The following is a 144,179-nucleotide window of genomic DNA, read 5'->3' on the forward strand; positions in this document are numbered from 1 at the left end:
AACTTAGTCTGGCTTTTTTATGGCGGTTTTGGAGCAGTGGCTTCTTCCTTGCTGAGCGGCCTTTCAAGTTATGTCGATATTGGACTCATTTTACTATGGCTATAGATACTTTTGTACTTGTTTCCTACAGCATCTTCACAAGGTCCTTTGCTGTTGTTCTAGGATTGATATGCACTTTTCGCACCAAAGTGCGTTCATCTCTAGGGAGACAGAGCGCGTCTCCTTCGTGAATGGTATGGTGGCTGTGTGGTTCCATGGTGTTTATACTTGCGTACTATTGTTTGTACAGGTGAACGTGGTACCTTCAGGCGTTTGGAAATTGCTCCCAAGGATGAACCAGACTTGTAGAGGTCTACAATTGTCTTTCTGAGGTCTTGGCTGATTTCTTTTCATTTTCCCATGATGTCAAGCAAAGAGACACTGAGTTTGAAGGTAGGCCTTGAAATACATCCACAGGTAGACCTCCAATTGACTCAAATGATGTCATTTAGCCAACCAGAAGCTTCTAAAGCCATGGCATAATTTTCTGGAATTTTCCAAACTGTTTAAAGGCACAGTCAACTTAGTGCATGTAAACTTCTGACTAACTGGAATTGTGATACAGTGAAATATAAGTGAAATATAAGTGAAATAATCTGTTTGTAAACAATTGTTGGAAAAATGACTTGTATCGTGCACAAAGTAGATGTTTGGCCAAATTCAATATTTTATCTAATGTTTTTTTACATGAGAATGACCACATTGTTTTTTACGGGTAAGATAACTGAATGCCTCAAACCGCAAATAAAAGAGTTGAACTCCCGACGTTTACACATTTGTTGCAGTAGAAGCATAGTGCCGGTTCGTGCCATGGTCTCGACGCATCTTATTGAGATTTTTTAAAGAAACCATCCATGTCATTGAACAGTCTCAGGAGATAGGCAAACCATGTTTCAGTTTTTGAAGAATTTGGATTTTTTTGCAATTTAGACAGCTGGCTTGTGGGACACGGGGTGGATTATCATTATATGCACCAATACTCTGAGCCAAATATCCAAATGCAAGTCTCCACAGCGGAAACCGAAGTAGCATGACCAATGCTCCTCTCCAATCCCCACACAGGCCTCTACCCTCTGACAAGGGAGACAGACAGTATGCACTGGGGGCTGCCCTGCTGGTAGTCTATAGTAGCCCATTCAAATATCAATATCAAATATCAATATCAAATATTCAATATCAAATATTCAATATATCCTGTACAGTAGAACATAAGTGGTGGGAATAGCAAAATATTGTCCTTGTGCGGCTCTAGATATATACCGGTAAGCTTTGCTGCAACATGTTCAAAGTGTGTGACTGTGCGGTGTTGTGGATTAATGTCTGTAAAGGGCTTAGCCGGTTCTGTTTCAGTCCTACTGCTACTGAGCTGGCAACACAACCAAATCCGCTGCTTTGAACACTACAGACAGAAACCTTTTGAGCTTTTATCTTTAGAAACAGCTGTGGTCCCTTTTACTCCCGGACAGATAAGGCAACCCACAAACATGACACTACTCAATTCTCTCACTCTACCATGAGATTAACTCTACCTACATGTACCCCACAAACTGGTGCCCTCGCACATTGACTCTGTGCCGGCAACCCCCTGTATATATTGTTATTTTTTTACTGTTGCTCTTTAATTACTTGATACTTTTATCTCTTATTCTTATCTGTATTTTTTTGAAACTGCACTGTTGTTTAGGGGCTTGTAAGTAAGCATTTCACCGTAAGTAAGTATTTGGCGTGTGTATGTTTGATTTGATTTAGAAGTTAGCAACTCAGAGCAGATGGTAGTAGATGCCGTGTGTGGTATTGCGTAAGTCTATCATGGCATTAGAGGCAGTATCACTTAATCAAATGACTTTATTTGTGTAAACTTACCTTCGAAAGCGAATATCAAAATACCCCAAAACATGCTAGAACTGACAAAAGATGTTGTATGTGGTTGCATAGGAGTAGCCAGTTGGGCATTTGAAACATGTTGTTCTAGGATTTTGCTAACTGCTTTAAGTGGGGTAGAGTTTATTTATTCACAGTTTCACAATGGTCTTTCAGATGCAGGAAGGCAGGAGTATGCCCTTTAACCGTTACCATAGAAACCTCTGGGGGCTATTGTGACTTTGGCAGCTAGTGACCACCCTGCAGAGTTGCCTGCAGATAAAGATTCAAGATGCTAACCTGTTCCCGTAGCCAGGGTTGTCAAACTCATTCCATGGAGGGCCTAGTGTCTGCTGGTCTTTGGTTTTTCCTTTCGATTAAGACCTAGACAACCAGATGAGGAGAGTTCCTTGCTAATTAGTGAACTTACTCTTTGTTTTAACAAACGCGTCGTGAGCGGTGGCCATGGCAAGTGTCCATGTAAAAGACAATGAAAGGGTGTGAAAGAGAGGTTGTCTGTTTTTAAACCAGAGCTTTTTTTATTGGAAGGAGCAAAAACAAGCAGACACTCTGGCCTCTGTGTAATGCCTTTCAGCATGGTTATTTCCATAACATTTTCCTCCTTAAAGAAATGCGGTCTTTTTAAGTGCATTTTTAAATCATCACTGTATGTCAAGTGAAGCACTGTGTGTTCATTTCATGAAAATTTCATTTCATTTCATGAAAATAACTCCAGATATAGATTTTTTATATTTACATTTATTTCCCCGAGCCTCCTTTTGCCATTGAAACGTTGTCTGGTCTAGCAGGTGATACAAATGAGTCTGCCGCTACAATGTTACCTTGCAAAATGCTCTACATTGATTTGCTCATGTTGCCAAGAGGCATGCTAGAAAGATTAGGAATCACCAATAAATAGACTTCACCAGACACAAATATGCAATACTTGTATGGGACTGAAAGATGAACAATATGGTCACATTTACGTTACATTTCAACAAATTCAATGATGAGGGACAACACTCATAGCGATGTTGTAAACGTTACAGATGTATACCCTAATTCAAGTAAAGTTTAGAATAATAACTTCAATTAAGTTATCCACCTTAATATGCATTGTTTCTTCTCATCATAACACAGACATGTTGCTTTTCTCTCTAAAATTATATATGGATGGAAATATTAAAATACTATTAAAATACTAAAATATTAAAAAACAGAAGCAATTTTCTTCCAAAAATGTTTATTTGCAGAACTATTTACAAAAGATGGTCATTAGCAATACTTAATTCAAAGAGTCAGATTGATAAGTTATAGCATAAAAATACTGAAGCACATTGATAAAGCAGGAAAATAATCAAATCAAATCAATAGTTCAAAAACTCTTATTTAGAAAAGAAAGGTTAACAATCATTTCAGATAATCAAATATATAATTTCAATTGAAATAGTAACTTAAACAGCAAATTAGTCAAATACAAAACAATCTGTAGAATGCTGCAATACTGAACAGCAATGAAACATCAGATAATACATTCATACATACATTTCACTATCATGCATGCTGTCTTAAGTCCTTGAAAAAAAACCCAGACAAAGGAAAGTTCAAACAACAAAAACATGGTTGACTCAAGAGCGGAAAATAGTTTAAATTAGGCATGAATTTATATATTTATATATGTATATTTCTGTACAAATAATGAATATTTGGCATTATATTCATCCTTATTATTGATGTGATATCTAACAATTCAAAATAGTTTAAGCTAAACATCTGCCTTTATCCAATCAGACACTTTCTTCCATGTTACATTCCAAAACCCATGAGAGGCCATTTATTAAATATACCCACAAAACAATAAATTCTTCACCATAGGTAAGCATACAGTGAAAGCTATCTCCCCTCGCAAAACATTTAGCAAAAAGAAAAAAATTGCACAGGTAAATGGTGACCTTTCTTTTCCCTGGGAAAGTTGTATTGGCTTTTAAAGGCTAAAAACACAACAACTGTCAATGTGAACAATGAATGCACATCTGCCTCAAATGTCCATATAGTTGAGTTACAGTGCCTTCAGAAAGTATTCAGACCCCTTCACTTTTTCCACATTTTGTTACGTTACAGCCTTATTCTGAAATGGTTGAAATAAAAACAAGCCTTAGTAATCTAAACATAATACCCCATAATTACAAAGCGAAAACAGACTTTTTAAAATTTAGGAAAATGTATATATATAAAAAAAAATGAAATACCTTAACATAAGTATTCAGACCCTTTGTGATGAGATTCAAAATTGAGCTCAGTTGCATCCTGTTTCCATTTATCATTCTTGAGATGTTTCTACAACTTGATTGGAGTCCACCTGTGGTAAATTCAATTGATAGGACATGATTTGGAAAGGCACATAACTGTCTATATAAGGTCCCACAGTTGACAGTGCATGTCAAAGCAAAAACCAGGCCATGAGGTCGAAGGAATTGTCGGAAGAGCTCCAAGACAGGATTGTGTCGAAGCACAGATCTGGGGAAGGGTCCCAAAACATTTCTGCAGCATTGAAGGTCCCCAAGAACACAGTGGCCTCAATCACTCTTAAATGGAAGAAGTTTGGAACCACCAAGACTCTTCCTAGAGCTAGCCACTCGGCCAAACTGAGAAATTGGGGAGAAGGGTGTTGGTCAGGGAGGTGACCAAAAACCCGATGGTCACTCTTGACAGAGCTCCAGAGTTCCTTTGCAGAGATGGGAGACCTTCCAAAAGTACAACAATCGCTGCAGCACTCCACCAAATATTATGGTAGAGTGACCAGACGGAAGCCATTCGTCAGTAAAAGGAAAATGACAGCCTGCTTCAGAGTTTGCCAAAAGGCACCTAAAGGAGTTTCAGACCATGAGAAACAAGATTCTCTGGTCTGAAGAAACCAAGATTGAACTATTTGGCCTGAATGCCAAGCGTCACGTCTGGAGGAAACCTGGCAACATCCCTACGGTGAAGCAAGGTGGTGGCAGCATCATGCTGTGGGGATGTTTTTCAGCAGCAGGGACTGGGAGACTAGTCAGAATCGAGGCAAAGATGAACGGAGCAAAGTACAGAGAGATCCTTGATGAAAACCTGCTCTAGAGCGCTCAGGACCTCAGACTGGGGCGAAGGTTCACCTTCCAACAGGACAAAGAACCTAAGCACACAGCCAAGACAAATCAGGAGTGGCTTCGGGACAAGTCTAAAAAAAATTGGAAAACCTGTTTTTCCTTTGTCATTATGGGGTATTGTGTGTAGATTGATGAGTGGAAAAACTATTTAATACATTTTAGAATAAGGCTGTAATGTAACAAAATGTGGAAAAAGTCAAGGGGTCTGAATACTTTCCAAAGGCACTGTACATGTAGGCCTAGGTAATAGCAGGGGAATGGGAGACCTTGTAGGCAGAACCCTCCATTGGCATTGACTAAGGAATAAAGTGTTTGGGTGGCAGGTCAAATTAGAAGGCCATACTGTAGATGTTGTGATGTAAAGGCTACAATGCATTGAATGAAGCTTATTGCTAAAAGGGCAGTGGGCACATTCAGTCCATGTGGTTTTCAATGTAAAGCAGCTCTGATTCGCTCAAACCTTTTAAAATAAAATAAAATAACATTGCCTCAAGGAAATTAAGAAAGAGCCCATGGTATTTTGTGGAAGGTCAGTGGCCAAAATCAGTGATAATGATAAGAACAACACTGTGCTCCTTATTGAATCAAATATTTTATGAGGAGAGAGAGAGAGACATTCTTAGAGTGCAACTGCACTGGAAAAAAGGAAATAATTGAAAGAAAAACTCAAGCAAAGTTTACAGGGCCATAGAAAACTGTGTTGGTGTAAAAATACCTCAAGACAAATTGTTCAAAATAAAGAATTTAGGGTGCCATCTTGAGGACATTTTGTCTTACTGCTGTGTAGTGTGTATGTGCGCGTACCTGTGTTTGTGCGCTGATTGTCAGAATAAACCAATCTCTGTCATTCTTGAGAAAGAAAACAAGAAAAAACAAGTTCAATTAACCTCAGCACCTTTACTGACTTCTTTGAGGTTTATAGCACAACAGCCCACCAAACACATTTGCCCAAGACGATGTAGCAAAAATGTCACTCATGGAACACTGTACGTTTTAGCCCCTAAAAGAGTTCCACACGTAAAAGGGCTGCAGAACAAAATATCACACCAAAGAACTTGGATATGATGCAATTTGTTATTCTAAATGTCTGTTTATATGTGTGTGATTAGCGTTTAAGTCTTGAAGAGCATTAAAAGGAGGATATTTCCAATCGTTAAAATGCAATCAGGAAAGCAATTCATCATGGACATACTGCATATTAGATGAGGGTGATGTACCGTGTGTTTAATAGAATATCAAGCTGCTTTCAGAATGACCCATCAAGATGGCCAGTAAGTGTGCAAAAACACCAACGTTTCTGAAGATGGATCAAGATGACTGAAAACGTACTGAGATTTGAACTGTGCACAACAATTCAATTATTCAACCTCCTTAAGACAATGTCCACTTCCATAAAGATCAGCAAACAAGATTCATTTCCACTGGGGCCATCATGCGTTAGAGGGAATGTCTGTAGAAATGGGGACATGGTGCAGGCTGGCAGGACTACTGCATAGGACACAGGCGTGTGGTGGCCGTGTGTTGTCACTGTAACTGACTCTCAAACCATGAGGTAAATAGCTGTATGTGTGCCTGCCTGTTGTATGAAACACTATTGCACTTTTTAGCAGGTCAAGTTTAGTCAGTCTCTAGTTTGTGGTAACGATAATAAGCCATAAAGCATTGAGAACTGGGACGAGGTTACGATATCATAGCAAGGAAAAATACTCCCTGGGATGTTGTTTTTCTCTGCCATCCCCCTCCGAGCCACACACACACACACACACACACACACACACACGCAGGGCACACACAAATGCAAACACACGTACACACATAACCTATGTTTGCTCCTGTTACATTGATTCAGTTTGATTCTGATCAAAAATGTCTACGCTGCACTTTCTGTTGGTCAAAATAAATCAAAGACCATCAACATACAAGATTTCATGATGATAAATGATATACAGTGTGTACCAATCACGAAGACACTTGCATACCAGTGACATAATGTAAACTTGGGGCATGTACCAATAAATATGAATCACCAAACTTGCGGATTACACCAAAGGTAACATGTTCCCCCCCCCCTGATTAATGGGAACAATATCTACCTGTGAGAATGAATGGATGCCAACAATGACAGATCTTACCAAAAGCATAGTTTAAACAAATCACACAAAATGTATCAATTCAATTTTCACATAATCTCATCCTCTTCAATTATCAACTTGTGCTGCAGTCATACAACAGTATAACAATTCAAAATGATCCAATGCTAATCCAAACGACTAATATCAAGGCATTTGGATGGAAAAAAAACAAGCTAGCTTTCCTCCCAAACAGCCCTTTGAGGTGACATTGCAACTCAATCAACACAACCAGAGATGGCCAAGCACTCTGCACGGCATCGTATTCCAACCAAAGACCTCAAACTAAAACATTCATTCATAGATTCTTGTAAGTCTGATTTTAAGGCACCTAAGGATTTTTTCCCCCATCGTACGTAGTTGCCAAACTTGCAAACCCTCCTTAGATCATGGGAAAGTATACGGTATGGGACAAACATGATAATAGAGTATGTTTGAGACTGGAGAAAGGGCAATTCACTTTCTACGAAGACAAAAAAATTGCTGTCTCAATTTATGCACCTAATGTAGAGGGCTATACATTATAATATCACACAATATGAATAACTAAAGACTAGGAAACGATAAAGGGGAAAGAAGAGCGTGAAGATCCATGAACTATTTGCCTTGGCCAATCTATCATGTTTAATATAATCTTGAATTTGGTGTTATGTATCAGTGTGCAAATTGGTAACTGTGGTGAATAGTTACTAGTACGTCATTATATATAGCAGCAGTTGTTGACTCTGTAGTTATGAATCTTTCAGATGAGACCACCATGGGTGTGAAAGTGACATCATTTCAACGCTCATACCCTAATCTAATGGGAACCTGACTGTTTATTTTATTTTAATTTTTGAAATCTCTTCATTAAGCTATCAATGTCTCTCACTTTCTGCTGTTACCGCACTTAGACCAGACATGGACTTTGTGTCCACATAGAATCACAATACTGTACTGTTTGCTTTTACACAGCACCTACACATCTCCTATGACCTTTTTGTTGTTGTTGCATTGTTAGTGACTCTACATTCGTATATGATTTTGCTTTCAATGTGTTTAAGGCCGTCTGGTACATAACGGTTTCATTGAGGTTCACAGCAGAGAGAGGCCGATGTCAGGAAATGAAATTGGAGACGTTGAGTGGTTTACCAGAAGCTATAGAGGAATGAGGAAAGTCCCAGTTTATTCAACTACTTTCCACCCATTTTTAGCAAAATATCTGGCAACGTATTTGACCAACTGAACTGTTGCTTACTGTGTGTTGCCCTTCCAAAAGGTCGCAATTAAAATGGTCTTAATCTAGGCTATGTGGATATATAACAGCTCACCCTGTTTTTGCATCACATTCTATTGAAAATTCCTAGTCGACCACTGGTGCTAGAAGCTTACAACCCTAACATAACAAGTATATGGGAATAAATGAATTATACAAAAAAAAATCCAATCTACTGTTCATTTGGGTAAATGGAATACTATATCAATGACACGCAGTACAACGCAAATGCCAGTATATCATGTCATCTAGTATAAGTACAGTTTCATTTTTTGAAGGAAATATACAGTTCATTGAAACAATAAGCTCCAAGTGTGGTGTTGTAGAGCACTGCCAAAGCAACGGAGTAACGTCATAAAAATGTAAATGCCTTGCTCTCTCGCTCACTAGAATTCCCTAGACCTTTGACTATGGCTACTATTACAGCAACCCTCTTAGCTCATGGCAAGATAGAGAGTAGAAATACCTCATCGTACGTATTGTCAATAAACAACTTTTAAGTAAAAATGAACAATGCAAATAGACATTTTGCAAATATGTTTTTTTTCTTTCTTCCCGCAAGTCAATAGCCACCATCTTTAATTGCAGATGCTATGGGCACCATTTTAGTAAATATCTGTTATTAAAAAGTCCTTGAGTGTGTGTGTGTGTGTGTGTGTGTGTGCACATAGGACTGGGTAAAGGACAACCGTTTCAGGTAAAAAGCAGCACCATTTACCAGTAACTGGATAGTGTTAAAGTGACATTTGCACCTGTCTGTCCCACACCAGTTCTGTAAAAAATACTTGATTGGTGTGTGCCGGATGGGATAGAATGTGTGTGATGTGGTCTCTAATAGGTACAAGTCATCTGTCTGTTGGGGCACTGCTCTCTTCACCCCATCGACAGTCATTCTTTCACAGCGTCCACTATGATACAATTCAAGTTCAATGTAGTTTGTGATGTTGGTCATTGGGTATATATGTGATAGATTACATTATTTATCACCATTATTATCATTACAATAGTACTGGACATCAGGGGATGGACACGAAACTCAAGGTGCAGATTGATTCTGTGTATAGAACAGCATTATAGACATATTCAATAGCAAATGTTCCATTTTTTTGTCCTTGCAATTCAACTGCAACAATATCATGTGAGTGTCATTTACTACATTTCCCTTGGAAATACAAACATGAATAGTATATATAAGGTGCAAAAATGCATTATATCATAGTCAACTTTTTTTTCATGAAATTTGAAACATTTTTTCCCTTTAAGTGTTTTACAATAGTGTTGCAATGGAAACATGGATCAGACGAATAAATGCACTGTACAACCCATATCATAACCATGTTTCAACCTTACGACAAAGCAGTTATCGTAACTGAAAATGCATAAAGGCAGCCCTAAGGTACTGTCCCAGCTAGCACATTACGTTCTGAGAACCATAAGTTTCTTAGAGCATGGTGACCGGGTGGTTGTCCCATGGTTATTTTGCATTCAACCTTCCCACAACTTTCTGGGAATGGTACAGGATAGTTGCTTGGCTTTGGAACTTTCTCAACACATTTAAGGAACTTGACAAAAACACTTTATTTTCTTGTTATTTCATTACTTTAACAGAATGTTTCCTAAAAGTTCAAACATGGTTACATTTAACAAAATAATGTGTAATGTTGAAGGAATGTTCGTCAACTGGTTTGACATTGGGAATATTCTGAAATAGTTCTGAGAACGTTAAGAAACAACGTTATTCTGTGGGAATTTCAGTACTTTAGTGTAAAGTTTTCTGCAGGTTTCCTCGCGGTTCTATTTAAAGCCATTGTTTTAAGAACATTAAGAAAGTGTTACATAAGAACCACAAGAAAAAACATTGTAGCGTTCAAAGAACATTATAATAATCTTATACATCTATTCTCAGTGTCAACAAAACTCTCTCTATCCTCTTTCTTCGTAAGTGTGTTCAGGTGTGTTGGCTGGGCCCAATAATTGGGCGCCCTGGTCTTAATGAGTTTCCTTTGGAATGTATTTCCTTTGGAATATACTATAATTAACATATTTGTATGAGTTTAAAAAACATGGCATGCTACTGTAGCTCCATCCTGCTGTCGCAGTGAACTAATTCCATGGACAGAGAACAGAAGATCATAGGTTTGAATCTCACTGACGCTGTGCCAAATTTAAAAAATACATGTGTTTGCATGATTCATTTCCGTGTGTCCTATCTCTGCTTGGAGTTCAAAACAGTCAACCTAAGCTAGCAGTCTTATTGAAACGTTCAGTGAACGTTTTAAGTGATTCAAAAACCTCAAAATAACCTTAATATTTAGTTCCAAACATTCACAACATTTAGAGAATGTTCTCAGAACGTTATTTGATCACCTTCAAATAACCTATAATTTCGTTCTCAGAACGTTAATAAAACCTCCCAGGAAAACTTTCAGGGAACCGTAGTAAAAGGTTCTCAGAACCTCCGTGCAGCCTAAAAATGTACATTCCCAGAACGTTTTAAAAACGTTCAGTTTTACCGATCAGGAAACTTATGGCTTTGTTCCAAGAATCAATTGGAAACCAAAAACTTCTGTCCCACAACTTCCAAGGAACTAAATGTGCTAGCTGGGTTACTGCTGCATGTCTTTTTCACATCCCATGTCTCAGCAATGTTAGGCAGTGGCTGCAGCAGCAAGCCTGGTAAAAAGTGGTGTGAGTACGTCCCAAGAATAACAACGGAACTACTATACCCAGGATGCTGTGCGACCATATCAGATGTGATGACTACTCCATGGTCTCTACCATAGAAATAGAATAGACCCCATAGAAATAGATTTGAATTCTATGTCTATGGTTTTTACCCTAGAGTGCCCACTGCAAGACTACATATTCCCCCCATTTTGACTGACAACCCACAAACATGGGGGAGACATTTCCAGACTTCTATCTTGACAGTGAGTCATCACCACCTCTGTGCTACCACTGGGGAGTAGTAGTCTCCGCACAGGGTGATTTAGCCCAAGACCACTGATGCTGGTGAGATTCTCCATAGAAAAGTTGCACTTTGTGATTCCTTTTGAACACGGTGGGAAAACACTGATATTACCCTTACTTTACCCAGAGGCTCATAATACATGATGGCAATGCGAAAGCTCTTGGGGGGGGATGAATACATTTCCAACAAGAGAATTTGTTACAGTATAGAAAATAATCATTTTGCTTGTAAATAGCCAAATATAATTGTGATGGTGGATCAGTTCGGTTAAAGGGGAGGTTGTAGTAGCAGCTCATTATAATGGGGTGGAGGGGTGGTGAATATTACCTCCGTCTTAAAGGGGAGAGGACATCAGAAGAAGGGCAATAGATGGAGAGAAACAGTAAGAAGTGAAAGTGAGAGACACAGACGACAAGAAAGAGGGAGGAAGGAGTCTGGGTGACACCCACTGGCTGGGTCTGGGATATGGGGGCCGGAAGGGGGCAGAGCTGAGGTCGGGGTCAGGCTAGAGGGGTAAATGCTTGGACCTCAAAGGCGGGTCTGGGCCTCGGGGATGTAGATCTCGATGCTGTCCGCCCGCTCTGTGGCTGAGTTCTGTCTGAAGGAAGCCGCCCGCTTAGCTGCCATGAGGCGGCGCCGTGCCTCCTGACGCTGGCGGTCCTGCAGGTCCAGAGAGCGCTCCCGCATCACGCCGCCACGCCCCTTCGGAGGCCTCTTTGGCAGCGGGGGAGGCCACTTCCTCTCCTTTATAGAGAGTGAATGAGAGATAAAGAGAATGTGAGAGAGAGAGAGAGAGAGAGAGAGAGAGAGAGAGAGAGAGAGAGAGAGAATGAGAGATTTGAGCCATGTAATTTTCTGAACAAGGGCAGGATAAAACAATACAAATAAGTAAGAATTGGCCAATACCATTAGACAATACACCTCCACAGTCCAGTTTGCTAGCTGTGAAAAGCTATACAGCTAAGCAAGGGTAACAACTCCATTAACATACCTGTAATGGTGTCTTCTTCTCGGGTCTCTCCACGGGCCTCCACTCGTTGCTCTTGATTTCCTGCAGCTCGTCAAACTTGGCAGTGACGTCGTCGATGGAGAGCTGCAGCAGGTCCCAGAATCCGGCCAGGTCCTGAGAGGTGGGGCGGGGCATGGCGCTGGGGTCCTGAGAGGTGAAGGGTGGCAGGGAAGGGGGGTGACCGGAAAAGTGAAAGGTGGGGGAGGGAGAACATTTTATATAGTTATCAACACCTCAGTGACCATGAGAACGTATAGTCATAACTGTTATAGACTATAATTGGGATTTTTTAAGTGCTTGTGTTACATCACCAGCTATTGCATCTTCCAACACCTGCTTCCAAACCCCCTCCTGTAAACTGTCCAACCACTAGATGTCCTCCTTAACTCTTTAAAATAACAGATGCATTTCATGTCCTTTTGCCAGCCATGAGCTCCATTTCATAGAGCAAATCAAGGCTACATCCATGTGGCGTTCTACACTATAAAAGAGCATTCATCACCCCCACTTATCTGTTTGTGTGAACATTCAACGCATAATTACACATAAAGGTCGGCAATGACTCAGCACACAAACGCAACACGGTGTGCTGTATACCTGAACAGGTTCGACATTGACATTTGTGTTACTGACCACTTGCGCTGTCCAGATGACACAAACACGTGCACGCACGCTCACCCCCCCACACACACACAGTCATTACAGTTGTGATATGAGGTTATGCCTCTGGTAGGGGTACTAGTCAGTGGGACACGTTTGAGAGGCTCAGGGCAATCTAAGCCCTGTCACAGTAAATGTGGGACTTCATCCATCATCCCATTATCTCTGGGGGAACGCAGATAGAGAGCCCACGGCCCCTCAGAAAGAGAGCAAAACACCGGCTTTAAGGTATCATAGGCATCAGACATTAAAGCCCCTCCTCTCACAAACTCTTTGCTTTTTTTTATTCAAGAAATGTCTGCATTGTGTGAAGAAATGGCAAGTGAAACATCATCTGAGCAGTCTCTCTCAAAAAGTAACTTAACAAAGAGGATAGCTCTGGAAACTGTATTTGTGTGTCTTCTGAGACTAGCCCTACAGTAACTAATGCAGGTTGACATTAGGCGGGTAAATAAAATGAGGTCTTACGAAAATGTGAAAACTTCTCGACTACGTTTGGGGTGAGTAACGAGAGAGGGTGGAAGGTTCGCTATTCAAAACCCATTGAAAGTCTGTCTCTCTGTATTAATGAACGGTGTGAACGTAGACACCTCAGTTTCCTATTTTTATTCTTCTTCCGCTTACTGTAGGGGGGGGGGGGTGTTAGTACAAGCAGAAGGCCTGTTTCGATGTCAATTGGGACAGCTATTTCTGGAAGCAGCCAGTCAGTGCAGCTGCAGGCACAGCACTTATCAAGCCCTGTGTGCTGTCAGTAAGTTATCAACAGTGAGAATGTGAGATATAAGGCGTAATTTCAATACACAACACTGACGTATGCATGCATATGTTCTCACACACACGTCAAAGTACACCCATCATGGTACACCCGCCATGGTCTATTATAGTATTATTGGGCACTTACCAGGTTCTGCTGACACAGCCAGTAGAACTGCTGGAATTTTTGAGACATGAGGAGTTGTGCGCTGCCCACGGCACTTCGGATTTTCCCTAGGACTGGAGGACACACACAGAGACAGAGAGAGAGAGAGAGAGAGAGAGAGAGAGAGAGAGAGAGAGAGAGAGAGAGAGAGAGAGAGAGAGAGAGAGATGCGCATATGGAGTGAGATTAGACTCTTAATTCTGTAAATATAATCAGGCAAAAAAATACTATAAAATAAATCATACAAATACTGAGCTATATGGTATGCTTCAAAACATTTGAAAATCATATATATTTTTTTTCTCTACCATTTCTCAGGGAAAGAGATTTTGTTTAATAAGTAATCTTTGTTTCTCTCAAAATGATAATGGTGAAATAATTTGCACCCCTGTTTTCAATACCTCGCCTTGCAAGGAAAACAGCACTGGGGCCATTTCTAAAATGTTTTATGAGATTGGAGAACACATTGGGAGGGATCTTGGACCCTTCCTCCATAAAGAATCCTTCCAGATCCTTGATATATTTTGATCTGCGCTTATGGCCTGCCATCTTCAATAAAAACCACAGGTTTTAAATGGGGTCAGGGACCATTTAATGGACATTTTGATGTGTGCTTGGGGTTATTGCTGGTAGATTCACGCACGACCAAGCTTCAGCCTCCTGGCAGAGGCAACCAGGGTTTTGGCTAAAATGTCCTGGTACTGGGTAAAGTTCATGATGCCGTTGACCTTAACAAGGGTCCCAGGACCAGTGGAAGCAAAGTAGCTCCAAAACATCAAAAATCCACCACCATATTATACAGTATGTATGGGGTTCTCTCCTGCTTATGCATCCTTATTTCGATGCAAAACCCCTCACTGGTGTGCGTGGCCAAAGAGCTCTATTCTCAAGTCATCTGACCACAGCACTGGTTACAATTAAATGCCAATGGCGTTTAGCGAACTCCAGGCGTTTACATTTGTTGGATGACATGAAAATAGAGCTCTTTGCCTACGCACCAGTGTTATCTCACTCAAATCTGTCCACAGCACCAAGAAGAAAAACACTGGACAGGTATTCATTAGCAAAGCAAATGTGTTAATAACAACGCTTGTAGGTTGTAATACATTTTCATCCACAAACATGACTTTGCCCATTCAATTCTAAAGGGTTATCAGTGAATGCATTGAGAAACGAATGCATTAGAATATGAACAGCCCCTGCCTTAGGGACTATAGAGCTAGTACATGCCTCTATGCTGCAGCGTCAGAAACTCACTCTCCTCCGACAGGTCATGCTCTTCCGCCTCCCTCTCCATGTCTTTACACCATCCCTCCATCCTCTTAGTTTCATTATGGAGGAGCTGCATGAACCAGCCGCCGTCCCTGCGGAGGGGGGACACTCGGCCCGTCTCAGCCCCCTCCAGAGAGGGCTCTGTCAGCCAAGACTCGGGCTGCGGGCTGGGCGGTCCGCTGGAGGAGCGCTGGTAGTCCTCCCGGTAGCTGAAGAGGCCCTGGGTGCGGACGGTGCGGACAGCCCCGTACTGGGTGGGCGTGCTAGGCTCTGAGTGGCCCCCGCGGAGGCCCAAGCCCCCTCCGAACTGCAGGCCCTTGTCCTCCATGGTGGGGAAGCCCTCTAGTTCCATGTCAGCTTGTACGGCCGTCGTCACGCTGTTGGAGCGCTTGAACCTGCCATGCCTGAGGGAGAATACACACATGCAGACACACACATACAAATATATCTATACAGAGAATAATAAATAGTTTAGAAGAATAATATATGGGTCCAAAGAGAGAGAAAACAAATATATTGATGATATTGATTCAGAGAATCAATGACTTTTTCCAAATTGTGTTACATTACAGCCTCTTTCTAAAATTGATTAAATGAAAAAACATCCTCAGAAATCTACACACAATACCACATAATGACAAAGCGAAAACAGTTTTTTTAAAATATTTTTTTGCAAATCTATCAAAAATAAAAACAGAAATACCTTATTTACATACGAATTCAGACACTTTGCTATGAGACTCAAAATTGAGCTTAGGTGCATCCCTGTTTCCATTGATCATCCTTGAGATGTCTGTACAACTTCATTGGAAGCCACCTGTGGTAATTTCAATTGATTGGACATGACTTGGAAAGGCTGTCTATAAAGGGTCCCACAGTTGACAGTGCATGTCAGAGCAAAAACCCAGCCATGAGGTCGAAGGAATTCTCGGTAGAGCTCCGAGAAAGAGGCACAGATCTGGGAAAGGGTATCAAAACATTTATGCAGCATTTGAAGTCCCCAATAACACAGTGCCATCCATCATTCTTAAATGGAATTTGGAGCCAACAACACTTCCTAGAGCTGGCCGCTCGGCCCAAATTAGCAAATGGGGGGAGAAAGGCCTTGGTCAGGGAGGTGACCGAGAACCCGATGGTCACTCTGACAGAGCTCCAGAGTTCCTCTGTGGAGATGGGAGAAGATGAATGAAGCAAAGTACAGGGAGATCCTCGATGAAAACCTGCTCCAGAGAGCTCAGGACCTCAGACTGGGGTGAAGGTTCACCTTCCAACAGTACAATGACCCGAAGCACACAGCCAAGACAAGTCTCTGAATGTACTTGAGTGGCCCAGTCAGAGCTTGGACTTGAACCCGGTCAAACATCTCTGGAGATACTTGAAAATAGCTGTGCCGCGACGCTCCCCATCCAACCTGACACCGCTTGAGAGGATCTGCAGATAAAAATGTGAGAAACTCCCCAAATATAGGTGTGCCAAGCTTGTAGCGTAATACCCAAGAAGACTCGAAGCTGTAGTTGCTGCCAAAGGTGCTTCAACAAAGTACTGAGTAAAGGGTCTGAATACTTAAGTAAATATAATATTTCAGTTTTTATTTATTTATTATAAATGAGCAAAAATGTCTAAAAACTTGTTTTTGCTTTGTCATTATGGGATATTGTGTGTAGATTGATGAGGGGAAAAAACAATGTAATCAATTTTAGAATAAGGCTGTAATGTAACAAAATTTGGAAAAAAGTCAAGGGGTCTGAATACTTTCCAAAGGCGCTGTATACAAAAAAACTATTCTTTCAACAGAACATGTGCAATATAAGTTTCACAATATCGATAAATATTGATTTAGTGCAATCAGGACCCAGAGGGAGATTATCAACTGCTGCTGTAAAAGGTCAGAGGGCAAACTGCAACGGTTGTATTTTCTGTTTCCATTTCCTGCATGCGTACCCTTTGTCATCCTCCACCTGGGTGCCCACAGAATGGTACTGAGGAAGCCCTTTGCTCTCCGACTCGGAGTCTGTCGCCGTCTCCACCTGGTAAATACCAATTTGATCATAAACAATAACACACGTCAATGTCAGTAACATCTTTATTACAGTATCATGGGTGAACTATTTTACTACTACACTAACAGAACATCAATGAGGGTGCTTGGTAAACTATAGTGATCTATACTATACAGTGGGGCAAAAAAGTATTTAGTCAGCCACCAATTGTGCAAGTTCTCCCACTTAAAAATATGAGAGGCCTGTAATTTTCATCATCGGTACACTTCAACTATGACAGACAAAATCCAGAAGAAAAAAAATCCAGAAAATCACATTGTAGGATTTTTAATGAATTTATTTGCAAATTATGGTGGAAAATAAGTATTTGGTCACCTACAAACAAGCAAGATTTCTGGCTCTCACAGACCTGTAACTTCTTCTTTAAGAGGCTCCTCTGTCCTCCACTGGTTACCTGTATTAATGGTACCCGTTTGAACTTGTTATCAGTTTAAAAGACACCTGTCCACAACCTCAAACAGTCACACTCCAAACTCTGCTATGGTCGAGACCAAAAAGCTGTCAAACGACACCAGAAACAAAATTGTAGAACTGCACAAGGCTGGGAAGACTGAATCTGCAATAGGTAAGCAGCTTGGTTTGAAGAAATCAACTGTGGGAGCAATTATTAGGAAATGAAAGACATACAAGACCACTGATAATCTCCCTCGATCTGGGGCTCCACGCAAGATCTCACCCCGTGAGGTCAAAATCATCACAAGAACGGTGAGCAAAAATCCAAGAACCACATGGGGGACCTAGTGAATGACCTGCAGAGAGCTGGGACCAAAGTAACAAAGCCTACCATCAGTAACACACTACGCTGCCAGGGACTCAAATCCTGCAGTGCCAGATGTGTCCGCCTGCTTAAGCCAGTACATGTCCAGGCCCGTCTGAAGTTTGCTAGAGAGCATTTGGATGATCCAGAAGAAGATTGGAAGAATGTCATATGGTCAGATGAAACCAAAATATAGCTTTTTAGTAAAAACTCCAACTCGTCGTGTTTGGAGGACAAAGAATGCTGAGTTGCATCCAAAGAACACCATATCTACTGTGAAGCATGGGGGGCGAGGGGGAACATCATGCTTTGGGGCTGTTTTTCTGCAAAGGGACAAGGACGACTGATCCGTGTAAAGGAAAGAATGAATGGAGCCATGTATCGTGAGATTTTGAATGAACACCTCCTTCCATCAACAAGGGCATTGAAGATGAAACGTGGCTGGGTCTTTCAGCATGACAATCATCCCAAACACACCGCCCGGGCAATGAAGGAGTGGCTTCGTAAGAAGCATTTCAAGGTCCTGGAGTGGCCTAGCCAGTCTCCAGATCTCAACCCCATAGAAAATCTTTGGAGGGAGTTGAAAGGCCGTGTTGCCCAGCAACAGCCCCAAAACATCACTGCTCTAGAGGAGATCTGCATGGAGGAATGGGCCAAAATACCAGCAACAGTGTGTGAAAACCTTGTGAAGACTTACAGAAAACGTTTGACCTCTGTCATTGCCAACAAAGGGTATATAACAAAGTATTGAGATAAACTTTTGTTATTGACAAAATACTTATTTTCCACCATAATTTGCAAATAAATTCATTAAAAATCCTACAATGTGATTTTCTGGATTTTTTAAAATAATTTTGTCTGTCATAGTTGAAGTGTACCTATGATGAAAATTACAGGCCTCTCTCATTTTTTTAAGTGGGAGAATTTGCACAATTGGTGGCTGACTAAATATTTTTTTTGCCCCACTGTATATACAGAGAGACGAGAGACAGAGAGGCCGGTGTTTGTCCCGAGACCCCTATATTCTGAGCAAAGGATTGTCTCCCTGAGAGTGAAGGCGTTTATGGGCCGGTCCCTCTCTATATCCCCAACGCATGGCTCACTTCACACACACACACACACACACACACACACACACACACACACACACACACACACACACACACACACACACACACACACACACACACACACACACACACACACACACACACACACACACACACAGTCATTTCAACAGTACAGTCCTAGTGCTTAAAAATAATGATGTAGAAAAAGTTGAGTATGGAATATAATGTCAATGAGTACTTCATAGTACATAACTATTCACACCAGATGCGATGACCTATATTAATATGGTGCTGAACTGGAGGTTATTCTGCTGATATTGATGATGAGGTTGACGAAGACGATGGTGACAATACATCGGTTTCTATCAACCCCTTGAGAAACTTGCATTGCAAAAGAGAGAATCTTGGCATGAAAGGGAAATGAGCGGTTTAAACGGTCACATTAATGCTATATAACGTGTTTCATATCAAGTCAGAGGCCATGAGAATGTGTAAAACATGTTCACAAGCCGCCGCGGCAGGCGTCCAGAGAAGACTTTGAGTCATTAGTAAATGTAATTCCATTTCTTTCATTAGTTTGATTTGTTGCCAGTGTAAAATAGATAACGCGATCAAATTGAATTACACCGATAAACAATCATCATCAACATTTTCGTTTAATGTTATTCTACTCTATTAGTCATCATGAGGTGATATATGTGTGTGTGTGTGTGTGTGTTATATTGAGCCGAGTGCTGCCTGGGCTCTCTGGGCTGGCCAGTGGCTGTAGAGCTGTGTGGTCATTAATCCTTATTGGTCAGGGTCCCATTGGGTTAGTGTGAGATTGAAAAAAAAAAATGTAGCACCTTTATTTAACCAGGTAAGCTAGTTGAGAACAAGTTTTCATTTACAACTGGGACCTGGCCAAGATAAAGCAAAGCAGTGTGACATAAACGACAAAACAGAGTTACACATGGACTAAACAAGCATACAGTCAATAACACAATTGAAAAAAAGAAAGTCTATATACAGTGTGTTCAAATGGCGTGAGGTGGTAAGGCAATAAATAGGCCATAGTAGCGAAGTAATTACAGTATAGCAAATTAACACTGGAGAGATAGATGAGCAGATGATGATGTGCAAATAAAAATACTGGTGTGCAAAAGAGCAGAAAAGTAAATAAAAACAATATGGGGATGGTAGATTGGGTGGGCTATTTACAGATGGTCTATGTACAGCTGCAGCGATCGGTAAGCTGCTCAGATAGCTGATGTTTAAAGTTAGTGAGGGAAATATAAGTCTCCAGCTTCAGCGATTTTTGCAATTAGTTCCAGTCATTGGCAGCAGAGAACTGGAAGGAAAGGCGGCCAAAGGAGGTGTTGGCTTTGGGAACGACCAGTGAGATATACAGTGAGGGAAAAAAAGTATTTGATCCCCTGCTGATTTTGTAAGTTTGCCCACTGACAAAGAAATGATCAGTCTATAATTTTAATGGTAGGTTATTTTGAACAGTGAGAGACAGAATAACAACAAACAAATCCAGAAAAACGCATGTCAAAAATGTTATTAATTGATTTGCATTTTAATGAGGGAAATAAGTATTTGACCCCACTACAAAAAATTACTTATTACTTGGTGGCAAAACCCTTGTTGGCAATCACAGAGGTCAGATGTTTCTTGTAGTTGGCCACCAGGTTTGCACACATCTCAGGAGGGATTTTGTCCAACTAAATCTTCTCCCAGTCATTAAGATTTCGACGCTGACGTTTGGCAACTCTCACCTTCAGCTCCCTCCACAGATTTTATAGGTTTAAGGTCTGGAGACTGGCTAGACCACTCCAGGACCTTAATATGCTTCTTCCTGAGCCACTCCTTTGTTGCGTTGGCCGTGTGTTTTGGGTCATTGTCATGCTGGAATACCTATCCATGACCCATTTTCAATGCCCTGGCTGAGGGAAGGAGGTCCTCATCCAAGATTTGATGGTACATGGCCCAGTCCATCGACCCTTTGATGCGGTAAAGTTGTCCTGTCCCCTTAGCAGAAAAACCACCCCAAAGCATAATGTTTCCACCTCCATGTTTGACAGTGGGGATGGAATTCTTGGGGTCATAGGCAGCATTTCTTCTCCTTCAAACATGGCAAGTTGAGTTGAGACCAAAATGGAGCTCTTTGGCATCATCTGACCACAACACTTTCACTCAGTTGTCCTCTGAATCAATCAGATGTTCATTGTAAACTTCAGACGGGCATGTACAGTGCCTTGCGAAATTATTCGGCCCCCTTGAACTTTGCGACCTTTTGCCACATTTCAGGCTTCAAACATAAAGATATAAAACTGTATTTTTTTGTGAAGAATCAACAACAAGTAGGACACAATCATGAAGTGGAACAACATTTATTGGATATTTCAAACTTTTTTAACAAATCAAAAACTGAAAAATTGTGCGTGCAAAATTATTCAGCCCCTTTACTTTCAGTGCAGCAAACTCTCTCCAGAAGTTCAGTGAGGATCTCTGAATGATCCAATGTTGACCCAATCGACTAATGATGATAAATACAATCCACCTGTGTGTAATCAAGTCTCCGTATAAATGCACATGTACTGTGATAGTCTCAGAGGTCCGTTAAAAGCGCAGAGAGCATCATGAAGAACAAGGAAGACACCAGGCAGGTCCGAGATATTGTTGTGAAGAAGTTTAAAGCCGGATTTGGATACAAAAAGATTTCCCAAGCTTTAAATATCCCAAGGAGCACTGTGCAAGCGATAATATTGAAATGGAAGGAGTATCAGACCACTGCAAATCTACCAAGACCTGGCCGTCCCTCTAAACTTTCAGCTCATACAAGGAGAAGACTGATCAGAGATGCAGCCAAGAGGCCATGATCACTCTGGATAAACTGCAGAGATCTACAGCTGAGGTGGGAGACTCTGTCCATAGGACAACAATCAGTCGTATATTGCACAAAAATGGCCTTTATGGAAGAGTGGCAAGAAGAAAGCCATTTCTTAAAGATATCCATAAAAAGTGTCGTTTAAAGTTTACCACAAGCCACCTGGGAGACACACCAAACATGTGGAAGAAGGTGCTCTGGTCAGATGAAACCAAAATTGAACTTTTTGGCAACAATGCAAAACGTTATGTTTGGCGTAAAAGCAACACAGCTCATCACCCTGAACACACCATACCCACTGTCAAACATGGTGGTGGCATCATCATGGTTTGGGCCTGCTTTTCTTCAGCAGGGACAGGGAAGATGGTTAAAATTGATGGGAAGATGGATGGAGCCAAATACAGGACCATTCTGGAAGAAAACCTGATGGAGTCTGCAAAAGACCTGAGACTGGGACGGAGATTTGTCTTCCAACAAGACAATGATCCAAAAAATAAAGCAAAATCTACAATGGAATGGTTCAAAAATAAACATATCCAGGTGTTAGAATGGCCAAGTCAAATTCCAGACCTGAATCCAATCGAGAATTTGTGGAAAGAACTGAAAACTGGCAACAATGCAAAAAATGCTCATAAATGCTCTCCATCCAACCTCACTGAGCTCGAGCTGTTTTGCAAGGAGGAATGGGAAAAAATTTCAGTCTCTCGATGTGCAAAACTGATAGAGACATACCCCAATCGACTTACAGCTGTAATCACAGCAAAAGGTGGCGCTACAAAGTATTAACTTAAGGGGGCTGAATAATTTTGCAAGCCCAATTTTTCAGTTTTTGATTTGTTAAAAAAGTTTGAAATATCCAATAAATGTCGTTCCACTTCATGATTGTGTCCCACTTGTTGTTGATTCTTCACAAAAAAAATACAGTTTTATATCTTTATGTTTGAAGCCTGAAATGTGGCAAAAGGTCGCAAAGTTCAAGGGGGCCGAATACTTTCGCAAGGCACTGTATATGTGCTTTCTAGCCGACGCTGCAGGATTTCAGTCCTTCACGGCGTAGTGTGTTACCAATTGTTTTCTTGGTGACTATGGTCCCAGATGCCTTGTGATCATTGACAAGATCCTCCCGTGTAGTTCTGGGCTGATTCCTCATCGTTCTCATGATCATTGCAACTCCATGAGGTGAGATCTTGCGTGGAGCCCCAGGCCGAGGGAGATTGACAGTTCTTTTGTGCTTCTTCAATTTGCGAATAATCGCACCAACTGTTGTCACCTTCTCACCAAGCTGCTTGGTGATGGTCTTGTAGCCCATTCCAGCCTTGTGTAGGTCTACAATCTTGTCCCTGACATCCTTGGAGAGCTCTTTGGTCTTGGCCATTGGTGGAGAGTTTGGAATCTCATTGATTGACTGCTTCTGTGGACAGCTGTCTTTATACAGGTAACAAGCTGAGATTAGGAGCACTCCCTTTAAGAGTGTGCCCCTAATCTCAGCTCGTTATCTGTATAAAAGACACCTGCGAGCCAGAAATCTTTCTAATTGAGAGGGGGTCAAATAATTATTTCGCTCATTTTATAACATTTTTGACATGCGTTTCTCTGGATTCTTTTGTTGTTATTCTGTCTCTCACTGTTCAAATAAACCTACCATTAAAATTATAGACTGATCATTTCTTTGTCAGTGGGCAAACGTACAAAATCAGCAGGGGATTATATACTTTCTCCCCTCACTGTACCTGCTGGAGCGCGTGCTACTGGTGGGTGTTGTTATCGTGACCAGTGAGCTGAGATAAGGCGGAGCTTTACCTAACATATACTTATAGATGACCTGGAGCCAGTGGGTCTGGCGACGAATATGTAGCGAGGACCAGACGACTAGAGCATACAGGTCGCAGTGGTGGGTGGTATAAGGGGCTTTGGTGACAAAACGGATGGCACTGTGATAGACTGCATCCAGTTTGCTGAGTAAAGTATTGGAAGCTATTTTGTAAATGACATCGGCGAAGTCAGGATTGGTAGGATAGTCAGTTTTACGAGGGTATGTTTGTCTGCGTGAGTGAAGGAGGCTTTGTTGCAAAATAGGAAGCCGATTCTAGATTTAATTTTGGATTGGAGATGTTTATTATGAGTCTGGAAGGAGAATTTACAGTCTAGCCAGACACCTAGGTATTTGTGGTTGTCCACACATTCTAAGTCAGAGTAGTGATGATAGTCGGGCAGGTGGGTGCGGGCAGCGAACGGTTGAAAAATATGCATTTGGTTTTAATAGTATTTAAGAGCATTTGAAGGCCACGGAAGGAGTGTTGTATGGCATTGAAGCTCGTTTGGAAGTTAGTTAACACCAGATGTATACAGAATGGTGTCGTCTGCGTAGAGGTGGATCAGGGAATCACCCGCAGCAAGAGCGACATCGTTGTTATAATTTATGATATACTTCTCGGTGTGAACGGTTTTTAATGATGTGCATGTGTGCGCGTATGTTTGCGTGTGTCTTTGTCTAACATCAGCTGTCATGGGGAGTGGAGACAGTGACTAGCGGTGTGTTAGTGCGCATCACTGCAGGCACAATGTGCTGTTGTGAGAAAGGAATCACGTCCTGTGTGTGTGTGTGTGTGTGTATCTATGCATAATGTGTGTGTGGATGAGCATATGTGTGTATGAATGAACTTGTCTTGCCTGAATCCCTATGGAAGAGCGTGGTGTTTTGAGGTATTCCTCAGCCTTGGACACGAGCACCGCCTTGTCACACGTCTGCACGGAGCTGTGGCTGCCCATGGAGGCGTGCCGCTTGCCCGCCGCCGTCTCCATGGCCAACGTCACCGCCTTGGCACTGTCCAGGCTGTCGGTGGAGTTGTAGAGGTTTCGACCCGAGCCGCCCAGACCGTCCGGCGCCCACAGGATACTCCCCCGCGGGTGCCTTCCCTCGTGGTAGGCATCCTGGGTGGAATCTGTGCTGCTCTGGGCCGTCACCGAGATGAGGGGCTTGGAGGTGGCGCGAGGTGGCACCGGCGGTGGCGTCTTTGCCTTATAGCTAGGCGTGTGCGTCACCGCTGGAGAGCAAGCAAGGAGAGGAGGGAGAGGAAGAGGAGTTATTGTAAAGCAGAGGTTCTGAAGGGGAGAGAATGGAGGACGATAATATAATAGTGAATGATGGGGCGAGAGTTCTCACAGCAAGGCGGCCCAGTGCACCCGAGTACGTATGCTACTACAGTGAGTGATGAAAGCGAATGGCGGAGTGATGAGGGGATTATGTTAAATGCATCACAAGGACACTGGGGACACAGAACAGAAGAAAGGGGAAACTCTTTTTAAAAAATATTTATTTTTTATTTTTACTGCCACAGAGATGAACACTCGACACTGATGCTTCTTTCTGGTTAATAAGCCCAGTGTTTACAGGCTATAGCTCCTTCTGTGCAGTGGAGGATTATGGGTAGCAACCCTTCTTTCAAGTGTAAATGAGAATGTGATCTTAATCCAGATGGACCTCACAGCAGAAAAGGGCTAGCAGCAAGGAGCTACAGTATGCCTACTTCAGAGGCTGGGCTCAAACAGGTAGAGTACCATTGCTTCAATGATATTAAATGCAGTTGCTTGACATGAACTTCTAATTCTCATATAATTGTTTAAAAAAAACATAGTTATATCTAACAAGCTATGTTAGACAAAAGGTGAGAAGATGTTTCTACCAGATTCCTTATGAATTATAACCAGGCTAATTTAGTCGTGAAGAAACATATTAAAAGCCCAATGAAGTAAAACAAAAAACAAACAAAAAATCCTGTGTTTTATATATATTTCCACACGATGATAATACTCTTTTAGTGTAAGACCTGTTTGAACAGCCTGCCTGACATTTCTGCCTGTTTTGGTGGGAGGGAGTTTTGGCCTTCCATGGTGACACCACCATGTGTCAAATTAGTTAATAGACCAATAGGAAAGAGAGTTCCAAACCTCTCTGTTAATAACAGCACATTTTCAGCACATCCAGAATACAGTACTACAAATAATGACAGTTAACAGGATAAAAGGAACAGCTCATGGGAGTTCTTGTACTGGAGTCCCAGATACTGCATGCATCATTAAACACACCAGTTACAAAAAGACTGCAGCATGCTGATGGCCCTGTGGACTGTGACATTGACATGCAGAATTTCAAAACCACTATTTTATGAAACTGTTGGATGAGTCATTGGGGGAGAAAAAAAGGCTGTGATTCATTGCCGTGCCAAAAATAGACTTCATCACAAATAGGTTGTGTAACTGGGGAACTCAATAGTCCTCAGGTATATTTATTCAGGCATTCATTTGTTCATGTGTTCATCCACCCACTGAAACATTCACCCATTCAGAAAAATATTGAAAAAACGTCCCTAGTCCCTTTAAGGTCACACATATGCACACACACACACACGCACATTGCCGGCAGTCTGCTGTTCCCACATGCTTCAAGAGGGCCACCATTGTTCCTGTTGCCATGAAAGCTAAGGTAACTGAGCTAAACGACTACCGCCCCGTAGCACTCACTTCCGTCATCATGAAGTTCTTTGAGAGACTAGTCAAGGACCATATCACCTCCACCCTACCTGACACCCTAGACCCACTCCAATTTGCTTACCGCCCAAATAGGTCCACAGACGATGCAATCTCAACCACACTGCCCTAACCCATCTGGACAAGAGGAATACCTATGTGAGAATGCTGTTCATCGACTACAGCTCGGCATTCAAAACCATAGTACCCTCCAAGCTCGTCATCAAGCTCGAGACCCTGGGTCTCGACCCCACCCTGTGCAACTGGGTACTGGACTTCCTGACGGGCCGCCCCCAGGTGGTGAGGGTAGGCAACAACATCTCCACCCCGCTGATCCTCAACACTGGAGCCCCACAAGGGTGCGTTCTGAGCCCTCTCCTGTACTCCCTGTTCACCCACAACTGCATGGCCACGCACGCCTCCAACTCAATCATCAAGTTTGCGGACGACACAACAGTGGTAGGCTTGATTACCAACAACAACGAGACGGCCTACAGGGAGGAGGTGAGGGCCCTCGGAGTGTGGTGTCAGGAAAATAACCTCACACTCAACGTCAACAAAACTAAGGAGATGATTGTGGACTTCAGGAAACAGCAGAGGGAACACCCCCCCTATCCACATCGATGGAACAGTAGTGGAGAGGGTAGTAAGTTTTAAGTTCCTCAGCATACACATCACAGACAAACTAAATTGGTCCACCCACACAGACAGCATCGTGAAGAAGGCGCAGCAGCACCTCTTCAATCTCAGGAGGCTGAAGAAATTCGGCTTGTCACCAAAAGCACTCACAAACTTCTACAGATGCACAATCGAGAGCATCCTGGCGGGCTGTATCACCGCCTGGTACGGCAACTGCTCCGCCCACAACCGTAAGGCTCTCCAGAGGGTAGTGAGGTCTGCACAACGCATCACCGGGGGCAAACTACCTGCCCTCCAGGACACCTACACCACCCGATGTTACAAGAAGGCCATAAAGATCATCAAGGACAACAACCACCCGAGCCACTGCCTGTTCACCCCGCTATCATCCAGAAGGCGAGGTCAGTACAGGTGCATCAAAGCTGGGACCGAGAGACTGAAAAACAGCTTCTATCTCAAGGCCATCAGACTGTTAAACAGCAACCACTAACATTGAGTGGCTGCTGCCAACACACTGACTCAACTCCGCCACATTAATAATGGGAATTGATGGGAAATATATCACTAGCCACTTTAAACAATGCTACTTAATATGTTTACATAACCTACATTATTTATCTCATATGTATACGTATATACTGTACTCTATATCATCTACTGCATCTTTATGTAATACATGTATCACTAGCCACTTTAACTATGCCACTTTGTTTACATACTCATCTCATATGTATATACTGTACTTGATATCATCTACTGTATCTTGCCTATGCTGCTCTGTACCATCGCTCATTCATATATCTTTATGTACATATTCTTTATCCCCTTACACTTGTGTGTATAAGACAGTAGTTTTGGAATTGTTAGTTAGATTACTTGTTGGTTATTACTGCATTGTCGGAACTAGAAGCACAAGCATTTCACTACACTCGCATTAACATCTGCTAACCATGTGTATGTGATAAATAAAATAAAATTTGATTTGATTGACACATCTTTGACATAATTATACTACTCGTATAAAATCAGGGATAACTTGAACTTAATCCATTTACAATTTTAACAAGCACATCATTTGATGGATCTAATTAGTCATTAGATGTGGTACAACTCTGCATATACTCTCACTTTAGATGGATTTATTCCATCTTGAAAGGGTTGTATTTTTTGTTGTTGTCGGTGGATACCAAATTGAGTAGGATGGGTGATGCAGTCATAGACAGTGTTCAACTTTACATTTCTATCCCTGAGCTTTAATGGTGTGCAGCTTCAAAGCCACTCAAGAAGTGTGAAACTCAAGACTTTTTAATAAACAGCCTCCTATTCAAACTGAGTGGATTTGAATACTCTGTAGGCAACAACCTTTTGAAAAAGCACAACAATTGTATCCAGCAAGAGACGCCATATTGCCTCCCTACAGAAAGCAGACAGACAAACCCTGTGTGCCTGGGGACCTTGCACTGCAGCTTGACAGGCAGGAGCTGTGTGAGTCTCTCTCTCTATATTCGGGTGGTGTGTTATAGCCAATAGCTGGTGGGAAAGGCTGTAGATGGAGTTGCTGGGGTCAGTGAAAGAGTCTGGGTTAGAGAGCTCCTTGAAAGGAGATGATGTGTCTGTCATAGGCCTCTCCTTACACTGCACTCTAAGAAGTAAAGGAGCCTTGAAGAACCTTTAGGGGTTCAAAAGATTGCCACTGTTGGTTCAAAAAGGTTCTTTGAGGAACCCCTCTGAAAAGGTTAATCGAGGAACCCCTGTGTAAAGGTTCAAACTGGAACCTTTTTGGTGATGGGAATGGCCTCAGAAGTTTGGAGGGGTTGCTTATTGGCGTGGCGTGAAGATTTATTTGGTCACCCGTGAGATGCTCTACAGATGGTCAAACTATCAACAAACTATCTGTTGATAAACAGCTGATTACTAAGGTTACGGTTAGGTTTAGAATGAGGGTTAGGGTTAAGTTTTGTGCTAGGATAAGGTTCAAGGTTAGGGTTAGGGCTGGGGTTAGTAGATAGATAAATGTCACGGATAGTCTGTAGAGCAGACTATCTACAGATTTACCATAAATTCAAAGTGTTCCACACGCACCAGCAAAAAGGTCCCTCCAGGAACTCTTTGCTACACTGAATCAATAAAAGGTTCCTCCAAGAACTCTCAATTAACCAAAGGTGTCAATATGAACCTATTGACTGCAATGTTTCCTTGAGAAACTCCAGGGTTCCTCGGGTCACCCTTAATTCAAAGACTGACGGTTTCGCAATGTTGGTAAAGGTGATGAGGACTTGTTTTTTACCTGGAGGTGGATTGGCTCGGTCCACACTGCAGGAAGAAGGGAGGCGAAACTGGATACCTGAAAATAGTAGGCAACACATGTTAGTAAGGGAAATGGAGGGACAGGAGAGACTCCTCCACATATAGTTCATCTGACTATAACAGTACCTACCATGCCTCAGGCCAACACTGGTATCAGGATCACAGTCAAGCGAGAGTCGCAGACACATTTCACATGATATACACATACATTTCTTCTAATTGATCGTGATATTTGGTCAATCAACGACGAACAAAGACGTGGACATTACAGTGCTGGGATGGTCCACCGTTTTCAACGTTTGCTGTGTTCCCATCCACAACAAGAACATTCACACAGCAGTGTCAGAGATGGTTTTCAGTTATGACTGGTGGAACCACAGGTATTAGACTGTGCTGAACAGTCATGATTACACAGCGGAGAGAAAACATGCGGTATCATCTAATAAACTTGTAGTACATAAAACTATGCCCTGATGCGCACCACATAGACAAATAGGCAAACATGAGAAAGTAAACACAAGAGATGAGGCAGGCTAATTAACATAATCAGGGGCGGCAGGTAGCCAAGTGGTTTGAGCATTGGGCCAGTCGCCGAAAGGTTGCTGGATCGAATCCCTGAGCTGACAAGGTAAAAAATATGTCGTCCTGCCCCTGAACAAGGCAGCTAACCCACTGTTCCCTGGTAGGCTGTCATTGTAAATAAGAATTGGTTCTTAACTGACTTGCCTGGTTAAATAAAAAAAATGAAATAAATCAAATCAGATACAAATAAATACATGAGTAAATATACAAATAAACTCAGAGGTAGATTAAGTAAGTTAAGAGAATGAGCAAATAAAATATAAAAGAAGAGAGGGACTAAATAGATGTGTACAAAAACAACAACTTATAATGACGACTACAAATGGGGTGGACTAAACAACAGAAGAATATGTTAGAGGGAGGACAAATAAAGAGAAAGAAGACAGACATATAAATCAAACATTCAATTAACTTGTCCACCAGGCAAACACCACATTAACATGAAATTGAATTGGAACGAGATCTGTCAAGAAGTTGCAGTTGTGTTTCGATCTAGAGGGGGCCATGAGGATCAGACAGCAAGGCGATAGAGCAAATTAGACAAAGCGGGCCTGCGAGGACAGAGACAGAGTAGCTCATTTACACCACAGAAAGGTACCCTGGAAGTCACAACAAAGGATCTCATTTCTCTATCTGTCTATTAATCTATCCGTCGGTCGGTCAGTCAGTCTCATACTCCCAGGGGCAGCTAACACAACATGGTCAACACATGCTGTGACGCCTACTGAACAGTGCCTCATATTAACTTAGCTGACAGGTTTACATTTTGGGGGAAATGTTCATAATTTTAATCTTCGTATGAGGGCGTGAATTCATAAAACAAGTATCTCATTTCTTTAATCAAAAGGTCATGAAACATTTACAGTAAATCTACCATTTTCTTGTGGGGGGAAATTGTGTTTTTCATTTCCCATGACCGTTGATTTCTTATTACATAACATCAAGTGGCAAGGATAAAATGTTGATCGATTTCAATTTCTATGTGTAATTACAGTAGCTAGTTTTAACTACACCGTTGCAATTAGAGATTTAATTAAGTCATTGTCTACAGGCGTGTCTATAGTTAGTGTACCAGTGCAAAGTGAAATGACACTAGTAAATAGTTACAGATTAGCTACATGGTATAAAGACAACTTAATGAAAAGTATTTCTTATACAATATCTTGTATTTGTTCTGTCTAGCATATTCCGATTGGTCAGTCTGCCTTTGACTCCTTTTCTCTGTCCAGAGGAACTCTCAGACCTTTTTGTTAGTTTCCTGGTGGTCCATTCACCTCCCTCCATTCGAGCCATTGGCAGTCCCCTGCCATAGCCGTGGAACTATGACTGGCGGTAAAGGCTGGAGGGAAGGTTATCTTTCTAAAGTCAGGATGGTTCTGGTGTAATGTTATGGGATGACTGACAAGCAACATGAGCATGGGGGGCAGCAACTCGAGCACGAGCCATGGGTATTCATCATGCTGAATTAATGGGACCAATTCAGATGAGAGAAATGGTGAATAATAAAACACTGCACAGACCTACATACACAATACAATACATGTCATATGTTCCTAACCTTCACAAAAAAAAGGCCAAAAGAGCAGGAAAGTATTGCTTTTCTTACAAAAAGTGTCAAATGAATACTACAGAAATTCAACTAATGGTACACTCAGAAAAAAGATCCTATCTAGAACCTAAAGGTTCACCATAGGAGAACATAGAATCCTTTGCACATAGGGTTCTACATGGAACCCAAAAGAGCTACCTGGAACAAAAAAAAAGGGTTTTCTTATGGGGACAGCCGAAAAACCCATTTGGAACCCTTTTTTCTAAGAGTGTATATTAGACTGTATGCTAATTGTACTGCATATGATAGGTGCTTTGCCAAAGTGAATGGAGTGGATTAATGAAGGGAGGGAGGGAAAGATGGATAGATGGTTGGATAGAGGACAGGTTCGAGGATGACAACAGTCTGTTATGGTCCAGCTGACTCCACTACTGTCGGTTTTCTGAGCCAAAGATCTGGTGATTTGGGTCCTCTTTCAGTTGAATGAAGAAAAACAACCATGTTTTTCATAGTCACATACATATATACATACAGTGGTGATGCCCCCATGGATGCAAAGTGGACTAACCATTCGTGTATGGTAAATAACAAACCTTTACAAATCAATGGGCTGGATAAGTGCTTCAACAATGTACAATGTACTTGAGAAAACCTCCCTAATCTTTGCTTCTGCACTGTAGCACTGCGCTGTGGATACTCTTCAGATTATCCACTTCTCTGTGTCACTTGTAAATTCATATCTTCTGTTCTATCAAGTCCTAGGTAGCAGTCAGTAGCAGTGTAAAGTTAATGCAAATTCAAAAACAATGTTTAAGAACAGTATAAAGATGCAGGCAAAAGTGATAATTTGCTTTGCATCACTAAAAAGCTTCAGGTTTACAACAATGTTCACACAGTAGCTAGTTCGCTTTGCAGACGTTATAAAGTGTTGAAATGAAAACACATTTTCCAATCTGTAATGAATATACACCAAGGTTATTATAGTTTTGTTTCCATATTAGTTCTTATTTCTATGATTTTTTATTCAGTTACGTTTTAGTTAGTTTTCCAACTTGATTTATTTGTTTTTATTCAGTTTTAGTCTGATATATATGATTTAGATTCAGTTTTAGTGTTAGGGAGCTAATGCATGGGAGGCTAGTAGCCATGTATGTGTTTTAGGTTCTATTTTTCCCGTTAGCTAGTGATAGATAGTAGTCTTGGAAATTCCAAACCTATAATAGAGCAATAGCAATAGTTCTGGGTGGGGGGATGTTGGATTCTCTTGGACATTTTGGAAAATGCAGACAGACAACTCTCCCAACAAATCACGAGTTTGGGTATGCGGGCCAATCCTGAAATATCAAACTCTTTCTCAGAACGTTACGATTTGAAACCAAAGTTTACAAGCAAAACCTTTGCAGTGCTTTTAGTAAAGATAGATAGAACTAGCCACTTGCAAAATGTCCTCATTAAAAATAACCTCTGTGTTCTCCATCTCACTAGCTAGCTACTTTGTGTCCGGCTGGGATGTTGACGCTAGGGCAACAAGCATAACAGGTTGTGACATCACCGGATAAGGTGTTCAATAAAGATGTGTATAGTGGATTCGGGAAACTATTCAGAACACTGGGCTTTTTCCACATTTTGTAAGCCTTATTCTAAAATAATAATACATTTAAAAAATATTCATCAATTTACACACACTACCCCTTAACGATAAAGCAAAAACATTTTTTTATTAAATGTTTGCACATGTATTAAATATAAAAATTGAAATACCACATTTACATAAGTATTCAGACCCTTTAATCAGTACTTTGTTGAAGCACCGCTGGCAGAGATTACAGCCTCGAGTCTTCTTGGGTATGACGCTACAAGCTTGGCACCCCTGTATTTGGGGAGTTTCTCCCATTCTTCTCTGCAGATCCTCTCAAACTCTGTCAAGTTGGGTGGGGAGCGTCGCTGCACAGCTATTTTCAGGTCTCTCCAGAGATGTTCGATCGGGTTCAAGTCTAGGCTCTGGCTGGGCCACTCAAGGACATTCAGCGTGAGGTCCTATGAGCAGGTTTTGAGAGCAGATTATCATCAAGGATTTCTCTGTACTTTGTACATATTTCCCTTGATCCTGACTAGTCTCCCAGTCCCTGCCACTGAAAAACATCCACACAGCATGATTATGCCACCTCCATGCTTCACCGTAGGGATAGTGCCAGGTTTCCTCCAGACGTGACACGTTGCATTAATTTCATCAGACCAGAGAATCATCTTGTTTCTCATGGTCTGAGACTCCTTTAGGTGCCTTTCGGCAAACTGCAAGCGGGCTGTCATGTGCCTGTTTCTGAGGATTGGCTTACTTCTGGCCACTCTACCATAAAGGCCTGGTTGGAGGAGTGCTGCACAGATGGTTGTCCTTCTGGAAGGTTCTCCCATCTCCACAGAGGAACTCTGGAGCTCTGTCAGAGTGACCATCGGGTTCTTGGTCACCTCCCTGCACAAGGCCTTTCTCCCCTGATTGCCCAGTTTGGCCGGGCGGCCAGCTCTAGGTAGAGTCTTAGTGGCTTCTATTTAAGAATGATGGAGGCCACTGTGTTCTTGGGGACCTTCAATACTGCAGACATTTTTTCGTACCCTTCCCCAGATCTGCGCCTCGACACAATCCTGTCTCAGAGCTCTACGGACAATTGTCAACTGTGGGACCTTATAGACAGGTGTGTGCCTTTCCAAATCATGTCCAATCAATATAATTTACCACAGGTGGACTACGATCATGTTGTAAACATCTCAAGTATGGTCAATGGAAACAGGATGCACCTGAGCTCAATTTTGAGTCTCATAGCAAAGGGTCTAAATACATATGTCAATAAGGTAAACCTGTTTTTGCTTTTTCATTATGAGGTATTGTGTGTAAATTGATGAGAAAAAAACATTTATTTCATACGTTTTAGAATAAGGCTGTAGTGTAGCAAAATGTGGAAAAAGTCAAGAGGTCTGAAAACTTTCCGAATGCACTGTATGCCAGTTAGGCTCTACACCCATTGTTAAGAATATTCATGTGATTCATTTTAAGAAGTTATTTGGCCACTTTAGTTGTGATACAACCCTTATCCAAACATATAGGCCTATGGGCTAGGCTACATGAGGTGTGTGACTATGATTTGAAAAAAATAGGCATCATTCACAAGGGATAATATAACATTCACAAGTGATAGGATAATATTGTCACCCATCAGACTGTTGTTGATTTCATCTTGTCTTTACATATACTAAAGTAATATATGTGTGAAATTTGTTTTGATTTATTATGGACTATTATCATGCACTTGGAATTTGACTGCTTTCATGACTCGTGACAGCCGGTGTGGCGGTGATACAGTCACCATAACAGCCCTAGTCCCTAACAGTTCCACACTGTTAACAGGCTCTATGCGCCAGCAATTAGTGTTTGGGGACGAGGTTATAGACGCCATAATGGGACAGTTACAATGTTGCAGTCTCTATTGCCTAGTTAAATAAAGGTTAAAAAAACTAATATATGTATGTATGTATGTATGTATGTATGTATGTATGTACATATCTCATTGGCTGGAACATTGTTACATTGTGCGAGGTAACCAGTCTGTCTAGACTAGATACTGTAGCTAGTGACTGTGATGCATGAGTTAGGCCTGTTTGAAACATCACAATATCCTGGAAGCTTGAAAATACTTTTGAAAAAAGCTTCAAAACCTCATTAGATTTTTGCCCAATGTTAAGGGAAAACACTAAAACTGAACATAATTTATGATGCTCTTTATTTTATTTAGTTTTGGAAACAAAGTCAATAGTTTCATTATAGTTTTCATTTTTCAAAACGTTTTTTTAAATGATTTATTTATTTTGATTCTTTTTTAGTTTTAGTTTCAGTTTTAGATTACTATAATGACCTTGGTGTACACCTAAAAAAAGACCAGGAATGGTGTAGGCATACTTGTAAGGGATATGTAGTACTGTGTTTAATCCTATCTGTTGGCAACAAAGATTTGTCACTTGTTTGCCTTGCTGCGGATCAGCATCTCATGAGGATTTGATTACTTGCTTTTCATAAAATGGCCTTGCGATAGACTAGCGCCCTGTCCGGGCAGTGTACTTGCACATAAGCTGCCTCGTGCTAAAGAAACAGGATATAGGCTCTTGAGCCTATGAGTCGTTCCGGCTCTCAAGGCTACTTACTCACGAAGACACTTTTCATTCAATAAAATAAAAACATTTAGGCAAACTGAAATAAATATTGATTGAATCAAGAAGAGATTCAGGTAAAACACAAATGCCAATACTATGATGTTAATAAGAAAGCTAACAATGCTAATGTTAATTCTAATGTAAAGTCAAACTCGATTGGTACCAATAGTGGTAGTAGTAGCAGTAATAATAATAATAATAAAAGGTACAATAAACAATTAAGGACATGCTTAAATAAACAAATGAAAGCAAAATGTGTGGCTATTGTATGAAAACTATAATAAAAAATGAAGAGACTTTTTCTGGGTGACATGCACATCTCAAGTATGTTCTGAATGTGAAAACGATGTGTGGAAGACAACTCAAATGCAATGATAGTTTATGTTTTGTATCTTATAAAAGGTACCATGCAGGCACCATGTAATACAAAAAATATTTAAGTAAAAGAAAATAGTATGTGTCAACACTAACCAACTGTGCTATTTTGTGTGTTTATTCGCATTGTCCGTAACTTATTTTGTACATAATGTTGCTGCTTCCGTCTCTTGTGACTGAAAAAAGCTTCTGGATATCAGAAAAGCGATTACCTACCTCGAACTGAACAAAGATTTTTCTTTAATGAGTCCGACACGAAGGATATACTGTTTCTCTGAGACTAGGCCCAAATCCCCATCATTCGCATGAAGAAAATATGGAGGTACAGGGGGCGGAGATCGGGGAGCCTTGTGAGAATTTATCGGCGGTGGGTAACACGCCTCTACCATCTGTTCTATTGGTCAACGTGCATTAACTGGAGAATAAAATAGATAAGCTCCGTTCGAGACTATCAAAACTGTAATATCTTATGTTTCACCGAGTCGTGGCTGAACGATGACACGGATAATATACAGTTGGCTGGGTTTTCCATGCATCAGCAGGACAGAACTGCTACTTCCGGTAAGACGAGGGGTGGTGGTGTGTCCATTTGTCAATAACAGCTGGTGCGCGATGTCTAATATTAAGGAAGTCTTGAGGTACTGCTCGCCTGAGGTATCTCATGATAAGCTGTTGACCACACTATCTACCAGTAAAGTTATCAATATATTTCGTAGCCGTCTATTTACCACCACAAACCGATGCTGGCACCAAGACCTCAATCAACGAGCTGTATAAGGCCATGAGCAAGCGGGGCTCCTAGTGGCCGGGGACTTTAATGCAGGCAAACTTAAATCTGATTTTACCTAATTTCTACCAGTATGTCACATGTGCAACCAGAGTTAAAAAACTCAGAGACGCATACAAAGCTCTCCCAAGCCCTCCATTTGGCAAATAATTCATAATTCTATCTTCACACGAATTACAATAATTCTATCCTCCTGATTCCTGCTTACAAGCAAAAACTAAAGCAGGAAGTACCAGTGACTCGCTCAATAGGGAAGTGGTCAGATGACGTGGATTACACACTACAGGACTGTTTTGCTAGCACAGACTGGAATATGTTCCCGCGATTCATCCAAGACATTGAGGAGTATACCACCTCAGTCACCGGCTTCATCAATAAATGCATTGACGATGTCGTCCCCACAGTGACAGTACGTACATATCCCAACTAGAAGCCATGGATTACAGGCAACATCTGCACCGAGTTAAAGGCTAGAGCTGCCGCTTCCAAGAATAGGGACACAAATCCGGATGCTTATTAGAAATCCTGCTATGCCTTAAGATGAACCATCAAACAGACAAAGCGTCAATACAGGACTAAGATTGAATCCTACTATACCGGCTCTGAAGCTCGTCGGATGTGTCAGGGCTTGCAAACTATTATGAACTACAAAGGGAAACCCAGCCGTGAAATGCCCAGTGATGCGAGCCTAACAGACAGGCTAAATGCCTTTAATGCTCGCTTCGAGGCAAGCAACACAGAAGCATGCATGAGAGCACCAGCTGTTCGGGATGACTGTGGCATCACTCTCTCCGGAGCTGATGTGAGCAAGACCTTTAAACAGGTCAACATTCACAAGGCCGGGGGCCAGACGGATTACCAGGACGTGTACTCAAAGCATGCGCGGACCAACTAGCAAGTGTCTTCACTGACATTTTAAACCTCTCCCTGACCGAGTCTGTAAAACGTACATGTTTCAAGCAGATCAGTCCCTGTGCCGATGAAAGCGAAGATAACCTGCCTAAATGGCTACCACCCTGTAGCACTCATGTCGGTAGCCATGAAATGCTTTGAAAGGCTGATCATGGCTCACATCAACACCATTATCCCAGGAATCCTAGACCCACTCCAATTCGCATACCGCCACAACAGTTCCACAGATGACACAATCTCAATCGCACTCCACACTGCCCTTTCCCACCTGGACAAAAGGAACACCTACGTGAGACTGCTGTTCATTGACTACAGCTCAACATGAGCAAGACAAAGGAGATGATCATGGACTACAGGAAAAGGAGGGTCGAACACACCCCCATTCACATCTAAGGGGCTGTAGTGGAGCGGGTCGAGAGTTAAGTTCCTCGGTGTCCACGTCACCAACAAACTATCATGGTCCAAATACACCAAGAAAGTTGTGAAGAGGGAACGACAACACCTTTCCCCCCTCAGGAGACTGAAAAGATTTGGCATGGTTGCCCAGATCCTCAAAAAGTTCTACAGCTGCACCACGGCTTGACTGGTTGCATCACCGCCTGGTATGCAACTGCTCAACATCTGACCGTAAGGCACTACAGAGGTTAGTGAGTACAGCCCAGTACATCACTGGGACCAAGCTTCCTGCCATCCATGACCCATATACTAGGCGGTTTAATAGAAAGGACCAAAAAAATGGTCAAAGACTTCAGTCACCTAAGTCATAGACTGTTCTCTCTGCTATCGCACGGCAAGCGGTACCGGAGCGCCAAGTCTTGGTCCAAAAGGCTGCTTAACAGCTTCTACCCTCAAGCCATAAGACTGCTGAACAATGAATCAAATTGCCACCTGGACTATTTACATTGACACCCCCCCCCCCTTTGTTTTTACACTGCTGCTACTCACTGTTTATTATCTATGCATAGTCACTTTACCCCTACGTACATGTACAAATTACCTCGACTAACCTGTACCCTCGCACATTGACTCGGTACCGGAACCCCCTGTATATATCGTCATTAATGTTATTTCATTTTGTATCTTTTTATTTTATATTTTACTGTAGTTTATAAATATTTAGTAAATATTTACTTAACTCTATTTCTTGAACTGCATTGTTGGTTAATGGCTTGTAAAGTAAGCATTTCACAGTAAGGTTGTACCTGTTGTATTCGGCGCATGTGACAAATACACCTTAACTTGATTAGTAGTGACATTGGTAAATTAATTTGTAACTTTGGAAAAGCAGAAAAATAATATATTGTTTATTTTTTAAATTGAAATGTAATCAAATTTGTGAAAAGCAATAATGATGACATTACTGACAAAGAGTTGGACAGTAATGATTTTTACATTAAAAGGTGGGACAAAAATGGTGTAAACGAATATAATAACATAGAAAAAAGTACAAGAAAATGGTGCCCTACCAGACCTACCGTACGCTCTACGCCCCCCAGCTAAGCTACGGGTTCCTATAATAAAAAAAAGGTGATAGCTTAGTACAAAAATATAACAGAGAGAGGATCAAAGAAATAGATACTTTGCCTGGCCCATGCTGTGTGTGGATTATGGTAACTGTTGTGTGCTGTTTCCTGGATAATTGACATTTTATGAGATGTGCTTTATGAATTCATCTTATACTTAGTTGAACCTTTACACAAAGAAGTTTAACTTTAACATTTGCAATGACTTTTGACTCTTTCTTCAGTAAAAACAAATGAGATATTTTGATTGCCCATTGTAAAGCTATGATCCCCATAGAAATTGTGAATATACTACACAACCATTTAAAACATCTTCAAGATCATCAAAAATCGTGTCATTAGATTGATTTATGAAAATAAAAATAAAGGCAAATATAACAGAAAATTCACAATTAAACATCAGAAATAGAAAAAAATGACAAATAAATCATATACAGTGCATTCAGAAAGTATTCAGACACCTCCACATTTTGTTATATTACAGCCTTATTCGAAAATGTATTAAATTGTTTTTAATAATATATATATATAATATATATCACATTTACATAAGTATTCAGACCCTTTAGTCAGTACTTTGTTGAAGCACCTTTGGCAGCGATTACAGCCTCAAGTCTTCTTGGGGATAACGCTACAAGCTTGGCACACCTGTATTTGGGGAGGTTCTCCCATTCTTCTCTGCAGATCCTCTCAAGCTCTGTCAGGTTGGATGGGGAGTGTCGCTTCACAGCTATTTTCAGGTCTCTCCAGAGATGTTAGACCGGGTTCAAGTCCGGGCTCTGGCTGGGCACCTCAAGGACATTCAGAGACTTGTCCTGAAGCCACTCCAGCATTGTATTGGCTGTGTGCTTAGGGTTGTTGTCCTGTTGGAAGGTGATCCGCTCTGGAGCAGATCAAGGATCTCTCTGCACTTTGCTCCGTTTATCTTTCCCTTGAACTCTCCCAGTCCCTGCTGTATGAGGCTGCCACCACCAGGCTTCGTAGGTATGGTGCCAGGTTTCCTCCAGACGTGACACTTTGCATTCAGGCCAGAGTTCAATCTTGGTTTCATCAGACCAGAGAATCTTGTTTCTTATGGTCTGCGAGTCTTTTCAGTGCCTTTTGGCAAACTCCAAGTGGACTGTTAATTGCCTTTCACTGAGGAGAGGTTTCCGTCTGGCCACTCTACCATAAAGGCCTGATTGGTGGAGTTCTGCAGAGATGGTTGTCCTACTGGAAGTTTCTCCCATCTCCACAGAATAACTCTTGAGCTCTGTCAGAGTGACCATCGGGTTCTTGTTTACCTCCCTGACCAAGGCCCTTCTCCTCCGATTGCTCCATTTGGCCGGGCGTCCATTTCTAAGAAGAGTCTTGGTGGTTCCAAACTTCTTCCATTTAAAAATGGAGGCCACTGTGATATTGGGGACCTTCAATGCTGCAGACATTTTTGGTACCCTTGCCCAGATCTGTGCCTCGAAACAATTCTGTCTTGGAGCTCTACAGACAATTCCTTCGATCTCATGGCTTAGTTTTTGATCTGACACAAACTGTCAACTGTGGGACCTTATATAGACAGGTGTGTGCCTTTCCAAATCAGGTCCAATCAATTGAACTTACAACAGGTGGACTCCAATCAAGTCATAGAGACATCTCAAGGATGATCCATGGAAACAGAATGCACCGGAGCTCAATTTCAAGTCTCATTGCAAAGGATCTGAATAGATAGGTAAATAAGGTATTTCTGTTTTTTACTTTTAATACGTTTGCAAAAATTTCTAAAAACCTGTTTTCACTTTGGCATTATGGGGTATTGGGTGTAGATTGAAGAGAGAAAAAAAAGTTTAATCCATTTTAGATTAAGGCTGTAACGTAAGAACATTTGGAAAAAGGGAAGTGGTCTGAATACCTTCTGAATGCACTGTGTACTGTAAGTATTATCTCAAATTAAATACAACCAATGATATATAATTATAAAAAGCAATATCTTTAATTAGCAGTGGTCAACTGGCAAATAGGTATGCAACTTGGACTAGTATATTTATGATACCTCAAACCCTTTCAACATTTAAATAAAACATGATGAACCTGTTGCCTCAGCCTGGTCTCATAGAAAACATAAATCTGGGACACTGAAATTAGTATGATATGTTACGTTTGGTATGGTTACATAAGATAGATCGTTACTTAAAGCAAAAATGAAAGTATGGTGGTTTAGTCGGGCGTATAAGGCGAACGTCTAGCAACCCAAACGTTACGAGTTCGAATCTCATCGTGGAAAACTTTAGCAATTTAGCAACTTTTCAACTAGTTACTACTTTTTTAAATCTACTTTTCAACTACTTAGCATGTTAGCTAAACCTTCCCCTAACTCTAACCTTTATCCTTTAACCTAAATGTAAACATAACATTAAATCTAACTCCTAACCCTAAACCCTAGCCTAGCTAATGTTAGTCAGCTAGCTAGCGTTAACCACCTAACTATAATTTGTACCATATAATACGAATTCTAATTAATGCATACCATAAGAAATGTAACATATCGTGTCTCGGATTTAAGCACAGAATAATACGAAATGCTCTGACCAGGTTGGTTACCTGCCAAATGTACTAGGCTGTAATAAAGAATCAAAACATTAAGAGGACCTTTGAAAGTGCCATTAAAACTTTTGCTCGTTATATTATACTTAAAGCAATGTGTTTGTTTTCATAAAAAAATCGTAAATACAGGAGAGAATCTCTTGATGGGTAGAAAATGAATTTGTATTCAAGCAGTGTTACAGTCTATTTGATCATTTAAAAAAAAATTTGAACTACGATCAGATTCCAAACAAAACCCGTGGACTCCAAGATGGGCAGCACAGTATTTGTGTCAGATCTCTGTATAGCAATAAGACGTCAAAATAAAATCTCAGGGGTCCATTAAATAATTATCAACATGAAACTGGAAATACATAGACCAGATTTGACATACAGTATAATTAATATGGTCCCATTACTCAAAAGAGTTAACGGTAAGATTTCAATGATACAAACAACACTTGTAAGCCATGCCTCTACCAACATATTTTTACTTTTCTTTTTTGTAATCGACGTACATTTATTTTCCCAATGTTCTTCTGACCAAATATAAATATTATCCTCAGCATATTGCTACATTTCAAGTTGTTCTGGGGGTAATGTTGTAATTTCAGACTTAGTAATGCAATAATTGTGAAGTATGTTTTACATCTTTCTAGCTAACTGATATGCCTTTATATCAATAGTTGACAATGATAAATAAAAAAAACATTTGTGTGTCAAGATCTTAAAAAAGCAACTAAATGAATAGCATTGCCTGAGTTTCATGCAACATATTCTCCACCATTAATGTCTCTGCTCAATCCATTTGTTCATGATACATACTTTCCAGTGTTAAAAGACTTGTATGAGGGGAACAAACCTAAAGACCTAAAAACAACTACAAAAACGGAATATAGCCTGAAACGATACAACGGAAAATGACAAAGGACTTGCATAGAATGAATGAATGTAGTTCTGAGACATCAATAATTCACCTGCCCCATCATAGATTAAGCACCTTTATATAAGTTAATTGTCCCCGGGCTGGGAAGGATGCATTCTCTCCTCTTTGTCATTCCAAGTGAAAAGAGGAAAATGTGAATGTTAGTGTTTCTTAGACCATTCTGTTATATATTTTTTTATTGAAATAAATTAATATATTTAAATTCAAACGGTTGATTTGTGTGATGCTCTCACATTCTTATTTTTTTCCTCTGAAACGGCTGGAAATGTCAGCCAACTGGTCCAGTAGCTGTTTAAGTATGGGGGTCACATTCAGAGAACATTCAATATCCTTTTGTGTTTTGGAAATCTGGATCTATAACAACAAAAGTGGTATACCTGTATTGCAAATATATATATTTTTTATAGTTACAGTAAAAATCCTTCAGCCAAACTGTCCTATGTATGTCCATTTGATGATATGGTACTGTAACACATGTCGAGAGCAAAAAACAATCCACTGCAAGGCGAAATAACTTGGGCCCATTGAGTTACAGTAACCAGGTGGGGAAATAATTTAACTGCCAGGTCAGAATTTTTGTGCCTGTTTTCTTTTCATCTTTCTTTTTGTGGTTCACTTCGTGTCAATGTCTTCTTTCTAAAGTGCCACTTGTTTCTCAAGTAATGTATTTTGATCCTGCACCCCCCACCCCCCTCCCCCCAAAAAGAAGTAAGAGGTCTTTATGTTGAACCATCTCATCCGTAGAAAGTATTTGAGCGATTTAAGTTAAGAGTTGTGATTCGCACATGCCTCTGTAACATTATGGTCTGGAGGGTATAACATCCTGACCTAGAGGGTATAACATCCTGTTCTGGAGGGTATAACATCCTGTTCTGGAGGGTATAACATCCTGTTCTGGAGGGTATAACATCCTGTTCTGGAGGGTATAACATCCTGTTCTGGAGGGTATAACATCCTGTTCTGGAGGGTATAACATCCTGTTCTGGAGGGTATAACATCCTGTTCTGGAGGGTACGCTGTGGAACTTGGAGCTGTTTCAGGTTGGCCCCATTTCCATGGGTCCCAGCCGTGACTTTGGTACGCCATGTTGGTATGATGTGACGATGAAGGAGATGATCAGTTTGGGGTACCATTTGACTTGTTCAAATGCTTCTTTTTTTAGGAACACTCAAACGAAGATAATTGGGGACTCAACCTTTTAAGGTTTCCATAGAGCTAGTAAAGGCGGTGTTAGTACATTGAGGGGTACAATACTACCTTGAGGCCCTGGAAACATTGCGGCAGCGGTAGGGGACTATGCCCTCTGATTGTCCTATAGACGAGAACTATCTATGAGATGTTTGTGACATATAACACACAGGACAGTGATTGCATTTGAGTAATGAATGAAACAACATGAGGGTAAATGGTTTGATTTAGAACCATGTAGGAGAGTTGAGCTTAGCTTGGTTAACCCCTCATATTGGGATAATGTAAGAAAACAGAATGGTCACAATTAATTAGATAAACTTGGAATATATGCCATCATTTTCAGTCTATATAAAAAATATTACATTTCCAAAACCATATAGAGTTTAAACATGTAACATAGCTTGTGCTTGAATGAACTTAAGCTTATACATTGGCACTAAGATATTGCCAAACTCTGACTATTTATAGTTTTTCTGGAATTAAATTGTAAGATTTATGTTCATTCATTTTGAGAGTTAATTTCAGATAAATATGGGGTAAACCACACTTAAAAATGTTAGGTTATTCAACTTAAAAATACTTGTTAGTAACAATGCAACTAATATTGAGTTAACATAACTCTAAAGCATTTTAAGGTAACTGGGTAACTAAAATGTAGGAGTTACCTTGCAACTTAAAATATTAAGAAGTCAAATCAATAAATATTTTTCAATGAAACTACACTTTTTTAAGTGTAATTGTATAATCTATGTGAGATATTATACAGTACTATAACTGACTTAAATTATCATGATCTCTTATTTTGTTGCAAATTCTGAGAATCATTTAAATATGATTGTTTATATTATTCTCCACTAAAACTAAAGTTGTATACAGCTTTGGCATGTTCTATTTGTTCACTTTAACTCCAAACACAATCCGATTTACGGCTTTCATTTTCATTAACTAACTACCCAAAAATGAACAGAAAAATATACATTTGTATGATGATACAGGGAATGATTAGGGAATGGTTATTGATTCAATTTACTTTTAATCTAACTATTTATAAATATTCATTTTTTTCCTTTGATTTAATCATACAAAAAATTGGGATTTAAAAAGTTGCTCACAGTATAATTTCAATATAAAATGGTGTTTTCGGTTTCTACATGAGAAGAAACTGGAATGAAGAAGGTTGGGAAACAAGCCACTAAATCACTGGAATTTCATGGACTCAGTTAATACAAACAATTCTAGGATTTAAGTTTCATGACAGTTTTCTCTCTCAAATTTAGTTGTATGCAAATTTGCATTGTCTTTTATCTCTGTTATCTGTTGCCCGGTTTCATAAAGGTTCTTAGCACCTTTACCCAGCTCCTATTTCTTCGTTTTTCTCAGATCTGAAAGGATATGATTGTTGTAAGCAAAGGGATGGGATAGGACCTAGGATTAGAGGCGGGAGACTGGAAAGAAACAGGGCTGTTATATTCAATTCATATATTACATTTCCCCCCCAAATGGCCATTTTGTGCATTCAATTAGTCTTAATAGCATCAATGATTTTATACCACACCTCATGGAGTGGCAACATTCTATAGGCTACCTTCCCAACAAGATAAGACAGTTGAGAGCACACATTCACTGTCACTTCTATTTATGGTGGCTTGGGCAACATCTTCCTCACCTATTGATTGTAAACAGTCAAATTTGTGACTAAGTGTTACAAAAAGTATAAACTCAGCTAACACAGAACTAAAGTCTTAAGTAATTGGTCAGATTCTCAATTAAGGTCTGGGTCTATATGTGTTAAGAGAAGAGATTGGAACCAGAACAAAGTGCTCAACCCTCTGTCTTTGCAAGTTAAGGGCAAGTATATGGGACAAAAGTCCCCTCCACTTTCCCAAAATTCAAAGATGCTAATACCTGCAAAATCTTGATTTGTCCAAAGCACCTGAACTAATGCTACTCGTCATGCATCACATTGTATCATGACATATCTACGGTACCATTTAAGTTGACGTAGTCTGTCCGAGAGATTACATACAGTAAGAAACTATTTAAAATATGAATTTGATACACAGTAGCCAAGTTAGGGATGGAAGGGGGGGTGCTGAAAGTCACTCTGTGGTGCTTATGGAACAAGACATTCCAAAGTATTCAACACATCCCATTATAATTGCTGTACTGGTCCCTTATTATTGATTAGTTCAATGTTCAATAGTTCACTAGTTCAAAATCTACAGTGTCTTCAGAAAGAATTCATACCCCTTGATATTCTGCATTTTGTTGTATTACAGCCTGAATTCAAAATGGATGAAATATATATTTTTTCTCACCCATCTACACACAATACTCCATAATTACAAAGTGAACACGTTTTTAGACATTTTTGCAAATGTATTGAAATGTATAAATAACACTAAATTGAGCTCAGGTGCATCCAATTTCGTTTGATCATCCTTGAGATGTCACTACAACTTGATTGGAGTCCACCTGTGGCCAATGAAATAATTTGGACATATTTAGGAAGAAACACACCGGTCTATTTAAGGTCCCACCGTTGACAGTGCATGTCAGAGCAGACACTATACCATGAAGTCCAAAGAACTGTCCATAGATCTCTGAGATCTGTGATGAGGCATATATCTGGGGAAGGATATAAAACAATTTGTTGAAAGTTTTCAAGAGCACAGTGTTCTCCATCATTGGGAAACTGAATATGGAAAAAAAAATATGGAACTACCCAGACCCAGCCTAGAGTTGGCCGTCCGACCAAACTGAGCAACCGGGCAAGAAGGACCTTGATCAGAGAGGTGACCAAGAACCCAATGACCACTCTGACAGAACTACAGAGTTCCTTGGCTGAGATAGAAGAACCTGCCAGAAGGACAACAGTCTTTACAGTAGTTCACCAATCTGGGCTTTATGGCTAGACGGAAGCCACTCCTGAGAAAAAGGCACAATGACAGTTGAAGTTTGCAAAAAGGCACGTGAAAGACTCTGAGATCATAAGGCAAACGATTCTGTGGTCTGATGAGACAAAAATTGAACTCTTTGGCCTGAATGCAAAGCACTATGTGGATGGTTTTCAGAGACAGGGACTGGGAGACCGCTAAGGACAGAAGGAACAATTAATGGAGTGAAATACAAGCAAATCCTCGATGAGAACCTGCTTCAGAGTGCAATTGACCTTAATGTCCCCAAGCATACAGCCAAAGCAACGCTGGAATGGCTTCTGAACAAGAATGTGAAAGTTCATGAACTGCCTAGCCAAAGCCCATTGAAAAGCTGTGGAAAATCTTGAAGATTGCTGTTCACCGTTGCTCCCCATCTAACTAAACAGAGCTTGAGAAAATCTGAAAGGAAGAATCAGCAAAGCTGATACAAACATAGTCGAGACAACTAAAAGTTGAAGCCGCCAAAGGTGCTTCCACAAACTATTGACTTAGGGGTGTGATTACTTATGTAAATGAGATATTTCTGTATTGAATTTAATACATTTTCATTGTGTGAAATAAAATCTGTTTAATCCATTTTGAATTCAGGCTGTAACACAACAAAATGTGGAATACGTCAAGGGTTATGAATACTTTCTGAAGGCCCTGTAGATCTCTACGTAAGTAAATGGGTTTTTTGGCTCCGGCTCTGGTTCTCTAGGGGTTGTTATCAAGGGGAAACCCATGTGTTTTGTTTCATTTGGGTTGTATGGGAATGATTAGAATGACATTGACAGGTATGACATGGGCCCACTGGTGTACTTCCTACTCCACAGTTCCAGACTGGCACTCCTGTGGCCACCGCCCAAAGAGCGCTTGCGGGTCTTCTGCTTCTTGTTGTCCCACGTTGCGGAATTGTCCGATGGCTGGGAGCTAGCAGGGCTGCTCGCTCCCTCCTCTGGCGTTGAGTCCCCAGCTATCTCAATGCGGGGAGGGTCCATCAGGTCTGTGATGCTAAAAGCAGCTGGTTCCGGCTGGCACATGACAGACTTGTCCTCTGTGTTCTGCCTGATGAGCCCGCTGGTGCCAGCCTGGATGCCCACAGACACCCGGTCCCCGGTCTGTGTTGAGCTGTCACTTGCACTCTCACGGCACAGCGTCCACATGTTGTAGCACTGGGTGAAATTGAAGAAGTTGCTGTTGAAGGTCTTGAGCTCGCCGCACACATCCCTGCGCAGCTCGGCCAGTTCGTAGCGCATGGCCGAAATCTCGTCTTTCCACTGCATGTTGAAGGCGGCCACCATGTTGGCAGACTCTTTAAAGGCCTGGATGGCCTGAGGTATGGGGGGATCGGGGGCGGCAATGGAGGGGGCAGCAGGGATCTGGTAGGCAGGTGGTGAAGTCGGGGGAACAGAGATGGCTGTTACAGTGGAGCTTGTGCTGTGCTGGCTGCGAGCTACAGCGTTCTCCCTCTCCAGACGTTCCAACTCCACATAGGCCGAGGAGCTGGCCCCATCGTCGTCTTCTATCATGTCCTCGTTTAGCAAAGAAGTGCCTTCCAGCACATCATATCCCTCTGGAAGACAAATTTGAATATGCAAATAGAGGGAGATTCAAAGGGAGGGAACAGCTGGAGTGTTATGTAACTGTGACGCCCAAATGTTCCAACCGAGAGTGGGCATACATATACCTACAATATGAATACAGTATGTGAGTAAAATACCACAACTACGCTATCATTCCAATGGATATATCAGATAAAATAAAATATCGTTGGAACAAGGATTTTGACTGGTTGCATTGAGAATATAGAGAAAGGGGTGAACAGCTAGATGATTTGTTGATCATCAATCCCCTGCGAATATGATTACCCTTTTATCAAATTATGCATTTGTGATCCCTTTATCAGATGCATTTGTGATTGTTGAAACTCGAAAAAGAGACAATGTAAAACTTAATGAAGAGGTGCTCTTCAGACACTGAAGTGGTCTCCAGAATTAGAATGCTCTCTAACACAGCTCTATCTGGCATTCTAAAATACGGAAAGGAATTATTCAGCCAGGTACACTGAGCCACTTGAGCGATGCATTTTGACTCACATACTGCAGGCTTTTCATGGTGTTTTTACACTGCCTTCTCCCTCATCTGAATGAACATCAACCCTCCACAGTCTTTCCATCTTTTCACTGCACTGCACCATGGGAAGCGGAACCCCGTTGGTTCCTAGCATAAGCCATCATTACCAATCAGTTTCAAATGAAAATACCATTCTCTGAATTAAATCAAAGCATGGTTCTCCCCCCAAAAAATCTTAAGTGTTTTCCGATTGTTTCCTTTTCCTTTTTTTTGTGCAACAGAAAAGATGAAAAGGCAATGAAAAATCACAACTCAAGTCATTGGGCCGAGAAGCAGTTATGAACCCTATTGAACATATCAGGCCCCTCACCATGAGGTTGATTGGACCATGTGGAGTTCCCAGTGGCGGGTAAATCCCCCCCCCCCCCACAGGGCTGCACCAGGGAGGGGCTGCAATCCCACAGTCAAAGACAGCTGATAACTTCCACGCCAAGGGTCAACCCAGCCACATGTGGCCTTTACAGAGGTAGACTTTCATAGGAAGAAAAAAACCCACAAAACTACTATGACAAATGCTCTCATTGTCACTGACTGTTGACAGTGACAATGTGATAACATTCAGTGCTAATTCATGGCTGAGGTACGAACACACTATGTGTTAGACTGGAAAGTACAGCTTTATCATATAGTTCCACCAATGAGTCGCTTTTAGCGCACTTGAAAATAGAGACACTTCAAACAACTCGCAAAAGCCAGTGAGGCACCATCATCACATATACAGTATAATTCTGGAATATTAATGCATACGAACAAGGAATTCAAGGCCTCTGAGTTTTGTGAGTTGTTCGGACCCCCGTTTGTTTCTCATTGTGTTTAAATCAGATTTTTCTATCCTGCTGTTATATCAAAGTGGTCATTTTTTATCTATTGCTGAGAAGGCAGTGCAAAAAAACACACACATATATATATATATATATATATATATATGTATGCGTGTTGTTATTAAAATACCTGTGACAGGCATCCAGCTGTTCTGTCCCCCTGGTTATCCTTCCAGAGATGCATGGCTGGTCAGATTGGGAGGGGGTGTTGCTCTTCATCCCAATGGGGCATCATAGGATCCCTTCCCCACTCAAGGGCCCCGGCTAGCCTCGACATTCTTGCGTTTTGGTTGGTAAGCGATTTAGAATTCAGATCTCATTTTTCGAATTGTATAAGTCAGTGGCATGGCCAGTCAAATACCGTGGATCATTCACTTCCATTTCAAGGCCACTATTCCCTCAAAAATGACACCAAATGGTTGATACCATGTAAAAAATATTTGCAACATGGCTTGAGATGGAGGCATCAGGTCACAGCCAATTATTTCCCTGAGGATCACTAACATTTCCTGTTCCATAGCCCAGTCGGATGTGACTGTATTTGGAGAGAAAAAAGTCCTAGAGAACTACTCATTAAAAAATACAAAATATATACAGAAAACGCTGGGAGTAACCGACACCCATTTGAGAGCCAATTTAGTGAGCCAATTGTGAAGCAGACAATTTGACCAGAGAGCTTATTGGGTGAAAGGAGTTCAGCAGGTAAGACGGTGGGATTGGAGGACTTCCTTGATCCTCAGTACTTCAGTCACATCGTAGGCTGAGGGGATTCTGACTGTGCAACCCAATTGAGCATGACAAGATGAACAAACAAAAAAACTCCAGATTGTACAAGAAAACAGGTAAACCAACAGAAAACAAACAAATGCAGAGGTCTAATACATTTGATTTTATAAAATGTGTTGAATTTTTTTTCAATCCCAGTCATAACATTGTCAAATGAAAAACGTCATATGAAATGATAGTATTTCAATAGGGTTCATAGCTTTACTCTTCCAGGCATACACCAAATGCACTAGATCAATTAGGTTAGAGGCAGCAGTGGTTCTGTTTGCACAAAGAACCAGATATGTTGATGTTTTTGCCGATGACACTGTGTGTAAAATGTTGCACAAAACCTTCAAATCCCTGAATATTTCATATCAAAACAGCAAATACTACAACCAATTGACTTGGTATCCTCACAATTACTAAGACGATGTTTACATGATTCTACATTGACATTTTTGTCATTTAGCAGACACACTTACAGGAGCAATTAGGGTTAAGTGCCTTGCTCAACAGCACACCGACAGATGTTTTCACCTAAGAGGTCATCTAAATGTGAGATTTAGGACAATGAGAAAGTGTCTAATACGTTGGCCCTACAGAGTAAAGTAGCTTTTGACATTTCTTTTGCGAGAGTGCTACTGTAGTCGAACCCTCTTCGAACCTTGTCAAACTTCAGGTCAACTGATCAATCTCCCTGAAACACATGTGCGCCAGACTACCTGATGAAAGACCATTGAATATTATCTTCTGATCTGGCTCCATCAAAAATGATCACTATTCCAAATGAAAGCTTAATTTATAGAATATCTCCAAATGTGGTTTTATGCAACACAATACAACAATATAGAATAACGTAATATATATTATGCACTCTGAATTGACTTTACTAGTAAGTTCCTTTGTGCAACCAGTACCCTATCTGAGTTGGTTGACTTACCGTATGTCAGTTACACATTTTTGCTGTCTTGTGTTCTGTGGGCTTATAAGCCAAGATCAGTTAGAGACGCTAGTGTAATGAACTGGTCAAACAAAACATGGATGGGGGAAACCGAAGACCTCTCGAGCAGACTATGAGCCTTCCTAACACTCTCTAGAGGTCTTTACAGCCCTCCTCCAACCACTGTTCTGTTTCACACTTAACCCTTCCCTACCCGACTCACACTCTCTACACACGACACATATATCAATGAGATTATCATGCTCGATACAAGGCCTGTTTCTCTTACACATGCCAAGTGCTGTGAGTGTGACTGTTGTGTGTCGTGGGTTTAACTTCTCATTGGGCTGGTTTGAATGAGTCCCCCTCCCATCCTCTACTCCGGGTCCAGCTTTGCCACCGCCACACGTGACGAATCAGAAAGCGAATCCGAAAGCTAAAGCTAAGGGTAATGATGTATATGGACTGTGCAAAGCAACACGCTTGCAAGCAAATCCCTCAGAACACTCAGGATATGCAGAGGCAAGACAAACAAGAGACACACAACAGTGACAGTAGCCAAAAGGAAACGACCGGAATCATTCAACCCAGCATCTCTTCAAGCTCAAGGGTACCCCCCACTGTACATATGTAGGTATGTACGCATGTTATAGAATGTATGAGGAGTATGTTTTCTAAGCCTTCTCTCATTTTTCTTTTGAGGTCGTACTGTTACCTGTTGTGGATCTGAGAGTTGAAGTGACAGTGGAGGATGTCATTGAAGGCAAGCAGTCGTCATCTTGGGAATACCCAGCCTGAATTGCACGCAGGTAACTGTGGCTTCGAGTGCGGAACGAGCCAGGCAGGTCCAAGGCTTCCATGGCCTGGGATTCTACTTCGCTAAAAACGGACTCGCAAACTGACTCAAACTGGCCATTGACCTCAGTCTCACTCACCTGAGAGACAAAAACAGGAATAGCAGTCCTTAATTTTTCCTCTTCCTTTCTCTTTCTCACTTTGACTCTTCCCCTTTAGCACAGTAAATATGAAGGAGTGTTAGCATGGGAAAGAATAAACAAGCAGATAAAACCAGCAAATGAAAAACAACAAAAACAATGCATCATTTTGGTATACCGTTTCAAGTCGTACTATTCCACTGCAGGTCATCGTCACAGACGTACATACGTTACTACTGTGACAAAGGGGAAAGCAGGTGTCCTTTCAAGAACCTATTCAAAGGCAGAGATGACGGTGCAACACAGTAAAAAAACTACATGCGGTTAACGGAATTTCAATGTTGCGAATATATATATTTCCATCGCAATGCACCCAATATATTGGCAAGCGGGAAGCCGTACTAACGTCATCTGTGTGAGGCGATTTTTTTTTAATAGCACCAAGGTTGGTTGAGATATTGTGCCAAACGTGTATTAAAATCCATCTAGTCTATATTATGCAGTGCATAAAAGCCTGCTACTATGTAATAAAAATGACTGCAAAGAATGTATTAAATCATTGTATCTTGTACCTAATATTCAGTTGCAACGGATAAAAAGCATGCTTTAGAGTGTAAATCCTGCTGTTCAAACATAAAACATTGTCTAGACCGACTGAGCAGTTCAACACAACTTCTAGTAGTGTGCATGAACTTACTTAACGGGTAACTTGAACTTGTAATGTAATAAATATTCAAGTGAACAGATATGTACAGTATGGTACTGCTTGTTTATGCAACGTCACCAATAGCAAATCTATGGACTTCACACGCGTAGTTCTGAAGATGTGCACTGAACATAGTCAAAATAGGATTAATTGTAAATAAGCATTACCAATGACAACTCAACCTATCAATAAAACCTAATCCTGCAGACAATAACGGCTAAACATCTCATGGAGTGGGGGGGGGGGGGACAATCAGGTTGTGACTAATGTATTTCTGTAAATAACTATATTATTTTTGCCACCCCTTTAGCAAACAACAGATGGTTCCACCCACTCTACCAACATGGTGGCATCTACAGTATCTCTCAATCCTCCTACTCCTCCAGGGCTCCTGGTGTTCCCCCTGTGAGGGGCCTGCGTGGGACTCACCTGGCTGACGCAGCTTGCCTGACTGAGGGTGCTAACCGCGCGCATGTAGCTCTGGTTCCGGGATCGGAACTGAGGGCCGAGGGGTATATGGTGTTGGGGGTAGTTGGTGGCTGGGTCCAGGGTGACACTGGGATGGGGCCGCATCATGTCTCGGGTGGTTTGCAAGTGGTAGCTCTGACTGTACAGAGAGAGAGAGAGTGGATAGACAAATATGAGAGGCATTGTGAGTCAGACACAGGGCTGTGGTGGTCATAAAATTTTGTCAACCGTTTATAGTCATGCAAAAGACTGCCGGTCTCACGATAATTGACTGTTAATTAACAAACACGTTTAGCATCTCCAGGCCTCCACACATATTGTACAAGCCGCTGATGTGCGCCTTTGGAACATCTACATTCAAAAAAGTATCATGAATAAATGCAATATATATCATCTCAATAAATCTCTTATTTATTCTAAACATGATGATATTAAGAAAATGTATTTCAGAATATGAGTTGGCCTACTGTTTCTTATCTGGCTATGCACCATACATTGGTTGTAGGCTTGTTCACTTAGCAAACAAGATTATTTTACAGAGGATGTTTCGACATTTTGTTACGTTACAACCTTATTCTAAAATGGATTAAATGAAAACATTTACTCAGCAATCTACACACAATACCCCATAATGACAAAGCAAAAACAGGTTTAGAATTTTTTGCAAATTAATTAAAAATCAAAAACAACTTATTTATATACAGTGCATTCGGAAAGTATTCAGACCCCTTGACTTTTTCCATATTGTTACGTTATAGCCTTATTCTAAAATTGATCAAATTGTTTTTTCCCTCATCAATCTACACACAATACCCCATAATGGCAAAGTGTGTAGATTGGTGAGGAAAAAAATCCATTGAATCAATTTTAGAATAAGGCTGTAACAACAAAATGTGGCAAAAGTCAAAGGGTCTGAATACTTTTGGAAGGACAATGACCTTTTATAGTAAGAAGAATGTCATTTAACTTAGCTGAATAAAATAGAAAGGATATTTTTCCCATTCCAGAGTGAATATGCATATGAAATGGCTATGTGGAGCTTAAAAGTGATCATTTGAAACACATCCTATACACTAGATTTAGAGGTTTTTGTCAAATGTGGCTGTTAATGATACACACCTTAGAATGTCTTAGAAATCAAAACATATTTGGGCTGCATGATGCGACTACAAGGCTGTGGACGATTTGCGATTTGCAGAAAAATGGCGCGCCGTAATCCTTGCCTCCGGCTGCACACGCTGTTCTCTCATCAAGTGATCATATTTTCATCTGTCAGACTATTCTCAATTTAAATCGGGTCTTCACTTATGTAAAATTAGTTTAGATTAGAATTGCTCATTCTCAAATGGGCAGGGGTAAAAATACATGTCATCCGTATGCACTCGAATAGCGAATGGAGGCTGCCTTCCCGCCGGTTCACTTTTCAATCATGGATAGGCTAGTCCCATTTCATAGCAGAACATGTGATTAATATGAGCATCTGAGAAATAAATATAGTAGCAGCTGAGCTCCTTCTCTTTTTAAAGAAATGTCTGGGCTTATAAGAACACTTCTTTGGAGTTTGGAGCATAGCAAAAAGGTAACCATTCCATCCAGTATGTACAGTGCCTTGCGAAAGTATTCGGCCCCCTTGAACTTTAAAGCTTTAAAACATCCCAAGGAGCACTGTGCAAGCGATAATATTGAAATGGAAGGAGTATCAGACCACTGCAAATCTACCAAGACCTGGCCGTCCCTCTAAACTTTCAGCTCATACAAGGAGAAGACTGATCAGAGATGCAGCCAAGAGGCCCATGATCACTCTGGATGAACTGCAGAGATCTACAGCTGAGGTGGGAGACTCTGTCCATAGGACAACAATCAGTCGTATATTGCACAAATCTGGCCTTTATGGAAGGGTGGCAAGAAGAAAGCCATTTCTTAAAGATATCCATAAAAAAGTGTCGTTTAAAGTTTGCCACAAGCCACCTGGGTGACGCACCAAACATGTGGAAGAAGGTGCTCTGGTCAGATGAAACCAAAATGGAACTTTTTGGCAACAATGCAAAACGTTATGTTTGGCGTAAAAGCAACACAGCTCATCACCCTGAACACACCATACCCACTGTTAAACATGGTGGTGGCAGCATCATGGTTTGGCCCTGCTTTTCTTCAGCAGGGACAGGGAAGATGGTTAAAATTGAAGATGGATGGAGCCAAATACAGGACCATTCTGGAAGAAAACCTGATGGAGTCTGCAAAAGACCTGAGACTGGGACGGAGATTTGTCTTCCAACAAGACAATGATCCACAACATAAAGTAAAATCTACAATGGAATGGTTAAAAAATAAACATATCCAGGTGTTAGAATGGCCAAGTCAAAGTCCAGACCTGAATCCAATCGAGAATCTGTGGAAAGAACTGAAAACTGCTGTTCACAAATGCTCTCCATCCAACCTCACTGAGCTCGAGCTGTTTTGCAAGGAGGAATGGGAAAAAATTTCAGTCTCTCGATGTGCAAAACTGATAGAGACATACCCCAAGCGACTTACAGCTGTAATCGCAGCAAAAGGTGGCGCTACAAAGTATTAACTTAAGGGGGCTGAATAATTTTGCACGCCCAATTTTGAGATTGTTGTCCTATGGACAGAGTCTCCCACCTCAGCTGTAGATCTCTGCAGTTCATCCAGAGTGATCATGGGCCTCTTGGCTGCATCTCTGATCAGTCTTCTCCTTGTATGAGCTGAAAGTTTAGAGGGACGGCCAGGTCTTGGTAGATTTGCAGTGGTCTGATACTCCTTCCATTTCAATATTATCGCTTGCACAGTGCTCCTTGGGATGTTTAAAGCTTGGGAAATCTTTTTGTATCCAAATACGGCTTTAAACTTCTTCACAACAGTATCTCGGACCTGCCTGGTGTGTTCCTTGTTCTTCATGATGCTCTCTGCACTTTTAACGGACCTCTGAGACTATCACAGTGCAGGTGCATTTATACGGAGACTTGATTACACACAGGTGGATTGTATTTATTATCATTTAGGTCAACATTGGATCATTCAGAGATCCTCACTGAACTTCTGGAGAGACTTTGCTGCACTGAAAGTAAAGGGGCTGAATAATTTTGCACGCCCAATTTTTCAGTTTTTGATTTGTTAAAAAAGTTTGAAATATCCAATAAATGTTGTTCCACTTCATGATTGTGTCCCACTTGTTGTTGATTCTTCACAAAAAAATACAGTTTTATATCTTTATGTTTGAAGCCTGAAATGTGGCAAAAAGTCGCAAAGTTCAAGGGGGCCGAATACTTTTGCAAGGCACTGTATAATAATACCAGCCAGGTCACCCGGGATACAAGGCAGCTTTCGACGTTCCATCCATGTCCACTAGGGGCAACATTGAGCGCTGATGCCTTCAAGTAGCATCGGCCTCCGATTACAGAAGTTGCAAGTTCAAATCCAGCGATGGAATGTTGTTTCGGTTATATTTATTTTAAGTCTATCCCAAACCTTAACCATTTGGAGGTAATGCCTAACCTTAAAAATGCGGAGTTAATGCCTAAACTTAACCTTAAAACACATACAAATGTTATATTTGGAACAAGTCGAAATTTGACTTTGAGAAACATGGGCGAAGGTCTAATGTTGTCGTGAGACTAAGAGCTGCTTGAATAATACAGGCCACACTCAAAAAGCTATTACTGGAATTAGTTTAATTTTGGAGTAGAGGCTCGACCAATTATGTACCAAAGATGTAAATAAAACGTTTATTGTTTCTCTGCCATGCCTTATATGGGGTAGGTTATGTATTGTATAATAGCACCATCATTATTTTAATTCCTGGGTTTTTGTATGCACAAGTGTATGCATAAGACCTAATATGTGTAACGGCAGTTGGTGGAAGAAGGTGAGGACCAAGGTGCGGCGTGGTACGTGTTCATCCTTTTATTAATGGAACTGAACACTGATTAACAAAACAACAACGAAAACAACCGAAACAGGTCTGTCTGGTGCAGACACAAAAACAGAAAACAACTACCCACAAAACTCAGGTTGGGAAAGGCTACCTAAGTATGGTTCTCAATCAGAGACAACGATAGACAGCTGCCCCTGATTGAGGGCCAAACAACAAAGAAAAACTTAGAAAATGAACATAGAATGCCCACCCTAGTCACACCCTGGCCTAACCAAAATAGAGAATAAAAACCTCTCTATGGCCAGGGCGTGACAATATGCGTATGTGTGTTTTGAATTAATCATCACCTTAGAAAGCGCTGTCTATTTCATTGTTAGGCTTTAAAACAACATCCACAATGACCATATTTCCACTCAGTTTCAACCTGTTGTTGAACTTCTTTCTTCAAGTTGATCGATGAGGTGAGTTTTAAAAGCATGACACTGTTTTGAAGATAAGTGGTTTGATGTGGTTTTTGATTGCATTTGCATTGATGTCAGAGTGGTAAGAGGGACAATAGAGCCCTGAGTACCAGGCCATTAGGACCTGATGCTCGTTAGTGAGTTGGGCACCACCAACGCATGTCCAGAGTTCATAAAAGGAGATTACCGTGACTCAAAGGTCACGTGGAAGTTTACTGTGGTCATAACTCAGGACTTCCGGTGTGGCGGTAATACGCTCACCACAACAGTCCTAGTCAGGCATCCCTGGAAAATGCTCAGGGCTAAAGACCCAACAATGTCACATACTGTTAAACAGGTAACCTGGCTTACATGTCGTACAGATGTATCTAGGTTATGTTGTGTTGTGGTGTGACCAGCAGGGTATTGGTGTGCCCAGTTTATTTCGCTCACTGAATATAACACTGTGCTTGCAGCAAAAGTGACTCATCCTCCTACAACATTAGCAGCATTATTGCAATCAACTCTAAACTATGATGACACGTGCAGATATCGAAAGCCCCCAAAACACAGGTGACTCGCTAGCCCAACAATTACAGTTTGCACATCCCACCTACACCTCCCATTAGTAAAATATAAGCTTCTCAGAGCTTCAGTAATAATAGAGCGTGGAAACGAGGCTTAATGTGTGTCTGTGTGTGTGGGACAAAAGCAGGAAGTGAGACAAAAGCAGGAAGTGATTAGATTCCCAGTGATATGACGATTAAGCCGTGGGTGATAAAAGGATAGGGCGTCTGAGAGTCATACAGGACTGATACATGAAGGGCACCTCACCAGGTTCTCTCTTGCTCTCTCTCTCTCTGTGTGTGCATGCGTGCAGACCTCCAGAACACAAGCAACTGTCCTGTTCTGGAAGGGTGATTTTCAAAGCCAGCTTAGAATAACAATAAACCAAGACACATCTCAGAGGGAGAGCCGATGCATCCCCTGGGTCACAATCAGGACGGGAAGATATTCTGCTCTGACGCATTCAACGGTACAAGGTAACGAAAATGTTATCGTAACCATCCCTACTGCTTCCATGATCCCCTGCCAAGCCATGCTACATATCTAGCTGTACATTATTTTGCTGGTGTCTATTTCTTTTTCTGTCCAATCATTCTATTATTTGTATTACAATATCACTCTGTACCACTATCCTTCTTCCTATAGCTTACCTAAAGTGTATTTATCTATGGAGTGTTGCCTGTCAAGAGGGGAATGAGTGAAAACAGGCACTGTACAGTTAGGTCCAAAATTATTGGCACCTTTGATAAACATGAGCAAAATAGACTGAATAAAATAAATAATACAAATACTGAGTTATGTTGTACATTTATAATACAGTGGGGCAAAAAAGTATTTAGTCAGCCACCAATTGTGCAAGTTCTCCCACTTAAAAAGATGAGGCTTGTAGTTTATCATAGGTACATTTCAACTATGACAGACAAAATGAAAAAAAAATCCAGAAAATCACATTGTAGGATTTTAATGAATTTATTTGCAAATTATGGTGTAAAATAAGTATTTGGTCACCTACAAACAAGCAAGATTTCTGGCTCTCACAGACCTGTAACTTCTTAAGAGGCTCCTCTGTCCTCCACTCATTACATGTATTAACTTCTTCGATAAAGGGGGGGCTATTTTAATTTTTGGATAAAAAAACGTTCCCGTTTTAAACAAGATATTTTGTCACGAAAAGATGCTCGACTATGCATATAATTGACAGCTTTGGAAAGAAAACACTGACGTTTCCAAAACTGCAAAGATATTATCTGTGAGTGCCACAGAACTGATGCTACAGGCGAAACCAAGATGAAATTTCAAACAGGAAATGGCCCAGATTTTGAGGGCGCTGTGTTCCAATGTCTCCTTATATGGCTGTGCATGCGCCAGGAATGAGCCTACACTTTCTGTCGTTTCCCCAAGGTGTCTGCAGCATTGTGACGTATTTGTAGGAATATCATTGGAAGATTGACCATAAGAGACTACATTTACCAGGTGCCCGCTTGGTGTCCTCCGTCGAAATTATTGCGTGATCTCCAGCTGCGTGCATTTTACCATTTGCTTCAGAGGAGAAAGTCAACTGCCAAGAATGATTTATCATCGAATAGATATGTGAAAAACACCTTGAGGATTGATTCTAAACAATGTTTGCCATGTTTCTGTCGATATTATGTAGTTAATTTGGAAAAAAGTTTGGCGTTGTAATGACTGAATTTTCGGGTTTTTTCTTAGCCAAATGTGATGAACAAAACGGAGCGATTTCTCCTACACAAATAATATTTTTGGAAAAACTGAACATTTGCTATCTAACTGAGAGTCTCCTCATTGAAAACATCCAAAGTTCTTCCAAGGTAAATTACTTAATTTGAATGCTTTTCATGTTTTTGTGAAACTTTTGCCTGCTGAATGCTAGGCTTAATGCTATGCTAGCTATCAATACTCTTACACAAATGCTTGTGTAAATATGGTTGAAAAGCATATTTTGAAAATCTGAGATGAGTGTTGTTAACAAAAGGCTAAGCTTGTGAGTGAATATATTTTTTTCATTTCATTTGCGATTTTCATGAATGGTTAACGTTGCGTTATGCCTATGAGCTTGAGGCTATGATTACGCTCCCGGATACGGGATTGCTCGACGCTAGAGGTTAATGGCACCTGTTTGAACTTGTTATCAGTTTAAAAGACACCTGTCCACAACCTCAAACAGTCACACTCCAAACTCCACTATGGCAAAGACTAAAGAGCTGTCAAAGGACACCAGAAACAAAATTGTAGACCTGCACCAGGCTGGGAAGACTGAATCTGCAATAGGTAGGCAGCTTGGTTTGAAGAAATCAACTGTGGGAGCAATTATTAGGAAATGGAAGACATACAAGACCACTGATAATCTCCCTCGATCTGGGGCTCCACGCAAGATCTCACCCCGTGGGGTCAAAATGATCACAAGAATGGTGAGCAAAAATCCACACAGGGGGACCTAGTGAATGACCTGCAGAGAGCTGGGACCAAAGTAACAAAGCCTACCATCAGTAACACACTATGCCGCCAGGTACTCAAATCCTGCAGTGCCAGACGTGTCCCCCTGCTTAAGCCAGTACATGTCCAGGCCAGTCTGAAGTTTGCTAGAGAGCATTTGGATGATCCAGAAGAAGATTGAGAGAATGTCATATGGTCAGATCAAACCAAAATAGAACTTTTTGGTAAAAACTCAACTCAACGTGTTTGGAGGACAAAGAATGCTGAGTTGCATCCAAAGAACACCATACCTACTGTGAAGCATGGGGGTGGAAACATCATGCTTTGGGGCTGTTTTTCTGCAAAGGGACCAGGACGACTGATCCGTGTAAAGGAAAGAATGAATGGGGCCATGTATTGTGAGATTTTGAGTGAAAACCTCCTTCCATCAGCAAGGGCATTGAAGATGAAATGTGGCTGGGTCTTTCTGCATGACAATGATCCCAAACACACCGCCCGTGCAACAAAGGAGTGGCTTCGTAAGAAGCATTTCAAGATCCTGGAGTGGCCTAGCCAGTCCCCAAATCTCAACCCCATAGAAAATCTTTGGAGGGAGTTGAAAGTCCGTGTTGCCCAGCAACAGCACCATAACATCACTGCTCTAGAGGAGATCTGCATGGAGGAATGGGCCAAAATACCAGCAACAGTGTGTGAAAACCTTGTGAAGACTTACAGAAAACATTTGACCTCTGTCATTGCCAACAAAGGGTATATAACAAAGTATTGAGAAACTTTTGTTATCGACCAAATGCTTATTTTCCACCAAAATGTGCAAATAAATTCATAAATCCTACATTGTGATTTTCTTTTCTCATTTTGTCTGTCATAGTTGATGTGTGCGTACGATGAAAATGACAGGCCTGTCATCTTTTTAAGTGGGAGAACTTGCACAATTGGTGGCTGACTAAATACTTTTTTGCCCCACTGTATTTTTTGCTAATATAATTGCTCAGATGCAGATTTTGTTTAACAAATAATACTTTTCCCAAAAAAACGATGAGGTCTAAATGATTGCCACCCCTGTTTTAATACCTTTCAATAGCTCACCTTGCAAGGATAACAACACTGAACCTTTTTCTAAAATGTTTCATGAGATTGGGAGGTATCTTGGACCATTCCTCCATACAGAATCTTTCCAGATCCTTGATATCCTTCGTCTGCACTTATGGACTGCCCTCTTCAATTCAAACCAAACAACAGGTTTTCAATGGGGTTCACGTCCGGAGACTGAGATGGCCATTGCAAAATGTGGATTTTGTGGTCAATTAACCATTTCTTTGTGCTTAGGGATACGGTCTTGCTGGAAACTTTCGGCCAAGTTTCAGCCTCCTGGGAGTGGCAATCAGGATTTTGACTAAAATGTCCTGGTATTTGTGTAAAGTTCATGATGCCGGTGACCTTAACCAGGACCAGTGGAATCAAAATAGCCCCATAATATTAAAATCCACCCCCATATTTTACAGTAGGGGTTCTGTTCTGCATTTCTATCTATCTTTGTAAGCAAAACCCACCATCGGTGTGCATGCCTCTATTTTCATGTCATCGGACCACAACACCGGTTCTAATCCAAGTGCCAATGCTGTTTAGCAAACTCCAGGTGTTTACATTTGTTGGATGAAATGAAAATGGAGCTCTTTGGTAACACACACCAGTGGTGGGTTTTGCATCAAAAGAAAGATTAGCATTTTTTTTTGCATACAATGTATTTTTTTTATTTTTTTTATACAGTCTTTTTGCTCATCTTTATCAAGGGTGCCAATAACTATGAATCTGACTATATGTGCTGAGTGAGACATATCAATCTCTCCTTTATGAAGATATTCAAATAAATAAATGAGATTTTGTCAGACAATTTATTTTCATGTTTAAAACCTTGTCCTTTGACCATGACATTGGAGAGAAGTGACAGGGTTGCCATAGCCTTGTCAACAGTGCTGTGATAACATGATGCACATTTCCTCTGTAAGGTGACGGGCAAATATTGAAATAGCAGTTGAAAAACGTCAGATATACCTGCATTGGTCTGTGACACTCACCAGCTAGAATACTTATTTTATATCAAAGCTGATGAACAGAACTGGGTTCCAATTACTAAACAAAGGCAGTGAAGTGGCTGCAAACCAATTGGCCAAACAAATGTAGCAAAGCTCTTAGTCATGCATTTACACAGGTTGTTGATGCACTGGGGTAGAATAGGAACATGTCACAGCCAATCGTAACCAAGGAGTTATTCTTACTCTGTTGCCCAGCAACATCGAATGACATGTCTAAATCATGCATGCTCCCCCCAGAATGTCCCACTGCAGACAAGAGGTCACAGAGACATGAAATGGATATAACAACCAGGTAAAATAATGTCATTGCTTTAGCAAGCTAGAGGTGTATACAGTATAACTACTGTAGGAGAGTTACTGTAAAACAAACAGGCAAGAGGGACACAAAAATGACAAAAACATTGTTGGCAGTGTCTGACTTTGATGAAATTCAACGATGAAAGCCGGGGGTTAGGGTTGAAAACAGCTTGCAAAAAGCCTAGAGCTAGGGTTAATTTTTTTTAAATGGCGTGTCAAAAAGGCGGAAGCCGTGTTCAGGGTTTTGAAAGGGGGTCACGATCCAGCCAAGATAAAGGTCAGAGCTTTTGCATTATTTACGGTAATCCATGAGCCACTATCGGAGCGAAAATATCATTTTAAATCCTGCCATCCAATTTAATGTCCAAACCAAGATTATGAGCACATGTCACGCCCTGGCCATAGTTTACGTTGTATGTTTCTATGTTTTGATTGGTCAGGGTGTGATCTGAGTGGGCATTCTATGTTGGATGTCTTGTTTGTCTATTTCTGTGTTTGGCCTGATATGGTTCTCAATCAGGGGCAGGTGTTAGTCATGGTCTCTGATTGGGAACCATATTTAGGTAGCCTGGGTTTCACTGTGTGTTTGTGGGTGATTGTTCCTGTCTCTGTGTTTTGCACCAGATAGGGCTGTTTTCGGATGTTTGTTATTTTGTTAGTTTATTGTGTATAGTTTCCGTATTAAATAAAATGAATCACAACTACGCGGCATTTTGGTCCGCTCCTCCTTCCCACAACGAAAACCGTGACAGCACAGTTATTTAAAGTATTCAGTAATTATTCAGTAATGCAGCCAAATGTTTACACAAAGCCATGTCAGTAATGCTGTGTAATATATATTTCACACCCGACTGTCATTCCTGTAACAATTCATAAACAATTGTTGCCTTGTCTGTAACAATCCCAAAATATATGACAGTATATTCTAGAGGTCGCCCGATTAGGATTTTTCAACGCCGATACCGATACCAATTATTGGAGGACCAAAAAAAGCCAATACCGATTAATCGGACGATAAAAAAATAAAAAAATAATGTATTTGTAATAATGGCAATTACATCAATACTGAATGAACACTTATTTTAACTTAATATAATACATCAATAAAATCTATTTAGCCTCAAATAAATAAGGAAACATGTTCAATTTGGTTTAAATCATGCAAAAACGAAGTGTTGGAGAAGAAAATAAAAGTGCAATATGTGCCATGTAAGAAAGCTAACGTTTAAGTTCCTTGCTCAGAACATTAGAACATATCAAAGCTGGTGGTTCCTTTTAACATGGGTCTTCAATATTACCAGGTAAGAAGTTTTAGGTTGTAGTTAAAGGAATTATTGGACTATTTCTCTCTATACCATTTGCATTTCATTAACCTTTGCCTATTGGAAGTTCTTATAGGCACTTTAGTATTGCCAGTGTAACAGTATAGCTTTTGTCCCTCTCCTCACCAGGAACCTGGAACACAACGACAACAGCCACTCTCGAAGCAGCGTTACCCATGCAGAGCAAGGGAAACAACTACTTCAAGTCTCAGAGCGAGTGACGTTTGAAACGCTATTAGCACGCACCCCGCTAATGTGACAGGTTGAAGGAAACATTCATAGCCTGTTATACATTAAAAAGTATTAGTAAGTTCATAGTATGTGAGGATCTTAAAACATCTAAGGTTAAAAAGATGCATTCAGTATTAGTTGATAGAGATTGATAACATTCATATAATTGTGTTAAAGTTAAAATCCGTCAAGTGTACAAAGGGTACGAATTGCGAAAGTAATGTGTAAACGTTATACTGATTACTTTATTTTGTGGTGCCTAAAAGTGTTAATCTGTGATCTACGAAATGCTCTTAATCTATGAGCAGGAGATCGATTGCTCTGGTCTCCACCCATATTCCTGGGGAAATCGCAGTCTTTTTCTCATTGAACTAAAAGATGAATTGAGAATACAACACTGTATCACTCGTGATTATTTCTCCCCTGTTTTCAGGTACTTTATTGATGGTAAAAAAATTGTAATTTAAATGTTATAACTCGCTAACATGTCAAGAGTGTTTAAGTGTGTTTTAGTAACATCTTGAGGAAGTTAGAGTTAAGTTTGCAGAGAGTAATATTAGCCCTGCTCGGTTGAAGTGAAGAATAGCATCGTACTGAGAGTAGCTGCCATTTTATGTCGACTGTGAATGAACATGTGCTTTGTTAATAAGATATTTTGCTGTGTTATTTGTATAATGGGTTTTCTGTTGTTTTGTAATGTGTTACTTTTGTGAAATGATTGAACTAAAAGTTGAATTGAGAATACAACACTGTATCACTCTCGTGATTATTTCTCCCCTGTTTTCAGGGGCGTAACACTAACTAGCTAGCCATTTCACATTGGTTACACCAGCCTCATCTCGGGAGTTGATAGGCTTGAAGTCATAAACAGAGCAATGCTTGGCGCACAATGAAGAGATGCTGGCAAAAAACACGAAAGTGCTGTTTGAATGAATGCTTACGAGCCTGCTGCTGCCTACCACTGCTCAGTCAGACTGCTCTATCAAATCATAGACTTAGTTATAACATAATAATAACACAGAAATACGAGCCTTAGGTCATTAACATGGTCGAATCCGGAAACTATCATCTTGAAAACAAGATGTTTATTCTGTCAGTGAAATACGGAACCGTTCCAAATTTTATCTAAGGGGTGGCATCCATTAGTCTAAATATTCCTGTTACATTGAAGGTTGTGTAATGTTATGTCTTAATTATGTAAAATTCTGGCAAATTAGGTGGCCCAAACTGTTGCATATACACTGACTCTGTGTTCAATGAACGCAAGAGAAGTGAAACAATTTCACCTGGTTAATATTGCCTGCTAACCTGGATTTCTTTTAGCTAAATATGCAGGTTTAAAAATATATACTTCTGTGTATTGATTTTAGGAAAGGCATTGACGTTCAAGGTTAGGTACACATTGGAGCAACGATACGCACCGCATCCATTATATGCAACGCAGGACACGCTAGATAAACTAGTAATATCATCAACCATGTGTAGTTAACTAGTGATTATGATTGATTGTTTTTTCTAAGATAAGTTTAATGCTAGCTAGTAACTTACCTTGGCTTACTGCATCCGCGTAACAGGCAGTCTACTCGTGGAGTGCAATGAGAGGCAGGTGGTTAGAGCGTTGGACTAGTTAACTGTAAGGTTGCAAGATTGAATCCCCCGAGCTGACAAGGTAAACATCTGTCGTTCTGCCCCTAAACGAGGCAGTTAACCCACTGTTCCTAGGCCGTCATTGAAAATAAGAATGTGTTCTAAACTGCCTTTCCTAGTTAAATAAAGATTAAATGAAGGTGTATTTTTTTTTTACCTCTTGATGCTATGGGGGCGCTATTTCGTTTTTGGATGAAAAACGTTCCCGTTTTAAACAAGATATTTTGTCACAAAAAGATGCTCGACTATGCATATAATTGATAGCTTTCGAAAGAAAACACTCTGAAATGTCCAGAACTACAAAGATATTTTCTGTGCGTGCCCTAGAACGTGAGCTTCAGGCAAAACCAAGATGAGACGGCATCCAGGAAATGAGCAGGATTTTTGAGGCTCTGTTTTCCATTGTCTCCTTATATGGCTGTGAATGCGAGAGGAGTAAGTCTGCCCTTTCTGTCGTTTCCCCAAGGTGTCTGCAGCATTGTGACGTATTTGTAGGCATATCATTGGAAGATTGACCATAAGAGACCACATTTACCAGGTGTCCGCCCGGTGTCCTGCGCCGAAATTGGTGCGCAAAAGTCAGCTGCAAGTATTTTTCCATGGAATTTAGAGAAGAATGCAAGCTTCCACGAACGATATATCAATGAAGAGATATGTGAAAAAACACCTTGAGGATTGATTCCAAACAACGTTTGCCATGTTTCGGTCGATATTATGGAGTTAATTCGGAAAAAGTTTGACGTTGTAGGTGACTGAATTTTCGGGTTCGTTTCGGTAGCCAAATGCGATGTACAAAACGGATCGATTTCTCCTACACACAGACGCTTTCAGGAAAAACTGCGCATTTGGTATGTAACTTTGAGTCTCCTCATTGAAAACATCCGAAGCTCTTCAAAGGTAAATGCTTTTATTTATTTGGTTATCTGGTTTTTGTGAAAATGTTGCGTGCTAAATGCTACTCAAAATGCTAAGCTAGCTTAGCATACTCTTACACAAATTAGTCAATTTCTATGGTTCAAAAGCATATTTTGAAAATCTGAGATGACAGTGTTGTTAAGAAAAGGCTAAGCTTGAGAGCAGGCGCATTATTTTCATTTTATTTGCGATTTTCAGAAATCGTTAACGTTGCGTTATGCTAATGAGCCTGAAGCTTTAGTCACGATCCCGGATCCGGGATGGGGAGTTTCAACAGGTTAACTGCCAAATCGGTGTCCAAAAATAATCAGCCATTCCGATTAATCGGTCAACCTCTAGGATATTCATCTCTCACACTCCACATTTGCACTAGTTTGGTTTAAACATACCCTTGTAATGATAACCAGTACAGTGTCCATTTTAGAACATCCTCAGCCTCAAGCAGAAGTGATGTATGTGGCTGAGGGTGTCCTGAAACAGACACAGTAACCAGGATGTAGTGACAATTCATTATTGAAAACCACACGTACAGTAGCTCCAGTCGAGACATTAATGGGCCTACCTTTGGGGTTCTATGTGGGGTCTCTGCATAGCTGATTTGAGGACGAGGGCGTCGGGTCGGATGGCCTTCTGGGGCGAGGTCTTGGGGCTGCCATCAGATTCGCCACCAGAGTCGTTGTCTTCTTCTCCCATGGCTTTGACGTAGCTGCTGCTGCGCATCCGCCGACACGGGATCTCCTCGTCCTGGTCCCCATCCTCTGGGTATCCACTCCACTCATCCTGAGGCACCTGTGGCAGAGAGTAGGGTTGAATATTCTTACATGGCTTAAATAATTCAACAAAAACAGTTCTATAGGAATGAGGTTTGGGAATTAGGCCTAATACATTATCACAGCATATTGGCTATACACTTGGCCTGCCAATATTGTACTACCCAGACCATATTATATTGAGCTTTGATAACAAAATAGATCAGGTGGTGAGAGCTTAAATTGAAATAATTATCTTTTTTTATTTTATTGGACTGAGCTATTGGACTGAGCTCGGAACTCAAAAAATCTCCAACTTCAGCGTATTCAAAACAACTGGGAACTCGGAATTCCTTCTAGAGCTCCGAACAACTGGGAACTCGGAATTCCTTCTAGAGCTCCGACTTTTCGAACTGAAGATCACTGATGTCATGATTTGACCTCGTATTTTTCAAGTTGTTTTGAACGCAGTATTAGTCTCAGTGAAGGGAAAGAGCAGCATAGGGTCTGCCTCGGTGTCCCTGCTCCCTCCCTCCTTTCCTTTGGTGAGACTGACCAGAGAGAGGGGACACTGTCTTCTAACTGATGGCGAAACTCGAGTCGTACCGCATCTGCCTCATACACAAATTCATGTTGTTCCTATGAACACAACAAGTGAAATAATCCTAGATATTAAAATAGACACGACAGGCTGCTAATAATAGCCTAATAAAAACGCAGGGCTATTGATACACGAGGCTACTCATTCATTGCAGCTGCAGCGCAAGTGAAAGTAGCCTAATGAGTAGCTCGTTTTATGTTTTGTAATAGTGTTAAAAACAGTGCTGAATAAACATTAACTCACTCGTAAAAATAGCAGCTCTTTGCTGTGTTCTTTGACGGTCTCTGTGGTCATGGTATTAAAAGTGGTGATGTCCTACGTAGGGTCGTATCAAACATACTCGATTTTAGCCACAGATCTACTGGTCCGCCGGGTAGGACAAATTAAATAGTTCAAAACAGGAACACTTTGGCAACCCGGTGTGCAGAACTTCTGAATCAAGCAAACCTACCGCCAGCAGTCCAACACGAATAATAATAGAAAAGGAGAGCAAGCCTTTATCGTTGGCTTTTCTGCAGAAATGTTTGGTGATCGACTATGAATGCCTTGAAGATTGCGATCGAGCGGTTGGCAACCACCGCAGTCCTCCATTGTATTATATGACCTTATTACACACCTCATTCAAACCATCAAACTGGGAGAGAACATGCAAAGATGGTGCAGGACATGCGGCCTACAAAGTTACAATTAAAGTCTAGCAAATTGATTGAATTGGGAATTATAACAGGGCCTATTTTACATTTGTATAATTAGTAGGCAGACCTATAAATCGCCTACCTTTCACAATATGTCCCCATGTAATTTGTAACGTGAGCATTAGTCTACTTCGTCTTTCTGTCTCTAATGTTGCTTCATTCCCCTCCTCATTTTCAACAGTGAAGTTTCGTTGTCCTCATCTTCTTCATAGTAATGGCATGCTTGAATCATTTAGGACTAGAATAAGACGCAGGCGGCTTTCACTTCTCTTCACGAAGATTGAATGGGTATGGGTGACGGGTATAAAATAAATAACTGATTAGCCTACCGCCATCACGCATTCTCTCTCCTCCCCGTCAGTTCTATTGGCTGCTGTATATAACATTCAGCAAATAAGAGCTTGTATCCATCTTCCAATAGTCTATTGGTAAGCTATACGAAATGCAAACAAACAAAATCCAGTAAACTATTCTAGTCTAGCTTTTCGTGGGACTCGAAGAGCGAAGGAGCGTTTTTTAATGGCCAGCGGTGCACAGGTGCGTAATGCACAAGAGACAGAGGCTATACACTTTTGCATAACCCATCATTCATTAGATATATGGCTTACACTGCATTGAATTTATTACCTGAAAAGGATGATCTATGTTGGATGCAATTTGAAGGGAATTGACGCAGAGAGAGAGAAAGACGGTGAGAGCGTGCTCGCGTATGTACTGATTTAAAGCAACGATATTCAAGTGATAGGCTGCAAAAACATGTATATCTAATGTACAATTAATAAATAAGGGGACCACCGAAAGCCAGAAGTAGATGTATAAATTAGACGCGCATTATTACTGTAACATAGGCCGTGCGGCAGCAAATGTAGGCCTACCTGTCACAAGAACCGTGATGAGATCATACATGCATTGTGAACTACCCTCCTGATATGCAGTGTCTGGCCCCACCCTGAGCGTTGATGATTGATTATGCAGATAGCAGAGAGTCTATAGAGATGCCAGATTTAGACATCTTGGAAATACTGAACAAAAAAAAAACTCATGTTTCATGAGCTGAAATAAAAGATCCCAGAAATTGTCCATTTGCACAAAAATCTTATTTCTATCATATTTTGTGCACCAATTTGTTTACATCCCTGTTAGTGAACATTTATCCTTTGCCAAGACAATCCATCCACCTGACAGGTGTGGCATATCAAAAAGCTTATTATACAGCATGATCATTACGCAGCTGCACCTTGTGCTGGGAACAATCAGGTCACTCTAAAGGTTACTCTAAAATGTGCAGTTTTGTCACACAACACAATACCACAGATGTCTCAAGTTTTGAGGGAGCGTGCAATTGGAATGCTGACTGCAGGAATGTCCCCCAGAGCTTTATTTCCCTAAAATGCATGTTTATTTCTCTACCATAAGCCAACTCCAATGTCGTTTTAAAGAATTTGGCAGTACGTTCAACCGGCCTCACCACGTGTAACCACGCCAGCCCAGGATCTCCACATCCGGCTTCTTCACCTGCGGGATGGTCTGAGGCCAGCGTCCCAGATAACTGATGAAACTGAGGAGTATTTCTGTCTGTAATAAATCTGTTTTGTGGGGAAAAGCTAATTCTGGTTGGCTGGCACCGCAGTGGGTAGGCCTGGTTCCCAAGCCTATTGCTGCGCCCCTGCCAAGTCATGTGAAATCCATAGATTAGGGCCAAATGTATTTATTTCAATTGACTGATTTCCTTAAATGAACTGTAACTCAGTAATATCATTGACATTTTTGCACGTTACGTTTACATTTTTGTTCCATTTCACCTCATAATTGACAGTTTTCTCATAATTATCTATCCCAGGAAAAGGGAATGGGTTTGGGCGGAAAATCTTGGTGTATCTCAGTAACCCATTTTCTGGTATTCAACCCTAGCAGAGAGCCCACCTCTGTCAGTCACATATATCCAACTTGTCTGCACAGGTGAACATGTAGGATGTACTGTATTGTATGTCTTTGTATCACACACACACACACACACACACACACACACACACACACACACACACACACACACACACACACACACACACACACACACACACACACACACACACCTCAGCCTTGTATGACTGCTCTCTTAGCAGTTCCTTTATTTGCAGGGACATTGGGGGCCAATTAGCCAAAGGATTGGGAGAGCTGACTCAGGCCAGAAAGAGTTTTCCCCAAACACACACAGGGACTCACTGAAGCAGAATGATCCCCATTCCCAGCCTCTGTTCTCCCCTCAGATTCCCCCCTCGCTCCCCAAAGGTCTAGCTACTCTAAATCTCCAGTCTCATTCCTCTCTCCTACTCCAAAGCCCTTTTTGTAATATTCATCTTTCTCTAACATTAAACATCTTGTATTTTAGCCAAAGATCTTTGAACCAGAACAATGGACAGTACGTGTGTATAGGCAGCTGAATAACAGCATAAAATATTTTACAGAAACAACTCAAAAGAAATGATCCTGGTGGCAAGATAATATTCTCTGTATGATAAGCGACAATTATCTCCAAAAACATTATATGATACAAATGTCCAAAGCACTTAAGTACTAAAATACACAAGAAATGTAGCAAAATATGCTTTTTGTAAAAATGTTGTACCGCAGGCTACACCAATTCCCTTTCCACTTGGACTCCCATCTTGTACAGAAGGGTTATGAATACAACCCCCCATTGAGGCCCACTTGTGTATAGCATGGCTCTGAAGTCAGCACAGAGTGGAGTCAAACTTCCTAGGGAATGGAACTGTGGATTGCAGAATTCCAGCCCATTCCAGATTCCAAACAGGGAATGACACCACAAGCGCCTGTCGGAGAGACGGGTCCCGGTGAGATGGGCTCAGTGTGATGAAAGGAGGGGTGTGAAAGGAGTGAGAAATAAAGGCATTGCAATCTGTCACCAAATGGCTTGTTTCATCTACAGGGAGGCTCTGTGGACTAGCTCCACTGTGCCCTGTTAAAATGTTGGGGGACAGACAGACAATCAATTCTTACATTCTTGTGACACAAGACCAATATGATTTCTCATACAATGCCGGTTTAAGCACAGTGTGGGTTTGATTGAACCCTACCTACAGTGGCTGCCATTCATTCACCTGAGGCTGTGCTCATTACTTTTACGTTGACACAGTGTAGTTAATAACAAATTATTAATTCAAGCAGCAGACAAGTTAAGTGGCAAATAATCTTGGTACTATTATTAAGTTTCAATGTCAGTAATTGTTCTGGACAATGTGATTTAAAGTACCCTCTTTTTTTACATACAGTATTTACATATACATTTTTTACATACATACATACAAAAGCATATAACTTTAGGTACCGCAGTGTACAACAACAAAAAATGAAACTCTACTGATTATAGGAACTATTGCTATGCAGTATCTAAGATAATGAGGACTTGTCCAGCGATTGTCTTTCCCATGGGCCACAACAGCAGTTAACAAGCCTAGACAAGCGGTGCATCTCAGTAAATTAATGTCCCATTGTAGTAAATTTTAAACTTATACTGTAAATTCACACGTCTCAGGGTCTGCCCTAGGGAGAAGAGTGTTACACAGCATAGTGAGTCAGGGGAGAAATAAAGTAATGGATTCCTCCTGAATCCTACAGCATGTCCTTTTACTCCTCCAGATTCATTTGAAGGGGAATGTACTGTAGGCAAGTGTGTAGGTTGCAGCCATAGCAACTGGAGATGAACAAGCGACATTAACACATCATGCATATGCAACAGCGTAGCCTCGACTATAAAGGAAAAAAAGGGGCCTGCTTCGACGAACAGCAGCACAATTAATAGCGATTAAGGGATTAAGGTTAATTACATAGTGGTGTATGGTGTAAATGAACGCTTTGCCGTAAACATACACCAAAACAAAGTGGCTTGTGTTTTACTGTACGAGTGGCTCTAATTGGTGAAGTCAAAGAAGGCCCAGTAACAGTCAAAATTATTTTTTCCCTGTGTTTTATATCACGTTGTACAACATCTGATGAAACTATCACTGTAAAAATGGGTCAGTTAAACGTATGTATTCCTTTACGGGTAGTGTGATGCGTAAGACACATTTTACTGGAAGTCATTAGTGGCTGTTAAAATGCATGATCCTTTCTTTCTCTTTCATTCTGTCGGAATATAACAGGATATAATGACTACATGGAATGTGTTTCTCTGCTGATAGGAATGTAACAGGATATAATAAGGACTACGTGGAATGTGTCTCTCTGCTGATAGGAATGTAACAGGATATAATAAGGACTACGTGGAATGTGTCTCTCTGCCGACAGGATAATAACAGGATATAATAAGGACTACGTGGAATGTGTCTCTCTGCCGACAGGATTATAACAGGATATAATAAGGACTACGTGGAATGTGTCTCTCTGCAACAGGATATAATAAGGACTACATGGAATGTGTCTCTGCCGACAGGATTATAACAGGATATAATAAGGACTACATGGAATGTGTCTCTCTGCCGACAGGATTATAACAGGATATAATAAGGACTACGTGGAATGTGTCTCTCTGCCGACAGGATAATAACAGGATATAATAAGGACTACGTGGAATGTGTCTCTGCCGACAGGATAATAACAGGATATAATAAGGACTACGTGGAATGTGTCTCTCTGCCGACAGGATTATAACAGGATATAATAAGGACTACGTGGAATGTGTCTCTGCCGACAGGATAATAACAGGATATAATAAGGACTACGTGGAATGTGTCTCTCTGCCGACAGGATTATAACAGGATATAATAAGGACTACGTGGAATGTGTCTCTCTGCCGACAGGATAATAACAGGATATAATAAGGACTACGTGGAATGTGTCTCTCTGCCGACAGGATAATAACAGGATATAATAAGGACTACGTGGAATGTGTCTCTCTGCCGACAGGATTATAACAGAATATAATAAGGACTACGTGGAATGTGTCTCTCTGCCGACAGGATAATAACAGGATATAATAAGGACTACGTGGAATGTGTCTCTTTGCCGACAGGATTATAACAGAATATTATAAGGACTACGTGGAATGTGTCGTGCATGTAATGGACATAAAGAACTGGTCTTGCGAAATTTATAGAAGGTATTTTTCTCTTAATTTTTTCGAACAATTGGATCCATTGAACTGAGCAGGCTGGGCTAACATGCTTATAGCCTTTGCTAGTACCTTAATATCAGCAGAAATCTATAATACTGTGCTGTCATTTTTTTCTATTAATATTATCTATTATTATTATTATTATAGAATTTTTCTGGCTGTTTTCCATGTTAATTGGTTAGTTCTCTTTTAAAAAACACCCTTATACAATAGACCTATGGGGATTTGAATGTGTGAGTGAAGGGTGGCAGTATTGAATTATGTTGTCATGGGACTGCCCATATTTCTGTTTAGCCTACGCCAATTGGTGGACAAAGGTTTGCCTTAGGATATGCAACAGTGTGTCATGGGTCAGGGAGATAGTCTGATGGTCTTAGTGACAGCATACCTCCCAGATATAGGGGGAGGTTTTAGTGGGTGGAATATTAGGGCAAAATAGTTAATTGACTTCTGTCCGCATAACGTAGGCACAGTCAATCCCCTTATTGTATTTGACACTTTCAAATGTACTTTTAAAGGCCATTCAAATTAATACTCAGCATTTAAACAAAATCAGTTCGTCAAAAGAGATTAGACTAAAAGGAAATATAGGAAATGACAGCACAGTTGGCAATAAAAAAACTGTACTATGGAGGCCAATTATTATTATTATACTATTATTGCCACCTGTGCTGTTATGTCCTCTATTTCCTTTATTAGTCTTCTCTCTTTTGACCTAAACTGTTTTTGTTTTAATGAGGGGTATTGTATTGAATAAGTTAGAGGAAAAAATAAAAAAGACTTGGAGGAACTTATTCAAGAACGAGTAAGTATTTTATTACAAAAAAAGAGTAGTGGAATAGTGAATTGAAAATTGTGAAAAATCGTCAACATAGAAATGCTGCAGAAATAATTTACAGAAACGTATTACAAATGGAGTCATCCATGATTTCACCAGATTATATTTTGAAAGAGAAAGCAAAATATTTCAAACATGTGTTTTATTTTCAGTATCCTCCATCTCAACTGAATGGGTGTTAACTGTTTTAGGAATTCTTTCCTAATAATACATGTCAAGTGAACAAATGTACAGACAGACCTGTATAAAGGCCAACTTGCAGAGAAGGAACTTCTTGAGGCAATGAAATCATTTCAGTCTGAAAAACCACCAGGGCTTGATGGCATACCTTTTTTTATGTACTCAAATATCTATTATCAGAATGTTTGAACTACTTTCAGTAAATGTTTCAGTAATGAAATCAAACCTTGTTGAGTAGTCTCCAGATCTCAACCCCATAGAAAATCTTTGGAGGGAGTTGAAAGTCCGTGTTGCCCAGCAACAGCCCCAAAACATCACTGCTCTAGAGGAGATCTGCATGGAGGAATGGGCCAAAATACCAGCAACTGTGTGTGAAAATCTTGTGAAGACTTACAGAAAACGTTTGACCTCTGTCATTGCCAACAAAAGGGTATATAACAAAGTATTGAGATAAACTCTTTATTGACCAAATACTTATTTTCCACCATAATGTGCAAATAAATTCATAAAAAAATCCTACAATGTGATTTTCTGGATTTTTTTTCTCATTTTGTCTGTCATAGTTGAAGTGTACCTATGATGAAAATTACAGGCCTCTCATCTTTTTAAGTGGGATAACTTGCACAATTGGTGGCTTTCACACACTGTTGCTGTTTTTGGCCCATTCCTCCATGCAGATCTCCTCTAGAGCAGTGATGTTTTGGGGCTGTTGCTGGGCAACACGGACTTTCAACACCCTCCAAAAATGTTCTATGGGGTTGAGATCTGGAGACTGGCTTGGGCACTCCAGGACCTTGAAATGCTTCTTACGAAGCCACTCCTTCGTTTGCCCCGGGTGGTTTGTTTGGGATCAATGTCATGCAGAAAGACCCAGACACGTTTCATCTTCAATGCCCTTGCTGATGGAAGGTTTTCAATCAAAATCTCACAATACATGGCCCCATTCATTATTTCCTTTACACGGATCAGTCGTCCTGGTCCCTTTGCAGAAAAACAGCCCCAAAGCATGATGTTTCCACCCCCATGCTTCACAGTAGGTATGGTGTTCTTCGGATGCAACTCAGCATTCTTTGTCCTCCAAACACGACGAGTTGAGTTTTTACCAAAAAGTTATATTTTGGTTTCATCTGACCATATGACATTCTCCCAATCTTCTTCTGGATCATCCAAATTCGTCTGGCACTGCAGGATTTGAGTCCCTGGCGGCGTAGTGTGTTACTGATGGTAGGCTTTGTTACTTTGGTTCCAGCTCTCTGCAGGTCATTCACTAGGTCCCCCCATGTTCTGGGATTTTTGCTCACTGTTCTTGTGATCATTTTGACGCCACGGGGTGAGAACTTGCGTGGAGCCCCAGATCGAGGGAGATTATCAGTGGTCTTGTATGTCTTCCATTTCCTAATAATTGCTCCCACAGTTGATTTATTCAAACCAAGCTGCTTACCTATTGCAGATTCAGTCTTCCCAGCCTGGTGCAGGTCTACAATTTTGTTTCTGGTGTCCTTTGACAGCTCTTTAGTCTTTGCCATAGTGGAGTTTGGAGTGTGACTGTTTGAGGTTGTGGACAGGTGTCTTTTATACTGATAACAAGTTCAAACAGGTGCCATTAATACAGGTAACAAGTGGAAGACAGAGAGGCCTCTTAAAGAAGAAGTTGCATGTCTGTGAGAGCCAGAAATCTTGCTTGTTTGTAGGTGACCAAATACTTATTTTCCACCATAATTTGCAAATCAATTCATAAAAAAATCCTACAATGTGATTTTCTGGAATTTTTTTCTGATTTTGTCTGTCATAGTTGAAGTGTACCTATGATGAAAATTACAGGCCTCATCGTTTTAAGTGGGAGAACTTGCACAATTGGTGGCTGACTAAATGTTTTGCCCCACTGTATATATATATATATATACACATATAAAAAATATTGAATTTGGCCATTCATACTATCGCCCATGGAAACCCACTGAATAACGCATTCATGAATGGCAAAACACAGTTAAAAAATACTTCACATGGAAAACGTTTTTGAAGTATGTGTCCTACATCAGGAAATATTTTTGTTTTTGGGACACATTTTTAACCCCTTTTTTTATTGGCACAAAACTACCTCCATGCTTCCATTCATTTTTACCGTCAGACAAGTCCCGTGACACTTATGGGGGTCGTAGAGCTAAATGGAGAACGCCATCGTACTTCAGGAGATTCTTGTCTTTCAATGGAGTTGTCATAATTAGTAGGCCAAACTGTTCGTACACTACAGACTTTTTTCAGGGTGTGTCCTGGTCTGACAAACAGTGCTGTAGCTCTGCCACTTTCCACCAACATAGGCAGTGGATTTAGTGGATTTAGAACATGCCCATGCAAAAAAAACATTAGTTTAAACTGACGGATTATGTGTGGGGATTTTTTATTATTTTAATTAGATTGACACACAGGTGCGTCAATTAGACCAATAACAAAAAGAGTTCCAAAACCTCTTTGTCAATAACAGCTCATTTTCCCCTCCTCACTCAGACCATTGACCACTAGTCCTAGCAAAAATTCTTAATTGAGAAATTGTTTTTTGCTAAAAAGCTCTTTTTTACCAATGAAATGAAATTCAATTACACTAAGGTACTTATTTTTTTTCCAGAAATTATTTGATGTTATTAATATAAAAACAGCTGCAGTGGGCCTTTAATAAGGCATGTTCTAGTCAATCAACATTAGTAGACAGTACATGACCATAAAACATATATTCAATCACTCTAAGAAAGATGATCATATTCAAGGCAATTTATTTTGATCTCAGATGCTTGAATCATATTTATCTTATATATTCTTATTTCACTGCAGATTCATTGTTATTGAGATTTACATGAAAATAACCATCAATGGCCAATCAAATAAATGCTCCGGTCACCCTGAGCAACCTTAGCAGAGTTGCCAACAACCGGATGCATCTGGATTTCAGGAATAGAGCTATCTTCAACCAAGCTTCCTTTTCCGCTGAGAACCAGATATGGGAACTCCGCTCAAGCGTTTATTTTACACCTGCTACATTAGCTTACACAGTGAGGAATCTGTTTCTTTCCTCTTCCTGGACCTTAGAGATGGCAATCTAAAGCTGCGTGATGTCGCACATGTTGTAGTGTCCAGTATATTGATCAGGTGTATGTACTGTATGTATAACATAACATTCCATTACGCTACTCATGCTGTACTCCGAGTGGATAAGGGGAGCTGTGGTTCTTAGAACAACAGCCCAGGGCACTAGGAGTCTCTCTCTCCCTCTGCCAGTTACTCACTCCAACCAATCATGGGCCCTGCCCAGCTATTTCCTCTCAACAGTCCCAGTCCCTGGGCTGCTATCAGAAAGAGCAAAGCGGATTATTGTTTTTTTCTTTTCCTGGAGGAATGTTTAGATCTCTCCCTTTCTTTCTCTCGTTAGCTTTCACCCCGTAATGACAAAGCAAAAACAGGGTGTTTGAAAAAAAATGAAATATAACATTTACATAAGTATTCAGACCCTTTACTCAGTACTTTGTTGAAGCACCTTTGGCAGCGATTACACTAGATTGTTCTTGGGTGTGATGCTAACCTGTATTTGGGGAGTTTCTCCTATTCTTCTCTGCAGATCATCTGTCAACTTGGATGGGAAGCGTAAATGCACAGCTATTTTCAGGTCTCTCCAAAGATGTTCGATTGGGTTCAAGTCCGGGCTCTGGCTGGACCACTCAATGACATTCAGAGAATTGTCCCATGCCACTCATGCATTATCTTGGCTCTGTGCTTAGGGTTGTTGTCCTGTTGGAAGGTAAAACCTGCAACCCAGTCTGAGGTCCTGAGAGCTCTGGAGCAGGTTTTCATCAAGGTTCTATGTGTACTTTGCTCCGTTCATCTTTCACTCGATCCTGATTAGTCAACTTGTCCCTGCCGCTGAAAGACATCTCCACAGAATGATGCTGCCAGCATGCAGACCAGAGAATATTTTAGGGGCCTTTTGGCAAACTCCAAGTGGGCTGTCATGTGCCTTTTACTGAGGAGTGGCTTCGATCTGGCCACTCTACCATAAAGGCCTGATTGGTGGAGTGCTGCAGAGATGGTTGTCCTTCTGGAAGGTTCTCCCATCTTCACAGAGGAACTCTGGAGCTCTGTCAAAGTGACTATCGGGTTTTTGGTCACCTCCCTGACCAAGGTCCTTCTCCTCCGATTGCTCAGTTTGGCCGGTCCGCCAGCTCTACGACGTCTTGGTGTTTCCAGACTTCTTCCATTTAGGAATGATGGAGGCTACTGTATTCTTGTGGACCTTCAATCCATCAGAAATGTTTTGTTACTGTTCCCCAGATCTGTGCCTCGACACAATCCAGTCTTTGAGCTCTACGGACAATTACTTCAACCTCATAGCTTAGTTCTTGCTCCGTGGGACCTTATATAGACAGGTGTGTGCCTTTCCAAAGCATGTCCAATCTGTTGAATTTACCACAGTTGGACTCCAATCAAGTTGTAGAAACATCTCAAGGATGATTAAATGGAAACAGGATGCACCTGAGCTCAATTTCGGGTCTGAATGCTAATTATTCTTCTTTTTTGCAAACATTTCTAAAAACATGTCTTCTATTTATCATTATGGGGTAGTGTGTAGATTACTGAGGAAAAGCTTTTATAAAATCAATTTTAGAATAAGGCTGTAACGTAACAAAATATGTAAAAAAGGGAAGGGGTTTGAATACTTTTGGAATGCACTGTGTGTCATGGAAAGAGTTTCACATTTTTTGTACACTCCATTTGCATACACAGAAAGAAAATAACAGTTCATATAAGGACATCAGTCAATTAAAATATATTAATTAGGCCCTAATCTGGGAACACAGATATGCATCTGTTGGTCACAGATACATTACCTTAAATAAAAGTAGGGGCATGGACCAGAAAACCAGTCAGTAGCTAGTGTGACCACCATAAGCCTCTCATGTAGCGTGACACATCTACTTTGCATAGAGTTGATCAGGCTGTTGATTGTGGCCTGTGGAATGTTGTCCCATTCCTCTTCAATTGCTGTGCGAAGGTGCTGGATATTTTTGGGAACTGGAACATCCCAAATATGCGTCATCCCAAATATGGGTGACAAGTATGGTGAGGATTCAAGTCAAGGAAGAACTTGGATATTTTCAGTTTCCAGGAACAATCTAAAGATCCATTCAACATGTGGCTGTGCATTATGATGCTGAAACATCAAATCTAATTATATTTGTCACATACACATGTTGAGCAGATGTTACTGCTAGTGTAGCGAAATGCCCAAAAACATCTTGTGTACCAGAAAAAAAACTCACCAAAGTCCAAAACAAGCAAAAACGTCACAAAATGTCATCATAATAACGTCTGGGAAGCATGCGGACGCCTTAACAGGGATGTAAACAAATATGCACAGACAATATGAGATAAATAAGCTTTTTGTGCCTGTGGAACATTTTCAGCTCGTTAAACATGAGATCAACACTTATGGTACATGTTGTGTTTATATTTCATAGTCATTGTTGTTGAGTTTATTTCCTTTTGTTTGGGTTTCTACCCTGTGTTTTGTATAGTGTTTGTTTCGTCTTCAGTCCTCGCGCCTTTACAAGGCATGCCGTAATTTGGGTGTAATAAAAAAAAACTATTACGCATTCTTGCGCCTGTCTCCAAATCCTTTGTACCAGCGTGACAGTTGTGTGTGTGCTTATTATTTTACTAGGTACTGCAGGAATGTCTACCAATGGCATGCCCATCTTTTCGTGAGAAATTTCACTCGTCACTCAACATTATTCATAAGTATTTATAAAGTATGAATAGCCCTCACTTTAGATTAGGGACTGCAAAAATAATTTACTAATGATTCGTCAATTGTTTATAAATGTTTGAGTAATGATTCATTAATGGTGGACACATAATTTATGAATGCCCTACACATGGTTTATCACTGACCTTTAAAATAAATTGTTACCTAACTATGCTACAGAAAGGGACTAGGGATGCTATCTGTCTCAGATACCTGTATCTCTCAATTACAGTGTTGCCTTGTTGATCGGTGAAGAGGGATATAGAATTACAAGTAACTGAACGCATTCATGAGGAAAATCTACATCAATGTAGCTAATTACTTACAAAGTGAATATTTAAATGTATTTTACCTTTATTTAACTAGGCAAGATTTATACCTTGTCAGCCCGGGGATTTGAACTTGCAACCTTCCGGTTACTAGTCCAATGCTCTAACCACTAGGCTACCCTGCCACCCCAAAAGTCTGAATGGCGAATGAACACTTCCAAAAACAATGCAAAGTCAGGTTGGGTCACAATGCACTTGACAGACAGACTGCTGTTGTGGCCGAAGAGGACACCGTTAGGTGTGTCATCCCGCTTAACAGAGCAGAGATGCTAAGCTTCCCAAAACACTCAAATCTCCTCACCAATGCCTGACTTGGCAAGTCAACATGATAATTAGCTGGCTCGCTTATATCTTTGCTTCAAAGCTCTATCAGCAAAACGATCACGCACACTAAATTGCTGTTTGTGCATTTCTCTGTTCCCACATGAGAGCATTGAAAAAAAGCACAGGGATTGTATGGAAACTAAATTAATCAGGCTAAAGACAGCAATAAAGGAAAGGAATAATTTTAAATAATTTTCCTTCTAATGCATCATCTTTGAGCAGCTGGCTAGGGCAGTGGTTAACAAGGCAGGCGTCATTCATGTGAGCCCAGCGCTAGCTCGTTAGCATTCCCCTATCTCTTCTCTGAGCGGGTGTTATTATACCTGAAAGAAGAGGTACCAATGTGCCACTGGGTCCAACTACGCTAGCAAAGTTCTGGCATCATTAGTTTCTTCACATTTCAGCCATTACAATGAGCCCGACTTCCCCATTTCTATTTACACCAGCCTCCACTGATCATATATTGTACGTCTTCAGTTATGCTGTATAAACAGCCCGTCAACAAGAGAGATAAAAGTTCATACAAGGCTAAAATGAACTATATTTATTGAACTTTATTTAACAAGGCAAGCCAGTTAAGAACAAATTCTTATTTACCAAAAGACAAAAGGACTCCTGCGGGGATGAGGGCTGGGGTTAAAAATAAAATATAGGACAAAACACACGTCACAACAAGAGACACCACAACACTACATAAAGAGAGACCTAAGACAACAACATAGCATGGCAGCAATACATGACAACACATAGTAGCAAAACAACATGACAACAACGTGGTAGCAACACTACATGGTAGGGACACAACATGGCAAAAGAACAACATGGTAGCAGAACAAAACATGGTACAAACATTATTGGGCAAGACAACAGCACAAAGGGCAAGTAGGTAGAAACAACAATACATCAGGTGAGCAGCCATAACTGTCAGTAAGAGTGTCCATGATTGAGTCTGTGATTGAAGAGAAGGAGATAAAACTGTCCCGTTTGAGTGTTTGTTGCAGCTCGTTCCAGTTGCTAGCTGCAGCGAACTGAAAATAGGAGCAACCCAGGGATGTGTGTGCTTTGGGGACCTTTAACAGAATGTGCCTGGCAGAATGGGTGTTGTATGTGGAGGATGAGGGCTGAAGTAGATATCTCAGATAAGGGGAGTGAGGCCGAAGAGGGTTTTATAAATAAGCATCAACCAGTGGGTCTTGCGACAGGTACAGTATACAGAGATGACCAGTTTACAGATGAGTATAGAGTGCAGTGATGTGTCCTATAAGGAGCATTGTTGGCAAATCTGATGGCGGAATGGTAAAGAACATCTAGCCGCTTGAGAGCATCCTTACCTGCCGATCTATAAATTATGTCTCCGTAATCTAGCATAGGTAGGATGGTCATCTGAATAAGGGTTAGCTTGGCAGCTGGGGTGAAAGAGAAGCGATTATGATAGAGGAAACCAAGTCTTTAACCTTAGACTGCGGCTTTGATATGTGCTGAGAGAAGGACAGGGTCCCGTCTAGCCATACTCCCAAGTACTTGTATGAGGGGACTACCTCAAGCTCTAAACCCTGAGGGGTGGCAGGGTAGCCTAGTATTTAGAGCATTGGACTAGTAACTGGAAGGTTGCAAGTTCAAACCCCCAAGCTGACAAGGTACAAATCTTGCATTCTGCCCCTGGACAGACAGTTAACCCATCATTAAAAATCATTAATTTATTTATTAATCATTAGGCCATCATTAAAAATAAGAATTTGTTCTTAACTGACTTGCCTGGTTAAATAAAGGTGGGAGAGGGGAATTCACACCAGTAGGGAGAGGGGCATTCTTCTTACCAAACCACATGATCTTTGTTTTGGTGGTGTTCAGAACAAGGTTAAGAGCAGAGAAAGCTTGTTGGACACTAAGAAAGCTTGTTGTAAAGCGATTATCACAAAAACCGGGGAGGGGCCAGCTGAGTATAAGACTGTATCATCTGCATATAATTGGATGAGAGAGCTTCCTACTGCCTGAGCTATGTTGTTGATGTATATTGAGAAGAGCATGGGGCCTAGGATCAAGCCATGGTGTACTCCCTTGGTGCCAGGTTAGTGTCTGAGACAGCAGATGTTCTGAGTTTATACACTGCACTCTTTGAGAGAGGTAGTTAGCACACCAGGCCAAAAGACCCCTTAGAGACACCAATACTACTTACAGTAGCTGGCCCACAAGAATGGAATGGTGTACCGTATCAAAAGCTTTGGCCAAATCAATAAAAATAGCACACAACATTGCTTTGAATCAAGGGCAATGGTGACATCATTGAGGACCTTTAAGGTTGCAGTGACACATCCATAACCTGAGTAGAAACCAGATTGCATACCAGAGAGAATACTATAGACATCAAGAAAGCCAGTCAGTTGATTATTGACAAGTTTTTCCAATGCTTTTGATAAACAGGACAAAATAGAAATTGGCCTGTAACAGCTTGGATCAGCTTGATCTCCCCCTTTAAATAAAGGGTGCATTGTGGCTGCCTTCCAAGCAATATGAACCTCCCTAGAGAGGAGAGACAGGGGCATCAACCTTAAATAAGAAAGACTCTTAACCATCTGACCCAGATGATTTTTGGAGTCAATTTAAGGAGTTCCTTTATCACCTCGGACTCAGTGACTGCCTGCAGGGAGAAACTTTGTTGTGACAACCACATCATCAACATTAAGGGACATGGGCAGCTGTGAGGAGGAGGGTTTATTCTCCAGGTCTCCATAACTTCTTGGTGTTAGACCCACAGAGAAATAACTGCTCCTTAATGTAACTAACTTGGTCCTTCCAGATAGCCTGAGTGCACTTATTTCTGAACAAGAGCCAGTCATCCTGAGTATGCATGTGCCTTTCGCCAAATGGAATTCTTGAGGTGGAGTAACTCAACCAGATCATGATTGAAACAGGGGCTGAACCTGTTTTTAAATTTCATTTTCTTTTTGAGGGCGTGTTTGTTAACAATACCAGTGAAAATAACAAAAAAGAACTTCCAAGCCTCTTTGACAGCTTAAGGATCGAAGCTGGAGACAAGAAACAGGTACAGGGAGTGAACATTTAATAACCACAGACAGGAACAGATTACAGACAGCATCTGGACAGGGGAAACGGAAATGACAATAATGCTGACACAGGGATGAAACAGAGGAAACAGACCCATGTAGGGAAGGCAATAAAAAAGTGAAGAGGTCCAGGTGAGTCCAATGAGCGCTGATGCATGTAATGACAGTGACAGGTGTGTGTAATGAAAGGAAGCCTGTCGCCCTCAAGTGCCAGAGAGTGAGAGAGGGAGCAGGAGTGACAGACAGACAGAGGGGATGAAGCTGATTCTATACCAATTTACAGAGACCAGGTCAAGAAGGAAGGCTTTCTCATTAAAGCGTTTTAGCAAGTGTCTATGACAAATCAGGACAGGTCGTTTCACTGAGCAGCCATTACAAACACAGGCTGTAAAACAGTGATCACTAAGGTCAAACACCAGACTGATACCTATCAGGATTATTTGTGAGGATAACATAAAAAGGAGAGTAGCCTTTTCTGGGTGTTTGGAGTCATACTTTGTGGGATTGGTAATAATCTGAGAAAGATTTAGGGAGTTCCATTGCTTTAGGACTTGGTCAGATGGTTTAAGCATGTCCCATTTTCGGTCAGCTAGCAGGACAAATTCAGACTTTGTGTAAGGGGCCAGGAGAGAGCTTAGAGAATTTAGGGTACATGAAGGTGCTTATGGTGGACAATAACACCCAGCAACAGTCAACAAAGAGCTATTTCAAAGTTTAATGCTTAAAACCAGCAAATCAAATTGTTTGGGGACAGACTTGATGGAGACAACCAAACATTGAAGGTGTTCCTTGGTTAAGATTGCCATACCACTACCCTTGGAAGATCTGTCATGCCAAAAAAGGTTATAACCAGAAAGGTTAACATCAGTGTTCAAAACACTCTTCCTTAACCACGTATCAGTAATGACCAACACATCTGGATTGGAGCTGTGAACCCACACTTTCAATTGATACATTTTTTGTAAAAAGCTTCTAGTATTAATGTGGTAGAATCCGCAAGCTTTTACGAGAGCAGAAATCAGTGAAGCAGATATCAGAGCACAAGTCAGAATTGGGGCTAGCAACAGTAGATGGGCCAGGGTGCATGCACATTTCCAGATATCATCAGCAGTAATACAATCAGGGCATGGTAGAGGACAGGCAGAGCTCTGCAGTGTTGATTTATGACATTTGAATGTACATTAGATGCCAACAAGATCATATCGTACAGCAACTTCATCAGGTAACATCAATACAAAGCCGGCTATAGGTGGTTAGAATAGGATTGGGGTCATGAGTCCGTGTAACCAATAGAGTCAGAGTCCCGAGTGTGTGAACAACATAGTCTTTCCCACGGTCGGGTAAACAAGCAAGTTCATAGTCAACAAAGCCAGCAGGTTTCATGAGGCAAATAGCATAAAACATAAGAAAAGAATATACAACGACTTGGGGCTAGCCATTGTAAATTCAGAGTCACTCGCCCCAACAGGGTGTGTGTGCTGGAGGAGAGCAAAAGCTCGGAAGAGAGGTGGGAGTGTGGCGGGGTACCTATACCAGACAGGGGGAGACAAGCCAGGTCAGACGGTGAACAGATCGCCAGGTGGAATCCAACCAGCAGTGCAGCAGGCAACATGAGTAGGTGTCACACTCACATGGGAGAAGCTGTTTTGGGGATGCAGATTCCTTATAGAAAATCCCAGCTAGCTAGCTAACGTAGTAAGCAGGTCCATCGTTTTTGTCCGCATGGTAAAGGAGGTCGTTAGCTAGCTATATCTCTTCAGTTTCGACAAATGGTCCTTTACGACGTCCAAGCAAAGTTGTCCTGTGGCTGTTATATTTTGGAGATTGTGAGGAGGATATCGTCTGATGTGATCAAAGCAACAATATTGTTTCTTATTGCTGTAATTTACAATTGAAGTGTCCTGGCTGCATATCAGTTCAAAATAGAGATGAATCAAATCAAATTCAAATTGTATTAGTCACATGTGCCGAATACCTAGACCTTACAGTGAAATGCTTACTTAAAAGCCCCTAACCAACAATGCAGTTTAAAAATATATGGATAAGAATAAGAAATAAAAGTGACAAGTAAATTAAAGAGCAGCAGTAAAATAGCAATAGTGGGGGTACTGTATTGTAATGACCTCTGCACAGATCCAGGGGGCTTCAAAGGCCTTTGAATTTGGGTGATGGAGGCTGTAAAACTATCCTGCCATTGTTGGGATCAAGGGCTTTGACACCTCTCACTTCACATCTCAGTGCTCATTGATCTGATCTGTTCTGTCCAAGCATGCTTGGTAGCCTTAACTTAGCATTCAACCCTTATAAAGTAAAATATATCATTGTAATTTATTCATTTTATTTTTATGTTTGGAGTTTATGTTGTGGAGGGTAATATCCTTGCGGAAAAATCTAAGTTTATTTAACTCTAAATCTATCTTTTTGTAAAAACATGCTGAAAATGCTGGAGCCCATCTGTTCATGATTTCCCTCTCTTTCTCTCTCTCTCAATTCAAAATGCTGGGAATAGTTTGAGTGTTGCGAGCAGCTAGCCCAGCCAGCGAGTGCTCAGGAAAAAAATATATATGTGAGGCCTGAGTCTTGACAGCTTATTCATTACAATTACTGGGTGCACGTGATTACTGGGAGCATGTGAGGCGGCCAGATGTTGAACCATGCCCCTCAGACAGGGACGTAGACCATTACCCTAATCCGTCTCCATAACGCTTCATGGCACACACATACATGTACCTTTGTCTCTCTCAAAAACACACACACAGACTGGGGACAGGTGTGTCACAGTCTCTAAACATATGGAGGCCGGGGTGTTTAGGTCCTGGGAACATAATTTGTTACAATGACTGGTACAAATCATCCGGGGGACACATGGCCTGACCTTCAGATGTGTTACTGTCTAAATCTAACTTCAAATGCCATGTGGATGGACGGATATGAAACTAACGTCTGCTAGGGACAGAAGGCTGCCAGATTCAGCCCAGTCTACTTCTCCATTAGGCTCCAGACTATCCCATGAAAAACACATTGGCCATATGATAAAAGAACAGTTGAATGTTTCACCTCTGTTTCTTGATTTTTATTCCCTTACGAAATTAACAGATGCAAACATTGCTGTGTAATGTAATCATCTAATCTGGCCCTATAGTAGATTTACCTGTATGTAAACAGTCCTCATAAGCAAGGGCAGGACCAGAATAATTAACATACTGAAGGATGGGTAACTGGAGTGACAGTAAGACCTTGAGTGATATTAATGCAATCAAACTCTCTCCTTTGCAGTGGTGTAAAGTACTTACCTAAAAATACTTAAGTAGTTTTTTGGGGTATCTGTACATTACTATTTATATTTTTGGCAACTTTTACTTCACTATATTCCTACAGAAAATATTGTGCTTTTTACTCCATACATTTTCCCTTACAACCAAAAGTACTTGTTACATTTTGAACGCTTAGCAGGACAAGAAAGGGTCAAATTCAAGCACTTATCAAGAAAACACGTGGCCATCCCTGCTGTCTCTGGCCTGGCGTACTCATTAAACACAAATACATCTTTTTAAAATAATGTCTGACTTGCAGTGTGCCCCTGGCTATACATACATTTTAAAAACAAGAAAATGGTGCCATCTGCTTTGCTTAATTTAAGGAATTTTAAATGATTTATACTTTTACTTTTGATACTTAAGTATATTTCAGCAATTACATATACTTTTGATAATTAAGAGGATTTAAAACCAAATACTTTTAGACTTTTAATCAAGTATGACAACTGGGTACTTTTTCCACCACTGCTCCTTTGGCCTGAATGTAACGCTTTATTAAACTACCGGCCTCACCATAGTCTTGACGAGGCCACACCGTTTCTAACGCAGGTGCAGCAGAGGCTAATTGGATATCATTATCATAATGACTTTGCCTGAAAGATGCAGGTGAGACTAATAACATATCATTAAGAGCCCAGCATCGCTCAATCACTGTCCTCCCTCTAAAGTCCCGTGCATTTACCAGGCTTAGGTCACTGAATGTAGAGTAGACCAGAGCCATGTATTTAAAGAGTTGGGCCAACTTTTCGAATTTTGAATATTTTTTTTTCTTCTAGACATTCAGTTCCCATAGCATTAAGTAAATCAGGGTTAGGCAACTTTGATGAGGGTGGGGTCCACAAAACAATCTGAACTCATCATGAGGGACCTCTGTGGCTCACTGGTCTGTAACCAACAACCAGCAGCATACCACCTTGCATACCACTGCTGGCTTGCTTCTGAAGCTAAGCAGGGTTGGTCCTGGTCAGGCCCTGGATGGGAGACCAGATTCTGCTGGAAGAGGTGTTGCAGGGACATTAGGAAGCATTATTTCCTCTGGTCAAAAATAAATAGTTAATATTCCCCCTGTGTAGGGTGGTCTATTGGATGGGATGTTAAACGAGTGCCCTGACACTGAGGTTATTAAAGATCCCATTGCACTTATCGTAAGAGTAGGGGTGTTAACCCTGGTGTCCTGGCTAAATTCTCAATCTAGCCCTCAAACCATCACGGTCACCTAATAATCCCCAGTTTACGATTGGCTCATTCATCTTGTAACTATTCCCCAGGTTGTTGCTGTAAATGACAACGTGTTCTCAGTCAACATACCTGGTAAAATAACAGATAAATAAATAAAAATCCATTCCCACACATGCACTGAGAGCTGTGCCCTAAGCAAAATGTTGTTTTGTTTTTAATATGATATCTGGGTGAGAGTGACTAACAGAATCAATGGGGATCCCCGGTCGGTAATTTGACCATGATTATTGCAAGTTTAGATAGCTGACCGCTCTACTCCCTGATTGCTATAAGTTTAGATTTCTGTCCGCTAGACTAACTTACAAACCTAAAACATTGTAGGTGACATGGGCTAACTGAGTGACTATCAGCGACAGACATAAGAGAACAACTGCTGATGAACAACCAAATTTAGAAATTGCCCCTTGTATATTCTACAAGGTAGATCTGTGGGCCTACAAAAAGGAGGTAGACCGCCAGCTGCCCAACCCTGATATGAATATTCCCCATGTCATGTTAATGGGGTGCTAACATGGCTGCCATATGATTTTGAAGTGTCATGTAAATGCATTATAATGCTTATTTTCTACATTATATTCCCCATGTAATGTTAAATGGGGAGCTAACATGGCTGCCATAGAAGGTTGTATTGTCATACAAATGCATCATAATGCAGATACCTCAAAGGCCCAACTCTCTAAATACATGGCTCTGGAGAAGACCAACCTGCATCTACCAGGCCTAGGTCAATGCATATAGACCAACCTGCATCTACCAGGCCTAGGTCACTACATATAGACCAACCTGCATCTACCAGGCCTAGGTCAATGCATATAGACCAACCTGCATCTACCAGGCCTAGGTCAATGCATATAGACCAACCTGCATCTACCAGGCCTAGGTCAATGCATATAGACCTACCTGCATCTACCAGGCCTATGTCAATGCATATAGACCAACCTGCATCTACCAGGCCTAGGTCACTACATATAGACCAACCTGCATCTACCAGGCGTAGGTCACTGCATGTAGACCAACCTACATCTACCAGGCTTAGGCCACTGCATATAGACCAACCTGCATCTACCAGGCCTAGGTCACTGCATATAGACCAACCTGCATCTACCAGGCCTAGGTCACTACATATAAACCAAACTGCATCTTCAAGGCCTAAGCCACTGCATGTAGACCAACCTACATCTACCAGGCCTAGGTCACTACATATAGACCAACCTGCATCTACCAGGCGTAGGTCACTGCATGTAGACCAACCTACATCTACCAGGCTTAGGCCACTGCATATAGACCAACCTGCATCTACCAGGCCTAGGTCACTACATATAGACCAACCTGCATCTTCAAGGCCTAGGCCACTGCATATAGACCAACCTACATCTACCAGGCCTAGGTCACTACATATAGACCAACCTGCATCTTCAAGGCCTAGGCCACTGCATATAGACCAACCTACATCTACCAGGCCTAGGTCACTACATATAGACCAACCTGCATCTACCAGGCCTGGGTCACTACATATAAACCAAACTGCATCTTCAAGGCCTAGGCCACTGCATATAGACCAACCTACACCTACCAGGCTTAGGTTACTATAGAGCAACCTGTAAGTATAGAGCAATATGTTCACATTTACTTTAGAGCCCAGTGTTGCTCAATCACTGTCCTCCATACATACAGTATACATACCCCACAATACATACAGACATACAAGCCACACCAGATTTAATGCGTCTCTCAGTTATATATAGAGCCATGTCATCGTGGAGTGCTCTGCCACCAGAAAGCAAGTACTTCTTTATAACACATATAAAAAAACATATTGTATCACACCACCTATCCTCTTTCTAAAGATATTATTTAACTCTATATAATAATATGAATATGTATAGTAGCGGCAGGGGTTGTGTGGTGGATGGGCGGTATGTGCCTGCGAGGATTCAGTGTTTTCTGGCTACCAGGACTAAAGACAGCAATGGGAAGTATTCCCCAAAGTTTGGTCCATGGACAGCTCAGGGGAAACTTCCAGATTGCAGCAGAACATCCACACCTGTCTCCAGTTGTAATTAGAGACTAAACTGCAGACAGGTGAAACCACTCAGGGCCTCTACTTAACCACGCCCTGGGTTTGCTTTCTTTGACTTTCCTTTGACCCTGGCAGGTGAAGGAAGAGGCGGCTATTGGAGAGACTGAGCAGAGAGAAGGAGGTTTACCAGAATAAAGGACCTGAAGATTACAACACGGAGTGGACCCCAAAGACCAGGAGTGGAGGACCGTCCACTGGCGACAACGTATTTACTTTGTTTGTTTGAGTTGTGTATATCAGGAACACTGCCGGTACCTGATAAAAATAAACCGTGTTAACCCTTCCCGTGGACTGGTGGTGTGTGTTTGTACTGTATGTGTAAACCCTGCCTTACCAAGATCATGGCGCCAAAACCGCCACATTGGTGGAGAATGCGGGCAAGGCAGTCAGGATACACCTACAGCCACACCAATATTTTTTTTTTGGGGGGGGGGTTGTTTTAAGGACAGACAACCTTGGAAGATCTGTTAAAGCAATTAGTCACATCCAATAACCTTGGTAGCAAGCGGAAACCAATCACTTGTTATTGGAGGAACAAAGGAAGTGTCAATTACAGATGACTATGGATATGCAAATGTTAACTGCTGACATCACCCATCGTGGCCACTCGGAAAATTATGCCTTCTGACGACGTTGATGCTTTCCTAAAGACATTTGAGCGCATGGTAGAACGAGAGGCAGGGCCACAGGTAAAATGGGCAGGAATACTTGCTCCATTTCTTTGTTGCGATGCACAACAGGGGTGGTCTGATCACGACGCAATGGAAGCCTATGACTATGACACTCTGAAAGAAGGAAATATTAGCACGGTTGGGAGTCAGTTTCTTTGAGTGCACAACGATTCCACAGGTGGACGTATCAACCCGAGAAGGCACCCAGGGCCCAGATGTTTGACCTGGTCCACCTAGCAAAAATATTTCTAGAGCCCAGAAATCTCAATACATCTGGCCCTTACAGTGGTTCCTTCTTTAAAAGTTGTGTTATACTGCAGTACACCTTGCGGGCTGCTGCAGCATTCTGTGGCACGTTATTTAAATTGTCAACCGTTTGACCACCAGAAGCATTTGATAGTCTTCCATATTGGCATTACCAAAGAATTGAAAACCTTTTTTGTAATAACATAGTATTATTGATTGATTAATTATTGATTGATTAAGAAATGTGGATTAATTAATTTGAATAATATTATGGTGTTTCTATTCGGAGAAACTAAACCCTCTGGGTTTCCGTTTGGGTGGAATGGAAAATATGGCACTGTACAACATGATGGTCGGGAGTAGGCTACAGCATAAGAGGATTCTAAATGGTTTGCCTTCATTAGACAACTTTGTTCCAATATTTCTGTAAATCAGTGATATTTATTCCCATAGTAATTAATTATGGATCCATAATTAAATCAACATCTGCATTTTGAAAGAGTATTTTTATCATTTTATTAACAAAAGAATAAAGATGCTGATGAAGAAATACAATACTGCAGAGTATTTCCTTTTACATTCCTTTTGCATTCCTCAATGGGAGGAAGTAGTAGGCTGTCCTTGTAAATAAGAATTTGTTCTTAACTGACTTGCCTAGTTAAATAAAGGTTACACTAAGAGCATAAGATTTCTGCACCCTAATTTTCGAATTCTAGTCGAACCAATACCCAAAGGAGATTAAGTGAAAATAAAATTCTCATTGATTTAACAAGACTAGTCCCCATGCTAGTCTCAGAGTAGTGCGAAACTGTGCTAAAATAGTTGTAGGCTTTTGCTTCAAATCCTATTGCTTCTAACTTCAATATGCTCTTTAAATAAATAAGACCTACACCCCTTTTAACAGCACATTACTCAACACTAAGTGAGACTCATTTCGCCAATGTGACTCTCCGCCAATAATTACATTTAGAGGATTGGAGGATTCTAAATGAACCTCTTTGAGTGTACGGGGCTGTATTTTGATGTTTGGATGAAAAACGTACCCAAATGAAACTGCCTATTTCTCAGGCCCAGAATCTAGAATATGCATATAATGTCAAAATATTGTCTGTGAGTATAACATAACTGCTATTGCAGGCAACCAGGAAGTGCCTAAGAGAAACTAATCTTCCTGTTCCATTGCATGCCTTCCCTCCATTTAAAGGGATATCAACCAGATTCCTTTTCTTATGGCTTCCACGTGGTGTGAACAGTCTTTAGACATAGTTTCAGGCTAGTATTTTGAAAAATAAGCGAGAAAGATCACATCGCGACATTGAATGGCTGGGTGCCAGCAGCGTTTTGCAGCTCTCCTTTTGAAGAAGCTACATTCCGGTTGAAATATTATTGATCATATATTGTAAAAACAACCTGAAGATTGATTATAAAAAAAAAACATTTTCATATGTTTCTACAAAATTTTACGGATACTATTTGGAATTTTCGTCTGCCCCGTCGTGACCGCTCGAGCTTGTGGGTTTCTGAACATAACGCGCCAACTAAATGGAGGTATTTTGGATATAAAAAATAATCTTTATGGAACAAAAGTACCATTTAATGTGTAACTGGGAGTCTCGTGAGTGCAAACATCCGAAGATCATCAAAAGTAAGCGATTCATTTGATTGTTCACGAAAGTCAGAAAAGCAATCTACTTTGCTGCTAGCTGTTTGTAATGTTTTGTATGCGGAGAGAGATGTCCTTACATAAACGCTTAGTATGCTTTCGCCGAAAAGCTTTTAAAAAATCTGACACTCCAGGTGGATTAACAACAAGCTAAGCTTTTTTTAAGTGTGTGTTGCTATATTGCTGTAACGGTTCTCGTCTGGTGAAGGAGAAGCGGACCAAAATGCAGGGTGGTATTTTTGAGACATGTTTAATGACGATGAAAAACAAACAATACAAAAACAACAAACGGAACGTGAAAACCTATACAGCCAATCTGGTGACAACAAACACAGAGACAGGAACAATCACCCACGAAATACTCAAAGAATATGGCTGCCTAAATATGGTTCCCAATCAGAGACAACGATAAACACCTGCCTCTGATTGAGAACCACTCCAGACAGCCATAGACTTTGCTAGATAACCCCACTAAGCCACACACCCAACACCCCACAAAACCCCAAGACAAAACACACCACAATAAACCCATGTCACACCCTGGCCTGACCAAATAAATGAAGATAAACACAATATATTACGACCAGGGCGTGACAATTGCACTTGTGATTTCATGAAAATTAAATATTTTTAGTAATTTAATTTGAATTTGGCGCTATGCAATTCAGCGGATTTTGTGTCAAGAAGTTAATATCTGAGAATATCCAAGGGGCTTTTATATAATTTTAAACAAATTAATAATAATAATAATCACTTTGTTTAAAAAGTAACAATATTTTGGAGTTTTCATTTTCTTTTAACCTAGAGTGAGCAAGAAAAAGGCAATTCTTGAACATGGGGTAAGACATTCTCACTAATTTGTAAATTAGGCCAGTTTGTTATTTAGAATTATTTATTTCTGGAAAAACCTAACTTGATTATTTAGCAGACATAACTTGCTTATATTCAGTCAACACATATATCTGTCACGTCTGCTCCCATTCTCCCCCCTGGCACTTGAGGGTGCCAGGCTGCCCTGCAATACACACTTCTGCCATCTACTTTGCACACCTGCCATCCCTCGTCATGCGCATCAGCAATATTGGACTCACCTGTACTCACTCATCACCTGTTTATTACCTCCCCTACATTTGTCAGTTCCCTTGCTCTGGTCCCGGCTGCTGCATTAATAGTTTTTTGTTTGTGTTACTCATTTGCTGACGCCGATCCTGTCTCATTCCATGTCTGTTCTATATTAAATGTTTGACTCCCCATACTTGCTTCGTCTCTCCAGCATCATCACGTATGACAGAATGCAGCAGCGAACATACGAAGCATCGGGGAGTACTGGCGTTCCGGTTGGTGGTGACATCGGCTCTGGGTCGCCGCTGATGGAACCGGGGGTGCCTAGCCAGCTTGTCGGGCTTCCATGCCCTAGCTGGCTCGAGAGGTTTCCTTGCCCCGGTTGGCTCGGATGGCACCCATCCCATGTCTGGCATCAGCCGGATCGTCAGTACTTGTTCGCCCAGCCGGTCCATAATTTTTTTTTTTGTGAGGTCGGGGTGGATTCTGCCACCGATGGAACCAGGGGTGCCTAAGCCAGCCCACCAGGTTTCCACGCCCTGGCTGGCTGGAGAGGTTTCCTCGCCTCGGTTGGCTCGGCAGGTTTCCATTCCACGTCACACACCACCGGATATTCGGGCTCCCTCTCAGCAGCGGCATCGACAGGCGTCTTGCCTCAGATGGATCGTCGGGCTTCCATGCCTCAGCCGGCTCACCAGGCTCCCACGCTCCTGCCGGTTCATTGGGCTTTCACACCCCAACTGGCTTGCCCAGCGCCCATGTCTCGGCCGGTTCTCCAAGGTGGGAGGCCAGGTGGCACCCCTAGAGGGTGGGGTGCTGTCACGTCTGCTCCCGCTCTCCCCTCCTGGCGCTTGAGGGCGCCAGGCTGCCCTGCATCACACACTCTTGCAATCTATTATGCACACCTGCCTTCCCTCATCACGTGCATCAATGATATTGGACTCACCTGGACTCACTCATCACCTGTTTATTGCCTTCCCTATATTTGTCAATTCCCTTGCTCTGTTCCCCGCTGCTGCATTAATTGTTTTTGTCTGTGTTACCCGTGTGCTGACGTTGTTACTGTCTCATGTCCGTTCCTGATTAAATGTTTGACTCCCAGTACTTGCTTCGCCTCTCCACCGTCATTCTATGTGACAATATCTTAAGAATATCTTGGAATATAATTCAGCGTGAAATGGTGCTGAAATAGATGTTTACAGAGGGAAAAAACAACAGTGGTGATTGTAATCTGAATAAAGGCCAAAATAATATTTATAAAGGCCAAAATATAGCCCTGCTAATAGCCATAATGGTGCTGTACAATGTGACCGTGTGTTTGAAAGAGCATTTTCCATTAAACAACAATTTGTTCACCTTCATTAGGGATTTATGTTCCAATATTTCTGCAATTCAGTGACATATATTCCCATAGTAATTCGTTATGGATCTATAACTAATAATCAGCATTTTGAAATAGTATTTTTATCATTGTTTTATTAATGAAAGCATAAAGATGCTGATGAAGAAATACAGTACTGTACAGTATATTTTACATTTGAATAATAATGCATTTAAAGCATTTTGAGGATAGTAGCCACCTGCATTTGTTTATTAGGCTACTGTGCAGTCTGACAAGTAAACATACCCTACAGTAATACTGTAGTAACCATGGGAAAGTGCCTAATTCCTTACATAATGGAGAGCAGGCCATGGCCAGACTTTCTCGGTCACCTCAAGTAATCATTAAGTCTGTCTTTAATGCTTTTTCGGGTTGCATCAGTCATATACAGAAACTTCTGAGACACAGTATTAATGATGAACACACGGAGGTTCACTGGTAAGCCACATTTGCCTCTGGATCCATCCCAGTTTTGTATTCTGTCCCCACTAGCAGAATAGCAGAACAGCAGAACGGTCCGGGCAGCCCTTGCTTTGCCTGGTGAGCAGTAGGTCCAGTTCTGTTGTTAGAAGATGAATGAAAATGTAAGGGGGAACTGACGACCTGACGAACCCACCACATATGTTGACTCTGCCTGTCGGAGGTGGCGTTCCAGGTGTACCTGGCATGGATTGTGACTCCAACTCATTCCTCACCCTTTTCAACACATCATTCTCCACCAGACTCTCCTCCAATGCCGCCTGACTCTCCACAAATGCCGTTCATCTGAGCAAGGTTTTATCTGTGGTTGTGGAGCTGAGTGGAAGTGTGTCTAAAATGTAGTTTAAATAAACATCAGCATTTGAATGTCTTCTTTCTCATTATTTTATTAACGAAAGCTTAAAGATATTGATGAAGAAATACTGTACTGCTGTTTTGAGTTTGAAATGTAACACTTAAGCATCAAATAAATTGAAAGTTGAGGAATTTTAATTACAGCAGCGGGCAATAAAAAGTATATTGTCCTGCTAATAGGAAACACCTGCTACAGTACTACAGTACACTTGTGAAAAAACAAGTGTTTGAAAACCAGTTTTCGAAATGCCTCCAGTTGTCCATCACTACTGTAAATAAAAACACAGCATCTTGTTTACATTCTTTATTGTAACCACAATTTCACAAATAATGTGTATCTACCTTTCTAATTACTTTGAGTTAGGGATTTACAAATGTGCGCTTTTCATTATTCGTTACATTGTTTTAGTTCGAACGTGCAGACCTTTTTTCTTTAAATGATTATTTTATGTAGGATGCTACATTTTCGACCAGTTACAATTGTATGTAGGCCTAATAAAAAAAATCCTACTTCTATTAGGCTGTTAAGCCTCTTAGCCTACCTCAGCCAGTTGAGTTATTTTATATTGGTGTTATGTTGGTCTAGGCTCTGAAGAAATAGACTCCAAATAAGCCCAGTTGTTGTGTGTAAAGACAAATTAAAATGAAGATTTTTGTTGAAATTGAAGTTCTCAACTGGTGTAGGTTTTCTCCATCTGTTGGGATGCAACACATGCATAACAAGTTAGCTATATTTTCATCACCAGCCAATGTTCACCTATTGATTGCGCTGCGGCCAAACCCGTAAGAGGCTGGGCCAATTGTGCGCCGCCCTATGTCTCTCCCAATCATGGTCGGATGTGATGCAGCCTGTATTTGAACCAGGGACTATATATAAATTCTCCAGAACATTAAACGTGTGTAGGTAGATGTGGAAAGGTAGATACAAATGATTTGTTGCAAGTTGGGGTGGGGGGATTTCACACCTAGCTCAAGTTGGGAGGGTTTCCACCTAACTCGGATATTAGACAATTCTTTAGTAAAGGTTGAATAGTTTATTGTTCAGCTAATATCCCATCCTAGAAACGTTGTTAGCGGAATTCACAGCCTGCTACGCTTGTGAAAAACGAGTAATAATACCTTTCCCCTTTCCACTTGTTAAAGATTCCAATTGATAAAGTGTTTTTAGCCACAATACATTTGGGCTCATTCGATAGCGTGCTGGACTTCGGGCTAGAATGTTGAGGGTTCACAACCTGCTCCCTGCTTGTTTCATTACATTATTATGCCGGTCTCAGAGCAACTAGCATGGATTGTTACTCCCATCTGGTTCCTCGCCCTCTTCCACGCGTCATTCTCTTCCTGAGTGGCTCGCTTGTGGGTGTGCTGGCAAGATATGGCATCTTTGGTTGTGCGTTAAGACTTCAGGATAGCAAGTTTGTATGAATGTCTGTTTGTATGAATGGATGTATTCACAGGCAAATAGTAATATGCTCTAAACTGCTCTGGTGACAAGCAAACTTTGCTGCCCTGTTTTCAATTGTCCACATGGCTGGGAGAATCTCCTCAGATTAATGCAGATGAAGGGAGTTAGATATGCATAGGAACTTTTGTACTGTTTTTTTCTGTATATATGAATTACAAATCAACCTTTACTTATATCATGTTTCTAGTCTATTGCATAGTTACAATGTGTAATCATTGATGTCCCAGGAGCAGGAGTGGTCAACACTGTTGAAGTGTATAATTGTAATACATACATACAGACACAGCATCATTCAAAGAATGGAGTTTGATACAGCTGGTATTGGATATGACGGAAAAAAACCTTGAACAATTGTTTGTCTCTACATTAACTAACATATTTCTCAACTGTACATTTTTTGCTTGACTCGTTATGATGTTATAATTACTTACATTTGCTTCCACCGTAATGTTTTTGTCAAACTTCTTTGCTGAAGAAAGTGGGACAACAACGGGTGTGACAATGTCAAATTCATCATTGGAACCACTCGATATGATTGGTCATATAAAAACCTTGGGCCCTAAATGCATAATGAGTGCTCTAACACCCCCCCTGTGGTGGTCTGGAGCAATGAAGCTGTGACGCTGGGTACCACTAAGTCCAGCGGCGTAAGCTTGCAACTTTTAAAGGAGGAACCACTGTACCTTACGAGTTAAAGAAGATTGTCAGCCTGGGCATTCCCACCACAGGGGACGGAGTGGTGGACCTTTTTGAGAGATGTCGAGCAACTGAAGAACTGCTCAAACCCAGTCGGCTGGACAGAACCCCCAAAAAGCTAGTGCGGCTGACTCCTGGATGACATGCTACGTTGGAGCAGTGCCCCACCGAATAACATCGGAAAACAACCGATTAGGGCGGGCAACCGGGCGGAGGCGTGACTCCCTAAGGCCGTTTTGACCTGAGTGTGGAGACCACTGGCCCGGGTAGGATGCACTCGGGAGTGGGATGGGCATTTATGGAATGGTCAAAATGCAAGAAAGGGAATCGGGTTTCATTCTGGAACAGGAAAAGGGAGGCATCAAAGAAGGAGGAAGGAAGACATCTCAACTGCAGACTCTCTGGGTTTGGAAAGGAAACCGCTACCAAAGAAGTCCCTGACCTATGAAAGGAAAATTAACAACTTGGTACTTACCTGCCCGATTCCCATAGCCAACACTTGAGTTCTCCTGGGAGAAGAAAGGGAAAGAAACGACGAAGAGGCAGGAAACCCAGTGGGGATAAATGGGCCAGAAATAGTGGAAGATGAACAGGAAGCGCAGGCCGAGGGACCTGGAAATTCTGATGCCAATAACATTTTTCCTCCTGAGTTAGCATAGTAAAGGGGAAGGTTTCGTACTGCTCACCTGGAATACCCCACACTACAGAATGCCAGACAGAATGTCAAGGTAATCGATGGGGTACCTGTAAATCCTGCTCATGTACTCACCTTTCCCCATTTTTCAATGCGAAACAGGTCACAAAGTCCCATTTTACCAGGTCACAAAGTCCCATAACGTCACATTGGAGCAGCTGTTGGTTCCTACCCCATCTTGGCATACAGTGCTGAAGCTGGCCCATAGCCACTTGTTGGGAGGACATTTATGGAGAGGTAAAATACAAGAACGTTTGATGCAAGGCTTCTTCTGGCCGGGGGTGTATGCGGATGTGGTAAGGTACTGTCAGAGGTGTCCTGACTGTCAGAGAACCTCACCCCTCCCGGATTTATAAAATCCTTTATTCCTGTTTCCAATGATAGACACGCCATTCGATAGAATTGCTATGGATATAATTGGACCCTTACCACGGTAGGCAAAAGGTTTTTAATATATACTGGTCGTAGTGGATTATGCCACCAGGTATACCGAGGCTACGACCCTGCGTAGTGCCAACACCAAGATCATCGCCAGAGAGCTGCTACAGATGTTTTCCAGGGTAGGTTTACCCCGAGAGATCCTGGCGGGTATGGTGGTTCATAAAGATGTATTTTCTTCCTTTCCAGGACACACCCATCACATCCAACATGACATCATCACAACTCTGGGGATAAGGGTCCATTAAAAAGCTTACCGGGTGCTAGAGTCAAGAAGTCAGGAAGACGTTGGAGCTGGATATCATTGAAGAGTCACACAGTGTGTGGTCCAGCCCGATAGTACTGGTGTCGAAACTAGATGGTGCAGATGGTACAGCACGATTCTGTAATGACTTCCGAAGAGACATTAAAGAAACTGAAAACAGCCTTATGCACTGCCCCTGTGTTATGTTCACTGGATTTCTTGAAACCTCTGATTGTACAGAGATGCATCGGACACTGGAATTGGAGCTCTAGCAACGCAGGAAGTTGAGGGAGAGGAACATCCTGTGCTCTACATTAGCTCTAAGTTGATCCCCTGCTAAACCAAATATACAACAGTGGAAAAAGAGTGCTTGGCAATCAAATGGGATTTGGAGTCCTTGAAATACACTGCTCAAAAAAATAAAGGGAACACTAAAATAACACATCCTAGATCTGAATGAATGAAATATTCTTATTAAATACTTTTTTCTTGACATAGTTGAATGTGCTGACAACAAAATCACACAAATGTATCAACCCATGGAGGTCTGGATTTGGAGTCACACTCAAAATTAAAGTGGAAACCACACTACAGGCTGATCCAACTTGTCCTTAAAACAAGTCAAAATGAGGCTCAGTAGTGTGTGTGGCCTCCACGTGCCTGTATGACCTCCCTACAATGCCTGGGCATGCTCCTGATGAGGTGGCGGATGATCTCCTGAGGGATCTCCTCCCAGACCTGGACTAAAGCATCCACCAACTCCTGGACAGTCTGTGGTGCAACGTGGCGGTGGTGGATGGAGCGAGACATGATGTCCCAGATGTGCTCAATTGGATTCAGGTCTGGGGAACGGGCGGGCCAGTCCATAGCATCAATGCCTTCCTCTTGCAGAAACTGCTGACACACTCCAGCCACATGAGGTCTAGCATTGTCTTGCATTAGGAGGAACCCAGGGCCAACCGCACCAGCATATGGTCTCACAAGGGGTCTGAGGATCTCATCTCGGTACCTAATTGCAGTCAGGCTACCTCTGGCGAGCACATGGAGGGCTGTGCAGCCCCCCAAAGAAATGCCACCCCACACCATGACTGACCCACCGCCAAACCGGTCATGCTGGAGGATGTTGCAGGCAGCAGAACGTTCTCCACGGCGTCTCCAGACTGTCACGTCTGTCACATGTGCTCAGTATGAACCTGCTTTCATCTGTGAAGAGCACAGGGTGCCAGTGGCGAATTTGCCAATCTTGGTGTTCTCTGGCAAATGCCAAACGTCCTGCACGGTTTTGGGCTGTAAGCACAACCCCCACCTGTGGACGTCGGGCCCTCATATCACCCTCATGGAGTCTGTTTCTGACAGTTTGAGCAGATACATGCACATTTGTGGCCTGCTGGAGGTCAATTTGCAGGGCTCTGGCAGTGCTCCTCCTGCTCCTCCTTGCACAAAGGCAGAGATAGCGGTCCTGCTGCTGGGTTGTTGCCCTCATACGGCCTCCTCCATGTCTCCTGATGTACTGGCCTGTCTCCTGGTAGCGCCTCCATGCTCTGGACACTACGCTGACAGACAGTGTAAACCTTCTTGCCACAGCTTGCATTGATGTGCCATCTTGGATGAACTGCACTACCTGAGCCACTTGTGTGGGTTGTAGACTCCATCTCATGCTACCACTAGAGTGAAAGCACCGCCAGCATTCAAAAGTGACCAAAATATCAGCCAGGAAGCATAGGAACTGAGAAGTGATCTGTGGTTATCACCTGCAAGAACCACTCCTTTATTGTGGGTGTCTTGCTAATTGCCTATAATTTCCACCTGTTGTCTTTTCCATTTGCACAACAGCATGTGAAATTTATTGTCAATCAGTGATGCTTCCTAAGTGGACAGTTTGATTTCACAGAAGTATGATTGACTTGGAGTTACATTGTGTTGTTTAAGTGTTCCCTTTATTTTTTTGAGCAGTGTATTATGTTCTGGGCCGCAAGTTTGTGTTGATGACAGCTCACGCTTCCCCTACCTGGATGAAGCACAAAAAGGACATTAACGATAGGATTTCCCGGTGGTTCCTCTGCCTCCTGATCGGATCGTCCACCGTTCGGGTTCTAAACATGGTAATGCTGATGCCATGTCCCGTATGCATTCCTTGTTTTAATTCGGCCTCTGACCACAGGGTCAACGCTGGGGGGGAAGTTATATAGAGGTTTCGGGGTTGTGTGGTGGATGGACAGTATGTGCCTGCAAGGTTTCTGTGTTTTCTGGCCGCCAGGATCACAGACAGCAATGGGAAGTATTCCCCAGAGGCATGACCATGGACAGCTCAGAGGAAACTTCTAGAACCCCAAAGACCAAAAGTGGAGGACCGTCCACTGGTGACGACGTATTTGCTTTGTTTGTTTGAGTTGTGTATATTAGGAACGCTGCCGGTACCTGATCATAAAACTAAACCGTGCCAACCCTTCCCGTGGACTGGTGTGTTTGTATGTATAAACCCTGCCTTACCAAGACCATGGAGCCAAAACCGCCACAGTATATAGGAATAGTGTGTAAATAGCTCTCTTGTTGTCTTTCCAAAACTCTTATTTCTTGATTTATTTTTAAGTCGAATTTAATGTCCTTGTCTATAACTGTTCTGTACTTTGTCATGACTTTGTACATTTTATGTGGATCCCAGGAAGAGTAGCTGCTGCATGTGCAGTAGCTAATGGGGATCATAGTAAACTAAACTCCCTCTGAGTCCCGTAGATCTATCAGGCTTAGGTCACTGCATGTAGAGTAGACCAACTTGCATCTATCAGGCTTAGGTCACTTCATATAGACCAACCTACATCTACCGGGCTTAGGTCACTGCATGGAGAGTAGACCAACCTACAAATTAAATAAAATCAAAGTTTATTTTGTCTCGTACGCCAAATACAACGGGTGTAGACCTTACAGTGAAATTCTTACTTACAGGCTCTAACCAATGGTGTGAAAAAAAAGGTATGTGTGTGTGTAGGTAAGTAAAGAAATAAAACAACAGTAAAAAAACATTTGAAAAAAGAGTAGCAAGGCTATATACAGACACCTGTTAGTCAGGCTTATTGAGGCAGTATGTACATGTAGGTATTGTTAAAGTGACAATGCATATATGATGAACAGAGAGTAGCAGAAGCGTAAAAAGAGGGGTTGGCGGATGTTGGGACACAATGCAGATAGCCTGGTTAGCCAATGTGCGGGAGCATTGGTAGGTCGGGCCATTTAGGTAGTATGTACATGAATGTATAGTTAAGTGACTATGCATATAAGATAAACAGAGAGTAGCAGCAGCATAAAAGAGGGGTTGGGGGTTCCACACAATGCAAATAGTCCGGGTTCAGTTCAGGATTCTTTTGGCTTGGGGGTAAAAACTGTTGAGAAGCCTTTTTGTCCTAGACTTGGCACTCCGGTACCGCTTGACATGCGGTAGTAGAGAGGACAGTTTATGACTGGGGTGGCTGGCATCTTTGCCCCAGTGATGTACTGGGCCGTACGCACTACCCTCTGAAGTGCCTTGCGGTCGGACGCCAACCAATTGCTGTACCAGGCAGTGATGCAGCTGTAGAACCTTTTGAGGATCTCAGGACCCATGCCAAATCTTTTTAGTTTCCTGAGGGGGAATAGGCTTTGCCGTGCCCTCTTCACGACTGTCTTGGTGTGCTTGGACCAATCTAGTTTGCTGTTGATGTGGACACCAAGGAAATATGAAGCTCTCAACCTGCTCCACTACAGCCCTGTCGATGAGAATGTAGTCCACAATCACCTCCTTAGTCTTGGTTACGTTGAGGGATAGGTTGTTTTTCTGGAACCACCTGGCCAGGTCTTTGACCTCCTCCCTATAGGCTGTCTCATTGTTGTCGGTGATCAGGCCTACTGTTTGTGTCGTCTGCAAACTTAATGATGGTGTTGGAATCGTGCCTAGCCATGCAGTCGTGGGTGAACAGGGAGTACAGGAGGGGACTGAGCACGTACCCTTGTGTTGCTACCTACCCTCAACACCTGGGGGCGGCCTGTCAGGAAGTCCAGGATCCAGTTGCAGAGGGAGGTGTTTAGTCCCAGGATCCTTAGCTTGGTGATGAGCTTTGAGGGTACTATAGTGTTTAACGCTGAGGTGTAGTCAATGAACAGCATTCTCACATAGGTGCTCTTTTGTCCAGGTGGGAAAGGGCAGTGTGGAGTGCAATAGAGATTGCATCATCTGTGGATCTGTTTGGACAGTATGCAAATTGGAGTGGGTCTAGGATTTCTGGGATAATGGTGTTGATGTGAGCCGTTACCAGCCTTTCAAAGCACTTTATGGCTACGGACGTGAGTGCTACGGGTCTGTAGTCATTTAGGCAGGTTGCTTTTGTGTTCTTGGGCACAGGGACAATGGTGGTCTGCTTGAAGTATGTTGGTATTACAGACTCAATCAGGGATATGTTGAAAATGTCAGTGAAGACACCTGCCAGTTGGTCAGCACATGCCCGGAGCACACGTCCTGGTAATCCATCTGGCCCCGCAGCCTTGTGTATGTTGACCTGTATAAAGGTCTTGCTCACATTGGCTACGGAGAGCGTGATCACAAAGTCGTCCGGAACAGCTGATGCTCTCATGCATGCCTCAGTGTTGCTTGTATCGAAGCGAGCATAGAAGTGATTTAGCTCGTCTGGTAGGCTCGTGTCACTGGGCAGCTCGCGGCTGTGCTTCCCTTTGTAGTCTGTAATAGTTTGCAAGCCCTGCCACATCCGACGAGCATCGGAGCCGGTGTAGTATGATTCAATCTTAGCCCTTTATTGATGCTTTGCCTGTTTGATGGTTCGCCGCAGGGCATTCGCGGGATTTCTTGTAAGCTTTCGTGTTAGAGTTCCAAACCTTGAAGGCGGCAGCTTTACCCTTTAGCTCAGTGCGGATGTTGCCTGTATGGCTTCTGGTTGGGGTATGTACGTACAGTCACTGTGGAGACGACGTCCTCAATGCACTTATTGATAAAGCCAGTGACTGATGTGGTGTATTCCTCGATGTCATCGGAAGAATCCCGGAAGATGTTCCAGTCTGTGATAGCAAAGCAGTCCTGTAGTTTAGCATCTGCTTCATCTGACCATTTTTTTATAGACCGAGTCACTGGTTTAATTTTTGCTTGTAAGCAGGAATCAGGAGGATGGAGTTGTGGTCGGATTTACCAAATGGAGGGCGAGGGAGAGCTTTATATGTGTCTCTGTGTGTGAGGTACAGGTGATCTAAAAAAAATAATTCCCTCTGGTTGCACATTTAACATGTTGATAGAGATTTGGTGGAACTCATTTAAGTTCCCCTGCATTAAAGTCTCCGGCCACTAGGAGCACCGTCTCTGGCAGAGTGGTTTCCTGTTTGCTTATTTCCTCATACAGCTGACTGAGTGCGGTCTTAGTGCCAGCATCTGTCTGTGGTGGTAAATAAACAGCCACGAAAAGTATAGCTGAGAACTCTCTAGGCAAGTAGTGTGGCCTGCAGTTTATCACAATATACTCTACTTCAGGTGAGCAAAATCTAGAGACTTCCTTAGATTTTGTGCACCAGCTGTTGTTTACAAATATGCACAGACCGCCCCCCTCGTCTTACTGTGTGCTGTTCTATCCTGCCGGTGCAGCGTGTATCCCGCTAGCTGAATATCCATGTCGTCATTCAGCCACGATTCCATGAAGCATAGGATATTACAATTTTGATGTCCCGTTGGTAGGATATTTGTGATCGTACCTTGTCTAGTTTATTGTCCAATGATTGCACGTTGGCGAGTAATATTGACGGTAACGGCAGCTTTTCTAGTTGTCTTATGCGGGTCCGGACGAGGCATCAGGCTCTTCGTCCTCTGCGTCTCTTCCTTTTGCGAATAATTGGGATGTCTGCCCTGTGGGGTGTTTGGATAATATCGTGTGAGTCCTGCTTGTTGTTGTTGTTGAAGAAATCTTCGTCTAATCCGAGGTGAGTGATCGCTGTCCTGATATCCAGAAGCTCTTTTCTTCCATAAGATACGTTTGCAGAAACATTATGTACAAAATAATTTACAAATATTGTGAAAAACCCCCACAAAATAGCACAATTGGTTAGGAGACCGTAAAACGGTGGCTATCTCTTCCGGCTCCATTTCATGTTAGATCTACCAGGCTTAGGTCACTTCATATAGACCAACCTCCAGTACTGTTCAAAAGTTGTGTCACTTAGAAATGTCCTTGGTTTCCATGAAAACATACATGAAATGAGTATCAAAATGCATAGGAAGTAGTCAGGACATTGACAAGGTTATAAATAGTGATTTTTAATTGAAATCATAATTGTGTCCTTCAAACTTTCCTTTCGTCAAATAATCCTCAATTTGCAGCAATTACACCCTTGCAGACCTTTGACATTCTATCTCTCAATTTGTTGATATTTCACCAGATGCGTCCTGAAGCACCTCCCACAAGTTGGATTGGCTTGATGGGCACTTCTTACGTACCATACAGTCAAGCTGCTCCCACAACAGCTCAATAGGGTTGAGATCCAGGGACTGTGCTGGCCACTCCATTATAGACAGAATACCAGCTGACTGCTTCTTCCTTAAATAGTTCTTGCATTGTTCTGTGCTTTGGGTCATTGTCCTGTTGTAGAAGGAAATTGGCTCCAATTCAGTGCCGTCCACATGGTATGGCATGGCGTTGCAAAATGGAGTGATAGACTTCCTTTTTTAAGATCCTTTTTACCCTGTACAAATCTCCCACTTTACCACTACAAAAGCACCCCCAGACCATCACATTGCCTCAACCATGCTTGACAGATGGCATGAAGAATTCCTCCAGCGTCTTTAAAGTTTTTCTGCGTCTCACAAATGTCCTTCTTTGTGTTTGGAACACCTCAAACTTAGATTCCTCTGTCTATAACACTTTTTCCCCCAATCTTTCTCTGTCCAGTGTCTGTGTTCTTTTGCCCATCCTAATCTTTAATTTTTATTGGCCAGACTAAGATATGTTTTTTTCTTTGCAACTCTGCCTAGAATGCCAGCATCCCGGAGTCACCTCTTCACTGTTGACGTTGAGACTGGTGTTTTGCGGGTACTATTTAATGAAGCTTCCAGTTGAGGACTTGTGAGGCGTCTGTTTTAGAGGTTGACCGATTAATCAGCTTGACCAATTAATTAGGGCTGATTTCAAGTGTTCATAACAATCGGTAATTGGCCTTTATGGACGCTGATTATGGCTGAATACATTGCAATCCAAGAGTAGACTGCGTTGCAGGATTGACCACCTGTTACGTGAGTGCAGCATCAAAAGGTTCTTGTGGCTGCAAGGAGCCAAGGAAAGTTGCTTGCTAGCATTAAACGTATCTTATAAAAACAATAAATCTTCACATAATCACTAGTTAACTACACATGGTTGATGATATTACTAGGTTAACTAGCTTCGGTGCAAGCAGAGTCAGGGTGTATGCAATATTTGCAAAATGTGTGAAGACCATTTGTTCCTAACAAAGACCGTAATTCATTTGCCTGAATTTTACATAATTATGACGTAACATTGAAGGTTGTGCAATGTAATAGCAATATTTAGACTTAGGGTTGCCACCCGTTCGATAAAATACAGAACGGTTCAGTATTTCACTGAAATAATAAACGTTTTGTTTTCGAAATTACAGTTTCCGGATTTGACCATATTAAGGACCAAAGGCTTGTATTTCTGTGTGTTTATTACAATTAAGTCAATGATTTGATATTTGATAGTGCAGTCTGACTGAGCAGTGGTAGGCAGCAGCAGGCTCGTAAGCATTCATTCAAACAGCACTTTACTACGTTTGCCAGCAGCTCTTAGCAATGCTTGAAACACAGCGCTGTTTAAACTTTGCAAGGACATTTCTAAGTGACTCCAAACGTTTGAACGGTAGTGTACATCTACCAGGCTTAGTTCAACGCATATAAAGCAACCTGCATGCAAACACCTCCGGTCCTACAAGACTTTATTTATGTGTTAGAAATTCAATTTGCTGACTTTGCAGGACTATAATTTGGGATATAGTGGTGAAACAAATGTGACTAGGTTCTTTTCACAAAATAAAAGGACAAGTACAGTAAACACCGTTTGCACATCTTTTTATTTTGTTAATAGTGTTTACCCTCCACTATATTCCTAATTATTATAGAATACAGTAATATGGCTCAGAAGATTGTTAGTGTTTAACAAAGCAAAGAGCTATATTGAACAATAACATCTATCTCGACTTCCATTCAAGTGTACTGTACACAGCTCCCAGATACTATATTAGGACAAGGCAGTGTTAGACATTTTTGCAATTCAGTGTTGTTGCAATTCAGTTGAAAGCCACAGACCTTTAATGTGTCAGTAGGTTAATAAACAGTCAGATACCACAAATCTGTCAAACATGGGAATTACATAATTTATTGCCAGTGTGTGTAATGTATACAGTGGGGCAAAAAAAGTATTTAGTCAACCACCAATTATGCAAATTCTCCCACTTAAAAAGATGAGAGAGGCCTGTAATTTTCATCATAGGTACAATTCAACTATGACAGACAAAATGAGAAAAAAATCCATAAAATCACATTGTAGAATTTATTTGCAAATTATGGTGGAACATAAGTATTTGGTCAATAACAAAAGTTTATCTCAATACTTTGTTACATACCCTTTGTTGGCAATGACAGAGGTCAAACGTTTTCTGTAAGTCTTCACAAGGTTTTCACACACTGTTGCTGGTATTTTGGCCCATTCATCCATGCAGATCTCCTCTAGAGCAGTGATGTTTTGGGGCTGTTGCTGGGCAACACAGACTTTCAACACCCTCCAAAAATGTTCTATGGGGTTGAGATCTGGAGACTGGCTAGGCCACTCCAGGACCTTGAAATGCTTCTTAAGAAGCCACTCCTTTGTTGCCAGGGCAGTGTGTTTGGGATCATTGTCATGCTGAAAGACCCAGCCACGTTTCATTTTCAATGCCCTTGCTGATGGAAGGAGGTTTGCTTTGTCCTCCAAACACGATGAGTTGAGTTTTTACCAAAATGTTAGATTTTGGTTTGATCTGACCATATGACATTCTCCCAATCTTCTTCCGAATCATCCAAATGCTCTCCAGCAAACTTCAGACGGGCCTGGACATGTACTGGCTTTAGCAGAGGGACACGTCTGGCACTGCAGGATTTGAGTCCCTGGCGGCGTAGTGTGTTACTGTTGGTAGGCTTTGTTACTTTGGTCCCAGCTCTCTGCAGGTCATTCTCTAGGTCCCCCATGTGGTTCTGTGATTTTTGCTCACCGTTCCTTGTGATCATTTTGACCCCACGGGGTGAGATCTTGCGTGGAGCCCCAGATCGTGGGAGATTTTCAGTGGTCTTGTATGTCTTCCATTTCCTAATAATTGCTCCCACAGTTGATTTCTTCAAACCAAGCTGCTTACTTATTGCAGATTCAGTCTTCCCAGCCTGGTGCAGGTCTACAATTTTGTTTCTGGTGTCCTTTGACAGCTCTTTGGTCTTGGCCATAGTGGAGTTTGGAGTGTGACTGTTTGAGGTTGTGGACAGGTGTATTTTATACTGATAACAAGTTCAAACAGGTGCCATTAATACAGGTAATGAGTGGAGGACAGAGGAGCCTCTTAAAGAAGAAGTTACAGGTCTGTGAGAGCCAGAAATCTTGCTTGTTTGTAGGTGACCAAATACTTATTTTCCACCATCATTTGCAAATAAATTCATTAAAAATCCTACAACGTGATTTTCTTTTTTTTTCACATTTTGTCTGTCATCGTTGCATTGTACCTATGATGAAAATTACAGGCCTCTATCATATTTTTAAGTGGGAGAATTTGCACAATTTAATGGCTGACTAAATACTTTTTTTTGCCCCACTGTATACATAAAAGTATATGGACATCCCCTTCAAATCAGTGGATTCGGCTATTTCAGCCACACCCATTGCTGACAGGTGTATACAATCGAGCATGCAATCTCCATAGACACACATTGGCAGTAAAATGGCCTTACTGAAGAGCTCAGTGACTTTCAACGTGGCACCGTCATAGGATGACACCTTTCCAACAAGTCAGTTCGTAAAATATCTGCCCTGCTAGAGCTGCCCCGGTCAACTGTAAGTGCTGTTATTGTGAAATGGAAATGTCAAGGAGAAAAACAAAGGCTCAGGCGCGAAGTGGTAGGCCCCACAAGCTCACAGAACAGGACCGCCGAGTGCTGAAGTGCATAGCTTGTAAAAATCGTTTGCCCTCGGTTGAAACACTCACTACCGAGTTCCAAACTGCCTCTGGAAGCAATGTCAGCACAAGAACTGTCGAACACAAGTCTAAGATCACCATGAGCAATGCCAAGTGTCGGCTGGAGTGGTGTAAAGCTTGCTGCCATTGGACGCTGGAGCACTGGAAATGCGTTCTCTGGAGTGATGAATCACGTTTCACCATCTGGCAGTCCAACGGACAAATCTGGGTTTGGCGGATGCAAAGAGAATGCTACCTGCCCGAATGCATAGTGCCAAGTGTAAAGTTTGGTGAGGAGGAATAATGGTCTGAGGCTGTTTTTCATGGTTTGGGCTAGGCCCCTTAGTTACAGTGAAGGGAAATCTTGGCACTACAGCATACAAAGACATTATAGACAATTCTGTGCTTTTGAACTTTGTGGCAACAGTTTGGGGAAGTATCTTTCCTGTTTCAGCATGACAATGCCCCGCGCACAAAACGAGATCCATACTGAAATGGTTTGTCGAGATTGGTGTGGAAGAAGTTGACTGGCCTGCACAGTGCCCTGACCACAACCTGATTGAACACCTTTGGGATGAATTAGAACGCCGACTGCGAGCCAGGTCTAATCGCCCAACATCAGTGCCTGACCTCAATAAAATTCTTGTGGCTGAATGGAAGCAAGTCCCCGTAGCAATGTTCCAACATCTAGTGGAAAGTCTTCCCAGAAGAGGGGAGGCTGTTATAGCAGCAGAGGGGTGACCAACTCCATATTAATGCCCATGATTTTGGAATGAGATGTTCAAAAAGCAGGTGTCCACATACTTTTGAGCATGTAGTGTATGTGTATACATGTGTGTGTGTGTGTGCGTGAGTGTGTGTGTGCGTGTGTGTGTGTGTGTGTGTGTGTGTGTGTGTGTGTGTGTGTGTGTGTGCGCGTGTGTGTGCGCGCGTGTGTTCGCGTGTGTGTGCGCGTGCGCACATGCATGTACATTTGTGTGTGTTTGAAAAAGTGCATGGTGTCTGAAAAACAGCAGGAGTGGCCCACAAGATAGAAACCCTGTGACAGGTTATCCAAGTCAGCTTCCATCCTTATTATTTACAGTGTCTTCCTCCATCATGAAATTGATTCCCTCAATTGATCGCGCCATCTAAATATGCAATAGCTCTCCCAGGTAGCACACAATAGGGAATCACAGATAAAGGCTATAGCCTCACACATAAAGGAGCTGGGATTTTTCCTTTGAGAATAGCAAAGGACAGGTTTGTATAAGGAGTTTTTACTGACTGGGCTCCCTGATCGATGCGTTCATCATTATGATTTTCTCAGGAAGGCCTTTCTAAGAATCAGTGAAATCAATGGTTGTTATTGTTTGTAATATACAGGTAACTGCTAAAATAAAGGAAACATGAGAGATACAGAGTATAGAGAAAGCAGGTGCTTCCACACAGGTGTGGTTCCCTTGAAAGAGGGGTCTCAAAGGAGTATAGATTGACCTTTTCACGAATGAGTTCCAAATATCTCTAACGGTCGTCCCAGCATGAGTTTATTTATGCGGGTGATGTCAGAAAGCACTCCCTGTTCCAACATTGTTACGCAACAGGACAGTTACGCTGTTTCAACTTGTCAATTTCAAATTATTTTCTAACAAGAGATTGAATTGAGTTGTGTTCCTCCTTCTCATTAATTCACATAAGAAGTAGCCCATTTCACTGTTGCGGACAATTTATGTTTGACACTTTACTAAGCGTCTTTACTAGCGTCTTTACTATCGTCTTGTCGTTTCTTCTGTAGCATACCGTATGTATGTATGTATGGAGCAAAATGTATTTATTTACTGTTTCATTTAGGTTTTCAAGTACTGGTGACAAATCATGCATTCCAATTCTTGCATACATTGTAATGGACAGATATGCTGTGTGTAAAAATACTTTTTTGAAGGTTGTACTGAGCTAATGCTAAGCTATTTGTGGTGTTATGTTGGTTGACATCATACAATGCATTCTGGTTGTCTTCTGAGTTCCTAGTTGTCTTGAATGCACTGAAGTTGAAAGTCAGAGATTTCCGATTTCCCAGTTTCCAATTGTTTTGAACCGACATCAGATTGTAACTTTGGTACCTCAGAGTTTCCACCTCAGACCCCCCTTTCCAGGAGTTTTATTTTGTATTTAGCGTATAAACTTCTGTGTTTGCCACAGATTTATTGAGAAATAGCCCATCATAGTAACATATCCTGCATCATAACCCCCCATGATACCTTCCCCCATTTCTATCCCCGATGGGCTCCTAAAATGGTTTCATCCATGCTTAGCTTTCACACTATGGTTTGTCTAGGCCGTAGACTTGTATTTGGTGTGATGATCTGTGAGGTGGTAACACAAATACCCTCAAACTAAAGCTGTCAGTCTGCACTTTAACCTCATAGTAATCCAATCCAAAGAGTTTGAGTACAGAGCCAAAACAACAACAAAATTGTCACTGTCCCAATACATTTAGAGCTCACTGTTTGTGAGATTAAAGCATTTCTCATCAATATGAGAGAATCAAATTAGGCCTACCTGGGTAATGATAAGCAGTATTCCACATAACACAAAAGTTACTGTAAGCTTTGTGCAACATTCAGAGTAACATCTACATTACGGTGGTGCACACACACACACACACACCACAGAACACAGACCATCACTGACCTGTAGGTAGTGACAGGCCCGTAGCGAGGGCTTGAGGTCTGTGTGCATCATGGGTTTCTCGAGGTTGAGGGAGGACTTCCTGTAGGCCTCCTTGGCCTGGCTGACGGTCAGCGTGGACCAGGAGCTCCTCTTCATAAACTTCCCCTCCGGAGTCATGGCCATGCTCTCACATGCTGAGCACTTGACATCGTTGTTGCTCTTGGAGGTCTTGAGGGACAGGTCTCCAAAGTGACTGTGGTGCATGGAGTCCGGGTAGCAGTGGGCGGCATGGGCATGGTCGCCATGGTGACGGCTCATGACACTGGGCGTGCGGTAGGTGCTGTCGCTGTCCAGGTTGTCGTCGGAACTCCAGAAGCCGCCCGCTCCCCCCGAGCGGTGCGTCTTGCGCTCTTTGCTCTTACTTCGCTTGCTGCCATGCTTGGAGCCTCCGTGGTGGCTGTGTTGGGAGCCGCCGTGGTGTCCCCCTCCTCCACCGTCACCTTTGGTTCCGTTCATCTTGGATGAGCCCTCCAGGGAATGGGACTTGGTGAAGAGCTTCTGGACGGAGTGGACAAGGTGGCGGATGCGTCCGGGGCTCTCGCTGCGTTGCTCCGTGGTGGTGGTGGTGGACGTCCTCTGGTACTGCAGTGTGTGGAAGCCGTCACGGTGCAGTGGCAGCTGCTTCTCAAACTGGTCAAGCAGGTTTGCCGGGATGCGGTTGCTCTTGCCGCTGCCCTGGTACTGCAAGGCTGAAGTGGTGGGGGCAGCAGCAACATGGGAGGTGGCGGAGGCGGTGATGGCGGCGCAGTCATCCCGCGTGGCCGAGTCATAGTACTGGGAGCTGTAGTGCATTCTGGGGAAGGTGCTGCTGGAGATGTGGTCAATGGATGCGCCGCCACCAACACCCGACGAGGGTGCCATGATGACGGGGGACATCATCATGCAGTCAGAGTGGATGGAGCTGCGTGGTGAGTAGCGGTGGTGGTAGTCCATTGGGCAGCTCTCGGTGGGGCTGAGCAGGTAGGAGGAGTGGCGCGACTCAGAGGCTCCGCCATGGTGGCCCATGCCATGGAAGTCTTGAGGATGGTCAAACTGGTCTAGCCCATGGGGCGAGGGGATCTGGTGCTGGGAGCGGCCACCCGATAAGCCCTTCATGTTCCTGGCTGGGGGGACAGGGAGGCGTCTGTCTTCATCGAAGTGTCAAGACGGGGACCAAGGGGAATACTGCTGGTCTGTCAGAGATACACAGAGGGAGAGGAATAAGATTAATGGTCAGACTGGTGTAAATGCATTCAGTGACCTTACGTAAGTACAGTAAGTGATCACTCGAAATCTCCATTAAAACAAGAGCTGCTGTTTCAGCTGCTTTCAAAAACAGCAGCAAGTTAGCTGGCAAATTGTTCCTTTAATTAAATTCTCTTGAAATCTAATAAAGATTTTGATAATTTACTTTGAAGATATCCTATCGCACATGTGTCAAACTCATTTCATATTGGGATTTGATATGCAGGTTTTTAGCTCCACCCATGTATTTGAATGATTCATTAAGGTCACTAATTAGTAAGGAAATATCGTTTTTATCTATACTTTTCATTGCTGTCTATTTACCACCAGAAACCAACGCTGGCACTAAGACCACACTCAACGAGCTGTACAGGGCCATAAAGCAAACAAGAAAATGTTCATTCAGAAGCAGCACTCCTTGTGGCCAGTGAATTTAATGCAGGAAAACTGAAATCTGTCTTACCTAATTTCTACCAGCATGTCATCTGTCCATAACTCTATCCTCCTGATTCCTGCTTACAAGCAAAAACTCAAACAGGAAGTACCAGTGATGTGATTAAACCAGAAGTGGTCCAATGAAGTGGATGCTAAGCTACAGGACTTTTGATGGCATTGAGGAGTTTACTACATCAGTCACCGGCTACATTATTAAGTGTTTCGATGATGTCGTCCCCATACTGATCGTACATACATATCCCAACCAGAACCCATGGATTACAGGCAACATCTGCACTGAGCTAAAGGTTAGAATTGCTGCTTTCAAGGAGCGGGACACTAACCCAGACGCTTATAAGAAATCCCGCTACGCCCTCCAACAAACCATCAAACAGGCAAAGTATCAATACAGGACTAAGATCAAATCCTAGTACACCCTCTCTGACATTGGCCTGGGGATAGGTTTATGACAGTCATAAATACCTCTCCCCCCATTTTCCTCTCTCTACCCTACTGATGTTTTATTTGAAAACCCCTTGGTTAACATAGAGATGGAAGGTGAGGGGAAATTAACTATATTCTGGTAATCCGACCAATTGAACATATGCAGTGGTACTTAATGAATATGATGTCAGTTCGGTTGTCATCTGAGACATTCTCATCAATGATAAGATGACAAACTCTACTGTATAAAGTCTACACATCAGAGTTATTGGATTCACATGGAATTGTTGTTCAATTTAAATGTTTGAATATTAAATTATTTGTGATGGGATGAAATGTGATTTTAGCTACTAAAATGTGAGAATTGGGTTTTCATTAGTGAATTAGGCCTGACTCAATGGCCTGCCCACGTGAAGAGACATAGTTTGTAAACTATGAAACACACCCCTTTTCTCCCTCCACTATATAAGCCCTTGACAAAAATGTAACAACCTGTTCCAAGGATGTGAGGACGACGGTCCGATGTCAGAATGGTTCAGATAATAACTAGAGAACAAAGCCAACATCAGCGTGAGCTATGGTTGCGAATGGTATAAACTTTGAACTCTTATTCAATACAGAAGTGATACCTCCTAGCCGTTGAGTTAGCAACAGCAGCTGCAAACAAGGGTTAGGAAGGAACAGACAGAGTATTCTGTCTATCACACAACGACGTTACTACAACGTATCCAATTGACCACCAGAGACATTCTTCAAAGGACAAAGGACTCAGTTTGGCAACACGGCCTTCCATCTACCACCAACCTACCGAAGTCCAGCTCAGAGTAAATATTTATTGCATTTTCCTTTACCAAATGGGCGGTAATTTGGAATGCATAAGATACTGTATTTACGATAGCACAGCTTCTCCCTTTGTCCCTCAGTCGTCCCGCTCTTTCAATCAAACCCAGCCCTTTTCTTTTGTGTAACCAGCCATTATATATGTTCCGTCGCAATGTTATCTTTCTCACTAATTTTTCAAAATAAAAGCTTGAAACTATGTCTAAAGACTGTTGACACCTTGAGGAAGAGATAGGAAAAGGAATCTGGTTGATATCCCTTTAAATGAGGCAAAGGCAGGCTATGGAACATGGAGTTCCATCCAGCCACTTCCTGGTTTGATTTTCCTCAGTGTTTCGCCTGCAATATCAGTTCTGTTATACTCACAGACAATACTTTGACAGTTTTGGAAACTTTAGTGTGTTTTCCATCCAATACTAATAATAATATGCATATATTAGCAACTGAGACTGAGGAGCAGGCCATTTAGTTTGGGAAACTTATTCATCCAAGCTACTCAATACTGCACTAACAGCATGCACTGACCAGCTGGCATGTTTGTCTTCACTGACATTTTCAACCATAAGAAGTTAAGAGTTTATTCGGTAGATAACAGCTCTATAAATATTATTTATTGGTCCCCCGATGCTCTAGTTAATTACATTTACATGATTAGCCCAATCAGATAATATTAATTATGGATAAATTATTTTATAGAATAGCATGTCATATCATAGCCAAAGACACGGCATCAGTGTGGCAGGGCTTGCAAACTATCACAGACTACAAACGGAAATCCAGCCACGAGTTGCCCAGTGACAAGCCTACCAGAGGAGATAAATGCCATCGATGCTATGAGGCAAGCAACACTGAACGATGCACAAGAGCACCAGTTGTTCCGGACAACTGTGTGATCATGCTCTCCATAGCTGATGTGAGTAAAACTTTTAAACAGGTTAAAATTCAGAACGTTGCAGGACCAGACGGATTACCAGGACGCGCACTAATAGTTTGTCTTCACTGACATTTTCAACTTCTCCCTGAACCAGTCTGTAATACCTACATGTTTCAAGCAGACCAGCATAGTACCTCTACCAAAAATGCCAAGGTAACTAGTCTAAATGACTATTTCCCAGTAGCACTCGCATCTGTAGCCATGACATGCTTTCAAATCAAATCACATTTTATTGTTCACATGCAGATGTTAATGTGAGTGGAGCGAAATGCTTGTGCTTCTAGTTTCGATAGTGCAGTAATGTCTAACAAGTAATCTAACAATTCCACAACAACCACATTATACACACAAATGTAAAGGGATGGAATATATGTACATATAAATATATGGATGAGTGATGGCCGAGCGGCATAGGCAAGATGCAATAGATGATATAAAATAGATTATATAAAATACAGTATAAACATATGAAATTAGTAATGTAAGATATGTAAACATTATGAAACTGGCATTATTTTTGAAAGGCTGTTCATGACTCACAACAACACCATCATCCATGACACCCTGGACCCACTCCAATTTGCATACAGCCCCAAAAAATCCACAGATGTCGCAATCTCTATTGCACTCCATTCTGCCCTTTCCAACTTAACCTCTTGAAACTCCCCATCCCGGATCCGGGATTGTGACTAAGCCTCAGGCTCATTAGCATAACGCAACGTTAACGATTTCTGAAAATCGCAAATAAAATTAAAATAATGCGTTTGCTCTCAAGCTTAGCCTTTTCTTAACAACACTGTCATCTCAGATTTTCAAAATATGCTTTTGAACCATAGAAATTGACTAATTTGTGTAAGAGTATGCAAAGCTAGCATAGCATTTTGTGTAGCATGTAGCACGCAACATTTTCACAAAAGCCAGATAACCAAATAAATAAAATAATTTACCTTTGAAGAGCTTCTGATGTTTTCAATGAGGAGACTCCCAGCCACATACCAAATGCGCAGTGTTTCCTGAAAGCGTCTGTGTGTAGGAGAAATCGTTCCGTTTTCTACATTGCGCCTGGCTACCGAAACGAACCGAAAATGCAGTCACCTACAACGTGAAACTTTTTCCGGATTAACTACATAATATTGACCGAAACATGGCAAACGTTGTTTGGAATCAATACTCAAGGTGTTTTTTCACATATCTCTTCATTGACATGCAGTTCTTGGAAGCTTGCTTCTCTCTCTGTGCCCCATGGAAAAATACTGGCAGGTGACTTTTGCGCACCAATTTCGGCGCAGGACACCGGGCGGACACGTGGTAAATGTGGTCTCTTATGGTCAATCTTCCAACGATCTGCCTACAAATACGTCACAATGCTGCAGACACCTTGGGGAAACGACAGAAAGGGCAGACTCATTCCTCTTGCGTTCACAGCCATATAAGGAGATCATGAAAGACAGAGCCTCAAAAATCCTTGTCATTTCCTGGATGCCAAGTCATCTTGGTTTAGCCTGAAGCTCACGTTAAAGGGCACGCACAGAGAAGATATTTGTATTTCTGGACACGTCAGAGTGTTTTCTTTCGAACAGTAGCAATTATATGCATAGTCGAGCATCTTTTTGTGACAAAATATCTTGTTTAAAACGGGAACGTTTTTCTTCCAAAAATGAAATAGCGCCACCATAAGTGTAAGAGGTTAAGACAAAAATAACACCTACGTGAGAATGCTGTTCATTGACTACTGCATTCAGCACCATAGTGCCATCCAAGATCATCACTAAGCTAAGGACCCTGGGACGGAACACCTCCCTCTGCACCTGGGTCCTGGACTTCCTGATGGGATACCCCCAGGTGGTGAGGGTAAGCAACAACACTTCTGCCATGGTCACCCTTAAAACGGTGGCCCCTCAAGGCTGTGTGCTTAGTCTCCTCCTGTACTCCCTGTTAACCCACAACTGCTTGGCCACTCACGACTCCAACACCATCATCAAGTTTGCCGACGACACAACAATGGTAGGCCTGATCACCGACGATGATGATACAGCCTATAGGGAGGAGGTCAGAGACCTGGCAGTGAGGTGCCAGGAAAACAACCTCTCCCTCATCAGCAAGACAAAGGAGCTGATCGTGGACTACAGGAAATGGAGGGCCGAGCACGCCCCCATTCACATTGACGGGCTGTAGTGGAGCGGGTCGAGAGCTTCAAGTTCCTCGTGTCCACATCACTAAAGATCTGTCATGGTCCAAACACACCAACACAGTCGTGAAGAGGGCACGACGACGCCTCTCCCTCAAGAGGCTTACAAGATTTGGCATGGGCCCTCAGATCCTCAAGAAGTTCTACAGCTACCATTCATGACCTCTATATCAGGTAGTGTCAGAGGAAGGCATTAAAAAATGGTCTCAAGCCACCCAAGTCATCGAATGTTTTCTCTGGTACCGCACATCGGTACCGCATCGGCGTGCGGTACCGATGCACCAAGTCTGGAACCAACAAGACCCTGAACAACTTCTACCCCGAAGCCATAAGACTGCTTAATAGTTAGTTAAATAGTTAACCAAAAAGCTACCCGGACACAAAGGCAACCCAAGAACACAAAGGCAACCTGCCTAAATGACTAAAGACCCGTAGCACTCATGTCCGTAGCCATGAAGTGCTTTGAAATGTTGGTAATGGCTCACATCAACATCATTATCCCAGAAACCCTATACCCACTCCAATCTGCATAATTTCCAAACAGATCCACAGATGATGCAATCTCTATTGCACTCCACGCTGCCCTATCCCACCTGGACAAAAGGAACACTTATATGAGAATGCTATTAATTGACTACAGCTCAGCGTTCAACACCATAGTACCCTCAAAGCTCATCACTAAGCTAAGGATCCTGGGAATAAACACCTCCCTCTGCAACTGGATCCTGGACTTCCTGACGGGCCGCCCCCAGGTGGTGAGGGTAGGTAGCAACACATCTGCCACACTGATCCTTAACACTGGAGCTCCACAGGGGTACTTGCTCAATCCCCTCCTGTACTCCCTGTTCACCCACGACTGCATGGCCAGGCACGACTCCAACACCATCATTAAGTTTGCAGATGACACAACAGTGGGAGGCCTGATCACCGACAATGATGAGCCTATAGGGAGGAGGTCAAAGACCTGGCCGGGCGGTGCCAGAATAACAACCTATCCCTCAACGTAACCAAGACTAAGGAGATGATTGTGGACTACAGGAAAAGGAGGACCCAGCACGCCCCCATTCTCATCAACGGGGCTATAGTGGAGCAGGTTGAGAGCTTCAAGTTTCTTGGTGTCCACATCAACAAAATGGTGGTGGTCCAATGGTCCAAACACACCAAGACAGTCGTGAAGAGGGCACGATAAAGCCTATTCCCCCTAAGAAAACTAAAAAGATTTGGCATGGGCCCTGAGATCCCCAAAAGGTTCTACAGCTGCACCATCGAGAGCATCCTGACTGGTTGCATCACTGCCTGGTACTGCCTAGTACATCACTGGAGCTAAGCTGCCTGCCATCCAGGACCTCTACACCAGGCAGTGTCAGGAAGGCCCTGAAAATTGTCAAAGACCCCAGCCGCCCCAGTCATAGACTGTTCTCTCTACTACCGCATAGCAAGCGGTACCGGAGAGCTAAGCTAGGACAAAAAGGCTTCTCAACAGTTTTCACCCCCAAGCCATAAGACTCCCGAACAGATAATCAAATGGCTACCCAGACTATTTGCATTGTGTGCCTCCCCCCAACCCCCCAACCCCTCTTTTTACGCTGCTGTTACTCTCTGTTTATCATATATACATAGTCACTTTAAATATACATTCATGTACTTACTACTTCAATTGGGCCAACCAACCAGTGCTCCAGCACATTGGCTACCCGGGCTATCTGCATTGTGTCCCACCACCCACCATCCGCCAACCCCTCTTTTATGCTACTGCTACTCTTTGTTCATCACATATGCATAGTCACTTTCACCATATCTACATGTACATACTACCTCAATCAGCCTGACTAACCTGTCTGTATGTAGTCTCGCTACTTTTATAGCCTCGCTACTGTATATAGTCTGGCTTTTAGCGGTTGTTTTATTTCTTTACTTACCTGTTGTTTACCTAACACATTTTTTGTACTATTGGTTAGAGCATGTAAGTAAGCATTTCACTGTAAGGTGAAACACCTGTTGCATTCGGCGCACGTGACAAATAAACGTTGATTTGATTTGACTATCTGCATTGACCGTTTGCACAAACTCTGACTCATAATTTATGCTGTTGCTACTGTTTACTATCTGTCACATTAATCCTAGTTATATGTACATATAGTATCTACAGTTGAAGTCAGAAGTTTACATACACCTTCGCCAAATACATTTAAACTCAGTTTTTCACAATTCTGGACATTGATTTCTTTCATCACATTCCCAGTGGGTCAGACGTTTACATACACTCAATTAGTATTTGGTAGCATTGTCTTTAAATTGTATAACTTGGGTCAAACGTTTTGGGTAGCCTTCCACAAGCTTCCCACAATAAGTTGGGTGAATTTTGGCAATTCCTCCTGACAGAGCTGGTGTAACTGAGTCAGGTTTGTAGGCCTCCTTGCTCGCACACGCATTTTCAGTTCTGCCCACACATTTTCTATGGGATTGAGGTCAGGGCTTTGTGGTGGCCACTCCAATACCTTGACTTTGTCGTCCCTAAGTATTCTTGGAAGTATTCTTGGGGCCATTGTCCATTTGGAAGACCCATTTGCGACCAAACTTTAACTTCCTGACTGATGTCTTGAGATGTTGCTTCAATATATCCACATAATATTCCTGCCATCTATTTTTTTGAAGTGCAGCAGTCCCCACTGCAGGAAAGCACCCCCACAGCATGATGCTGCCACCCCCGTGCTTCATGATTGGGATGGTGTTCTTCGGCTTGCAAGCCTCTCCATTTTTCCTCCAAACATAACGATGGTCATTATGGTGAACAGTCTGCCAGCAGTAACTAGAGGTAAAATAATCACAAAGTCGACAAAAATGTAATTACAATCCTCTAAAAATAGAGCCAAGTGGAAGGATATTAAAACCAGACTTCTAATTAGTTAAATTACTAAATTGTCTCTATCGTTGTTTATCTTATAAAATATACTGAGGCCAACATTTTCAGAAACATGTTCAATTGGATTTTTGTTTCATCAGACCAGAGGTAATATCTCCACAAAGTACGATCTTTGTCCTCAAATACTTATTTTCCACCACAATTTGCAAATAAATTCATTAAAAATCCTACAATGTGCTTTTCTAGATTTTTTTTCCTCATTTTGTCTGTCATAGTTGAAGTGTACCTATGATGAAAATTACACGCCTCTCTCATCTTTTTAAGTCAGAGAACTTGCACAATTGGTGGCTGACTAAATACTTTTTCTTTGCCCCACTGTATAAGTGAAATAATCTGTCTGTCAACAATTTTTGGAAAAATTACTTGTGTTGTGCACAAAGTAGATGTCCTAACCGACTTTCCAAAACTATTGTTTGTTAACAAGACATTTGTGGAGTGGTTGAAAAATGAGTTTTAATGACTCCAACCTAAGTGTATGTAAATTTCCGACTGTACCTCAATTACCTCGTAACCATGCACATCAACTCGATACTGGCCCCCTTTGTATATAGCCAAGTTATCAATACTCATTGTGTATTTATTATTACTTTTATTATTACGTGTTTAACTCTTTTAATTTTTCTAAATCTTCTTTCTCTCTGCATTGTTACTAAGGGCCGTCAGTAAGCATTTCGCTGTTTAGTCCACACATGCTTGCTTACAAAGCATGTGATGAATAACATTTGTTTTTAATTGGGTGTGTTAGCTCTAGAATGTATCTAATACATGGAGCGGTTGGGGGACCCCGAGGACAGGTTTGAAAACCTCTGATCTAAGGGATCCCCCTAACATAGCGTACCTGTGTGCATGCGTGCATTATTGTACTGAACATATTCACCAAACGTGCACTCTCCACTTCATGTTTCCACAATCCACACCCAGCAACACACATTAAATCACGGTGCTCTGAAGGAGGGTCTAAAGAACAGGGGTCAAACTCATTCCACCAAGGGCCGAGTGTCTGCGGGCTTTCCCTCCTCCCCTTGTACTTGATTGATGAATTAAGGTCACAAATTAGTAAGGAACTCACCACACCTTGTTGTCTAGGCCTTAATTGAAAGGAAAAAACAAAAAGCTGCAGACACTAGGTCCTCCATGGAATGAATTTAACACCCCTGGTCTAAAGTCTCATGAGGAGAACATGGTGAGTGCAAGTTATTACTTATCAAATTGACAATAGTTCCACTCATATCTGAGGCTGACTAAGAAGTAATGGAAGCTGTATAGGAACCTGCAGTGCCCCCCCCCTCCTGTGTCAGGTCTATTTAAAACAGATGACAGGCTGTTCCGTCTCTGCCACCAGTGCAGCACAACTCCGTGAAGGCTGGTTGTGCCCGGCTGACAGGCTCAGGCTAATCATTCTCTAGGCTTTATGGGATCTGGAGAGGCCCACAGGAATGTTTTATCTCTTCTATTTCTCCCCTCATCTCCTCTCCTCTCCCTTCCATAAGACTCCTTAAGAGTCCTCCATAAACAAAACCATTGTACTCTACATCAGTTCCTGTTCCACTTCTAGTACTATACCTAGGAGCTTAGGATTAAAGACATCTTCCATTCTGACAGATGAAAGGCAGTTGCACTAGCAATACACTAACATGAGTATGTACTTGCAACATTTCATTTTGATACAAACTGTTTGCAACAATCCCTTATCAACACACCCCCCAAAAATATTTGGGAATATTCATTAACCAAATATTGTTAAATACTGGCTGGGAAATTGCCAAGATGGTCACACAAAAAGATTACCAAGGACTTATCATTCTGGAATGTCATTTGAACAAAATTATAAACCATATTGAACAAGAACCCCAAACCAGATGATAAGGAGTATCGGAATTAACTTGTTATTTAATCATTCTCCTGCTGCAGGAAACCCCTGTCATTAATACATTCACAATCGTACATACTGTTAGGGACTCTGATCCCTCCACACTGTATCAAAAGAGCCTGAAATAAAATGCACAGTTGTCATGGCAACCACTGCTGAAAACTGAAAAACAAAATAGGATTTTCACATCTGTTCAGGAGGACCCTATCTTAAAAGAAAATTGTGCAATGTGATACACGTACACTACCGTTCAAAAGTTTGGGGTCACTTAGTCACCGTGTTTTGAATGAAATGAAAAAGAAAAATTGTTCCATTAAAATAACGTCAAATGGATTAGAAATACAGCGTAAACATGTAATGTTGTAAATGAATGTTGTAGCTGGAAACGGCAGATGTGTTTAGAGAATATCTACATAGGCGTACAGAGGCCCATTATCAGCAATCATCATTCCTATGTTCCAGTGGCACGTTGAGTTAGCTTATCCAAGTTTATCATTTTAAAAGGCTAATTGATCATTAGAAAACCCTTTTGCAATCATGTTCGCACAGCTGAGAACTGTTGTTCTGATTAAAAAAGCAATAAAACTGGCCTTCTTTAGACTAGTTGAGTATATGGAGCATCAGGATTTGTGGGTTCGATTATAGGCTCAAAATGACCTGAAACAAAGGACTTTCTTCTGGAACTCGTCACTCTATTCTTGTTCTGAGAAATGAAGGCTATCCATGCGTGAAATTGACAAGAAACTGAAGATCTCGTACAATGCTGTGTACTACTCCCTTCACAGAACAGCACAAACTGGATCTAACCAGAATAGAAAGAGGAGTGGGAGGCTTTTTTTATTAAATTCCAAACTAAGTGACCCCAAACTTTTGAATGGTAGTGTGTATTATACACAATTGTCAGGGTGGTGTACGGCATGTTGCAAGGATTCGTGGAAGTATTGCAGGGGGTCCAATTATTATTTTGGAGATTTTGTAAAATATTTTTTATTAAGAAATTGTTTATGAATTTCGCAGGCTGCAACAAAATACCACTGTGGATAATATATGTATTTCTCTACGTCCAGTAGAAAGGAACTTTAGCTTTAGCGCAATGACTGCAATGACTAACTAGCGTTAAAAGGTATGTTAACGCAATGACTAAGTCTACATGGACAGTTAGCATGCTAGCTGTTCTTGTTCATCCAAGTCTGGGGAAGTAGATAAATGGCTTAATTAGCAAAATCTCAAACTATGATTTTAATATCGAGGAAATTAGAGTCATTGGAGCTAATTACAGTTTTTTTTCTGTATAGAAAATTCCTAGGTGGGCCATCTAAGTGGTAATTTTCAGGATGGAAAAACAGTTTAAACTTACACGACACACTGTTAAAATGAAGTGCTTCGTAACTCAAAACTAGTGGCAACGTTACTGCCAGCAACTTGTAGGAGATGAAACTCTCACTTTGCTGGAGTATTGAAACACATCATCCTGAGATGTTATGAAACATTACATCATGCGTTGTAACATCACTTAATCAAGCATTGTGCAACACCACGCCAGGGACTGGGAACACTACCAGAAGAGGTTGAAAACACTATTTTGGTGTTTCAAGTCTTTAGTGCAGAATTAGGTAGCTTCTCTTTGGGTGTCATTTTCTATCTCTAAACTTCTAAACACTATTATGGTGTTTCAAATCCTGTCTAGTGCAGAACTAAATCACTTCTGGGGTATTTTCATTGATTAATGTATCTGATCATTGGCAGGCGTTGTTGATAAGTGCTCAATCTGCCAGCAGTAACTAGAGGCTTCACAACAAGCATAGCAAGATCCTTTATCTCCCTCTACCATTAAAGTTGGAAATGGTAATGGGTCTTCTCATCATTGAACGCCATTTTGCCTGATAGTTTTGATAACCGTTCTTCATGATCCATTAGGCCAACACCTCATGGCACAACAAGCTGCTTAATACAAACATAGAAGTATACTTTTTTATTCAAACATGCATACAACATTGTGTAAAATAATCACAAAGTCGACAAAAATGTAATTACAATCCTCTAAAAATAGAGCCAAGTGGAAGGAGATTAAAACCAGACTTCTAATTAGTTAAATTACTAAATTGTCTTTATCGTTGTTTATCTTATAAAATATACTGAGGCCAACATTTTCAGAAACATGTTCAATTGGATTTATTTAAATGAAATTATCAAAACATTGAAACGACTTACATTTTTATCAAGTACATGTTTAAAAAAAACTTTTACCCCTTTTTCTCCCCAATTGGTAGTTACAGTCTTGTCCCATCGCTGCAACTCCGGTAAGGACCAGGGAGAAGGGAAGTTTGAGAAATATGCGTCCTTTGAAACAAGTCAGTGCCAAACCACAGTTGCTTCTTGACACACTGCTCGATTAACACGGAAGCCAGTCGCACTTATGTGTCAGAGGAAGCACTGTACAGCTGGTGACCAGAGTCAGCCTGCAGGCATCTGGCCTGCCACAAGGAGTCTCGAGAGTGCGATGGACAAGGACATACCGGCTGGCCAAACTCTCCCCTAACCCGAAACAATTGTGCATTTCCTCATGGGTCTCCCAGTCACAGCCGGCTGTGACACAGCCTGGGATCAAACCTGCGTTGCAGTGTCTTAGACCACTGCACCACTCGGGAGGCCCTTGTTGGTTGTTTTTTTAAATTCACCCGAGAATAGCATTTTTTTTTGTGTGGTCGAGTGTGTAAAATTCCAATGACGTACCGTTTTACTTCCCCAGAAGTCAGGGGTCCAATTCCCACTTCCACCTTTCCCACATTCACCCCTTCTCTGTCCCCTGTTTCTAATCGGTCTAAATAAAGCAATTCAAAACTGAATGTGCAATTCCACAAAAATATTCTTCATAGGCCCTTGTCATCAATCAATATTTAGGCAACAAACCATTTGCATTTCTTAACCAATTGACTATATAAGAGACATATAAGAGCCTTTCACATGCACTGAAAACCCCCAAAATAGTTTTTACAACACTCTTCAAAGCACCAATATTCAGATTGAAGAACCTCTTTGGGTGTTTCAGAGCACATTTCAGATTTTTTTAAAAGCACTTTCCGTGTATCAAAACACTTACATTTGGTTTACATTCGAACACCCTCAAAACACCAGATCTCAGGTTAGATGCACTACTTGTCATGGTTCCTTTACACTATCATGATGTATTTGAGTCTTTCTATTTTTACACTGCAGTCAGGGAGAAAAGAACATTCCAAAGACTGGGCATTCAGGGCACATGTCCATTGATTGTGTTATAATGTTTGAGCAGAGGAATACAGCATTAGCCATGTTAAAATGCATAGAATTGCTTTTACACTGCAACATTTACTCTCAGCTCCATGCCAAACTGTAGAATTGCTGGAAATTAGCTTCAAAACTGCAACATTTTCTCTACGCTGCCTTGATACCTTTCTAGCTAATAGACACAAAGTATACCCTTTTTTTCTAACATATGATGGGGGTCCCTGGGTCGCAGGTTTGCCTGGGCGGGGGTCCCGTACAGAAACATTTGAAAGCCCCTGCTTTAAGGGATAGATGTCTTCTAACTTCACACCCACATGCAGGCACACGCACACCTGTGGAACACACCAGGTCCTCTGACAGACCATCATAGCAATCATGCCTGACCCTTACCTGCCTGGCTTGATCCCAACCTGTCCAGTCTCTGACCACCCGGTCAAGTCTCTGACCTTGCCCTACCCGGAAACCTGCTTCCCTGTGACTTCTCTACATGTGACCAATCTACTGAGACCTCCACCTGTGACCTGCTGGCGCCTGGATCTGCCCCTTTCTGTTCTGTCCCGGTCCCCTGCCAAAGCAGAATAATGCTACAACGGCCCCATAGTTATCAATGAAGAGAAAGAGAAAACGACTGGGTCAGTAGAGTAGAGGCAGGGATCAGCCCAGTGAAACTCATCAGACAGGCTTGGCAGCGCAATAAATCAGCCTTAGCGAGTCGCTAACCCCTAACATGCAGACGATATGACAGGTCCATCTTGTACTCTACGTACATATGAGGGAGAACCAGGAGGATAGGAGGACAAGGGCAGTACTGCTGGATGGCTGCCGGCCATGGGGGAAAAAAGTCACTGTACATACTGCACCTGCAGTATAACAATTAAACCGGTGGCCATCTCATTCTCGTTCTCGCTTTCTCTCCCTCTCCCTCTCTCTACAATGCAGCACACAGCAAAGCAGATGAGATGGACTGTGTGGTTGCCAAGGCAACTACGTGTCAAAATGAGGCAAGCAAGCAGTAGTCATACATGTATAGAGCGCTGTACACATTGCACGTATACAGTACAACGTGTGCACTTACGGTACACACAAACATGCACACACACACAAGCACACACACACACACAAGCACGCAGACACACACACACAAACATATGCAAACACGTGCACACTCAGGTTGACAAACACAATTGAATGTCAACACAAAATTAACCCACAGCGGTCTAGTATACAGTAGTTCCACATGGGCAGGGACCAAGTGGTCATTAACTAGTGTAATCGAAACACTTTCTGCTCTGCAGGCTGGAATAAGAATGAGATACACCACCCACACATAAGGGCCTTAGTCGAACATCATGTTTTTTTCTCCAGGAAACTCTCTGCATTCTCTGGATATCAAATCAAAGTTTATTTGTCACATGCACTGGATACAACAGGTATAAACAATACATTGAAATGCTTACTTGCAAGCTCTTCCACAACAATGCAGTATTCAATATCAAAGGTAAATAAATAGTAAATCCAGGAAAGAATCATAAAAAGAGTAGATATTCAATACTAGGTCAGTACCAGCGCAGTATCAATGTGCAGGGACATGGCTGTAGTTGATATGTAAGCAAGAGTAAAAGGGATTGGGCAAAATGAAAACAGATTTTTAGAAATCTTTGCAAATGAATAAAAATAAAAAGCAGAAATTCCATATTTACATAAGTATTCAGACCCTTTGCTATGAAACTCGAAATTTAGCTCAGGTTCATCCTGTTTTCAATGATCATCCTTGAGATGTTTCTACAACTTGATTGGAGTCCATCTGTGGTAAACGCAATTAATTGGACATGATTTGGAAAGGCACACACCTGTCTATACAAGGTCCCACTGTTGACAGTGCATGTCAGAGCCAAAACCAAGCCATGAGATCGAAGGAATTGTCTGTAGACCTCCGAGATAGGATTGTGTCGAGGCACAGATCTGGGAAAGGGTAACAAGCAATTTCTGCAGCATTGAAAGTCCCCGGGAGCACAGTGGCCTGTGTTTGGAACCACCAGGACTCTTCCTAGAGCTAGCCGCATGGCTAAACTGAACAATCGGGGGAGAAGGGCCTTGGTCAGGGAGGTGACCAAGAACCCAATGGTCACTCTGAAAGAGCTCCTAGAGTTCCTCTGTGGAGATGGGAGAACCTTCAAGAAGGACAACCATCTCTGCAGCACTCCACCAATTAGGCCTTTATGGTAGTGGCTAGATGGAAGCCACTCCTCAGTAAAAGGCACATGACAGCCCACTTGGAGTTTGCCAAAAGCACCTAAAGGACTCTCAGACCATGAAAAACAAGATTCACTGGTCTGATGAAACCAAGATTGAACTCTTTGGCCTGAATACCAATCGTCATGTCTGGAGGAAATATTGCACCATCCCTACGTTGAAGCACGGTGGTGGCAGCATCATGCTGTGGGGATGTTTTTCAACGACAGGGACTGGGAGACTATTCAGGATCGAGGGAAAGATGAACAGAGCAAAGTACAGAGAGATACTTGATGAAAACCTGCTCAGGAGCACTCAGGACATCAGAGTGGGGTGAAGGTTCACATTCCAACAGGACAATGACCCTAAGCACACAGCCAAGACAAAGCAGGACTGGCTTCGGGACAAGTCTCTGAATGTCCTTGAGTGGCCTAGCCAGAGCCCGGACTTGAACCCAATCGAACATTTCTGGACATAGCTCTGGACATCTCTGAACATAGCTGTGCAGCGACGCTCCCCACCTAACTTGACAGAGCTTGAGAGGATCTGCAGAGAAGAATGGGAGAAACTCCCCGAATATACAGGTGTGCCAAGCTTTTAGCGTTGTACCCAAGAAGACTTGAGGCTGTAATCTTTATTTGCAAAAATGTCTAAAAACCTGATTTTTGGTTTGTCATTATGGGGTATGGTGTTTAGATTGAGGGGAGAATATTTTTACATACATTTTAGAATAGGCTGTAACGTAACAAAATGTAGAAAAAGGTCAAGGGATCTGATTTCTTTCCAAATGCACTATATGTGGTGAATGTGTGTGTGTGTTTGTGTTACAGTGTGTGTGTTTGTGTGCATCAATGTGTGTGTATGTGTCAGGATGGAGACTTGTGAGTGTGCATAGAGTCAGAGTAGAGTGTCTGTGGGTGAGGGTGGGCAGCCATTGATTAGCTGTTCAGCAGATTTATTGGTGGGGATAGAAGCTGTCTCGGGATATATATTCCTGGAATATAACATTTTGGGAAATTCTCCTATACAATGGGTTAAAGTTATGTATAGTAATCATAGGTGTAAAACAGTAAGTAATGGCTACTTCTCAATATTAAACTGTGAAGAGGAGTAAAAGAGGTTGTCCACTATATGTGAAGAGGAGTAAAAGAGGTTGTCCACTATCGGCATATCTATTTTATAAGGCCATAGTTATTAAAATCAGATCCAACATTAATATCAAGGGGCTAGAAATCCAGGGCTTAAAAACAAAGGTGTCATTGTATGCTGATGATTCATGTTTTTTTTTAATCCACAATTTGCCTCACAGAGGATCTACATCATTTTTCCTTACATCTCTGGATTCCTATCGAATGATGATAAGTGTACTGCGATATTACGTATTGGATCACTAAAAAATACAACTTTTTCATTACTGTGTAGTTTACCAATACAATGGTCTGACGGTGAAGTGGACATACTAGGTATTCTTATCCCGAAAGAAACAAAAAGGATCTCACTAAAATACCTTTTAATATTAAGGTAGCAAAATAGATAAGATCTTGCTACCACGGAAAGGAAAATACATGTCTATTTATGGAAAAATCACTCTTTGGTCTCTTTGCTTTAATCATATCCCAGTTTATGTATTTGCTCATGACTCTGTCTACACCAAACAACTTGTTGTATAATTTGATTTACAAAACATGCCTACCACTTTGAATATGCAAATTATTATTTTCTTGCGTATGTCTCTATAAGCTTGGCACATCTAGCAACTGGGATTCTTCAAGGCAAAATTACTCCAGCTCCTTCAAGTTGGATGGGATCTGCTGGTGTACAGCAATCTTTAAGTCATTCCACAGATTCTCAATTGGTTTTGACTAGGCCATTCCAAGATATATACATTTCCCACTTAAACCCCTCGAGTGTTGCTTCAGTAGTATGCTTAGGGTTATTGACCTGCTGGAAGGAGAACCTCCGTTCCAGGCTCAAGTCTCTGGAAGACTGAAACATGTTTCCCTCAAGAATTTCCCTGTAATTTAGCGCCCTCCATCATTCCTTCAATTCTGACCAGTGTCCCAGTCCCTGCCCGATGAATAACATCCCCACATCATGATGCTGCCACCACCATGCTTCACTGTGGGGATGTTGTTCTCGGGGTGATGAGAGGTGTTGGGTTTGCACCAGACATAGCGTTTTCCTTGATGGCCAAAAAGCTCAATTTTAGTCTCATCTGACCAAAGTGCCTTCTTCCATATGTTTGAGGAATCTTCCATATGCCTTTTGGCGAACACCAAACTCTGCAGAGTGTACGGCTTAAAGTGGTCCCATGGACAGATACTCCAATCTCCTCTGTGGAGCTTTGCAGCTCCTTCAGGGTTATCTTTGGTCTCTTTGTTGCCTCTCTGATTAATGCCCTCCTTGCCTGGTCCATGAATTTTGGTGGGTGGCCATCTCTTGGCAGGTTTGTTGTGGTGCGATATTCTTTCCATTTTTTAATCATGGATTTAATGGTGCTCCGTGCGATGTTCAAAGTTTTGGATATTTTTTTATAACCCAACCCTGATCTGTACTTCTCCACAACTTTGTCCCTGACCTGTTTGGAGAGCTCCTTGGTCTTCATGGTGGCACTTGCTTGGTGGTGCCCCTTGCTTAATGATGTTGCAGTCTCTGGGGCCATTCAGAACAGGTATATATATACTGAGATCATGTGACAGATTATGTAACACTTAGATTGCACACACACATTTAACTAATTATGTGATTTCTGAAGGTGATTGGTTGCACCAGATCTTATTTAGGTGCTTCATAGCAAAGGAGGTGAATATATATGCACGCACCACTTTTCCGTTTTTTGTTTTCTTTAGAATTGATTGAATCAAGTAATTTTTTTAACTTCACTTCACCAATTTGGATTATTTTGTGTATGTCCATTGCACGAAATCCAAATAAAAATCCATTTAAATTGCAGGTTGTAATGCAACAAAATAGGAAAAACGCCAAGCGGGATGAATACTTTTGGAAAGCACTGTATATAATGAATATGAATTCGGTGGGCAGAAATTCTTAAATATTACTGCATTAGACCTCTCACAAAAGGCTTCAGTCATACAAAACATTATACTTCAATCTGAAATGGTTCTCTAGCACAGGTATTCCCAAACTGGGGTACGAGCAATGTGACTCACATAAACAAATATATATACTGTATATTTTCCAAAGGAGCTATACATTTGGGTGAGGTTTTTTTTCTCGCCTGAGTAGCCTGGTTACACTATCTTTTTTTTAACCATCTAGCAAAATAACAACACAATGTCAAATACAGGTAGCCTAGTCAAATAGTTAACATCCAATCAAATTAACCATTACTCTCTAGTGGGATTTCCACTAACGATCTTTAAGTAGACAAATGTAGCTGCTGCTCATGTTGGTATCTGTACTAATGGCGCAAAAGTCATGACAGAGAGACACATGGGAGTGGTAACGTGCATGCAAGCAGTTGCTCCCAACGCCACTTGGGTACACTGCAGCATCCACCAAGAGGCTCTTGCTGCCAAGGGATTGCCTGACAGCATGAAAGATGTTTTGAACACTACAGTGAAAATGGTTAACTTTTTTTAAAGCAAGGCCCCTGAACTCTCGTGTATTTTCTGCACTATGCAATGATATGGGAAGCAACCATGCAACGCTTTTACATTCAGACGTGGGCTGATTATCAAGGGGCAAAGTATTGACACATTTTTTTTTAAATTGAAGGACGAGCTTAGTTTTCTTTACTGACCATAATTTTCACTTGTCTGACCACTTGTATGATGCCGAGTTTCTAACATGACTGGCCTATCTGGGTGATGTTTTTTCTCACTTTAATGATCTGAATCTAGGATTACAGGGACTCTCCGCAACTATTCAATGTGCAGGAAAAAATTGAGGGACTCTCCGCAACTATGTTCAATGTGCAGGAAAAAAATGTGGCTATGATTAAGAAGTTGGAGCTCTTCTCTGTCTGCATTAACAAGGACAGCACAAAGGTCTTTCCATCATTGTATGATTTTCTGTGTGCAAATGAAATCAAGCTCACGGACGAAATGGATGACACAAACAACTGGATTCGTTATGCACTGCCTCCAGTCCACTTAACGATATCTGAACAACAGAGCCTCATCAAAATTGCAACAAGCGGTTCTGTGAAAATGGAATTTAAATAGAAACCACTACCAGGTCTCTGGATTGGCTGCACTCAGAGTATCCCGCCTTGGAAAATTGCGCTGTTAAGACACTGATGCCCTTTGTAACCACGTACCTATGTGAGAGTGGATTCTCGGCCCTCACTAGCATGAAAGCTAAATACAGGCACAGACTGTGTTTGGAAACCGGTCCCACGCACCAGGCTTCCGATGCGCCTCCACAGTCCAGTACGTCCTGTTCCTGCTCCTCGCACTCGCCCTGAGATACGTGTCTTCTACCCGGTACCACCATTGCCGGCACCATGCGGCAGGTTTCCAGCGCACCTCCACAGTCTAGGGCTTCCGGCGACAGTTCCCAGTCCAGCGCTTCCAGCGACAGTTCCCAGTTCAAAGCTTCCGGCGACAGTTCCCAGTCCGGAACCTCCAACGACGGGCCACAGTCCGGAACCACCAGCGACGGGCCACAGTCCGGAACCTCCAGAGATGGGCCACAGTCCAGAACATCCAGCAGCGGGCCCCAGTCCGGAACCTCCAGCAATGGTCGCCAGTCCGGGGTCTCCAGCGACGGTCCCCAGCCCAGAGCCTCCGGCGATGATCCACGGTCCGGTTCTACAAAGGCGGAGGGATCAGCGTAAAGAGGGAGGGCTGCGTCCAGAACCAGAGCCGCCACCGAGGGTAGATACCCACCCGGACCCTCCCCTATAGGTTCAGGTTTGCAGGCCGGGAGTCATTCCTGACTGATGTCTTGAGATTTTGCTTCAATATATCCAAATCATTTTCCTCTTATTCATGCCATCTATTTTGTGAAGTGCACCAGTCCCTCCTGCAGCAAAGCACCTCCATAACATGATGCTGCCACCCCCGTGCTTCACTGTTGAGATGGTGTTCTTCGGCTTGCAAGCCTCCCCCTATTTCCTCCAAACATAAATATGGTCTCATTTATCTCAGAACAGCATCCATGTTTGATTTCTATTAGCCATATATTTTTCAACTGTGCTGTAATGTTTCACGAATATCCTGATCCTTATTATCTTCATAATTTCTACAGAATGTAAATTAAAGATAAAGTGTTTTGTTAAGACTATTCTTAAATTATTGATTGATAATCAAAATTGTAGAATAATAGTGAAGACATCAAAACTATGAAATAACACATATGGGATTGTAGTAACCATGGATTCTTCAAAGTAGCTATCCTTTACCTTGATGACAGCTTCGCACACTCTTGGTATTCTCTCAACCAACTTCATGAGGAATGCTTTTCCAACAGTCTTGAAGGAGTTCTCACATATGCTGAGCACTTATTGGCTGCTTTTCCTTCACTCCACGGTCCAACTCATCCCAAACCATCTCAATTGGGTTGAGGTCGGGTGATTGTGGTGGCCAGGTCATCTGATGCAGCACTCCATCACTCTCCTTGGTCAAATAGCCTTAAACAGCCTTGAGGTGTGTTTTGGGTCATTGTCCTGTTGAAAAACAAATGATAGTCCCACTAAGCGCAAACCAGATGGGATGGTGTATCGCTGCAGAATGTTGTGGTAGCCATGCTGGTTAAGTGTGCCTTGAATTCTAAATAAATCACAGACAGTGTCACCAGCAAAGCACCCCTACACCATCAGACCTCCTCCATGCTTCACGGTCAGAACCGTACGTCTCACAAAGACACAACGGTTGGAAACAAAAATCAAAAATTTGGACCAAAGGACAGATTTCCACCGGTCTAATGTGTTTCTTGGCCAAAGCAAGTCTCTCTTATTGGTGTCCTTTTAGTAGTGGTTTCTTTGCAGCAATTCGACCATGAAGGCCTGATTCACCCAGTCTCCTCTGAACAGTTGATGTTGAGCTGTCTATTACTTGAACTCTGTGAAGCATTTATTTGTGCTGCGATTTGAGGTGCATTTATGAACATATCTAATAAACGTATCCTCTGCAGCAGATGTAACTCTGGGTCTTCCTTTCCTGTGGTGGTCCTCATGAGAGCCAGTTTCATCATAGCACTTGATGTTTTTTTGCGACTGCACTTGAAAAAAATTGACATTTTCCATATTGACTGACCTACATGTCTTGAAGTAATGATGGACTGTTGTTTCTCTTTCCTTATTTGAGCTGTTCTTGCCATAATATGAACTTGGTCTTTTACCAAATAGGGCTATCTTCTGTTTACCACCCCTATCTTGTCACAACACAACTGATTGGCTCAAATGCATTAAGAAGGAAAGAAATTCCACAAATTAACTTTTAACAAGGCAGACCTGTTAATTGAAATCCTTTCCAGGTGACTACCTCATGAAGCTGTTTGAGAGAATGCCAAGAGTGTGCAATATGTTGATTTGTTTAACATTTTTTTGGTTACACATGATTCCATATGTGTTATTTCATAGTTTTGATGTCTACGATGTAGAAAATAGTAAAAATAAAGAAAAATCCTTGAATAAGTAGGTATGTCCAAACTTTTGACTGTTACTGTATATTTTTTTAAAGAAATAAAATACCAAAATAATAATAGTAGTACTAGTAGCAGCAGCGTAATGTGGGGAATGTGCCTGCGTGTGTACAGAGACAGGTAAGTGTGCATAGTCAGTGCATATGGTTATGGAGAGAACAGTGTGTGTGTGTGTGTGTGTGTGTGCGTGCGTGCGTGCGTGCGTGCACGTGTCCATTCTATCTATTCACTTACTGTAGGCCTCTTTGAAATCTGAATGGGAATCCCAGTGAATCTGGTTGGACATATTACAATACCAATGTGAAGTTTTTTTTATTCAATTAAAATCATGTTTTAGCCTAGATCCTAAACAGGCAAGTCTCTCTTCCACTAGTCATTATATTTCACATGAGATGGCTCTGACTTTAATCAGGGAACTTTACATGTAAGTAACACAGTCGACATGTCTGACCATGAAACTGTAATGGAATACTATGTAGAGCCTACTCCTTCCCCAAGGGTGTCAGAGTTAAATAGTTATCATCAAACCTTGATCTCACCTCAATATGTTATGTGCTTCCAATTCACACCGGTTCATATTCAAAACGTCAGCAAAATGAAACACAAATCAGTAGGCTACACAAACAATGTATGTGTGTTTGTATCCCAGTACTACATCAGCAGCAACTGAGCGAAGAATGGCCACCATGCACACACACACACACACACACACACACAAACACACAAACAAACAGAGCTTCTCTAGTTGGATAAATGGTACGAGAGACGCAGGGTCTCTAACCCAACCTACAGTAGATGGCCTCGGCCACCCTGAACCACTCAGCAACACCATTACCACCATACCATTAGTGCCTCCCTCCACCTCAGCCTGCTGAGTTATTACCATAATGAAACATTATAGCGCAGGATAGCAGAGCAATGCTGAGCGGCCCACATGATCCCACGTCACCCCCCAGCCACCTAAAGTCACCCAATAAACTAATACAAGGATCCATCTTGAGACGGGAAACAGGGATTGGATTACACTGACACACACTCATGGATCTCCCTCCAGAGACCACAACATTCACTGATTGGATGGTAGTGGATATTGGAAAGATCCATGAGTTTTGTTAAGACATGAAAACATAAAATAATAATACAATATAGAGATTGAGATCCTCTGATCAATTCTAAAATCTCTGCTTATCTAAAACCCCTGATTGCAAAATTGCAGTAAAAATACCACTAGCCTTTGTTCATCTTATGTACCATACCGTACATTACATTTGCATTATCTTAGTTTCAGGGCCATGAAATCTGTTCATTCATTGGTTGAAGTCAGTTTAAATCCTAATGACATCATTATCTAGGAGATTAGCAGTTTCCACCAACAGCCACCCCATGGTCCTGATTGCCTCAAATCTCAGGCTGTTTTGATAACTCCGTAATCGACGTCCTCAAGACAAAACATTAAAAACCACTAGCAACAAACACTGGGAATAATGTAGCAAAAAGGGTCATTTAACATTCCGATGTCGTGCCAGAAATGTTGAGTTAAACATAGTGTTTACAATATACGGTACATTCAGAAAGTATTCAGACCCCTTTATCCACAATTTGTTGGGTTACAGCCTTATTCTAAAATAGATGAGAAAAATATATATTGAATCCATCTACACACAATACCCCATAATGACAAAGTGAAAACGGGTTTTTAGAATATTTTGCACATTTATGAAAATAAAAAAACAGATACCGTCATGCATAAGTATTCAGACCCTTTGCTATGAGACTCGAAATTGAGCTCAAGTGCATCCTGTTTCTAAAAACTGTCACACCCTGATCTGTTTCACCTGTCTTTGTGCTTGTCTCCCCCCCCCTCCAGGTGTCGCCCATCCTCCCCATTATCCCCAGTGTATTCAAAAGCTGTGTTCTCTGTTTGTCTGTTGCCAGTTCATTTTGTTTCGTCAAGCCTACCAGCGTTTTTCCCATGCTCCCGTTTTCTAGTTTTCCCAGTTTTGACCATTTTGCCTGCCCTGACACTGAGCCTGTCTCCCGTTCTGTACCTTTCGGACTCTGCTCTGGATTACTGACCTCTGCTTGCCCTTGACCTGTCGTTTGCCTGTCCCCTTTTTCATAATACACTTTTGTCACTTTGAAACTGTCTACTGGGTCTTCTCCTGAGCCTTGACAAAAAAAACAGTTTTTACTTTGCCGAGGAACTTAAAACATTCCACCTTCTCCACTGCAGTCCCATCGATGTTGATAGGGGGTGCACCCTCTGCTGTTTCATGAAGTCCACAATCATCTCCTTTGAGGTTATTTTCCTGGCACCACATTCCCAGAGCTTCCACCTCCTCCCTGTAGGCTGTCGTCATTAGTAATCAAGCCTATCACTGTTGTGTTTTCTGCAAACATGATTATTGAGTTGGAGGAGTGCTTGGCCATGCAATCATGGGTGAACAGGAAGTACAGGAGGGGGCTGAGCACGCACCCTTGTGGGGACCCAGTGTTGAGGATCAGCGAAGTGGAGTTGTTGCTTCCTACCTTCACCACCTGGGGACGGCCCATTAGGAAGTCCAGGAACCAATTGCACAGGGCGGAGTTCAGACCCAGGGTCTTGAGTGATGATGAGCTTGGAGGGTACTATGGTGTTGAATGCTGAACTATAATCAGTGAACAGCATTGTCCAGGTGGGATAGGGCAGTGTGCAGTGTGACGGCGATTGCATCATCTATGGACCTATTGGGGTGGTAAGAAAATTGAAGTGGTTCTAGGGTGACAGGTAAGGTGGAGGTGATATGATCCTTGACTAGTCTCGCAAAGCACTTCTGGGAAGCAAGACATCGGTGTCCGCGACATGGCTGGTTTTCCTTTTGTAATCTATGCTTGTCTGTAGACCCTGCCACATACATCTTGTGTCTGAGCTGTTGAATCGCGACTCCGCTTTGTCTCTATACTGACGTTTTGCCTGTTTGATTGCCTTGCGGAGGGAATGACTTCTCTGTTTGTATTCTGCCATATTCCCAGTCACCTTGCCATGATTAAATGTGGTCGTTCGCGCTTTCAGTTTTGCACGAATGCTGCCATCTATCCATGGCTTATGGTTAGGGTAGGTTTTAATAGTCACCGTGGGTACAACATCTCCTATACACTTCCTGATAAACTCAGTCAGCTTCTCGGTGTATACGTCAATATTATTCTCGGAACATATCCCAGTTCGCGTGATCAAAACAATCTTGAAGAATGGATTCCGATTGGTCAGACCAGCGTTGAATAGTCCTTAGCACAGGCACTTCCTGTTTTCTGCCTTTAGGAAGGGAGGAGCAAAATGGAGTCGTGGTCCGATTTGCTGAAAGGAGGGCGGGGGAGGTCCTTGTATGCATCCTGGAAGTTATGCATACAACAAAGTATTGAGATAAACTTAAAACTGTGAGAGAAGCGTTATACACCTGGTGGAATGAGGCTGTACGACACAGAATGGGGTGCATTACGCGTGCTGTACGTTACGCCATGACACGTCACAATTTAACGTACAGCGTCGGGCCATTATCATGTCAATTAACGCTTGAATAGAAACGTAGTTCACGCCCCAGATTTTGATGCCAACACAGTCGCTACAGTCCCATTAGTTTTCTTTGCAGCCTCGTTTGAATGGCGCAGTTGCGCAAATTTGTACTGAATGGGGTTAGTCAACAGGAGGTAGGTATTGGTCCATATTTGAAAACCTTCCTGAGCTCAACAAACAAGTTCTCCCATGATTAGCGAAATGACACAGTAGATAGTATTCTGGCATTGTTTCAACCCCAGTGCTGCTATGAAGGGCAGGGGTGGTTCAATCATCCATGCACACTCAATCTCCATGAAACATTGATGAGAGCCATAGCACTCATACCACAACAGCTGTAGTTGTACTGTAGTCTATGTGATCAACAGGTATCTCCCTCTCTCTACAGTAGGTCTGCTCATGTCAGCACCTGATGCAGCCTCTAAATCTGTTGTTACTGAGGATAAAGGTACTTGCTCATGGGGGAAGGATTAGGAGCAGAGAGGCACAGAGAAAATCCTCTTCTCCTCCCAGGGAGGGCAGAGAGAGAGAGAGGGAGAGAGAGATGCAGCAAGAGAGATGGAGGGAGAGAGATGCAGCTAAAGAGAGAGAGAGAGAGATGGGGAGAGAGAGAGAGAGATGCAGCTAGAGAGAGAGAGATGCAGCTAGAGAGAGAGAGAGAGAGAGAGATGCAGCTAGAAAGAGAGAGAGAGAGATGCAGCTAGAGAGATGGAGAGAGAGAGATGCAGCTAGAGAGAGAGAGAGAGATACAGCTAGAGAGATGGAGAGAGAGAGATGGGGAGAGAGAGAGGTCACGATCAGCTCCTGCATTTTTCAGCATTTTCTTTAAAAAAGATAGATTAGGAGTTAGATAAACTTGGATTTTTTTGTCAGGAACACATACTGGATTCTACCCTCTACAACATAACCCCCACTTCAAATCAAAACTTAAAACCTACAACCTGATTTTGGACGGAATTACGGAATCACCTGGAAGGTTCACAACTACCAAGATTTATTTCTCTATACAGCAAATTCTCTGGAAAACAACAGAAACCTGAAAACCCCATCCAACCTGGAACGAAGTGAGTAATGCTTAGTCTGAAACTATATTTTAAAAGCCAAAAGCCAAGAAGAAAAATACACAACATTACTTTATAAGAACTGAATTCTAACATAATTCTGCCAAGCTTGATACAGCTTCAACTAGCACTGACGTGTCAAGTGAGAGGTGTCAAAGCCCATTAGCCCAACAATGGCAGAGGAGTCACACAGTCTACCCCAACCAAATGGAGAGGCCTTAGAGGCTCCCTCCCGCTGTTCAGAGGTAATTAAAATACAGTACCCTTTGCATGTAAAGAATGATAAGTCAAGAAAAGATTACAAAATGAAGCTCCTTATGGAAAATCAAGAGACACTTTTTGCTGACTATTACAAAAATGGGAACATCAGCAACCTTATCTTCCACACAAACCATCCCCTGGCATGGCACAGTGCTATATTAGCAAACTACCCCTTTGTTAAGAGAGGGGGGGTTAACGAGGGGTGGAAACTCAGAATACTTGATAACGAGGACTCTGAGTCAAGTAATATAAATATCTATAAGTCCGGAATAGTAATTGTACAAAGTAACCCCAAACAGTTTCAGCTGGACTTTCACCTAATCAAAGAATTAGCCCAGCAGGAGAAGCTCTCCCTTGATAAAGATACCCCCACACCGAGCGGGTCAGACCAGACCTCTTCACTATGGAACCCCACAGACGAGCAACCCCCAGCGGAGAGTCAACCTCCCAGCACAGATTACCACTCCCTCATTGAAATGAAGGACAAATTCACCCAGCTGGAGATAAGGCAGGTGGAGCTGGAACAGCAGGTGATTACACTTCAGTCAGCACAGACCCAGACAACAGCCCAGCACAACAACAGCCCCTTAACCAGACCAGGAGAGCTGGAGGTGGACAGAGACATATCTGCACTTTGGACAGTGGTGAGACAAATACAACAGGAGAAAGAGGAGCAGAACAGAGCACTAGAGGAGAGTATCAGACTACTGGTGGAGGAGAGGTTGAGGGGGATGGAGGAGAGGGTGAGGGGGATGGAGGAGAGGTTGAGGGGGATGGTGTGTGACAGAGAGCAACCCACTAGAGAGGTGGCCACACCCACAGAGAAGCCAGCAGAACAGCCCACCTCAGCACCCAACAAAAGTCTCGACACCACAGCAGAACAGTCCACACCAGACCCTGACCATAGAGTCGACATCACAGCAGAACAGACAAATGAAGAACCCCAAGCCCAGCGGCTCTCACCCCCTCTGAGCACCCCCCCTGTCAGCCACCCTGATAGCCCTTCTGACAACCCCCCCACACCCACTGAGGACAAACACAAGACACAGATTGTCCTACTTATGGACTCAAATGGGAAATATATAGAATAAAAAAAACTTTTTCCCAAACACAGTGTGTCTAAACTCTGGTGTCCAAACACCCAGAGCGCCCTAGACCTTCTGTCTGAGGCCAAACTAGGCTCACCCAGCCACATAATAATACACACAGGCACAAACGACCTGAGGGCACAGCAGGAAAGAGTGGCCACTGCACTGAAGGGAGTGATTGAAAAGGCTTCTTCTACTTTCCCCAACGCACAAGTGGTTCTCCACCCTGCTACCACGAAAAGACTTCCACCCTGCCACAATACAGCGGGTAAACGCAAGTATTTCCCGTGACTGTGCCTCAAAACCAAACGTTTTCCTGGCCCACCACTCCACCCTGGACTTGAACAGCCTCTATGACCAGGTCCACCTCTACAAGGCAGCAGTGCCCATCTTTGGCTGAACTCTAAAGGACACCGCTCTCAAACGTATCCCCAACACTTCACACAGGAGCAACAGATCAATAGACACCCCACCCAGACCAGCGAGACACCGACCCAGACCTGCAGGACCCCCCCCTGGACCTACACATAGAGGACCCACGCCAAGAGGAATTACATCCAGACCACCGCACACCCAGACACATCCACACCCCTACCCCAACCAATCAACACCCCCCCACGTCAACCATGCCCACACCCAATTTAGGCCCCCTCAGATCAGACCTATGCCACTCCTGCCCACCCCATGCACCCCACCCCCGCAAAGAGGGCCTCAACATGGAAGCCACACATACGCCCAGGTAGTGAGCGGGCAAACAGTCCCAACCCCCACTCTCACACTCGCCCAAGCCAATGGCATGTACCAGATGCTCAGCAGGCTCTGCTCACACTTACTGGCCTGAGGCCAAACCACGACCAACAACATTGGACATTTTATGGAACAAAAAGCCTTTACTATTTCATCCTGGAATATCCAAGGCCTGAGGTCATCTGCCTTTGG

The 144,179-nt window shown here is 41.9% G+C and overlaps 1 protein-coding gene across 2 annotated transcripts; it reads right to left on the minus strand.

Annotated features, from left to right (window-relative positions):
• Nucleotides 1–11,925: 11,925 nt before the first annotated feature.
• LOC135505781 (disks large-associated protein 2-like) lies at nucleotides 11,926–115,462 on the minus strand. 2 transcript variants are annotated; one of them, XM_064924916.1, is made up of 11 exons: nucleotides 115,029–115,462; nucleotides 114,276–114,989; nucleotides 68,223–68,449; nucleotides 53,764–53,941; nucleotides 52,409–52,628; nucleotides 24,687–25,060; nucleotides 17,199–17,284; nucleotides 15,243–15,661; nucleotides 13,968–14,059; nucleotides 12,389–12,553; nucleotides 11,926–12,141 (listed from the first exon to the last, which is right to left on the minus strand). In XM_064924916.1, exons 1-11 carry the CDS (start codon nucleotides 115,407–115,409, stop codon nucleotides 11,926–11,928), a joined length of 3,072 nt encoding a protein of 1,023 aa, XP_064780988.1. In that variant the 5' UTR covers nucleotides 115,410–115,462. The 2 variants fall into 2 exon arrangements, with proteins under 2 accessions (XP_064780988.1, XP_064780987.1); XM_064924915.1 differs by lacking the exons at nucleotides 11,926–12,141; nucleotides 12,389–12,553; nucleotides 13,968–14,059; ... (1 more) ...; nucleotides 17,199–17,284; nucleotides 24,687–25,060 and adding an exon at nucleotides 47,808–48,604 and having other exon boundaries at nucleotides 114,276–115,437.
• Between the last annotated feature and the right edge of the window lie 28,717 nt (nucleotides 115,463–144,179).

This window comes from Oncorhynchus masou, chromosome 19, assembly GCF_036934945.1.
Source record: "Oncorhynchus masou masou isolate Uvic2021 chromosome 19, UVic_Omas_1.1, whole genome shotgun sequence".
NCBI lineage: Eukaryota > Metazoa > Chordata > Actinopteri > Salmoniformes > Salmonidae > Oncorhynchus > Oncorhynchus masou.

Excerpts from the sequence above, each read along its gene's own strand:
- LOC135505781 (XM_064924916.1), bottom strand. The coding sequence starts at position 115,409 with ATGAAGGGCTTATCGGGTGGCCGCTCCCAGCACCAGATCCCCTCGCCC. Across the intron at positions 25,061-52,408 it reads AACTCTCAGATCCACAACAG|CGGTGACGCACACGCCTAGC; the intron begins GTAACAGTACGA and ends CTTGCTCTCCAG. Across the intron at positions 14,060-15,242 it reads GCATGACCTGTCGGAGGAGA|TCCTAGGGAAAATCCGAAGT; the intron begins GTGAGTTTCTGA and ends TGTGTCCTCCAG.